Source organism: Patagioenas fasciata, chromosome 2 (genome assembly GCF_037038585.1).
Source record: "Patagioenas fasciata isolate bPatFas1 chromosome 2, bPatFas1.hap1, whole genome shotgun sequence".
Lineage (NCBI taxonomy): Eukaryota > Metazoa > Chordata > Aves > Columbiformes > Columbidae > Patagioenas > Patagioenas fasciata.
Window position 1 is genome coordinate 2,091,322 of NC_092521.1, and position 132,552 is coordinate 2,223,873.

Sequence of the window (132,552 nt, forward strand, 5' to 3'; positions counted from 1 at the left end):
AACAGCCTGGGGCTCCTGAGGACCAGGAGCAGGAACAAGCCTGTGACCCTGCTCTGCTGGCAAGATGGGGCTCTGGGCTGGGTTGACATTGGTGTGCACCAGATTCCCACCAAGCTGCTCTATCACTCCTTGTCCTCATCTGAATGAGAAAAGAAAATGTGAGAAAAAGCTCCTGAGTCAAGATAAGGACAGAGAGAACACTCAGCAGTTACCATCGTGACCCAAACCCACACATCTAACTGTTCCAGAATTAGGTTCTCCACAGTGCGCAGGAGATCAACCTGCTTCAGCAAAGATATTTATCACAGGAGGCAGGGGAATCTCTGCTCTGCTGCCTGGGCCACTTCTTCACTGACCTTGGCATCTCTGATGTTTATTCTCTAACACATTCCACACACAGGGAAACTTTTGCAAGCTTCTGACAGAGAACAACCAAGGAGCTCCCTTGCAATCCAAACCTTGCCACGTAAGCCCAGTACACCCAGCTACAACCTTGCAGCAGGAGGTGCAGCAAGACCAACATAAAGAAAGCCCAGTGGTATAGGCCAGGCCCAAAGAAAGGCTTAGCGAGATGGTAGCCAGAAAGGGAGTGAAAGGACAATGGAGGTGGCAGCCCTCATGACTACAAAAGCTCAAAAGCCAGGACCAGCCTGTCAGGGCAGCGGGGAACTGCGGCCCCCTCTTCACAGGGCAACCGCAAACCACACGAGTGCTATGGGATGACCTCACTGATGACACCCCACCTCTCCTACGCTTTGGCCGCGTCCTCTGCCCGACCTGACACCCGCCATCAACGCCAAGTCTTTGGTCTCTAATGCTCACACTTCAAAGCTGCCGCCAGGACCAAGCGGACACGTCCTCAAGACAAGAACAAGAAACTGGAGCATTGCAGGAAGACAAACACACCCTCCTCATTCCTGGCCAGGCTGTGGCACCAAACAGCTGCTGGCTCCAAACTGCCACCATGCACAAAGGCTGTCCCGCCCCTCGGGGACCAGCATAAAAGCCGGCCCAGCGCCTCTCTCCCTCACACACTTCTCCTGACGCCTTCTCCTCCCTCCACGCTCAACAAGGTGAGCCTCAACCCCCTTCCCCTCCTTCTCCTGCCCCGCCTGGCCCCTCTCTTCCAGCACACTCTGCCCCCAGCCTCAGCAGCCCTCACGCCTCCCCACTGCCACGCTCCCCACTGCCCCTAACCAGCCTCCCCGCTCCCTCACCCTCCTGCAATACCGCTCCTCGCACCCCCACGCCCCTGCGCTTGCTCAACAGCCTCTTGTTCCTTCCAGGGCCCCTCCATACTACACACATGGCCTGCTACAATGCCTGCGGCTCCTGGGGACCCACCCCGCTGGCCAACAGCTGCAACGAGCCCTGTTCCCTGCAGTGCCAGGACTCCCGTGTCCTCATCCAGCCTTCCACCGTGGTGGTCACCCTGCCAGGACCCATCCTCACCTCCCACCCTCAGAGCACCGCCGTCGGATCCTCCTCATCAGCTGCCGTGGGCAACGAACTCGGCGCCCAGGGAGTTGCCATCAACTCCGGCGCCTTCGGCTACGGCTTCGGAGGCCTGGGCGGCTCTAGAGGCCTGGGCTGCTTTGGCGGCAGAAGGGCTGGATACATCTGCTAAGGGCCCTCGCCAACACTCCTGACAGACACCACCTACCGCACTGAAGCCACGGCATGGATTGTGCACTCACCTCTGCACTCTTCTTGACACGTGGACCTGCTGTCCATGGCTCTTCCTCTAAAGAAGTCAGGAAGATTTTGCTGCTCTGGCAAGATCTAGGTCACAGAAGCAACCTCAGCTGATGGTCACCCTACCTGCAGCTTGTACTTGTCACCTTCTACTTGGTGCTCCTCCCTTTTCACTCTTTTGTTTCCTCAATAAAGCTCTCTTGCATCCCAGCCTGAGACGTCTCACTTTACTTTCTTCTCTCAAGGCTCTTCCAACCTCACCCTGCACAAAGCCAGGGCTCAAGAAGAAAACTGGAGAGGGGGGAAAACAGCCACAGGACTTCTCCCAGGAAATATGTTCCCACCTCTACCACCAAGAACACAGACCAGAATCTGGGGGTCTTTCACAACATGATACAAGCCCATCACTGGATCAAAGAAGGATTTTGACACGAGAACACTCTCCTCAACACACCTCTGGTCAGACCTCCCGATGCCAACACACACTTGACTCTCTTCCTTCCCCAGCACGACTCCCTGGCTCTACCAGGAGCAGAATCGCAGAATCATTTAGTATTTAGACTTTCCTCATGGATTCACAGGTCCTGCCAAGTCTGTGGTGCAACACAGGCTTCCTACAGGGTCACAGCTCCTGTGGGTGCACCCACCTGCTCCAGCATCAGGTCCTCTACAGGCTCCAGCTGATTATCTCCTCCACTGTGGACAGCTCTTTTCTGGGAAGAAGAAAATTTTCCTAATATCCAATCTAAACATTCCCTGGCACAACTTGAGGCCATTTCCTCTTGTCCTGTCACTCGATACTTCGGAAAAGAGACTGAATCGCTTCCTCACTACAACCTCCTTTCAGGCAGTTGCAGAGAGACAGAAGGTCTCCCCTCACTTTTCTGTTCTCCAGGCCATCCCCCTCAAAACCCAAAGTGGGTCCTCCATCACACCTGTGCTCCAACTTTTCACAAGTTTTATTCTCCTTCTTTGAAATGCCTTAGGCACTTGAAGGTCCTTCTTTCCGTCAGGGGCCCAAAACTGAACACGCGATTCAAGGTGTGGCCTCACCAGTGCCACCAATAGGGGATGGTCACTGTCCTGCTCCTGCTGGCCACACCAGTGCTCACACAAGCCAGGACGCTGGTGGTCGGCATGGCCACACACACTGGCTCGTATTCAGCCACTGTCGACCGACACCCCCAGGTCCCATTACCACCGGGAAGCTTGCCAGCCACTCTTGCACAAGTGTGTAGCCTTCATGGCATTGTGGAGACCCAAGTGAAGGATCCGACGCTTGGCTTTGTTGAACCTCATGCAATTGGTCTCATCCCATTGATACAGCCTTTCCTGGGCCTTCTGCAGAGCTTTCATAGTGCCAAGAGGCTCAACCTTCCTGCCTAACTTGGTGTCATCTGCAAATGTACTGAGGGTGCACTTGATCCCCTCATCCAGATCAAGAAGAAAGATTCTTAAATAGAACTGGCCCCAGTATTGAGCCCTAGGAAAAGCACTTCTGAGTGGCCACCAGATGGATTAACTCCAGTGCCACAACTCTTTGGGCTCTGCCATCCAGCCAGTTTTACAGCCATCAATGACTACGGTAGCCCAAGACATGAGCACCCAGATTCTCTGGGAGAAACAATGTCAGCTTGTTGTCTACACACGAACACTGTCTATGTACCATGAGTAAACTTCTAGAACCTCAGCTCAGCTTCCAACTCCCTAGCTCCTCCGGACTAAAACCTTAAAAAATTAATCCGGCACACCCAGCTTATATGCAAGACACACAGCAACACCCCCATTGATCATAACGAGCGTGGAAGGAAAGACGTAGTCAGATGGAAGTAGGCCGGGCAGGGATCCTATTCCATGGAAGAGGCAATTCCTCAAGGCCAGCACAGCTCCAAAGCCCAGACCAGATTGCCAGCGCTGCAAGGAAATGAGGCCCCCTCCACACAATGCAATCGCAAACCACGCGAGTGCCACGGGATGACCTCACTGGTGACAGTCCACCTCTCCTGCGCTTTGGCTGCATCCTCTGCCCGTCCTGACGTGCACCATCAATGCCAAGTCATGGTCACGTTTTAAAGCAGTAGGCAGATGAAGTTCTAATTGAGTTTTGGCCTTTCTAGTGTTCTCCCTGCATAAACTCACAACATCCATGTAGTCCTTCTAAGTTGCCTGCCCTGTCTTACACAGCTCATAAACTCTCTTTTCCTGAGTTCCAGTCAGTCTTCTACCCCACTAGGTCATCTTTCTGCAGGTCAGGACTCTCTTTCACACACAGGGAAACTTCTGCAAGCTTCTGACAGAGAACAACCAAGCAGCTCCCTTGCAATCCAAACCTTGCCACGAAAGCCCAGTACACCCAGCTACAACCTTGCAGCAGGAGGTGCAAGAAGACACCCAGATAGGAAACCCAGTGGGATAGGCCAGGCCCAAAGAAAGGCTTAGCGAGATGGTAGCCAGAAAGGGAGTGAAAGGACAATGGAAGTGGCAGCCCTCCTGACTATAAAAGCTCAAAAGCCATGACCAGCCTGTCAGGGCAGCGAGGAAGTGGGACCCCCTCTTCACAGCGCAACCGCAAACCACACAAATGCCATGGGATGACCTCACTGATGACACCCCACCTCTCCTACGCTTTGGCCGCGTCCTCTGCCCGACCTGACACGCGCCATCAACGCCAACTCTTTGGTCTCTAATGCTCACACTTCAAAGCTGCCGCCAGGGCCAAGTGGACACGTCCTCAAGACAAGAACAAGAAAATGGAGCATTGCGGGAAGGAAAACACACCCTCCTCATTCCTGGCCAGGCTGTGGCACCAAACAGCTGCTGGCTGCAAACTGCCGCCATGCGCAAACGCTGTCACGCCCCTCGGACACCAGCATAAAAGCCGGCCCAGCGCCTCCCTCCCTCACACACTTCTCCTGACGCCTTCTCCTCCCTCCGCGCTCAACAAGGTGAGCCTCAACCCCCTTCCCCTCCTTCTCCTGCCCCGCCTGGCCCCTCTCTTCCAGCACGCTTTGCCCCCAGCCTCAGCAGCCCTCACGCCTCCCCACTGCCACGCTCCCCACAGCCCCACACCAGCCTCCCCACTCCCTCGCCCTCCTGCAACACCGCTCCTCGCACCCCCACGCCCCTGCGCTTCCTCAACAGCCTCTCATTCCGTCCAGGGCCCCTCCACACCACACACATGGCCTGCAACAACGCCTGCAGCACCTGGGGACCCACCCCGCTGGCCAACAGCTGCAACGAGCCCTGTTCCCTGCAGTGCCAGGACTCCCGTGTCCTCATCCAGCCTTCCACCGTGGTGGTCACCCTGCCAGGACCCATCCTCACCTCCCATCCCCAGAGCACCGCCGTCGGATCCTCCTCATCGGCTGCCGTGGGCAACGAACTCGGCGCCCAGGGAGTTGCCATCAACTCCGGCGCCTTCGGCTACGGCTTCGGAGGCCTGGGTGGCTTTGGAGGCCTGGGCTGCTTTGGCGGCAGAAGGGCTGGATACATCTGCTAAGGGCCCTCGCCAACACCCCTGACGGACACCACCTACCGCACTGAAGCCACGGCATGGATTGTGCACTCACCTCTGCACTCTTCTGGACACGTGGACCTGCTCTCCATGGCTCTTCCTCTAAAGGAGTCAGGAAGATCTTGCTGCTCTGGCAAGATCTAGGTCACAGAAGCAACCTCAGCTGATGGTCACCCTACCTGCAGCTTATACTTGTCACCTTCTACTTGGTGCTCCTGCCTTTTCACTCTTTTGTTTCCTCAATAAAGCTCTCTTGCATCCCAGCCTGAGACGTCTCACTTTACTTTCTTCTCTCAAGGCTCTTCCAACCTCACCCTGCACAAAGCCAGGGCTCAAGAAGAAAACTGGAGAGGGGGGAAAACGGCCACAAGACTTCTCCCAGGAAATATGTTCCCACCTCTACCACCAAGAACACAGACCAGAATCTGCGGGTCTTTCACAATATGATACAAGCCCATCACTGGATCAAAGAAGGATTTTGACACGAGAACACTCTCCTCCAGATGCCTCTTCTCAGACTTCCCTATGCCAACACACACTTGACTCTCTTCCTTCCCCAGCACGACTCCCTGGCTCTACCAGGAGCAGAATCACAGAATCATTTAGTATTTAGACTTTCCTCATGGATTCACAGGTCCTGCCAATTCTGTGGTGCAACACAGGCTTCCTACAGGGTCACAGCTCCTGTGGGTGCACCCACCTGCTCCAGCATCAGGTCCTCTACGGGTTCCGGCTGATTATCTCCTCCACTGCGGACAACTCTTTTCTGGGAAGAAGAAAATTTTCCTAATATCCAATCTAAACGTTCCCTGGCACAACTTGAGGCCATTTCCTCTTGTCCTCTCACTCGATACTTCGGAAAAGAGACTGAATCACTCCCTCATTACAACCTCCTTTCAGGCAGTTGCAGAGAGACAGAAGGTCTCCCCTCACTTTTCTGCTCTCCAGGTTATCCCCTCCAAAACCCAAAGTGGGTCCTCCATCACACCTGTGCTCCAACTTTTCACAAGTTTCATTCTCCTTCTTTGAAATGCCTTAGACAATTGAAGGTCCTTCTTTCCGTCAGGGGCCCAAAACTGAACACGCTGTTCACGGTGTGGCCTCACCAGTGCCACGAATAGGGGATGGTCACTGTCCTGCTCCTGCTGGTCACACCCGTGCTCGCACAAGCCAGGACGCTGGTGGCCGTCATGGCCACACACACTGGCTCGTATTCAGCCACTGTCGACCGACACCCCCAGGTCCCATTACCACCGGGAAGCTTGCCAGCCACTCTTGCACAAGTGTGTAGCCTTCATGGCATTGTGGAGACCCAAGTGCAGGACTCGACACTTGGCTTCGTTGAACCTCATGCAATTGGTCTCAGCCCATTGATCCAGCCTTTCCTGGGCCTTCTGCAGAGCTTTCATAGTGCCAAGAGGCTCAACCTTCCTGCCTAACTTGGTGTCATCTGCAAATGTACTGAGGGTGCACTTGATCCCCTCATCCAGATCAAGAAGAAAGATTCTTAAATAGAACTGGCCCCAGTATTGAGCCCGGGGAAAAGCACTTCTGAGTGGCCACCAGATGGATTAACTCCAGTGCCACAACTCTTTGGGCTCTGCTATCCGGCCAGTTTTATAGCCATCAATGACTACGGTAGCCCAAGACATGAGCACCCAGATTCTCTGGGAGAAACAATGTCAGCTTGTTGTCTACACACGAACACTGTCTATGTACCATGAGTAAACTTCTAGAACCTCAGCTCAGCTTCCAACTCTGTAGCTCCTCCTGACTAAAACCTTAAAAAATAAATCCGGCACACCCAGCTTATATGCAAGACACACACCAACACCCCCATTGATCATAACGAGCGTGGAAGGAAAGACGTAGTCAGAAGGAAGCAGGGCGGGCAGGGATCCTATTCCATGGAAGAGGCAATTCCTCAAGGCCAGCACAGCTCCAAAGCCCAGACCAGATTGCCAGCGCTGCAAGGAAATGAGGCCCCCTCCACACAATGCAATCGCAAACCACGCGAGTGCCACGGGATGACCTCACTGGTGACAGTCCACCTCTCCTGCGCTTTGGCTGCATCCTCTGCCCGTCCTGACGTGCACCATCAATGCCAAGTCATGGTCATGTTTTAAAGCAGTACGCAGATGAAGTTCTAATTGAGTTTTGGCCCTTCTAGTGTTCTCCCTGCATAAACTCACAACATCCATGTAGTCCTTCTAAGTTGCCTGCCCTGTCTTACACAGCTCATAAACTCTCTTTTCCTGAGTTCCAGCCAGTCTTCTACCCCACTAGGTCATCTTTCTGCAGGTCAGGACTCTGTTCAACACACAGGGAAACTTCTGCAAGCTTCTGACAGAGAACAACCAAGCAGCTCCCTTGCAATCCAAACCTTGCCACGAAAGCCCAGTACACCCAGCTACAACCTTGCAGCAGGAGGTGCAAGAAGACACCCAGAAAGGAAACCCAGTGGGATAGGCCAGGCCCAAAGAAAGGCTTAGCGAGATGGTAGCCAGAAAGGGAGTGAAAGGACAATGGAAGTGGCAGCCCTCCTGACTACAAAAGCTCAAAAGCCATGACCAGCCTGTCAGGGCAGCGAGGAATTGGGACCCCCTCTTCACAGCGCAACCGCAAACCACACAAATGCCATGGGATGACCTCACTGATGACACCCCACCTCTCCTACGCTTTGGCCGCGTCCTCTGCCCGACCTGACACGCGCCATCAACGCCAACTCTTTGGTCTCTAATGCTCACACTTCAAAGCTGCCGCCAGGGCCAAGCGGACACGTCCTCAAGACAAGAACAAGAAAATGGAGCATTGCGGGAAGGAAAACACACCCTCCTCATTCCTGGCCAGGCTGTGGCACCAAACAGCTGCTGGCTGCAAACTGCCACCATGCGCAAACACTGTCCCGCCCCTCAGGGACCAGCATAAAAGCCGGCCCAGCGCCTCTCTCCCTCACACACTTCTCCTGACGCCTTCTCCTCCCTCCGCGCTCAACAAGGTGAGCCTCAACCCCCTTCCCCTCCTTCTCCTGCCCCGCCTGGCCCCTCTCTTCCAGCACGCTTTGCCCCCAGCCTCAGCAGCCCTCACGCCTCCCCACTGCCACGCTCCCCACAGCCCCACACCAGCCTCCCCACTCCCTCGCCCTCCTGCAACACCGCTCCTCGCACCCCCACGCCCCTGCGCTTCCTCAACAGCCTCTCATTCCTTCCAGGGCCCCTCCACACCACACACATGGCCTGCTACAATGCCTGCGGCTCCTGGGGACCCACCCCGCTGGCCAACAGCTGCAACGAGCCCTGTTCCCTGCAGTGCCAGGACTCCCGCGTCGTCATCCAGCCTCCTGCTGTGCTGGTCACCCTGCCAGGACCCATCCTCACCTCCCACCCCCAGAGCACCGCCGTCGGATCCTCCGCATCGGCTGCCGTGGGCAACGAACTCGGCGCCCAGGGAGTTGCCATCAACTCCGGCGCCTTCGGCTACGGCTTCGGAGGCCTGGGTGGCTTTGGAGGCCTGGGCTGCTTTGGCGGCAGAAGGGGTGGATACATCTGCTAAGGGCCCTCGCCAACACCCCTGACGGACACCACCTACCGCACTGAAGCCACGGCATGGATTGTGCACTCACCTCTGCACTCTTCTTGACACGTGGACCTGCTCTCCATGGCTCTTTCTCTAAAGGAGTCAGGAAGATCTTGCTGCTCTGGCAAGATCCAGGTCACAGAAGCAACCTCAGCTGATGGTCATCCTACGTGCAGCTTATACTTGTCACCTTCTACTTGGTGCTCCTGCCTTTTCACTCTTTTGTTTCCTCAATAAAGGTCTCTTGCATCCCGGCCTGAGACGTCTCACTTTACTTTCTTCTCTCAAGGCTCTTCCAGCCTCACCCAGCACAAAGCCAGGGCTCAAGAAGAAAACTGGATAGGGGGGAAAAGGGCCACAAGACTTCTCCCAGGAAATATGTTCCTACCTATACCACCAAGAACACAGACCAGAATCTGGGGGTCTTCCACAACATGATACAAGCCCATCACTGGATCAAAGAACGATTTTGACAGAAAAACACTCTCCTCAACACGCCTCTGGTCAGACCTCCCTATGGCAACACACACTTCCTTCCCCAGCACGACTTTCTGGCTCTACTAGGAGCAGAAGGTCCTCTACGGGCTCCAGCTGATTATCTCCTCCACTGTGGACAACTCTTTTCTGGGAAGAAGAAAATTTTCCTAATATCCAATCTAAACACTCCCTGGCACAACTTGAGGCCATTTCCTCTTGTCCTGTCACTCGATACTTCAGAAAAGAGACTGAATCACTCTCTCACTACAACCTCCTTTCAGGCAGTTACAGAGAGACAGAAGGTCTCCCCTCACTTTTCTGTTCTCCAGGCTATCCACCCCAAAACCCAAAGTGGGTCCTCCATCACACCTGTGCTCCAACTTTTCACAAGTTTTATTCTCCTTCTTTGAAATGCCTTAGGCACTTGAAGGTCCTTCTTTCCGTCAGGGGCCCAAAACTGAACACGCGATTCAAGGTGTGGCCTCACCAGTGCCACCAATAGGGGATGGTCACTGTCCTGCTCCTGCTGGTCACACCAGTGCTCACACAAGCCAGGAGACTGGTGGCCTGCATGGCCACACACACTGGCTTGTATTCAGCCACTGTCGACCGACACCCCCAGGTCCCTTTACCACCGGGCAGCTTGCCAGCCACTCTTCCACAAGCCTGTAGCCTTCATGGCGTTGTGGAGACCCAAGTGCAGGACCCGACACTTGGCTTTGTTGAACCTCATGCAATTGGTCTCAGCCCATTGATCCAGCCTTTCCAGGGCCCTCTGTAGAGCTTTCATAGTGCCAAGAGGCTCAACCTTCCTGCGTGTACTTGGTGTCATCTGCAGATGTACTGAGGGCTGCTTTGGTGGCAGAAGGAGCTGCTACATCTGCTAAGGGCTCTCGCCACGAGACCTGATGCCTACCACACACACCCTGGAAGCCACGGCACGGACTGAGGACACGCACCTCTTGGCCCTTGCAGGCACAGGGACCTGCTATCCATGGCTCCTCCTCTCAAGGTGCCAAGAACGGAAGGGGCCAGCCTGGGCTGCCTGCAAATGTGGTCCATGGGCCTTCTCTTCCCTTACACGTTAGTTTGCACCTCAGACATTCTCTGTTCCACTTGGCGTTCCTAAATTTTCAGTCTTTTCCTTCAATTAAGTTCTCTTGCATCACAGTCTGAGATGTTTCCTCTTTCTTTCTTCTCCCATGTCTTGTCCAATCTCACCTGGCACAAAGCCAGGGCTCAAGGGGCCATCGTAGTGAGTGGAAAAGGGCCAGAATACCAGAAGTACCACCACCAACAAAGACCAGCATCTACGGTGGCTTCCACATTAAAACAGAAGCCAATCATTGATTCAGACAAATGCTTCCATATGACAACACTCCCCTGCTCATGCTTCTGATGAGATCTGCCTGTGCCACCACAAAACTAACTCTTCTTCAGCATGAGTTTCCAGCCTTCCCGCCACACAGCATCACAGAATCAGTCAGTTCAGCAGACACCTCTGGAGAACATTGCTTCAAGCCCACTGCTCAAACAGAGCCAGCTTCAACCCAGAAGATACAGATGTCCAGCCTGGCCCCGGATATCTCCAGGCATGGGGCATCTATCACCTCCGTGGGCAATCTGGGCCAGTACTTTACTACCCTCGTAAAAATTTTCTTCCTCGTGTTCAGTCTGAATCTCCCCTCCTTTAGTTTAAAACCATCACCCCTTGTCCTGTCGCAACAGGTCCTGCTAAAAAGTCTGTCCCTATCTTTCTTAATGGCCTCTTTTAGGTACGGAAAGGCCACAATAAGGTCTCCCAGGAGTCTTCTCCAGGTTGAAGAACCAAACTCTCTCAGCCTGTCCTCATTGGAGAGGTGTTCCATCCCTCTGATCATCTTGATGGCCTCCTCTGCACCCTCTCCAGCAGGTCATTAACCCTTCAACATGCATCCACCACCACCACTGCTTTTGCTGTGCATCCCCATGCAGCATTCTCACCTGCAGTTCCACTCTGCGATCTCCAAATCCTCTTTCTACCCATCAGACACTGTGCAGAGAAGTGACCTCACACCTTACACCTCACCCCAAGTAAAGATCCCAAAGGTCCCAGCTCACTAGCCTCCCCTGCCTGCTATTCCCAACACCCCTCTGCCTCTCACCACACTCACGGTTTCTCCAGAACGTTGCATGCCCTGCCCATGTACTCCATGTACAATTATGGAGTCATTTACTTGTAAGAGAGTTGGAAAAGATCCTTAACGTTATCAATTCCAGCTATTAACACTACCAAATCAACTACTAAACGATGCCTGTAAGCACTATATCTATATGCCTTTACCTCCCGAGATGGTGACTCCACTACTTCCCTGGGCAGCGTGTTCCAGTGCTTCACATGAGGGAACAGAGTGACTGTCAGCAAGTTTGCTGATGACACCAAGCTGGGAGGAGTGGCTGACACTGGAAGCTGTGCTGCCATCAGAGACCTGGACAGGCTGGAGAGTTGGGCAGGGAGAAATTTAACGAAATAGAACAAGGGCAAGTGTAGAGTCTTGAATCTGGGCAGGAACAACTCCAGGTTCCAGTGTAAGTTGGGGAATGACCTATTAGAGAGCAAGGTAGGGAAAAGGAACCTGGGGGTCCTGGGGACAGCAGGGTGACCATGAGCCAGCACTGGGTCCTTGCGGCCAGGAAGGTCAATGGTACCTGGGCTGGATTAGAAGTGGGGTGGTCAGTAGGTCAGAGAGGTTCTCCTGCCCCTCTGCTCTGCCCTGGGGAGACCCCACCTGGAATATTGTGTCCAGTTGTGGCCCCTCAGTTCCAGAAGGACAGGGAACTGCTGGAGAGAGTCCAGCGCAACCACCAAGATGCTGAAGGGAGTGGAGCATCTCCCGTGTGAGGAAAGGCTGAGGGAGCTGGGGCTCTGGAGCTGGAGAAGAGGAGACTGAGGGGGGACTCATTCCTGGGGATCAATATGGAAAGGGGCAGTGTCAGGAGGATGGAGCCAGGCTCTGCTGGGTGACAACCAGTGACAGGACAAGGGCAAATGGGTGCAAACTGGAACACAGGAGGTTCCACTGCAAGAGGAGAAGCAACTTGTTGGGGGTGAGGGTGGCAGAGCCTGGCCCAGGCTGCCCAGGGAGGTTGTGGAGTCTCCTTCTCTGCAGACATTCAAACCCGCCTGGACACCTTCCTGTGGAACCTCAGCTGGGTGTTCCTGCTCCATGGGGGGATTGCACTGGGTGAGCTTTCCAGGTCCCTTCCAACCCCTGACATTCTGTGATTCTGTGATAACACTTACAGTGACAGCATCAACAGACCCTGTTCTTCTTGTCTGGGCTTCAGGGTTTTAGGGACACCCTTGCAGGGTGCCCTGTCCTGGCCCCCTCTTGCTGTGGTCCCCAGCTAAACCATGTGGCCATGCCCATGACAACATCTTCCCTCATCGTCGGGTCCCAGGGCCACCTACAAATGGTCACAGAGTCACAAAATGGTTGGGGTTGGAAGGGACCTCTGGAGATCATCTAGTCCAACCCACCTGCTAAAGGAGGTTCACGAGAGCAGATTGCACAGGAATGTGTCCAGGTGGGTTTGAATGTCTCCAGAGAAGGAGACTCCACAACCTCTCTGGGCAGCCTGGTCCAAGGCTCTAGCACCCTCAAAGGAAAGAATATTCTCCTCATATTCAAAAGGAAGCTCCTATGCTTCAGTCTTTGCCCACTGTCCCTCATCCTATAGTTGGGCACCACTGAAAATAGTCTGGGCCCATATTCCCATGTCCCCTTGTTGCCAGGACCCTGGGCAACACATGCTGGGTGCCCAGGTCACCACCCCCTTGCTGTGGGGTCCTCAGCAGATCCAAGTGTGGGTCCTTGTTGCACTGTCCACCTGGCCCCATGGTCCCCATTCACCTATGCAGGAGTCCCCAGACCACGATCTCACCTTGCTGTGGGGTCCAAAAATGACCAGTTGGAGGGGGATCCCCAGGCCAGCATCCCCTCTTCTCTGCAGGGCACCACAGTGACCCACGCAGGGTGTCTCTGGACCACCACCCTCCCTGCTGCAGGGCCCATGGAGCACCAGTGCAGGGAACGCCAAGCAACTGTCCCTGTGTTCTGAGGTCACACAGAAAGCCCCTTTGTGAGGTCATCGTCCTCCTCAGTGTGGGGTCCCTGAGGAACAGCCTGGGGCACTGAGGACCAGGAGCAGGAACAAGCCTGTGACCCTGCTCTGCTGGCAAGATGGGGCTCTGTGGGACTGCATGGCAAAGGATCTGGTGGGTTGTGCTTGCTTCTCTTGTGCCACTCTCCTACCTCTCTGCCTCCCAACTCAGACACTCAAATCCAGATCTTTGGGTAACAAAGATCTTTGGTCCCCCAAATTGCTTATCACCAGTGCTGCTCTTTCTTCTCCTTTGTTTTTTTTTTCAATTTTTCACTCTTCATAAAAAGGCTCCTGTAAAGCAGCTGAGCTCCGGGCTGAGACAGGAGCTCACAGTCTCCAGGGCTATTGGCAGCACTGAAATATTCATCAAAAGCAAATTAAGAGAACATCTGCAGAGCAGCTGGAGTTCAGAGCGTCGGGGAGCTCTGCGCACAGCTGGAGTCGGCCTCGCTTCAAAGACAAAGCTTTTGCTGAGGAACAAAGCCCTTCCCTAATTCCAACCCAAACATCACCTGCCTCGGAGGCAGGCAAGGAAAAGGGGGAATGAGTTCGGATCTGTTCAGCCATTTTATCTGATGATTTAGTGAAAATAGCACATCTCCCCTGCAAGACAGGCTTTGTCGGCCTTGAGGGGCTTATTTTAGCTCATCTTAATATCTAATCAATAGAGGGCAAACTCGAGTAATATCCACTCTTAGGAGGAGAGGTGTTCAGCTTGGAGTCCAGCCAGCTTGACATCAACCCTTGGACTGACATGAGTGCAGGATCTCACCTCCTCGCAGCCCTGCGACGTGCCTGAGCAGCCAGGCCCGGAGGGGTGTCTGCCTCATGCTTCAGAGCACGTCTCAGCCCAAACTTGCTCCAGAACCGCTCATTTTGGGCACAGTCAGCTCAAACGGGAAGAGGCTCGTAGCCATGTTGTCCTCTGTCCAGAGGACGGATAAAATCATAGAACCGTGAAAGAATAGAATCATTTTGGTTGGAAAAGATCCTCAAGATCATCTAGTCCAACCGTTAACCTAACACGGTCAAGTTCACTTCTAAGTCAATGTCCCTAAGAACCTCGTCTACGTGTCTTTTAAACACCTGCAGGGATGGTGACTCAACCGCTTCCCTGGGCAGTCTGTTCCAATGCCCAACGACCTTTTCTGGGAAGAAATTTTCCTTAATATCCAATCTAAAACTTGCTGGTGCAATTTGAGGTCATTTTCTCTCATCCTGCCATGTGTTACTTGGGAAAAGAGACCAACCAGCACCTCACTATGCTCTCTCCTTTAGGCAGTTCAGAGATCAGAAGGTTCCCCCCTCAGCTCCTGTTCTCCAGCTGAACCCCCAAGGTCCCTCAGCTGCTCCCATCACACTTGTGCTCCAGTTCCTCACCAGCTCCGTTCACTTCTCTGCACTCACTCCAGCACCTCAAGGTCTTTCTTGTAGCGATGGACCATCACATGCCACTCTCCTGGGGAAGACAGGTCCCTTTGGGTGCCCCCTGCCCTGTTCTGTGCACCTCATCCTTAGGAGATCCCAAGTCTGGCCTTGAATGTCTCCAGGCATGGGACATCCACCACCTCTCTGGGGAACTTGTTCCAGTGTTTTACCACCCTCATCATAAAAAATGTCTCCCATACATCTTGTCTGAATCTCCTTTCAGTTTCAAGCCATCACCCCTTGTCCTATTGCTACAGGCCCTGCTAAAAAGTCTGTCCCCATCAGATGAGAAACTACCTGTTAGCAAGAGGGTCCAGGAAAAGCCGTGGCCGTCGCTCCCATTCCCATCCGGCCTCCCAGTTCTGCAAGACTGTCCTGTGCTTTTGGACGATTCTCCCATTACCGAGGGGCTTCAGGTTGGCTGGAGCAACCACCAACCCCTATGGAAGCTGGTGGCTCTTCAGGACAAAATGCCTAAACCACACGCGGAGGGAGGCACAGGTTGTGTGCAACCCGTGGAAACGGGCTCATTGCTGGCGTGCCGTCTACCTCAAAGGGCAAAAAAGAGGCAGAAAACTGAAATCCAAGTAGGAGAGCGACGGTTAGAGCTGGTGTGACTCACCTGGGCTCCTGGAGCTGGGCTGCAGCCATGCAGCATCAGCACAAGCTGGCTTCCACGCTGGGACGCGCCGTGTCCGGGCAGCTCGTGTCCATTTGCCGTAGTTTCCTGGGCAAAATAGGGAGGACAGAGCAGGCAGTGGGGCTGAAACTGGACCAGTTCGAGTGAAAGAGGTCACCCACGAGAAAGCTTCGTTACGGAAATCACGCGTCAGATGAAGCAGCAGATCCCTGACAGTGATGGGATCTGACCAAGCCACTCAAGATTTATCCTGCCTGCTGTCTTCTGGTTCGTGTCACGCCAGAGACCTGCCCAGTTGAGCTCATGGTTCTTCTCCAGGCTTTCATCCTTAATTCATGAGATTTTGCAAGATAATACCGAAAGTCCTGCTCCATCCCATGCGGTCATTGCAAGTTTACACCTCTCCCCTGTGATCTTCCCTCATGCCCTAATGTTGTTTTAGTAATTAGCTCCAGAATTACCATATTTAAAGCCAGCACTGTGGTTATTCCGCTGCTGCCGCAGCAGCTCTGGCTGTACCACCTCATGGCAATTCCTCGGTCAAAACAGGGGTTACTCGTAATTAGTCTCAGAAGCTCACGGGATGCAGCAGGAAGATCTTATCCTCTCACAGGCACCTGGAATATCTTCCTTGGCCCTTTTGCCTTTCCCTGGCTCACCTAATGGTTGTTCCACCATTGGAAGTCTTCAAGGCCAGGCTGGACGGGGCTCTGAGCACCCTGATCTAGTTGAAGATGTCCCTGCTCATGGCAGGGGGTTTGGACTGGATGAGTTTTGAAGGTCCTTTCCAATGCAAACTCTTCCATGATTTTACGAGGCGCTGAGCTAGAAGTGTGGATACAGCTGGATATGGGTGGCTGTGATTCATCCCCCTGCCTGGAGGCAGCGCAGGTGGAATGGGACACGCAGGGAACATCAGCGTGAGGTTCCTTTGCCAAGCCTCGGTGTGTCGTGCAGAATCAAAGAGCTGATGCCGTTTGCTGATGCATGGAGAAGGAGTTTCAGTGCTTCATCCCCGTCTCCACGTGTGAGAGCAACGGGAGCATCCTACATTGTGGAGAAGGGAAGTCGCACCGGGACTGAAGTCACTCGTGGGAGCAGGATTTTGGAGCTGGGAGAACTGGGGACACGCTGGGCTCACCCAGCTGGCAAAGGGGTCAGATGCTTCCATGGTACATGGCTGGTCACACAAGGACAAGGTGACATCTTTCGATGTGCAGGGGGGAAATATGACAGCACCACCCCCACAGGAAGGGGATCCCCAAGGATTCAGCTTTTCCTGAGGTTTTCCCAAAGGAAAAGGACACTTTCCTCCTCCAGGTCGCACCCGGGAAAAAGGAGGAGGGGGAAAGCAAGTGAAAAACTGTGATATCTCGCTACTCCTCAACACCTGGGTGTTTGCTCTTCTGGGGGAAAACTGTGAATTCCTGGCTGGGTCTCCCTTAATCCAATTCTTCACCATTTTAATTTAGAGCTGGTCGTGCAAGTGCCTTTGCTTTGCAGGAATCCCAAAGGAAAAGCCAGCTGGAGAGGGGACTGCCTTGGAAACCATCCCTCACCCACCGGAAAGCTCCGCTTACTTTTAATCTCAGTTTAAGTGCATTAAAGACAATTAAGCTTTTTTTCCATTGAAATCCCTTTTGGTGAGCTCTGCACGTTGGGGTGGAGGGGGGGTGGGGATGTGCCGGTGCGACTCCAGGCGCGGACTCAATTTCCCGAGGAGCCGAGCGGCGGCGCTCGGTGACGGCGGGGGGGTGGCAGGAAGCGGAGCCGAGCCCCGCCGAGAGGAGCCGAGGGCCGGGCAGCGCCGAACCGAACCCAGCCGAGCACCTCCGAGCCCAGCCGAGGGCCGGGCAGCACCGAGCCGAACCCAACCGAACCTTTCCGAGAGGAGCCGAGGGCCGGGCAGCACCGAGCCGAACCCAGCTGAGCCCCTCCGAAGGCCGGGCAGCACCAAGCCGAACCCTTCCGAGAGGAGCCGAGGGCGAGGCAGCGCCGAGCCGAATCCAGCCGAGTTCCGCCGAACGCAGCCGAGAGCCGGGCATCGCCGAGCCGAACACCGCCGAGGGCTGGGCAGAGCCGAGCCGAACCCAGCCGAGTTCCGCCGAACGCAGCCGAGTCCTGCCGAGCTCAGCCGAGCCCCGTGCCGGGGTGAGACGGGACCCCCCGCCCCATCAGAGAGCGTTTCCGGGGGCAGCACCCCCACAAAGCGAGGGTGCTCGGGGGGGGTGTAGAAGTTGGGGGGTCCCCAAAGGGAGGGGAGAGCACCAGGGGGGGTATGAAGGGGGGCCCCGCGGTGGGAGGCTGTGGTTTGGGATAGGGGTGGCACTGCGGGAGGGGAGCTGGGGTGTGGGGAGGAAGGGGATGCAGACCTGGGGTTTGGGGTGCAGAAGAGGGGTGGAGTGCAGACCTGGGATTTGGGTGAAAGGGGTGTCCAGAGTGCAAACCTGGGGGGCTTGGGGTACAGTGGAGTCGTGGGGTGCAGAGTGAGATTTGGGGTGCAGCAGGGGTTCAGGGTGCAGACATTGGATTTGGGGTGCAAGGGGTGTCAGGTGGGCAGACCTAGGGCTTGAGGTGCAGACCTGAGATTTGGGGTGTGGTCAGGTGTAAGGTGTAGACACGGGGTTTGGGGTTCAGGGGGTGTCCAGGGTGCAGATCTGGGGTTTGGGGTACAAGGGGTGCCCAGAGTGCAGATCTGGGATTTGGGGTGCAGGGGAGGTGTGGGGTGCAGATCTGGGGTTTGGGGTACAAGGGGTGTCCAGAGTGCAGATCTGGGATTTGGGTGCAGGGAATGTCAAATGTGCAGACCTGGAGTTTGGGGTACAGGGGAGGTGTGGGGTGCAGACCTGGGGTTTGGGGTGTGTGGGGGGGGTCTAGAGTGCAGACATGGGGTTTGGGGTGCAGGACTGGGATTTAAGGTGCAGGGGGAAGTATAGGGTGCAGACCTGGGGTTTGGGGTGCAAGAGGAGATCTGGGGTGCAGACCTGGGGTGCAGGGGGAGATCTGGGGTGCAGACCTGGGGTGCAGATGTGGGGCTCCAGGGAGGTGTGGGGGTGCAGGATGAACCTCCGTTTCCAGAGCCTGTGTGGCGCCACGTGGCAGGATCTGGCCCCTGTCCAGGTGCCGCGGGAGCCCACAGGCCACCTGCCGGTTTCCTTAATTAGCAACTACAGCTGACGAGTTTCTGCTGCCCCGGCCTGGCCACATCACCGTTAAACACACGGCTCCCGCTTTCCTTTTCCCCTTTGCTGGTAAACCTCCACCCCAAAAAAATAATCCCACCAACCTGGTGCGTGGTGACGCTCCTGGGTGCCCACGTCAGGGTGGGGGTGAGCTCGGTGGTCCATAGCAAGGTGCACCCCGAGGTGACCCCAGGTGACCCCGCAGGGCTTTGGCTGCCATGGAGGCAACGGGACCAGTGACCAAGCGCATCCTGGTGACGGGCGGCACCGGTTTGGTGGGAAGAGCCATTGAGAAGGTGGTGGCAGATGGAGAGGGGCAGCCGGACGAGGAGTGGATCTTCGTGTCCTCCAGAGACGCCGACTTGACGTGAGTTGACCACATGGGTTTGCGCTTGGGAAGTCCCCAGTCTGCTCTGTCTGACCCCACTGAACCCCAAAATTTCTCATCCCAGGAGTGCCGCGGAGACCAAAGCCCTGTTTGAACGGCACAAGCCCACCCATGTCATCCACCTGGCTGCCATGGTCGGAGGCCTCTTCAAAAACATCCGCTACAACCTGGATTTTTGGGTGAGCACCCAGCGAACAGGTAATATTAGGGTCCCTAAGGATGCTGCCCTCCCTAAGGTGGGACATGTTGTGGGGCCAAACCGAAGCTCCTCTGGTTTTTGGGGTTTTTAATGAGTTATTACCCAAAGGGTGCAGCATTTTGAATGCCCCCACCCCACAACTCTGACAAATCTCTCCTTCCTTAGAGGAGAAACATCCATATCAACGACAACGTCCTGCAATCGGCGTACGAGACTGGGGTGCACAAAGTCGTCTCCTGCCTTTCCACCTGCATCTTCCCAGACAAAACAACGTACCCCATCGATGAGACCATGGTGAGCATCTCCATCCCCACCCCGGGCCGGGGTCCCTGTCCTGCTTAACTCTGTGCTCTCTTGTCCCCAGATTCACAACGGGCCACCTCACAGCTCCAACTTCGGCTACTCCTACGCCAAGAGAATGATCGACATCCAGAATAGGTGTGGGGGGGGACATAGGAGACCCCTGTGGGCTGCAACCACCCTCTGGTTTTTGGGGCGAGGGGAATCCCCTGGGGCTCCCAAAAATTAAATGGAGCTGGGGAGACACATGGGCTCAGCAGATGGAGATGCTGGTGGCCAGGGTCAGCTCTTTGGTGGAGAGGGGGGTGACAGAAGCTTGTGGACAACCCACCTGCATCCCACCCCCGCTCTCACCCAGGGGCTACTTTGAGCAGCACGGCTGCCGCTTCACCGCCGTCATCCCCACCAACGTCTTCGGGCCTCACGACAACTTCAACATCGAGGACGGCCACGTCCTGCCGGGGCTCATCCATAAGGTCTACCTGGCCAAACGTGAGCGTGGTGGGACTTAGGGGGTTTTTTGGGGGGAGGGTTGGGGTTTTTCTCCCCCACGTGCTCTGTGAGCTGCTTGGCAGGGTAGCTGGGGGTGGTGGAGGGGGCTCATGGCCATGTTGTTCTTCCTCCCGCAGAGACTGGCTCTGCTTTGACCGTCTGGGGGACGGGCAAGCCCAGGAGACAGTTCATCTACTCCATGGTACGTGTGGCCATGGGGAGGGCAGGTTATGGGGCTGGGGGGGCCGATGTCTGAACCTCAACAGGGCCCACCTGGGTTGTCCTGGGCAGTGCTGACCATCCTCACGGTTGGATCCCCTTTTGATGTCTTTCCACAGGACCTGGCTCGGCTCTTCCTTTGGGTCCTGCGGGAATACAATGAGGTGGAACCCATCATTTTGTCAGGTAAGTCTCAGTTTACCCCCCCTTAACCTCTCCTCCAACCCCTTTCCAAGAAGATAGAGGAACAGCCACCATCACGGCCTTCTCCACAGTGGGAGAAGAAGATGAAGTCTCCATCAGGGAGGCAGCAGAGGCGATCACGGAGGCCATGGACTTCAGGGGAGAGGTGGTTGTATCCTTCACCGCAGGCTGGTCACCACTTTCTACCAATGACCATAGGGCTCCAGACGAGATGCTACAGCCCAGAGCATCAACAGGTTGTCGGGTATTGGAACAGGCTGCCCAGGGCAGTGGTGGAGTCACCATCCCTGGAGGGGTTGAACAGACACAGCGATGAGGTTCTCAGGGACATGGGACAGTGCCAGTGTTGGGTTAATGGTTGGACTCCATGATCTTGAGGGTCTTTTCCAGCCCAAATGGTTCTTTGTTTCCCCCCACCATACCAGCCAGGACGTGGTGGGACAGAGCGAGACACTTCTTTCCCCCGTTGGTTTCCCTTAATCCTTCCCATCCCAGTTTGACACCAGTAAGGCGGACGGGCAGTTCAAGAAGACGGCCAGCAACGCCAAGCTACGGCGCTACCTGCCCGGCTTCGAATTCACCCCCTTCAGGCAAGGTGAGATGGGGACTCCATGAAACATGGAGGTTCTAGCGCTGCAATGAGCCGCAGCGGCTTCAGGATGAGTACCTAAAAGGGCTGATAAAGATGGGGACGGACATTTTAGCAGGGCCTGTTGTGATAGGAGAAGGGGTGATGGTTTTAAACTGAGAGGAGACTCAGACTAGATATAAGGAAGAAATCTGTTATCATGAGGGTGGATGAACACTGGAAGACGTTGCCCAGAGAGGTGGTGGATGCCCTGTCCCTGGAGACATCCCAGGCCAGGCTGGACAGGGCTCTGAGCAACCTGATCGGGGTGAAGATGCCCCTGCTCACAGCATGGGGGTTGGACCAGATGACCTTCAAAAATGTCCCTCCCAACCCAAACTATTCCATGAACAAACTGCATTCCCCAAATCCATCCCATCTTCTCCCTCCCTAGCTGTGAAGGAGACCTGTGCCTGGTTCAGTGCCAACTACGCCAACGCCAGGAAGTGACGGACCAACGTGGCACCGGCATCATCCTCTTCAACTCAGGGTTGTCCTTTGCTGGGACAGAGGACGGGGCTTGGGGGTGACGGTGACATTTCCAAAGTAAAAGGGGGCCAGAATCCAGGGAACAGCCCCCACATTTCTGCCCAGGGCAGGGGAGAAGAAGGTTGGGGCACCCCAAAGGTGCTGGGACCTCAGACAAGGTGGTGGCCACCCAATAGGAGCCACTACCGCCTCCTTGGCCACACAGAAGCAGCTGGTGGCTCCTGCTGAGCTGTAATGATCTACACTGCTAATTACCTGTAATTAGACCATAATAAAGGGAAGGTGATCAGGGTTATTCCTCTGCTGCAGGAATGGGTTGTTGCTGCTACTTTTGGCCATGTGGGGATGGTCCCAAAGCCCTCAGCAAAGCCACCCCATTGAGATGGGGGGAGCAAAGAGGGAAAGCTCCAGCTGTAAATACAGCATTTATTAAAATATATGCAAATAGTATAAAATTGCAGGGATGAGGAACATCTGCCCTACAGCATGGTCCTGTACCAGATGGCACCCATAGGGTCCCAAGCAGCACCATGGATGTTGTCCCCCCAAAAAAGTGGTTTAAAACCCCTCTGGGAGGAGGTAGAGGGTCAGATGTGGGGGGATGAGTCCATGGCCAAGCTGCTGCATGAGGTTCTACTGGTGGTGTGGATGTGGCAGAAGTCCTGCCCAGGGATGGCTTTTTTCCGACATCGCTGCCCAACCCTGGTGAGCCCCTGGCATGGGGACCGTGGGGACAGCAAGGACCTATGGAAGAGAGAGACCCATCAGCAGCCCAAAAAGCACCCAGAGGGGTTGTCCCCCCACTGGCAGGTCACTGGCTGTACCCTGAGGTGACACCAGCCCCAATGTGTCCCTGGAGAAGGAATGTCCCCTATGGTTGGCACTCACCCATCGCTGGCTGGTGACTGGGTTGGGCTGTTGGGTTTGACACCTGGGGCCAGCTCTGGCATCACCTAGTTGAGGAAGAGGAGGTTTGGTGGGACACCTAGTGACCCTCCTGTCCTGCAGATGTCCCTTGTCCATCCTTCCTTGGAGGACACCTCCTTCCACTCAAAAGTCCTCCTTGGGTGTCATGTCCCCACAAGTGCTGTGACACCAGCCCAATCCCTCTCCCAACAGGGTGTCCAGCACCCAGAGGTACTGTCACCGTGAGGACACCCCAATCCTAGAGGGCCTGACTCTCAGGGGGACCCACTTGTCCCCAGGAGGAGAGTCTGGCCCAAGCTGGGGACATCCTACCCAGCACCAACCCCCAAGGTCAGGCTTACCCCATATGAGCTCAGCTTAGTCCTCCAGGCACCAGGGACAGGTGACACTTGTCCTAATCTGGGGACATCCTGTGCCATCTTTGGGGACTGCTCCAGGACTGAGGGCTCTGCAAGAACATGGTGTGGGTGGTGACACACTCCCACCTCTCCTGTTCTCAAGTGCTGGATGGGGACAATCCGGGGTGGTGGACATGCCCTAGTGTAGCTTGAGGGCACTTTAGGGTAACAAAAATACCCCAGCACAGGATGGGGATGTGCTGGGGCTTCAGCCCTCCCATCCCATAGACATCCCCCCTGCCTGGCCAGCTCCCACCTTGCAGGCAGCTCAAATCCATCCTGTCCAGCTCCTCCTGCAAGAGCTTCATTTCACGCTTCCTACATAAGAAGAAGGAAACCCAGAGCTCCATCACCTTGGTGGTTCCTTCTTCATCCTCATCACATTGGCAGCCCCTTCTCCAGCTTTCCCACACCCTCCTCTAGGTTTCTACCTAGGGCAGGGAGGTGGGATGAGGTGCCCAAAAGCTGCAGGAAAGCCACCATGATGTGTCTTGCTCCCTCTTGAGGACCAGCAACCCCTTCTGGGGACCTCTGCCAGATGGCAGCAGGATGGGACATCCAGGATGGGACATCCATCCAGGATGGGTCCTAGAAGCTCCCAAGGGTGCCATGTCCATGTCTCCCCAACCATTTCCTACCTGTCTGGGGTGGAGGTGAGTCGGTGGTGGGGAAACGCTGGCCAAGCTTCCTCAGCATCGTGGTGCGTGACTGTCACCAGCCACTGCCCTGCGGTTAAGTGAGAGAGTGGGAAAGGGCAGAGCACCCCCAGGCCACCCCTGGAGCAGCCCCAGGGTGGCGTGTCCCCAACCAGGTCCCTCCACATCATCCCCACCTGCCACAGCGAGGACCAGGAGAGCAGAGAGCGCCGGGATGCTGAGGAGGTCGCTGAGGGCGCTGGAGGCGAGGAAGAGGAGGAGGAGGGTGACACGGGGTGATGTGGGCACCAGGAGCGTGACCAGCAGCATAAAGCAGGAGCCGTGGAGGATGCGGGAGGTGAAACTTGGGCTCCGACCTGCGGGATGAGGAGCAAGAGCATGGTGTTGGTGCCCACCAGCACCCATCCACCCACCAGCACCCGTCCCCAACTCACCAGCTGGCTCAAAGTTGGTGTGGAGATGTTGCAGGTGGTTCTCCAGCTGGTCCCGTGCGCCCTCCATGGCCACCAGCATCAGTCCCAGGCTCCGATTGACCCATTGCAGCTTCTCCATCACCTCTTCCACCTGGTGCTGCTGGGCCAGCAGAAGGTCCATGTCACTCTCTGTGCACAGAGACGGAGATGACGTCGGGATGAGCCCGTGAAGCTGAACCCAGGGGTGACCCTGGGCAAAAAGAGCTGGGAATGGGGTTTGTTGTGTTCCCACCTAGTTGGGAATGGACGTCCCGAGCTCTTTCCTGCACACGGTGGAAGTTGGACAGGACAACTCGGTGCTGTTCCTGGAGCCCCACGGCCCCACAGGTGCTTGCGTTCCCTACAGGGAGGCACGAGAAGGTGTGTTGGTCCCTGAGATGGGACACAGGGATGTAGCAGCATCCTAGCTGGTGGCTCTTACCCATCTCCTGGGTGATGTCCTCCATGAGCTGGGCCACCCGGAGCCACTCACTGGTGACAAGGGTCTCCTCCAGCCACTGCAGGCTGCGGTGGTTAGGGGTCTCCAGTTTTGGCCACTCCTGGGGTGAATATTGGGGTGGTAGTGAGAGGGGTGACCCCACAGCCCCCAAAAAACCATCAGCCCACAGTGATACCCACCACCATGCACCAGGTAGATGCTCATTTTCCCCCCTCTGCACCCCAAAATGAGCCCCCAGTGATTAATCTCCATCCCATGGTGCTGCAGAAAGAGCAAGGCCAGGGGTGGGAAGGGGATCAGGAGCAGAAACCCCAATCACCATGTGGGAAATGAGCTAAATAGGGCTGGTTTTACCCCAAAATGAAGATGAGAGGCTGAGCAGAGGTAGGCGGCTGCAGCTCAAAGTTTGGGATTTTTGAGGGGGAATTGCATAGGGTTACTATAGGATTTGGGGTGGGAGTGGAGAAACCAGGATTTGGGGTGCCCTGTCCTGGCATCTTACCATGTCTGGTGTGCAGGGGGATGTCTGGTGACCCTCGGTGGCCCGGCAGTTGGATTGGTCGACCCTCAGCTTGGCCAACTCCTCTTCCTCACTCAGGTGGGTGCAGGATGAGCCGAATTGCACCACGACCTGGTGGCAGCACCATTGTCAGCACCCATGGGTGCGGGTACAGAGGGGTGGGTTTTGGGTGTGGAAGATAAGGAGAAAGGTGCAAGCCCACCCTAGCACTTGGCCCTCACCCCCCCAAAACCATCTGACATAGGATATGTGGCACCCCACACTTCACAAAAGGGCTGCCCAGGGTGGGGGGTCCCAGTGAACCCCATTTGCCAGTTGGGGTGGGGGGGAGCCCCACTGCCACGTCTGATGGTGGCAAGAGTGACAGCACCCAGCACGAGGCTTTAGCCTGGAACTGCTCGTCACCCGTGGTCATGTTGAAGGGGACACATCGGAGGGGTCCCCACCTCTGGGGGAGCCCCCAGTTCCAGGGGGGTCCCCAGGTTCTCCAGTGATGTGCTGAGGCCCAGCCACCCAAAACACCTGGCAGCAGCACAGAAGAGCAGCAGAACCCAGCAGCTCCGGGGCAGCATGTTGTGTGGGTCCTGCAGGGAGACAGAGGGTGGGGAGCACCCCCAGGTCGGGAGCAGCCCCCCAAAAACCCACGGACCGGTTTGCGGGACAGCCCCCCCCGCCTCAACGGGACCCACCCCATTGAAAGAACCCCCCAGCCCACTCAGGGGTACCAGGGGTTTTGGCCACATCCCCGGGGCCCTGTTTCCCCCTACGCGTAGAGCGGAGCAGCCCCGCACCTGCGCAGACGCCCGCCCTTCGCGCAGGCCCCGCCCCTTATAGCGACGCATCGCCAATGAGCGGGCGCGGAGGGCAGAGCGTAGCCAATGAGTTATTGGGGGTGTGGTCTTGGAGGGGGCGTGGTCTGGAAGGGGGCGTGTCCACGCAGCGATGGAGGCGGCGGAGCTGCGGGTCGGGTTCGTGGGCGCCGGGCGGATGGCGGGAGGTCTGGCCCGGGGGCTGCTGAGGGCAGGTACGGCCCAGGGAGTGCGGCCCGGGGGTCCCTGTCCCACAGACGGGTGTGGGGATATGGGGACAGCCCGGGCTTGTCCCCTCCTTGGGCTTCATCCCCTATAGGTCAGCGTGGGGACATGGGGACAGTCCTGGCTTGGCCTGTCCTTGGAGTCCCTGCGGTGTAGATCAGTGTGGGGACATGGGGACAGCCCTGTCCTGTCGCCTCCTTGTGATTGCTGCCCCATAGAGTGACATGGGGACAGCCCTGTCCTGTCCCACTCCCCAGAGTCTCTGCTCTTCCTGGGGTCCCTGCCCCATAGATCAGTGTGGGGACACGGGGACAGCCCTGTCCTGTCCCCTCCTAGTAATCCCTGCCCCACAGAGTGACATGGAGACAGCCCTATCCTGTCCCCCTCCCAAGGGTCTCTGTCCTAGAGATCAGTGTGGGGACATAGGGACAACCTGGCTTGTCCCCTCCCTGGAGTCCCTGCCCTGTAGATCAGTCTGGGGACACAGGACAGCCCTGTCCTGTCACCTCCTTGTGATCCCTGCCCCACAGAGTGACATGGGGCCAGCCCTGTCCGTCCCACCCAGGTCTCATATTGCCGTGTGGGTACAGCCCTGTTCATACTCCAAAGTTAGGGGGTGGCCTCTGCTTTTGGGGTCACCTCCCTTGTCACCACACTGTGACACAACAGGGTGCCCATAGCTGTCCCCGTGGGGTGCCCGTGCCAGCCGTCCCCGGTCCCTTTTGCTCCGTGTCCCCCGGACTGGAGAAGACGAGCCCATCCCATCTGAAATCGGGGTCCCCAGGCTGCGCTGGGGTGTCCCCACCACCCTGGGGCCACCCCAGCCGCTCACCCCGGTCCCCGTGTTCCCCAAGGGAAGGTGCCAGCCAGCAGCATCATGGCCAGCGCCCCATCGGACAGAAACCTGGGTGCTTGGCGGGTGAGTGGTGACACAAGGTGACAAACCACCCCGTTTGGGGCGGGGGGGATGTTGGGCTGATTTTGGGGCACCCTTTTCCCCACCCACGTGGGGAGATTTGGCTCATCAGGTCTGGGTGAAAACCAGGCAGAGCTTTGGTGGCTTCGCTTTGGTCCCCAAGCTGTGTCCCTGCGTGTGACTTGCCCATAGGGATTTTGGGGGTGGTGGTGCTAAACGGTGACACCTCGCCCTGTTTGGGGACAGGAGTCGGGGTGCAGGACCACCCACTGCAACCTGGAGGTGCTGCAGGAGAGCACCCTGGTCTTCCTAGCCACCAAACCCCACGTCCTGCCGGGGGTCCTGCAGGAGATCCGTCCTGCCGTGGGACCCCACCATGTTGTTGTCTCGCTGGCGGCCGGTGTCACCCTCCAGACACTGCAACGGGTGAGCTGCTTCTTCCTTTTCCTCCTCCTCTTTCTCATCCCATTTGCACCCAAGCCTGTGGAGAAGGACCATGTCCCCACCCAGGTTGCATCCCCATGGACCGCGCTTCTCCGGCGATACCCACCGGTGTCTCAGGGCACCCGTGGGTGCTGCCCGGAGCTGTCACCCCTTCTCCCATCCCCATCTCTCCACAGCTTCTCCCTGCCGGGACCAAGGTGCTGCGGCTCATGCCCAACCTGCCATGCGTGGTGCAGGCAGGGGCGATGGTCTTCGCCCGGGGCAGCGGTGCTGGTGATGGAGAAGCTGCCCTGCTGAAGAGCCTCCTGTCCTCCTGTGGGCTCTGCGAGGAGGTCCCCGAATCCTACATCAACATCCACACCGGCCTCAGCGGCAGTGGGGTGGCCTATGTAAGCACCTGTGCTCAGCTGGACATGGGACGCTGACAGAATCCCACCTACACAGGGTTAGGATTTGGGGTCCCCCCTTTTGTCGCGCTCACCCACAATGTTCTTCTCCTCCAGGTCTACTTGTTCGCTGAAGCTATGGCCGAGGGAGCGGTGAAGATGGGGATGCCGGGCGGTTTGGCCAGCAAGATTGCGGCTCAGACACTGCTGGTGAGTCGGTGCTGTTGCTTGGGGGACACGTGGCATCACTCCTCTCCCACAGCTCCTAGCTGGGCTTGGGGACCCTGTCATCATCAATACTCTGGGCTTTGTGGCACCTGGCAGTGTGACAGAGTGAGGGAGGAGGTGTTGGATGGTGTCCTGCCTCAGTTTCCCCTCTTGAAGCCAATTATGAGGTCACCAGGAGATAGCGAAGGGCATAATGGTGGGATAGATGTTTCTGTCTAATCCCTGGACAAGGAGAAGGGGGTTTGGGATGTGCCCTTCTCTTTGACCCGCCCTGGTCTCCCGTAGGGTGCAGCGAAGATGATGCTGGAGACAGGGGAGCACCCGGCGAAGCTGCGAGGAGACGTCTGCACGCCTGGGGGCACCACCATCCATGGGCTGCACCAGCTGGAGAAGGGCGCGCTGCGGGCCACCGTCATGAATGCCGTGGAGGCGGCCACTGAGCGGGCACTTGACATGGCCAAGGACTAGTGGGGTGGCTGCAGATGAGCCCCTCTGTCCCACCTCTCATGGGGCAGGAGGGGTGATGGGGACCAGACCGAACTCCTCCAGGGAGCAGGGGGACCCTGACACCCCCAGGAGACCCTGGCAGGGGGTGGGAGGTGGTGTGGACATGGATCCACATCACGTGGTACCTCTGCAAGGCTGGGACAGAATAAATGTGGGTAGCAGGATGGTAAGCGTGGTGCTTTCTGGTCCCTTCAGTCCTGGGGGGCCTACTGCACCCAGCATGGGGTCACCATCATGGGGAGGTGACAGCCATGGGCCCCTGGGCCAGCAGGGATGGAGCTGATGCCACATTGGGTTTGAGTTCACCAGAGATGGAGCTGATGCCACATTGGGTTGGTGCTCACCAAGGATGGAGCTGAAGCCATGTTGGGTTTCTGCTCACCAAGGATCAACTGATGCCATGTTGGGTTTGTGCTACCTGGGGATTAAGCTGATGCCACGTTGGGTTTCTGCTCACCAAGGATCAACTGATGCCACGTTGGGTTTGTGCTACCTGGGGATTAAGCTGATGCCACGTTGGGTTTCTGCTCACCAAGGATGGCGCTGATGCCATGTTGGGTTTGTATTCACCAGGGATGGAGCTGATGCCACGTTGGGTTTGTGCTCAACAGGGATGGAGCTGATGCCACGTTGGGTTTCTGCTCACCAAGGATCAGCTGATGCCACGTTGGGTTTCTGCTCACCAAGGATCAACTGATGCCACGTTGGGTTTGTGCTCCCTGGGGATTAAGCTGATGCCACGTTGGGTTTCTGCTCACCAAGGATGGCGCTGATGCCCTGTTGGATTTGTATTCACCAGGGATGGAGCTGATGCCATGTTGGGTTTGTGCTCAACAGGGATGGAGCTGATGCCACGTTGGGTTTCTCCTCACCAAGGATCAACTGATGCCACGTTGGGTTTGTGCTCACTGGGGATGGAGCTGATGCCATGTTAGGTTTGTATTCACCAGGGATGGTGCTGATGCCACGTTGGGTTTCTGCTCACCAAGGATGGAGCTGAAGCCATGTTGGGTTTGTGCTCCCTGGGGATTAAGCTGATGCCACATTGGGTTTGTATTCACCAGGGATGGAGTTGATGCCACATTGGGTTTGTGCTCATTGGGGATTAAGCTGATGCAATGTTGGATTTGTACTCACCAAGCATGAAGCTGTTGCCACGTTGGGTTTGTATTCACCAGGGATGGAGCTGATGCCACATTGTGTTTCTGCTCACCAGGGTTGGAGCTGATGCCACATTGGGTTTGTGCTCCCCGGGGTTGGAGCTGATGCCATGTTGGGTTTGTGCTCGCCAGGAATGGAGCTGATGCCACGTTGGGTTTGTGCTCACCAGGGATGGAGCTGCTGGTGGCTCTACACTCACCAGTGCTATGTTTGGATGTATGGCACTGGGGACAGGGATGGGCTTTTGGGGACAGGGTGACCCCAAGTCAAGCCTGTTGGGGCTGGGCAGAGCAGCCCCATCCTTGCAGCGTGAGGGAAGGAGCATCACAGGTGCCATGAGGATGCCAAGGGACCTTGAGAAGTGAGGAGCTGGCAGGATGATGTTCTGGGGTGAGCATAAAGAAAGGCTTTGATTTCCCAACTCAACGCCGAGCAGGGGCAGCAGGTGCTTGGGTGACATACGGACACCAATGCCCACTCCTCTGGAGACACGTCTGTGAACATGGAGCTGCTATCCACATCCCAGAACGGTGTCTGAGAAGTCAACCAGCCAAAAAACCACCTCTCACCGCATCCAGACACCAGCATCACACCATGGTCCTGCAGATGGGTCTTGCTCCAGCAACAAGGTGGTGGGATGGAAGCCCAGACCCACTCTCAGCCCTGGGGTGCTGTAAGTCAAGGAAAGAGAAACTCAAAGCTTGGCTATCTGAGCATTTTGCACGTTCTAATTAAGCTTGGTTTGCCTCCCAGCACCTGCACGGATGCAATTAGTGAGGATTTGTGAAGCACTTTTGAAGATGAAAAGCTTTTTCCAGGCAAAACATCACCGGTGAAACAGCTGAGTGCTGAGCCTGCGACTCCTATGGCTGTGACTCCATCACCCCGGATGCTGGTGATGCCAACAGATAGAATCATGGAGTTATTTTGGTTGGAAAAGACCCTTCAAAATCATTGAGTCCAACCATTAACCAAATCTGGCACTAACCCATGTCCCTAAGAACGTCATTGAGAACGTCAACCCTCCAGGGATGGTGACTCCAGCACTGCCCTGGGCCCCCTGTTCCAATGCCCAACAACCCTTTCCATGAAGAAATTTTTCCTAATATCCAATCTAAACCTCACCTGGTGCAACTTGAGGCCATTTCCTCTCATCCTAATGGTCTTCATCAGTGCTAGTTTTAACAAAAACAGTTTAAATTCCATTAATTTGATTAAAAATGCCAGCAGGTAAATTATTGCTACAACCTTCCTGCTGGTGCTCCTGCCTTCAAGAGAGATGTCTCATCCTGCCTGGTGAGATCATGGAGCAGATCCTCCAGGAAAACATGGCAAAAGATATGGAAGGAGGAGGTGATTGGTGTCTTCATTGAGGGCAAACTGTGCCTGACAAAGGTTGTGGCCTTCTACAATGGAGTGACAGCGTTAGTGGACAAGGGAAGAACTGTGGATGTCAACCACCAAGGCTTCTGTAAAGCCTTTGGTACCGTCTCACACAACATTCCTGAGGTTAAATTGGAGATAATATGAGTTTGGTGGGTGGACTGTGAGGTGGATCAGGAACTGGCAGGATGGTCATGTCCAAAGAGTTACAGTCAATGGCTCAACATCCAAGTAAAGAATCGTGTCCCTCAAGGGTCTGCATCGGGACCAATATTATAATATCTTCATCAATAACATCGAGGGTGGGATGGAGTGTCCCCTCAGTGAGTTTGCAGGTGACACCAAGATGAGTGGTGCCGTTGATTCCCCTGTGGGACGGGACCCATCCAGAAGGACCTGGACAGGCTGGAGATGTGGGCCCAGGTGAACATCATGAGGGTCAACAAGGCCAAGTGCAAGGTCCTGTGCCTGGCTCGGGGCAACTCCCAGTATAAATCCAGGTGGGGGATGGATGGATGGATGGATGGATGGATGGAGAGCAGCCCTGTGGAGAAGGACTTGGGGACACTTGTGGATGACACATGGGACACGACCCAGCAAACGTGCGCTCACAGCCCAGAACCCACCCGTGTCCTGGGCTGCACCCAGAGCAGCGTAAGCAGCAGGTCAAGGGGGAGATCCTGCCCCTGTGCCCCCATGTCCTGAGCCCCTTGAGCTCTGTGTTCAGCTCTGGGATCCCAGCACCAGCCAGACATGGAGCTGTTGGAGCGGGACAGAGGAGGGACACGGGAATGGGCTGAGGGCTGAACAGCTCTGGGAAGAAAGGCTGAGAGAGCTGGGGGTCCAGCCTGGGGAGGAGAAGCTCCGGGGAGACCTTAGTGCGGCCTTTAAAGGGGGCTTATAAGATGGGGACAGACTTTTCAATAGGGCCTGTTGGGATAGGATGAGGGGTGATGGTTTTAAACTGAAAGAGGGGAGATTCAGGCAGGACCTGAGGAGGAAAGTTTTCCCCTGAGGGTGGTGAGACCCCAGCCCAGGTTGCCCAGAGAGGTGGTGGATGCCCCATCCTTGGAGACATCCCAGGCCAGGCTGGACGGGGCTCTGAGCAACCTGAGCTGGTGAAGATGTCCCTGCTCATGGCACAGGTGGCACTGGACGAGCTTGGAAGGTCCCTTCCAAGCCAAAACATTCAATGATCGGATGTTCTCACCTCCAAAACCAGTTTGGTTGACTATCTAAGAGGTGAAGACCTCCAGCCTGGTACCTTCTGCTGAGCTTCACAATGTCTTTGTCAAACTGAAGACTCCTTTAAATCACAAACTACCACTTGAAGTGAGCCACATCCCAAGCTCTAAAAATGTTTTTGTAGGGTTTTTTGGGGGGCAAAAATTATAAAGATAAGTAGAAATGTTGTTTTACATTATTACATCCCCTTGGTGGATGGAGATCTGCAGTCAAGCGTGGCAGCGTCAAGCTCCAAACACAATCATGAGGAAACCAAAGTGGAGGGAGAAGTGTGAAATGGGTGAGACACCACACAGTGGGTTGGCTGTGAATGTGGCAGCAGCCCAGCAGCAGAAATTGAGGTTGATCGGGGTTTTTTGGGGGGGAAAAAATGAGCATTTCTTCCCTAATCAAAAGCTTTTCTTGACATGGGTTCTGCAGGAGTTTCGCGAGCTGAAAGGACGAACCTCAGCTCCAAATTTGACTTTTTGTGTGTTTTTCCTTGCTGCTCCCGAAATTCCCTGGAAGCCTCATTTATCAGCAAGTTAACCCTATTAATAAAGTTAAAAAGTTAATTTGGGGAGCAGTCACAGCGACTCGGGCGTCTGCCCAGCCCTGCTGTGTCAAACAGGCGGGGAACGCGATGGAGAAGACACCACCGAGAGGATACAATCGCACGGGGGTCCCCGTTACGCCCACTGGGATGGCTCCGTGTGACCATTTATAGACAACAACCCCGAAGTGGGAATAAAAACCCATTTAATTTTCATAAACTCTGCAGTTATGAGACAAAGACCCCACAAAGTAAAAACACCCACCCTGCCCGCTGACACGGGGCACGGCAGCACCGATGAGTTGTTGTTTGGTTTCCCTTCCTCCTTTCAATAATTCGTCTCAACAGGTTAAATTTAATCCAAATCAGGTCAAGAGCTGCTAAATTCACATCTGATGCCTCCAGTATTTCAAGGGGGTACCGGTGTGTCCGTCTCAAATCGCGATGGACGTCACGGCAACAGCTGCATCCTCTGCACCATCAGACGGGTCCTCCAGCCCCAGCCACCCCCAAATCTGCTTAGGGGCACCTCAACCCTCATCCCCGCAGCCTTTGGCTTTGTGAGGATGCTCAGACGATGGAACCTGTGGTCTCTGAGTGTTCGTGGACGTGGGGCTGGGAATGATAGAGGTGAGATTCTCCAAGGAGCTGCAGCTTCAATTGTCCCCGTCCCTATCCAGTGCACGAATAAAGTTGCCTTAAACCAGCCCCAAACCTCCCCGGTTTAACAGAACTCAGTTTTAGCAGTGGGAAGGGTGTCACCAGCAGAACATTCACCTTACAGCACCCCGGGGTGGTCCCTGTCCAGGCACGGCTTGAAATGTGGGGAATTGCTTAATTTAACTTCCCCCATCAGCCCAGCTCCTCATGGTGATGCCGAGCAGGTCCCTCCTTCACCCCTTCTCCCCACAGGATTTGGGGGGACTGGGCATGTGGGGGGCACCCACCCAATTCTAGCGGTACCAGTGATCAAGGGGGGTCCACCCCAGCTCAGTCTCGTGGGATTTAAAAAATAGCACCTCCTAAATACACCGAGGGTGAGGAAAAACCCTCAAATACGCAACGAACGGGGCTGGTCATTGCCCAAAAAATCCCGTTAGCCCTAAATTGTAACCCCCAATAGTAACACAGGGGGGTTTGGGCCTACTGAGCCCTGGCAATGAGAGGAGCTGGCACCTCCCTGGGACAACTGGGGTGTCCCCAGCCCCTTATCGTGCACCCCAAGCGGGGTGGTTGGTTGCAGAGATGTCACAGGATGAGGACGTTCCTCCTTAGGAGCGGGGGCTGCCGGCGCGGTGCAGCCGCTGGGCCATGCTGATGAGGGAGCGCAGCTGCACCAGCTTCAGCGGCCCCACTTGCCGCGGGTCCTGACCCTCCAGCCAGCGCAGCGCCGTCTCCAGCCCTTTGATGGCTTCCCGGGCCGTCGGCAGCAAACCGTTCCCTCCTTCCCCACCCCTCCTGCCGCCCCCATCTCCACTGGCGGCCTCCTCCTCATCCTCCTCCTCCTCAGCGTCCTCATCCCCATCGTCATCCTCCGTACCCGGGGCGACATCGTCCAAGTGCAACCACTTGGCCACCTCCTCGGGAGCCAAGCGCTTGTAGGCCAAGGCAGCCAAGTGGGTCAAGTCGCTAAAGATTTTGCTGTCACCGCCGCCTTCCTCCCCACGGGGGGGGTCTCTGTGCTCTTCCTCGCCGGGCTGGGGCTCGAAGGCTGCGCGGAGCCCCAGCAGCCAGCACTTCTCGATGGAGCCGGCGGGGATGAGGTCCCAGGAGAGGCCGGCCAGGTACAACATGTCCTTGAGGAGGAAGGAGCGCACAAAGTCCACAGGGCCACCGGAGCTGCTCGCCACACACGACACAGCCAAGCGCAGCAATTCCCGCTTGTAGAGCTGCTTGAAGGCCGACACCACCCCCTGCTCCAGCGGGGCTGGGATTCGGCCACCTCCTCCTGCTGAGCCACTCCCGGTAGGGCCCTTGGAAAGGAAAAGGGCGCGGATGGAGCCGTCGGGTGTTTGTAACGGGGGGGATTCCTCAGGGTTTGTCCCGGACTGGGGTGGCGGGGAGCTGAGCAACAACACAGCCTTTTGCTGCAAACAGCTCCGGCGCAGGTAACGTTTGACACCCGGCACGAAATCCTCGAAGAACCAAGCCCGGAGAAGCGCCGGTCCCAACCTGGCTTCGGGGCTGTACCGGTAGCAAGCGGGGAATTTGTCCTGGTTGTGGTGGCGGAGGCTGGGGGGATCGCGAAAGCCGCCCACCACCAGCGGCTTGAGCTTGTGAGAACCCGTCAAGTTGGCAGCCAGCAGCACGGTGACCCGGTGGCGGGGAGCCGGGCGCCGCCGCGCCGCCGTACCCGGCAGCAGCTTCCAGTAGAGCCCGGTGACGTTGGCGTTGTAGATCTGCTCGTCGCCGTAGCCGCCGGCATCAGCGGCTGGCGCGGCCTCGGGAGCCCGCTCGGGCTCGGCGGGGAGGCCGCCCTCGCCGTAGATGCGTTGGCTGGAGATGCCGTGGCGCTTCTGCCAGCGCCAGAACCAGCCGTGACTGGCCTTGAAGGTACATTCGGGACCGTAGATCTGCCGGGCGAAGGCTTCGGCTTGCGCCTGGATGAGGGGCCCGGAGAGGGGGACGCCGTGCTGGCGGAGGGCGAGGAACCAGTCGTAGACGGCGCGGTCGATCTCCTCCTCGTTGGCCAAGCGCATCTTCTTGCGTTGGGTTCCCACCTCCCCCCCGAGCTGCTCCAGGAACCACCGCAGCTTCGCCTCGTCCTTCAGCCAACCCCGCAGCGTTCCCCCCGGCACCCCGAAAGCCCGGCACACCGACGCCTGCCGCTCGCCCTTCTTCACCCTCTCGATGGCCTGGAGCTTGTCCTTGATGGAGTAGGCGCGGCGAAGCGCCATCTTCACCGATACCCCCCCCGCTGCTGCGCCGCTGCCCCGCCGCCCTCCCGCCATACCGGCCGGCCCCCCACCCGCCTCCGGTTCCCCCCCGGGCATGGAGCTGCCCCCGCAGCCATGGGCCGGCGCGGTACCGGGAGGGGGGCGCGTTATAACCGGGGGGTCGGGGATGGGGGGGGGGGGGGGGGCGCGGCGGCGCCTTTGTCTCCGCTCCGGCTCCGAGCCGGCCGGTAAGGGCGGGGCGGTGCGCAGCGCGCATGCGCATCCCCATAGTGTTTAAAGAGCGCCGCTCTTCTCCCCCCTTTTTCTCTGTTGGACTCTTCCCCACAGCTCTGCCAGCGCTGTTGGGTTGTACCACTTTGCGAGAAAAAGGGGGGAGCGCGCCTCTTGGCTTCCCACCTCCCTGCTTCCCCCCGCCCTTCAGGGCCGTTCCACCGTGGGGAAGGGGAGGGGGGGGATGAGGCCCGCACTCTGAGAACGCCGCGTTGTGTCTACGCGCCGCCGTTCTTTACCTCCCCCCCCACCCGCAGCGCGTGTGGTCCGCGCCGCTCCCACAAGCCCCCGCGCTCGGCGGGTCGCCTCCTTTTGCCTGGTGGAGGCCGAGCGGAGCGGAGTCGTCTGCGGCCTGGCCGGGCCCAGTGCTGCCGGTGAGTCCCGCTGCCCTCACTGGTCCCCGGGGCCCTTCGTCCCATCGTCCCATCGTCCCATCCCCGGACCTCGGTGATGGGGGTTTTGAGGGTGACTTGCTTCTCTGAGAGAGGATCCTTCATCCTGTCCCTGGGCCCGGGAGCCCCCCGTGATCTGTGGATTCTTTCCCCCTCAGGAGCCAGGAGGGGGGTTGCGGGGGCTCATCACGTCCCTTTCTCCCTTCACAGTCTCCGGGAAGGAGGAATGATCACCCCAGTGTTATCTTTAAGGTCCTATTTTGGGCATATTTATGGGGCTCCTTTCCTCTCAGTGGCGGGAAGTTTTGGGGAGACCCTCATTTCTGTGCGTGTCTCTTCTTACCGCCTTAGGGAAGGAAAATCGTGGTGTTCCCTTATTGCCTTTGTCATCCTTTCCTCTTCACATCGTTGGACATGGGGGTGGTTCCCCCCTACACCCCGATTATTTATGGGGTCCCTGATGATCTCCTGTCTGAGAGACCTTAGGGTGCCATTGCTCTTTGCGGTTACTTCCCCCCTCAAATTCCCAGAGAATAATGGGGTGATGTCCCCCACAGTCTCTTAAGTTCTTTTGCTGTTAATAAGCCTGGGAGGGGAGTTGTGGGACCCCCCCATTCTCTGTGAAGTCTCTTTTCTTCTTGCTCCCCATTAAATAAATATGGGGGGGTCCCTTTTCCCCTCACAGGCCTAGAGAAAGGGGGGGTTTGGGGTTCCCTCTCTCTGGGGTTCCTTCCCTTAGGTAAGTGGGCACAAGATCACTTATTTACAGCATGTGTCAATGCCCTAAATTTGTCCTCTGTTTTGAGACATGAGGAAGATTGTGTCTCTGTTGGGGTGCTGGTTTTGGGGATGTCCCTGCTACATGGAGCTTTGTCCATTTGGGAATCAGGCCATTCCTTGCCTTGGGATGGGAGTTTTGGGGACCCCTTGGTGTTTCCAACCCTTCCGTAACCTTGACAAAGCCGCTGATAGCCCCGTCCTTTTTGTTTTTCCTTTTTCTTCCAGCAGCTCACATGGGAGGTATCAGCTTCATAACTATATTTGGGGAGGAGCGGTTGTGCCGAGGCCACTAACGTGCTCTTGGGGGGGTTTATAAAGAATTACAGCGAGAGCTAAAGTTGCTGAGGCTGCTCCTCTCTCATTCCTCCCCTCTTGGTGTTCGCCGAGATCAATATGGGTTTTATTCTTTCACGTCTAGATCATTGCTTTGGAATTGATTGTAATGTCCGCAGTCCTGTCGCGCCCAGTATGGAGGAGAAAATGCTTTTCCTTGGCTATAAAGCTGTAATTCTTTCCTCTCCTTTTCTAGGTGTGTCCTCTTTCTCCCTGACCTTGCAGGTACGCCTTTTTTGTTTCCTTTTCACCCAAGCTGTTTTATTTTCAACTACTTTTTCCCTTGGGAAGGTGGCTTCTGTTTCTCCCTTCTGCTGATTTCCCACGTCCTTGATTATTTCTTCGTTAGCGATCAGCGGCTTGAAGCAAAGACTCATGTGTTTTTAGGGGATGGAGGTTGGGAGTCATCGTCATTTCCCTGGCTAAAGGCTCGCGCGGAGCTTCGTGTTACAGCAGCACTGATCCCTCTCCTCTGCGTCCGGCTGCTTATGAGTTGGGGGGGAGCCAATTTAGAGAGTTAAACCAGCAAAATAGCAACATGACACAAGCATTAATATTTTATTTGGCTTTATCTACTTAAGTTGGTGCCAGCGCTGAGGAGGGGCTGGATTTGCTCCTTTTGGCTGTGAGAGGCCGTCAGACCCTCTCAGTGTGCAACCAACCTCCATTCTTTTAAATCTGAATCACCAAAAAAAAGCAGGAGGTGGTGAAGGTTTGGTGCCTTTTCTTTGCTGTAGAACAGGTAGGTCTGAAGCTGCTGTGTCCAGCTGGCTGAAAAATGGCCCTGGATTTGTGCAGGACTGCAGCAGTTTTGGGGAAGAAAAGACGCATTTTGCTCAAAAGGCGTTTACAGTGCAGATGTTTTGAGTGTGGCACAGCTCAAATGGCTGTAAAGGTGCCTGTGGGCCTTCTTGTTCTTCTTTATGCTCTGTCTCTGACATCAACAAGCCCTTTTCTTGGTTTTGTGGTGTTTATTTTTCTGGCTGTTGCTGGGATGAGTGTTCAGGAGCTCCTGGTGTGATATGCGATGGCACAGAAGCACTGAAAATAAATATATGACGACATTGGCCTCGTCAAAATCAGCCAAGGCATGTAAGCAAATAGGGGATTTGGGATAAATCTGTCCCATTGGTGCTGGCGGAAGAGCAACCGGTGTGGATTTAATTGCTGCTTGGCCCTGCAGAAATCAGGGTTTTTCTGCCTAACTTTTGGGGCTGTGTCCATGGCCAGTTTTTTGGGGGTCAAACCACAGCAAAGCGCCCCGTGTCTTTATCATCCTGTGTCCCCTGATGCCCATTTTTGACTTTTTGCCTTAAAAACAGAGTTGAACCCTGCCTATAACCTTCCCTTGCAGCTGTCACATCCCTCCAGAAGTCAGCGACAACCGAGATTTGCTGCTCTCACACATCTCAAGACGCTTATTTATAACCTGAACAACCCCTCCGAAAAAACACATTTATAGGCCACTCAATTGAGGCAAAATGCAACATTTTTGTGGCCGCAAGACAAAGAGCGGCTTTCATTAAACCGATAGATGGAGTTAACTTTTTTTGGCTACAGCCTTAGGGGAACGTGTTGTACGCTTTTGTTTTACTGACTTTAAAAAAAAAAGTAGGGATAATGCAGCCAAATAGCTGGCGTCCGAAGCTTAGTTTGGATTTACGGAACGACAATAGAGACCTTTTCATTGCTTATTTTTAACTTGATGCGTTTCCCTGCAGCACAGATTTTTTTCTGGCTTGAAATACCCAGGATGTGGTGACAAGACCAAAGCTCTAAAGGAGTAACTCTTATTAAAAAGCGTTTAAGTTTATTGTAAGGCCTCTTTAACAGTCCATGGGAGGCCTAAACATTCACCTGTGATATTTTTTGTTAATTGTAATAAATAATGAAGATTAATAAGATAATAATAGCATTTGCCTTTCCAGTGACTTCATGCTCTGTAAAATCACACAGAATGGACTGGGTTGGAAAAGACCTCAGAGATCATCCAGTCCAACCCTTGGTCCAACTCCACTCCATTGACCAGATCATGGCACTAAGTGCCATGGCCAATCTCAGCTTAAAAACCTCCAGGGCCGGTGAGTCCAGCACCTCCCTGGGCAGCCATTCCAATGCTGACCACTCTCTCTGCACAGAATTGCTTTCTAATCTCCAGCCTCAATTTCCCCTGGCAGAGTTGAAGCCCATGCCCCCTTGTCCTATTGCTGAGTGCCTGGGAGAAGAGCCCAATCCCCCCTGGCTAGAACTGCCCTTCAGGTCGTTCTAGAGAGTGCTGAGCTCACCTCTAAGCCTCCTCTGCTCCAGACTGAACAAGCCCAGCTCCCTCAGCCTCTCCCCATAGGGCTTGTGCTCAAGTCCCTATCTGATAGATTCTTCTTCACTTACAGATTTGTGTTTCTTAAATGCTTGTTATATTTTGCTACCTCTGTCTCAGGTTATCAGTTTAGCTTTGTGCTAAATGCTCTTTAAATTAAGAAACTCCTTGACTTCCGAGAAGTGTTACTGGGCAGCTTTGTGATGGTTTGTGTCATTAAAATCCTTATATTTGCCTTTTGTTATGTTCCTTTGGGAAAACTTATGAACACAGAGTAGAAATGACTTTTTCTTTCAATTTTTACTTGTGTTTGTAAATTTATTTCACTGGGAATCTGGTCTTTATCGTAACGGAACTAAAGGTTTGACCCCTCATGGCGACTTGTTTTCAGATAATTATATTGGGGGGTAAATTCCCTTTATGAGGATTTTTCCCTGGTAATAATATTTGTAACAACACTTGAAATTCCTGTGAGCCACGGGGAACGTTTGTGGTCTCTTCGTTTTGGGGGTTTGTGTTATTTTCTTGCAGAAACACCCTTTTTTATATGTAATTTTGAATTGGTGATGTGAGATGTCTTATCAGTTTATGTAGGTAAAGCTCTGCCTAAATCCGAAATTCCACCGTATATTTTCGCATGTCGTATTGATCCTTTTCCTGAAAGATAAGTAGGCTGAGTTTTGGATATACTTGTATTTATATTGCTTTTTATTTATAAATGGAAAGGACCTGGTCGCCTGTGGTGTTGGTCATGTCGTTGTGGAGTTAACCAGCTGTAAGTTGCATTAAATACATTACAGATGGGGGAAATTAACTGTATGCTAATGCATTGGACCCTTGTCATTCTGTGCCCTTCCTGACCAGCTGCTGCATCTGTAACACTTGAAATATTCTCTAATGTTATATTTTTTTCTTAATGCTCTCGTAGGAGCTAAAAAAGTAAGTATTCTAGTTACATTATGTACTTTCTGGGAAGTTTGGAATATAGACACTGATTTAAGGCGTCTTGCTAGGCAGATTGGTGCAGATTTGGTTCTGATTTCTGCTGGAAATAAGTGTATTTTTATGGATTTATTTGTTAAATTCGGCTTTGTCTTGCTTTGATTTGAGATGGTTCTTTGATTTGAGGGAACCTCATCATCATTGGGGTCCTTGATAATGTTCTTGGTCTCGAGACCAACGTGGAGGTTGAAACTCAGGTGCTTGAAGGTGATTGAGGGCTTGAGAATCACCTACAATTAGAAACCCAACAAAACCAACAACATAACAAAAAGACTCCAACAACACCAAAAAAAAAACCACAAAAAACCCCTCAAAACAACAAACAACCAAAACAACCCCACAAACCAGAAATAAAACAAAAAAAGAACCACAAAAAAAACCAAAAACCAAACAAAAAACTCAACAAAAACCCCACAAAAAACTAGAAAGAAAACCCCTAAAAAGTAAAAAAGCCCCAGAAACACAATAAAACAAAAACCAAACCAAACCCACAAAAACCCACCCAAACAAAAAAACCTCGCAAACCCAGACAGAAAACAAAAAATCAACCAACAATACCCCACAAACAAACAAAAAACAATTTAAAAAAAAAAAAAAAAAACACAAAAAAACCCAGAAACAAACTGAAAATAGAAGGCAGCAGAAATCCAATCACACAAAAAACAAACCATAAAAACCAGAAACAGAACAAAACAAAAAACGGAATCTCAGAGTGTCAGGGGTTAGAAGGGACCTGGAAAGCTCATTCAGTGCAATCCCCGCCGGAGCAGGAACACCCAGCTGAGGTTCCACAGGAAGGGGTCCAGGCGGGTTTGAATGTCTGCAGAGAAGGAGACTCCACAACCTCCCTGGGCAGCCTGGGCCAGGCTCTGCCACCCTCACCCCCAACAAGTTGCTTCTCATATTTAAGTGGAACCTTTTGTGTTCCAATTTGTACCTGTTACCCCTTCTCCTGTCACTGGTTGTCACCGAGAACCTGGCTCCATCCTCCTGACACTGCCCCTTTCCATATTGATCCCCACGAATGAGGTCACCCCTCAGTGTCCTCTTGTCCAGCTCCAGAGCCCCAGCTCCCTCAGCCTTTCCTCACACGGGAGATGCTCCACTCCCTTCAGCATCTTGGTGGCTGCGCTGGGCTCTCTCCAGCAGTTCCCTGTCCTTCTGGAACTGAGGAGCCACAACTGGACACAATATCCCAGGTGTGGTCTCCCCAGGGCAGAGCAGAGGGGCAGGAGAACCTCTCTGACCTACTGACCACCCCTTCTAATCCAGGTACCATTGGCCTTCCTGGCCACAAGGGCCCAGTGCTGGCTCATGGTCACCCTGCTGTCCCCAGGTCCCTTTCCCCTACCCTGCTCTCTAATAGCTCATTCCCCAACTTACACTGGCACCTGGGGTTGTTCCTGCCCAGACTCAAGACTCTGCACTTGCGCTTGTTCTATTTCATTAAATTTCTCCCTGCCCAGCTCTCCAGCCTGTCCAGGTCTCTGATGGCAGCACAGCTCCCAGTGTCACCCACTCCTCCCAGCTTGGTGTCACCAGCAAACTTGCTGACAGTCACTCTATTCCCTCATCCAAATAATTGATGAATATATTGAATAATCCCGGCCCCAGCACTGCCCCCTGAGGCTCTGCACTGGATCCAGGCCTCAACTGGACTCTGCCCCATTGACCACGACTCTCTGGCTTCTTCCCTTCAGCCAGTTCGCAGTCCACCTCACTACCCGCTCATCCAGACCGCACTCCCTCAGTTCAGCTGTGAGGATGCTGTGGGAGACTGTGTCAGATGCCTTACTCAAGTCAAGGTAGACCACGTCCACCGCTCTGCCATCATCCATCCATCTTATGTCCTCATGAAAGGCAACGAGGTTGGTCAAGCATGACTTCCCCTTGGTGAAGCCATGCTGACTGCCCCTGATGACCCTCTTATCCCTGATATGCCTTGAGATGGCACTGAGGAGAAGTTGTTCCATCAGTTTCCCAGGGAAAGAGGTGAGGCTGGCTGGTCTACAGGTTCTCAGGTCCTCCTTTTTGAAGACTGGAGTGCTATTTGCTTTCCTCCACTCCTCAGGCATCTCTCCTGTTCCCCAAGACTTGGCAAAGATGATGGAGAGCAGTCCAACAATGACCTCAGCCAGCTCCCTATTCTCTTGCTTATGCAGTTTTAATTGTGCATTTTGCGTCATTTATGATAATTACCCTCCAAAAATTCAATTTCAATTGATACCTCCTATATATATTTTGTTAAGGGGGATGCTGCTTAATATAAAAATACCTAAAATTATTTATCCGCCACCTGAGCTTGTTCGTGTTTTTGATCCCTTATTTCCAGTTGTCTGTAGTAAGAATTATTTTATTGCTCTGTAACTGGTGTAAAATACAACAAAAAAGGGTGAAGTAATAGAAAAAGCTTCAAAACAAGTTGCAATTATGATATTTTTAGAATTAAAATATAGTATTTAAAATGAATTATAGAATGTCCTGAGTTGGGAGGGACCCACAAGGATTGAGTCCAACTCCTGTCCCTTATTATGACAACTCCACAGTTCATTATTACAGAATAATTAATGAATATAAGTGAACATAGAAGGATATAATATAAATGTATTTATATAGTACATGTGTAAATATAAATAGATATGAACATAATTGTTAATTATAGTGCCTATAGTTAAAATAAAGTGTTACACACCTACATTAATATTTTAAACAATATAAATTTAAATGGAAAGCTTAAAAGGCAAAAGTGCTGATTTGCGATAAGAGTTTATTTAGGTAGAGCTGCCTCGCGGGTATTTAATATTTTAAACATTTCAAATTAAAATTTAAATGAAAAATTTTAAATTAAAAAAAATAAAATTTAAAATTTAAATTTACCTTTTAAAATTATTGAAATTAAAATTTTCAAAGTTAAAAAGAAAAATTTAAAATTGAAATTAAAATTTTAAAAATTAAGAAAAATTAGAGTTTAAATTTGAAGAAATAGCAAAATGTAAATTAAGTTTTGAAAATTGAAATTAACATTCTAAAAATTAAACAATTTTAAAAGGAACTTAAAGTTTTAAGAGGAAAAAATTAAAAGTGAAATTAAAATTTAAAAAAATTTAAAGTTGAAATTAAAATTTTGAAAAGTAAAAAATCTAAAAATGAAATCAAAATTTTAAAAATAAAAATTAAAATTGAAATTTTAAAAATGAAAAAGAAAATTTAAAATGGAAAGTAAAATGCTAAAAATTAAAAAGCATTTTAAAAATGGAAATTAAAATTTTAAAAAGGAAAAAAATTGAAAATAATATTTTTAAATTTTTAAGCTTGAAATTAAAATTTTAAAATTTAAAAAGAAATATTTAAAATTTAAATAATAAAAGAAAACCAATTTCAAAATTTAAATTTTAACCGTTTAAATTAAAATTAAATTTGAAATTTTGAAATTAAAAATTGAAATTTTGAAATTAAAAATTGAAATTTTGAAATTAAAATCGAAATTTTGAAATTAAAATCGAAATTTTGAAATTAAAATCGAAATTTTGAAATTAAAAATCGAAATTTTGAAATTAAAAATCGAAAATTTGAAATTAAAAATCGAAAATTTGAAATTAAAAATCGAAAATTTGAAATTAAAAATCGAAAATTTGAAATTAAAAATCGAAAATTTGAAATTAAAAATCGAAAATTTGAAATTAAAAATCGAAAATTTGAAATTAAAAATCGAAAATTTGAAATTAAAAATCGAAAATTTGAAATTAAAAATCGAAAATTTGAAATTAAAAATCGAAAATTTGAAATTAAAAATCGAAAATTTGAAATTAAAAATCGAAAATTTGAAATTAAAAATTGAAAATTTGAAATTAAAATGTATTTTTTTAAAAAAGACCACAAAATGTTTTGCAGCTCATTCGTTACCTACTCATTAAATATTTGAGCAGTACATTAAATTCCATATTTCTAAAAGCATTTCCTACACCATTTCCAATGACATCCACCCCCTAAGAGCTGCCTTATTTCTATTGTGAAACCCAAGCCACTAAGCAGGTACCATATTCTTCATTTCAACAGAGGATTTTTTAAAGAAATCATTTATTTATAAGCCTAATCATGAATTTTCCACCTCTTAATCAATTATAAATTGTCAGTTATTGGGCTTTTAAACTAAAATAGCCGTGTAATTTTTCAGCTCCCTCTGCTGGCCATTTAGTAGCAAAACACAAAGCGACGACCTCTAAAACTACTCAAAAATTGGGGCATCTTTAGCCCATCTTCCCAAAACAAGTAATTAAAGACTAATTTACTAACTCAGAAGAATATTTTATACATTATCAAGTATTTGAGCAAAACCTCGTTGGGTTTTTTCTCCCTACCAATTGTCTTAAAGCGGAATTTAAAGCGCTTTATGTTAAAATAGCGACGCGCAGATTTCTTGTTAGAAGTATTTGAGGAGGGAGCTCATTTTGACTCATTTAGGCGCTTTAATTCCTTTAAATCCAAATTTCTACCGACGGCAAAACGGAACCGAGCGCAAATAATAGCGGCGCGGCGGCTTTCGACGCTCTCGCGTTAAGAAATTGCTCAAACCTTCTGCATGCCCTTGTTCTGTTGAGTTTTGCCGCCACTACATTGTTGTGCTTATCTTTTAATTAATGCTGCCGCTTTTTGGAGGATGAGGACGAGGAAACCTCCCTGCCCTGTAGAAAAGGTTTGGTTAGACCAGGATAAATACGACGAAGCGGAGCGACCGCGGCATGAAAAGGAAGCGACGGCGGCCGCCGAGGAGCCCCAGGAGGTCGATGCCGTCAACGGCGTCTCCAACGACGACTCCGTCGAAAGCGAACTCAAGGGGGACTCGAAGAAAGCCAAGAACGGCAAGAAGCAAAGGAAACGGAAACGTTCCCCGAAACCCAAAAGCGCGACCAAGTTGGACTTAATTCTGGCCGGCTTGTCCGCCGACAACGTGTGGTTTGAAAAACCGCTTTATGATCGCGCCGAGAGCGTCTACAGGCAGAAATTAGTGGATTTGCAGCACCGGGAGGTACCCGAGGATGCGCTCATGGCGCAGGAGTCGCCTTTAGCGACCGGCTTGAAAGCTTTTCAAGACGTTCCTCAGCCGAGGATCCTTCCAGCGGCGCCGTCCTGCTCCCATGGGAGCCTGTCCGCCTGTCACCACATCATTCAGGACGTCTGGGTCAACAAGTTGGACTTTGATAAAGCTGAGGAGACGTTCCTCGAAAAAACTCACTTCTTCGTTCCCCCGAATGCCCTCAGCATCCCGTCCGTGTGGCCGAACGCCAGCGGCATTGGGTTGAGGACGCCGGATGAGGGCTACGTGACTGCCCTACCCACTCCTGCTACGCCGAGAGACGTCGGCGTCGATTCTTCTTCCTCCATTCCCGGTTTGCCCGGCTCCGTACACCCTACGGTAAACGGTAAGCCGCAGGTTTCCACCTTTCAGGCTCTCGTGTCAGAGGTTTGGTTGGAGAAACCTCTTTATGACGATGCTGAGAAGAGTTTCTACGAGAACATGTTTGATGGTCACCCCTCAGGTACAACCACCCAGCAGCAACGCGCCGGTCCTGAAGCATCAAGGAACGAGGACGGGGAGAACCTCAGCGTTGGAAAAGAAATGGCCGATGAACACGTGGACGCGGCCGCCAACTCTTTATTTCCCAAGGACGCTGAGCAACCTCCGCCTACCAGCTTTTTTCTGCACGAGGGCAGCGAAACCGTGTGGCTTAATAAACTGATGTACGACAGGGCCGAGTCGCAATACTACGCAGCCGAGGCTCTGAAGATGGCGAGAGCGGGAGAGAGTACGGAGGTGGAGGAATCTGCAGTAATAAAACCCTCCCGACCAGCTGCTGATTCTTCTGCACCAGAAACGAAGTAGGAGGAGTTTATTTTTTGGGGTAACGCGTGTGCAACGCGGCCGGGTCGGGATTGAGCTGGAAGATTTGCATGTGCGGAAGACGAGCGTCGTTTGGAGGGAGCGTAGGGAGATGCTGAACCTGTTTGTGGGCAGGATAACAGGGGGAAACTCCTTCAGGGACCCCTCCTTCTCCTGATAAATGTTAGTGGTGAATAATAGTTAAGGTTAAGCATTTAAAATTGGTAAGTGAGCTGAGGTTTGACCTTGTCTTTATGTGGTTGGGAGCCTGGGGCTGTGCAAAGCAAAACAAAATCGAGACGTTGAAATTTGAAACAGGCGGAGGGTGCCGTGTTGGATTTTGAGAGGTTTTTAAATGGTGACTTTGCTGTGTGTTTCTGTTAAAATGCCACAGGGTCCTTCAGAGAAGCATCATCCCCAGTTCTGCAGAGCGGGTGGGTTGGTCATCGAGCTCCAAGGTGACCACGTTTGAGCATCCAGCTCGAAGAAAACTTGGGAATGATGGTGAAATACAATTTTAGGCACAGGACTTGCTGGATTACAGCTCATCTGATGTGCGTGTGTGTAGCTGGGGAGGGAAAGCTCGTTCTCAAATCATACATGGCCGTCATCATTATAAATCAGTTTTACAGACAAGCATTTAAAGGCTTCTTTTGAAGTCCTGGATGATTCCATGCTTTCTATGTTAAAAAATGTGCTTTTATATATGACCGACTCAACACTGAAGTCTGGGAGCTTGTCCCAAGGCTGGTGTTTAAATGTTATATTGCAGTGACCAATGTTCTTGGGGACAAAAGATTACAAAGGCCCCCGTAGCGTCGGTCCCTATTTCTGACACTTTCAATCTTCGAGTTTCTTAGAATGTGTTGGAGAGTTTTAAGATCTTTATGTCTAGTGATAACAGGGGGTTACAGAGACATTTTAGAGCACGTGTGCCCTCCACTGTGTCTGATTTGGGCTAATTTTCTTTAGTTGGAAAGAATTTGGTGGTGCCTTTTACCTTTCCCCAGGAAAGTTTGTGTGTCTTTGTAAAATATGTGGTGGAAATCGGGTTGGAATTGGGGTTCTCCGTTAATAATCCTGGTTGGCAGCTCTTGAAGGGTTGAGCGGTGGGATGGGCTTCAATGTCGGGAACCTACACGTTGTGGTGGCCTCTGGTTTCTTTTGGTTTTATAAAAGACTCATCTCTTGGCATCTGTGGAAATGTTTTACTGCGTTATTTTTAGGAAAGGCTTTGGGGGTTTCTATTAATTGTCGTGTGGTAGAACCTGGTAGCGTTGTGGTTTCATCGTGATGTTTTATCCCCATTATCACCACTTCAAATCAATGTCACCATCGCTTGGCTTGAAGTAAGGGAACGTCTTTTACTGTTGCAAGAGCTCCATCGTTTGCCTTGGAATTAAGAAATTAAACAACCTTTGGAAGCTGCTGCATGAAGAAGAACAACTTAACACCATTTCACGGCGGCATGAGGATATTTTACGCTGTTCCTCCTGCAGTGATGGGTGCCTGTCCCTTCCAAGTGTTGCGTTGCGGATGGTTTTAATTGCTAAACAGGTGCAGCAGCTTCCAAAAGGCCTGTTGTAAATGGAATATATGGATTCCTGGAGGCTCGTTGGTGTTGGGCGATTGATTGTTTCGATGACCAGGTTGAGACATAAGCCTAAAGTACCCAACAGTTGGTGTCAATTTGGTCGAATAGCGTTCAAAAAAGACTGAACCGCGTTTAAATTCATGAGCTGTAGTGTCAAGAGGTGACGGTCACGTTGCCACGTGGAGCTGCGTATCCTTGGGTTTTTCATTTCACCATGGCCAGGAGCCTTAAAAATTAGAAGATGGTTCCCTTTTTGATTCGTATAGACAAGGAATCTTTTAGCAGTGGATTTTAGACATGAGGAGGAAATTTGTGATGCTAAGGGTGGTGAAACACCGGCCCAGGTTGCCCGGAGAGGTGGTGGATGAACCATCCCTGGAGATATTCAGGGTCAGGTTGGATGGGGCTCTGAGCTGGGCTAAGATGTCCCTGCTCATGGGATTCAATGATTCCCATGATCTACAAAATCCTGCTCTGAAAGCTCATGGAAAAAGGTACAAATGAGCTGGTTTATTCCGTCCCCACTTGCTCTGTCACTAAATGCGGGTCGGGCCACACGGTCAGGCGGGTGATTATAGACTGTCCTGCTTTCTTAATACGATCCTGTTTACTTAAACCTTTCCACCGGAGGGAAAACCGCCAAGCGGAGACCTACAAGCCCAGCAAAACCCAGTTTTCTGACAATCCCGTCGCCAGCTGCCGACCTCAAGTGCTTCTAGAAACTCACTTTGCCTTTATTATTTTTCCCTTTTCTGCAGAAAAATGGCAGTCGACCACTTTTTGTCCGAGAAGATCTGGTTTGACAAATACAAGTACGACGATGCCGAGCGAAGATACTATGAGCAGATGAACGGGCCCGTCGGGGGCTCCGCACAGCAGCAGGTAACGCTCGTTCTCAAGGGTTTAGCAGAGGGCTGGAGCTTTAAAAACCAGTACAGAGCAGGCGGAAGGGCACGATTCACGTTGACTTTTGGGTTGTTTGCACTCTGGTTGCTGCCATTTCCACGTGTGAGTCTTTGTCTGCAGCCGTACCCCCGGTTATGAGCCATCTTGCCTTTAGAAAAGACATTTTTTGTAGACTATGAGGGGTTTTCTTCTATACAACCGATGTACTGGGAGGTCACACGCCCTTATAACAAGAGGACTGGTTATATGCTATATATACATATATATATAGTTATTTTTTTGAGGCTGCTGCACAAATATTTCCTGTGATTTAGAGGCACAATTTGAGCCCTGAAGCCCCAAGAGCTGCTTGAAGAATTGACCTTTTCCCAGTTCACCCAGGGAAGAAGCTGTTTGGGAACAGTTACTGAGGGATTTATTTGATATAAATGAGCTGTTTGATGTTTAAAGAGCAGCCCTACGGCTCCAAAGAGCCCAGGAATAATGTTCCTCTCTTTGCGTGCTCCTGCAGCAAACCTGAGCTGAAGTAGTTCAAGCTTAAATATTACCCCAAAATTAGGATTATTTAGAAATACAGAGCTATCGTAACCTCTTCCTGCTATGTAAAGAGCTGTTAACTGCTTAAGCACTTAGTTGGGTGTGTAGAAAGCAGCTTAGAGTTTTATATGCCTGTCTTGCAAGGGTTTAAGGGGAAGCTTTTTGCTTAAGTATTAATTTCTGGGCACGTTTTCTCTCTCTTCCTCCTGAAAATCTTGACTAAGGTGGCAAAGCACCCGGGCTACGGGCATAAATAAAAATCCAAAGCTTTAGATAGGCGCTTGGAGTCGGTTTTAAAGCGCAGATCTTTGCGGTGCGCTTAGAAAAATGAAATATTTCATGCCACGAAAGGAGCTTTCAGTGAATTTCTGCTTTTGAGAGGTGGTGTGAGGACTCCGGGTACGTTTATCAGCCGCTTTTCCGCTGGGAAAAATAGATCCATGCTCCTTAAAACCTTCCTGCAACCTGGTAGTGATATCCACACATACCTGGGCACATGGAGACCGATGTGTCCGAGCTGTTGCTCAGCTCTGGTGTATTTGACAGAGGATTTTTGGGCTTGGGGGCAGTTTTGTGGCTCAGATCTTGCTCGTGGGGTTGCAACCTGGGAGAGACAAGGAGTCAATGGATCGTGGAAGCTTGAATTTGTGCCCCGGGAAGGGAATCTTTAAATCCAGACTAAGGCATGAGGTGGAGGGGGAAAACCTTGTGCTGCTGCACTCCATGTTGTACCTCTCCAAAATAAAAGAGTTAGGGTTCAGTTCTTGCCTGAATATTGTGATGCTTAATACGACAAAGAGTAGCCTAACGATAGATCTCAAAATGACTCCAACCCTCTACTTTACTGGCAGCTGTTGAGGGTAATAATAGAGAATTTAAAAGCTCTTGACTGGATGATCTTCTGGACACGTGGCCCGATGTGACCAGGGACTGCGGTCGCTGCTGCTTGATTTAAATCCAATCCTCCTGGCAGCTCATTTTGCTGAATCATTAGAAGGAACCCTCCCCGTTCCTACCCTTTTTTTTAACTTCCCAGTTTTCCCATGTTTCCTATTTAAAAAAAACAAACAAAACTTGGTTCTTTCTGCGCTGTTTGCAGGAGAACGGAGCCAGCACCATCCTCCGCGACATTGCCAGAGCCAGGGAGAATATCCAGAAATCGCTGGCCGGAGTGAGTACCCGAGCTCTCTCACCGGCTGGTTACCCGCAACCATTTTTAGCTGTAGCGCATCTCACGCAATTCCAGCCCAACCACCCATAGATTCTGTACCTTCTGAGTTTTTTATTAAGCCAGAGGAGAAAACGAAGGCGCGTGGCGCCGTGTACAACCAGCATAGCTCCATCCCATCACTACCAGAGAGTTGCATGCTGCTTACACGCTTGCTAAACTTCTTAAAACTAACTGGATTTGGGTTAAAATCCTTCGACTGTGCGTTTCTTTTATCCTGGTGGAACGTTCCCCCACGTCTTATCTAACAAGTTATTAAAATAACCTCGCTGAGTAGCAAAGCACTGAGCGTGTGCATCTCATGGGATACATTGAGCTGCCACCTTCTCTTTCTTGTTTTAATTTCAGGCAGGGTATGTGCAAAAAAATGGTGTTTTGCATCTGCTGCATGTAGGAAATTCAACTTGGCTACTACCTGTAAGTCTGGATCATCTTTAAAAGCTCAGTAACATCATTTCTGGAGATGTTTTTGTGCTGATATGTACAGCCAGCACTCTAAAAACTCTTAGGATTTTTTAAGAAGAAGCTGAGATCTTAAATTAATAAGTGGATTTGGTTTATAGGTAAAGAAAATTCCCAGAATACAGCCCGTGTGTCTTAATTTCTTACCTTGGTGGTGGGACTATTACATACCTGCAATATCTTCCATTCTTTATATAGATTTGGCCTCATAACTCCCTCTCTGGGGTATTTAACACCCTCATTTTCTCTCTGGAGCAATAGAATAAGAGGGAATCGAGCCTTTCTCAAGGGGAATATTTCATATTCCTCCTTAACACAAGCAGAAAGAAGCCGAACATTGAATTAAAGGATTCATTTTGCTTTGGTTGGATTCAGTGGTCCCAAATACAGCACAAAAGTCAATGGAAAGTTGAGACATCTTAGTAATATTAAAACCAAACCAAAAGTAGGAAAAAGAGTTGTGCACCCAAAACCGTCAGGGGTATAGTTAATGAGTTAATGTATAGCTGCTATTCTGATCTCTAAGAGTGTAGTTGCTTGATTAAGAAGAGCAGCAGTGACTTTCTTATTGTTTTAAAATCCCATTTTACTGATGGTGCATTACATGATACAGAGAGGTGATCTTTTCAGCTTTTCCACATGTTGTCACATCTCTGCCCCAGAACCTGAAGCCGTAAACAACGCTTTGTGTTAATTAGAAAGGCTGAGCTGTGGAGAAACGAGTCCGAAAGATCAGATTCTGTAGCTCGTGTTTCTGAAGGATCACTGCTGACCTCAGAAAGTGGTGGCGTGAAGCAGGTTTGACTTTAGAACATGCTTAAACTTTCATTTTTATGTTTCAGTGTAAGTTGGGGAATGAGCTGTTAGAGAGCAGCGTAGGGGAAAGGGACCTGGGCATCCTGGGGACAGCAGGGTGAGCATGAGCCAGCACTGGGCCCTTGTGGTCAGGAAGGCCAATGGTACCTGGGGTGGGTTAGAAGGGGGTGGTCAGTAGGTCAGAGAGGTTCTCCTGCCCCTCTGCTCTGCCCTGGGGAGACCACACCTGGAATATTGTGTCCAGTTGTGGCCCCTCAGCTCCAGAAGGACAGGGAACTGCTGGAGAGAGTCCAGCGCAGCCACCAAGATGCTGAAGGGAGTGGAGCATCTCCCGTGTGAGGAAAGGCTGAGGGAGCTGGGGCTCTGGAGCTGGACAAGAGGACACTGAGGGGTGACCTCATTCATGGGGATCAATATGGAAAGGGGCAGTGTCAGGAGGATGGAGCCAGGCTCTTCTGGCTGACAACCAGTGACAGGACAAGGGGTAATGGGTTCAAACTGAAACACAAGAGGTTCCACTTAAATTTGAGAAGAAACTTCTTCCCGGTGAGGGTGGCAGAGCCTGGCCCAGGCTGCCCAGGGAGGTTGTGGAGTCTCCTTCTCTGCAGACATTCAAACCCGCCTGGACACCTTCCTGTGGAACCTCAGCTGGGTGTTCCTGCTCCGGCGGGGGGATTGGACTGGATGAGCTTCCCAGGTCCCTTCCAGTCCCTGACACTCTGTGATTCATTCTGTGATTCTGTGGTTCAGAAAGCCAAATTAATGCTCTGTGATGTGCAGAATAATAGTGAAGTGTGTTTTTATAGTCAGGATTTAGTCTCCCCTTCCACCTGAACATCACTGTCAGGAGCCTAAAGGTGTTGCAAGTGAAAAATTGGCTCTTGGAAGATGCTGGGAAATTCACCCAAGGCTGATTTTCAGCTGGATAATGTTCTGAAATAAATGAATGAGCATTAGAAGGGTTTGAGGCAATGGTTTGTACCTCCCGAAGGAGGATACGAAGCTCTGATGCTGGAAACATTTGTTTGCACATACCTTTCATCCCGCTTCGCATGGTCATCTCTGCTTTAAAGCATTTTTCCAGTCCACACCTGCTCAATCGCTAACGCTTCCCTGTATATAAAGGTGTTAATGTGCGCTACCGCAGACAGGGAAGGAGGTGGTATCTTTGCGTATTGAAAATACATTTAATTTGGGGTGAAGTTGAGTGATTTGTGAGCTCTAGACTGGAAAAACCTGCACGTCACACCTGTAGCTGTTGGTCCCAACAGATGGGGTGAGGGATGAGTTAACTCCAGACATGACACACGCCCTGGCTTAACAGATGAGACCAAGTGTGAGTTAACTCTGGGTTAATTCTATGTGATTATGTGAAGTGAATGACAGACAATCACCCCCAGGGTCCAATTCAATTGTGAGTTTTACTGGAAGTGCTTGTTGGAATATTGGTTACAGTGAATGGTGACTTGGCAAAAGTACAACACAACTTATCAACACATTAACAGCGAAAATCCTACTACGAGCGATATATTGGCAACCATCAGTAGCTATAATATGAAATTTAAACAGCAGAGCTTAAAGATTGTGTTATCCTTGTATGTTCAAAAGGGAAAGAGTGGTAGAGAGGGAAGGAAAACTAAGGTATAAGGGAGAGAGAAAAAGAGTAATAAATATATGGAAGGAGAGACAAAGAAATGGGCGTATAGAGAGAAGGAAAGAGCAGAGAGAAAGGAAGAAAGAAAAGAGGGATCCAGTCTCATGGCCCCGCAGTGTGGATGACAGGACTTGTACAATGATGTGTGGCCTTGGTGTTCCATGGTGAGGATGCTGGGGTAAGGGGCGCAGCGTCCTCCGATGGTTGGTTCAGAGTGAGGGTCCTCAGGGTGCTGGTGTTCCCTTTGGTGAGACTGGTAGCACCCCCTAAATGAGCCTGGTATTCCCTCAGTGAGGCCGAGCTGGTATTCCCTACCTGTGCTGTTTTAGGTGAGCTTTTTATAGCTCCCAGATTAGAGGAAAGGCTGGAGGGGGGAAAGCGGTGATTGTGAAAGAGGAACAAGCCCTGGGCCACGTCGAGGGGTCTCTGCCCCTTTGTGTCATGCAGAAATCCAAAGGGAACCTCTAGTTGTCCAGACAAACTGATGTGTAGACATCTGGACAAGTAGAGATCAAAATCTCTTCCCTTGGTACATCAGGGAGCTCGCAATGCACTCGTAGCTTTATCCAAAAAGAACTTTTGCTAAGTTTTGCTTCCTCAGTCAGTATTATCTCTGGTTTTTAATGTTTTAGAGGCTCAAACTATATAACGAGGGCCAGACATTGAAACTGAGGCTAAACTCTGTTTTCTACCCTTCATAAGCAAGAAAGTCCCAGAGTTTTAATTAGTTTGGATAATTAGATTTATAGGCGGTCCTTGGTGCAGTTCCAGGCTTGCTGAGTGTTTCTATTTTGAAATAGGTTGTGGTCAGCGGATCACTAATGTGGGTTCAAGAGAAAAACTATAGCTTAAACTTAGGAAAAATAAGGTTTTAAGAGCTCTGTCTATGGGAACGCACAGACAGTGATGCTCGGGAACTCTCCACCTTCAGAATTTCGAATTATAGTCATTAATAAAACTCATAAATGCTTGTGTCGAGCTTCCTTTTTGCAGAGTTGAGGCGGAAGAGGAAATAACGCTCGGTTGTGCGGAGGGAACAAGACATTAAGTGATGTGCAGCTTAGGTTGGTGACCACATCTCTGAAAAGCTTGAAACATCCTCACCTCAGGGTGATTTTTCTCCAGTTTCTCAACGTAAGGCTTGACCACCTCCCGGAATCGGGAACTCAGCTCAACCTTGTGCCTCTTAGACTGGGTTTTACACGGTTTCCAGGATCCCAAAGGGTGGCTGGTCTGGTTTGTGACCACCTTTAATCTCTTATTTCGCTTGAGCCTCTTCTTGCTCAGGCTCATTCTACCCTGGGGTTGTTGATTTAAATGCTTTGCTGTGCCCTTCACGTTTTAAACCTCCCTTTTTAAACAGGAAAATACAGCACGGAGGAGCACACGACTGCTGGTTTAGGATTAGTTTAGCGTATGTAATACGCTGAATATCTTCATCCAGGTGCACGATACTGAATATTTAAGCTCTCGGTGCACCTAGGCTGTTAATAAAATTTGCCATTTTGGCAGAGCCAGGTGAGAAATCCTGGAGGTCACCGCAATATCTGTGCTGCCCGTATCCCCGCACACTGATGCACAGGCACGTATTTAAATGCCCCACTGAGAATTCCATCTCTTTAGGCTTCATTATTGGCATTTACAACCTTAACATCGTCTCACCCGCAGTATCGATGTAAAACGGGCAAAGGAAAGGGTGAAAATAAAAGGATTTGGTACTCAAAATTTACATCCCATTTACATTCTTCCTGTTGAGAACAGCGGAGCAGAGCAAAATGTGTAAAAATCCTCTCATCTTACTCTTGCAAGCTGTCGCTACAGCCTTTTTTTTGGGAAAACGACCATGATTTTCTCCTCAAACTTCCCAAATGACACAACCACACAACGCTGGTAGGTTATTCTTAAACTGGAGGCATCATGCCAAGCTGTAGATGACATTTTTGGGGGGAACCTATTCTGTGCTGGCAAGCATAAAGGTTCTGCTTCAGTTTAAGTTGCTCATCTTCGAGGGGCCGTTACTAACAGGGCAGAGAAATGTGAAGGTGCAGCTGGTTTCTGTGGCAAATCCACTAAACCTGGGAGCCTGGTTTAAAACCAGGCTGATCTGCAGCATCAAATATTCTTACAACATCTTAAACATCCACGGTCGTGCCCAGGAGAGCCGGTCGGTTGGGCAAAACCTGCGGAAATGCTTCAGTGTTTGGCTTGGAGACGGGACTAAGGGCTTCAAAGTGAGTCTCTGTGTCTCTTTGCAGGTGACACAGCTCCTGAGTTTGATCACGGCTCAGAACCAAAAGTGTTAATTCAGTTGGTGGGGATGGATGCGGCCACTGCCAGAATTCACTTTTGGCTGAGTTAACTTAGACTTTGGCCCTGGTGGTGTAACTGGAACAGAAAGGGGTCAGGCAATAAGTTGATCTGAGGTTTAATTTGTTCCTTGGAGTACAAAGCTAGGCCGAGCCCTCTGAGATGAGCTCACAGTGGGCGTTGTGTGAGCATGGAAACCCTTGGGAGTCTCATGTTGTCAGTGCAGACCGGTGTGTGTTGCTTTATTGTAGAATCATGGAATGGTTTGGGTTGGAAGGGACATTTGAAGGTCACCCAGTGCCACCCCTGCCATGAGCAGGGACATCTTCACCAGCTCATGTTGCTCAGAGCCCCGTCCAGCCTGGCCTGGGATGTCTCCAGGGATGGTTCATCCACCACCTCTCTGGCCAACCTGGGCCAGTGTTTGTTACCCTCATTGTAACAGATTTCTTCCTTATATCTGGCCTGAATCTTCCCTCTTTTAGTTTAAAACCATCACCCCTTGTCCTGTCACAACAGGCCCTGCTCAAAACTCTGTCCCCATCTTTCTTGTTGGCCCCTTTTAATTACTGAAAGGCCACACTAAGGTCTCCCCAGGCTGAACCCCCAGCTCTCTCAGCCTTTCTCCCCAGAGCTGTTCAGCCCTCGGCCCATTCCCGTGTCCCTCCTCTGTCCCGCTCCAACAGCTCCATGTCTGGCTGGTGCTGGGACCCCAGAGCTGGATGCAGAGCTCAGGGGGGCTCAGGACATGGGGGCACAGGGGCAGGATCCCCCCCTCCACCTGCTGCTCACGCTGCTCTGGGTGCAGACCAGGACATGATTGATTTTCTGGGCTGTGAGCACACATTGCCAGGTCACATCTAATCTTTCATCCACCAGAACCCTCAGGTCCTTCTCCACAGGGCTGCTCTCCATCCATCCATCCCCAGCCTGGATCGATACCAGGGGTTGCCCCAACCAATGTGCAGGACCTTGCGCTTGGCCTTGTTGAACCTCATTGAGATTCGCATTGTCCCACTTCTCTCTAGGTGTTGTGTCTTTACCCTTGGAGAGACTCATTAGTGGTAATTTGGGACTTATTAAGAGTCTTTGTAACAAGATGTTTAACAAGAAGGTGGCAGAGTTCACAGATAAACATTTCTGTGCCGGCTTCGTTTGGTGTGCAGTTGGCATGAGGCTGGTTTTTGTCGCTCAGTGATTTTTCCTGCATGTGGATTTGGCTTCCTGCACTTGATCTGCCTCTTCCAGCATGAGTGAAATCCTTTCTCTGTCTTCCGAACCAAACGTCCTCCAAACCTTTTTGCCCTTTGCAGCAGAAGACAGGTCCTCGTAGTAAAGAAGCTTCTGCTGCCCGGCACAAGAAGCAGTCGGGCCGCTCAACTGTAAGTCAACCTGCACACGCATGGAGCTGGTTGTGTGATTTGAGAGGATGTTGTAGGGCGAGGACATCCCTGCCTTGGAGAGATGGACCACGTTCTCCTTCCTCACCACAAGAAGCGTTTGGCCTTTGCCACGTGGTCATAGCTCACCCAGATAATGTAATTTCAGTTGTAGAATCATAGAATGTCCTGAATTAAAATGAGGCCCACATGGATCATCAAAGTCTCCCAGCTTGATGTGTGTTTGGAGACTATAAATCTACACTCACGTTCCTGAACCTGCACCCAAAGGCTGTGTCAGAGATGAATTTCAAGGTGCTTTTGACCCTTTTTTTGGGTGGGGTGAAGAATCTCTTTGACTTTCCTCCCAGGAGCAGCTCGTGCTGCTCCATGTGTCCCACGTCCAGGTATCTCCCAGGCTTTGTGTGCCAAATATTCCCCATCTTAACCCCCGTATTTCCCTCTTTCCACCTGAAGAGATCTCAGAAGTGTGTCAACAACCGAGAACCACATTATAATTGCATATAGGGTGCACTTCAAAATACTATACATTATTTCCTCTGTTGTATTCGGTTCTAAATGACACTTAAAGCGTGAAGGCTCATTATTTTCTTTCTCATTTGATTTTATAGATAAGGGCCTCCTTCAAAACAAAAGCCATTTTTTGCTGTTAAAACAAATACTCTTGCAGCTCGATGGCTACAATTGCTCCTTCAGAATGTCCTAAAGTGGATTTAAGGTGTTTTGAGAGGAATTAAAGCCTGGGGAAGGTGGGAGTATCGGAACGCCGGGTTCTCCATCCAGCGTTGGGACTCGCTGTGGGATTTTGGGTCACTTCTGTGTCTCAGTTTGGCTGTAAAAGGGGACCAGTTGCCCCTTTTAAGGGGCTTAGGGTGCAGTTTTCAAAACTTTTTGGTGTGTTTAGCAGCAATCTGACCTGAGACTGTAAAGAATGACTTGATCATTGGTGCCAGCTGAAATTTCTCGAGATACGTTTCATCCTTCATTCGATAGAGCTAATACCTTATTTTTATAAAACCTTTAGAGAAAATGTCTTTGTTCGTAGATTAGTTTTCATATTTTTTCTTCCCCTAAGGTTTTACTGAAGCACTGAGCTTGGCAGCTGGCGAACAGATTGATTTCACCTCCGTTTTCCTTGTTGCAGAGCGCGAATACGACCTCTCCTGGGCCTCCTGGCGACCAAAACGATCTCTTGTCCCGAATTTCTCACCTGGAGGTAGAAAATCAAAACCTTCGCAGTGGTAAGTAGGAGGATCTTGTGGCACGAAAGCAAAACTTGGACGGGGTCCCTTATTGATTTTGGCACCAGATGAGCACGTACCAGGGTCTTGATCAGATCTTTGCAGGTGCAACTGGTGGTTTTTAAAGCCCACGTTTAGCAGAAGCAAGTTTGTCCTTATTTGAACTGATGCAGAGCCTACAAGATAAGGTTCTTTTTATTAATTTGTTTCCTCCCTTATAGTTGTTGCAGACCTTCAGATGGCCATCTTCAAATTGGAAAGCCGCCTGAATGCTCTGGAAAAGTCATCTACCTCCCACCAACCCGCAGCGGTTCCTCCCACCCAGGTGAGCCTTGACAAAGCGCTGTTGTTGTTTCTTCTGCCGTCACAAAGCGCCACATCGTTTCCAAGACCTCGTGGCTGGCTGAAGATGGAGAGAAGCTCGTAGTCAGGATGAGTTTGTGGGAGGTTTTCCAGCAGTTGTGGCAGCTGTCTCATCATCATTGTATCAGCACCAAGTGTGGCCAGCAGGCCCAGGGCAGTGACCGTCCCCTGGACTGGGCACCAGTGAGGCCAAACCTCAAATCCTGGGGTAAGGTTTGGGCCTCTCACACCAAGAAAGCCCTTGAGGTGCTGGAGCGAGTTGAGAGAAGGGAACAGAGCTGGTGAGGGGCTGGAGCACAAGTGTGGTGGGAGTGACTGCGGGACGTGAGGGGTTCAGCTGGAGAACAGGAGCTGAGGGGAGATAGGGACACAAAGGAACAGCCTCAAGTTGCACCAGGGGAGGTTGAGGTTGGATCTGGGGAACAATTTCTTCCCCAAAGGGCTGTGGGGCATTGGAACAGGCTGCCCAGGGCAGTGCTGGAGTCACCATCCCTGGAGGGGTTGAAAAGACACCGATATGAGGTTCTCAGGGACATGGGGTAGTGCCAGGGGTAGGTTAACGCTTGGACTTCACAATCTTGAGGGTCTTTTCCAACCAAAATGGTTCTATGATTTATCCCAAAAAGTGTGTGTAGAAAGGAATGTTTTACCAAGACCAGCAAAGCAGCTACATCAGGAATTTCAGCCTGCGAGAGCTGGTGCAAATGTGTAGAACTTTAGAGTTATACACTTGAGTAACATTTAATGCTGTTTCTTAGCACGGACCAGGTAAAATGTCACTTTGTTACAACAGATAGGCAGAATTTATCACACTTTTTTTAGCCAAAAGCCCTGCTAGGAATGTAATTTGATTAATTTAAGAGGAAACTGAGGGAGCTGGACGTGTGGCGCCAATTTGATCTATTTGTAGGTTGGAAGATGTTCTACCAGTGGTGCTGGTGGTATCTGCAGTCAAACCTATAGAATGTGTAGGCTCCTCCACGTGCTGGGGGAAGATTCCCAACTTCTGTCCTACTCAGATTCCTATGGTCCAGATATCCTGAGCCTTTAGAGGGGTCAACTCTTAGCTACGTGGTGGTTTTGGCTCTGCTGGGCCAGTTCAAAGGTCCGTTTTTGATGGCCAATAGTTGATTTTTCACGCAAATCATGTGACGTGGGCCACATTCACCGTCTTGAGCAACACAGATTTCTGTTCCTGAGCTTCTCTTGAGTTCTGATGCAACTTCAGGTTAATCTTCTCCCCTTTTTCCTTAATGCAAATGCACGTCACCCCAACGAAGAAAGTGGAACCGTTCAGCGTTCCCTCCAAGAAAGTGGAGCTTCCGTCGGCTTCACCGGCAAAAAAAGTTGAGCCTCCTGCCGCAGAGGAAGATGATGATGATGACATTGACCTTTTTGGGAGTGACGATGAAGAGGAAGACCAAGAGGCTGCCAAAGTCCGGGAGGAGAGACTGCGGCAGTACGCGGAGAAAAAGGCCAAGAAACCGGGTCTTATTGCCAAATCTTCCATCCTTCTGGATGTGAAACCGGTGAGTAATGGAGGTAGGGGAGCTCCTGTGCGCCTGTAAATCATCTGGCTTGCACATCCTGATGAAGATATTAGGTTGGTGCAAAAGTAATTGGGAGTTTCGGAATGTGAATTTTGAATCATTATAACTAAGCTCAAACCCGTCTTGTTTAATCAAAATAGAAACGGTTACAATCAACACGATTTTGCTGATGAGAAATAAGTTTATTCCTGTAGTGTAAAAATCCATGCTTTGGGATTTGATGAACTCTTGTGTGGCAGAATGCAAACCCCCCTCTCTCTCCCTCCTTCCTTCGATATGGAAGGAGTATTCATATCTCCCTCTCTCTCTGCTGTTTGAGGCTGACAGCTTCTTTTGTTTGGCCTCAGAGCACCTCGGCCAGGGCCGTTAGGAGAAGGGAGCGCTGAGGCTCCAGGGAGCCGCTGGGCACCCATGGCCAGCGTGGGGCATGTTTGGAAGCTTCAGAGGCATCCACAGCCAGGGTGGGGGTTCAGAGAAGCTTCTGGAATGCCCACAGTCAGATCTTATCAGCCTATAAAATGGGATTCTCGTCGAGACTCTGCCCTTTGGTGCGGATCTCTTGGAGCATGAGCCAGATGCTGCCGCCGAGAGCTCCCCCAGATGGAGACTCCGCTTGCCTTGCTGACACAGGTGTGAGTACAATTTCTTCTTGCGGGATTGCGAGTGTTTCTACTTTCTGTGCTCAATACGAGCACATGTATAAATTATTTCCTCGCACAATCGCGGGTATATTTTCCTCCCGTGCTTCCACATAAGCACGTGTAATATTCCGTGCCCATTTGCACGTGTATTTCCCCTTGCAGGATTGCGAGTGTATTATAAATTTACCCTCGCAGAATCACGAGTGTACACTTTCCATACTCAATACGAGTACGTGTATCTCTTTAAAATAACCCCACACCGTGTTCAGGCAAGTGTGGACTCTTCCCGGACTCAGGGACGGCTCCGGCATTGTTTTGGTAAAACCACGTGCATGCACTCTGTGGACCTCCTGTTGTATTAGTTGCTACCCCTTAATAATATTCCTCAACTGATATCCGAACCTGTATTTAAGTCACTTTTGGAGTGCTAAAACCCTGTTTCTCACCGGTTTAATAGAAGTTGTTTTGGACCCTGTTCCTTACACCAACCTCGGGGTGCCTCCGTGACATCTTGGAAAGCGCCTTCTGCATCCTGCGCCTTGCGGAAACGTTTTCCCTGCCAAAAGTTTTCGAGATGCTCAAAGAAGTGGCAGTCGGTTGGTGAGAGCTCGGACGAGGCCAAACTTCGTAGCCCAATTTGTTCCGCTCTTGAAGTCCTGGTTGTGCGACATGTGGTCGGGTGCTGTCATGAAGAAGAATTGGGCCCTTTCTGTTGATCAATGGCTGCGGGCATTGCAGTTTTTGGTGCATCTCATCGATTTGCTGAGCTTCCTTAGATGGAATGATTTCTCCAGGATTCAGAAAGCCAGAGTGGATCAGAGCCCCAAAAAATGACCACGACCTTTTTTTTGTGCAAGTTTGGCTTTGGGAAGCGCTTTGGAGATTCTTCTCAGTCCAACCGCTGAACTGGTCTTGCTGATTGTTGTATAAAATCCACTTTTCGTCTCACATCACAATCTGTTCAAGAAATGGTTTGTTGTTGAATAGAAGACAACGACGCTTCAAAATGATGATTGTTTTGATTTTTCAGCTCATGAGGCCCCTGCTTCTCGAGCTTTTTCACCTTTCCAATTTGCTTTAAATGCCGAACGACCGTAGAATGGTCAGCGTTGAGTTCTGGTCAACGTTGAGCTCTGGTCAGTGTTGAGTTCTGTACGATGTTGAGCTCTGGTCAACGTTGAGCTCTGGTCAGTGTTGAGCTCTGGTCAGTGTTGAGCTCTGGTCAGTGTTGAGTTCTGTACGATGTTGAGCTCTGGTCAGTGTTGAGTTCTGTACGATGTTGAGCTCTGGTCAGTGTTGAGTTCTGTACGATGTTGAGCTCTGGTCAGTGTTGAGTTCTGTACGATGTTGAGCTCTGGTCAACGTTGAGCTCTGGTCAGTGTTGAGTTCTGTACGGTGTTGAGTTCTGGTTGACGTTGAGCTCTGGTCAGCATTGGGTTCTAGTTGACGTTGAGTTCTGGTTGACATTGAGTTCTGACTGATGTTGAGCTCTGGTCAATGTTGAGCTCTGGCCACCATTGAGTTCTAGTTGATGTTGAGTTCTGGTCGGCATGGAGTTCTGACTGATGTTGAGCTCTGGTCGACGTTGAGCTTTGGTCATCATTAAGTTCTGGTTGATGTTGAGCTCCGGCCAGCATGGAGTTCTGGTCAATGTTGAGTTCTTGACAACGTTGAGCTGTGGTCATTGTTGAGTTCTGGTCAACCTTGAGTGCTGGCCAACGTTGAGTTCTTCGGCAACTCCTCATGTAGTTTAAAGAACATCAACTTTGATGATTGCTCTCAATTGGTTGTTGTCAACTTGTAACCATGTTTATTTCAGAATGTGTTCCAGTACCAAGCAGCAAATTTCGATGGTGTGAAAACCACAGTTCCTTTTGCACCAACCTAATAAAACCTCCAGATTTCCAAACAAGGGGTCCAAGCAAGGTGGGATATTGCAACTGGGATCCATAGCGTGCGTGCTGCTGTTTTCTGAGGTTGCCCTGACCAGAATTAGCTCTTTTTGATGAAAAAACAGATTATGAATGCCCTAAAGACAGAAATAAACCCGTCTTTATCAAATTGTCGTGGTAGATCAAAAACTCTGGGCCTGTTTCAAGAGACGTCCTTGGTAAAAGCCGCTTTAAAGCGAGAGGTAGAATCGAAACGACGCGGTGTGCAGAGAGTGAGATTAAGCTTGGTTTAACCCATTGGCTTAATTCTGGTTAAAATAATAGCCAAGAAAGGGCAGTTTGGATCAGCTGAGAGATTTACTGTTGAATTTTAAGTTGCCGGACACCTCTTGGGGTAACGACGATCTCTAGAAAAACGCTAAAATCCATATTTTGGGGTTATTTTTTGCAGTGGGACGACGAGACCGACATGGCAAAGATGGAGGAGTGCGTGCGGTCCATCCACATGGACGGCCTGGTGTGGGGAGCCTCCAAACTGGTCCCAGTAGGTTACGGCATCAAGAAGCTCCAAATCCAGTGCGTGGTGGAGGATGACAAAGTCGGGACGGACATCCTGGAGGAGGAGATCACCAAATTTGAAGATTATGTGAGTTTTAGAGCAAACTGGGTGATTCCTGCCTGACCCATGGGGTCATTTTTAACTCGCTACCTCATTTTATTGATCTTCTTTGCCTATTTTTTTGGCTTTTATTTAGAATAAATTGTGAAATGTCATCTTAACGTTGCTAGAAACGATGTTCCTCATAGGCTGACTGTAAAGATTTGTACGCTAATTCTCACGGTGCAGCATCCCATTGTGATTGATGTTGCGAAAAATACTAAATAACGATCCATAAAGGTTCTCTTAGCGCAGATCTAAAGCCAAGGAGCTGGCCTAAGAGCCCCGGGCCAAGCTTAAACTGTTTAAGCATCACTGGTGCATGTTGTAAAGCAACCCTTGATGTGTTTTCTTTGCCGTGAGTGTCTGCAAACACCCCAGTGACCTCCAGCTGCTGCTTTTGTTCCGTTCCAGGTGCAGAGCGTCGACATCGCCGCTTTCAACAAGATCTAGAAACGAATCCCGTCCTCCTCTCGGAAACTGTAATTAATAAAAATCAAGATTGAGAGTGCAACTCGGATGATGTTTTTCTCTGGAAAGTGCGTTTTCTCCGGAATGATGTGTTGTGAGATTCGGGGATATTTCCCTTCCCTGTTCTCTTCAGAAAAGCCTTGAGACGGGGTGACCTATTTCTGAGTTGGAATTTCAGTCTCAATTAAAAAAAGATAGGATGAATCAGCAGGAAACATTCAGGACTTCTCTAGTTTGGGGCTGAATTTCCTCCCTCTTTTCAGTTTGCTGCTCTCGTTATCCACTTTGACGATGATTTGCCCCGTTAGCCAGGGCCAGGGAAAGAGGGGGCAGCGTTTGGAACCGTCGGCGTGTGCCAGAGTCCAAGGTCCCAGCACAAGCGACACGGTGACAACACCGAGCGAATGCCAAGTGTTGTGCTGGGAGCACCGGACAAAGGGCAGGAGTGACAATGACACCAGCGTCTGCCCGATGTCACCTGCGTGCAGGAGCCTGGTGGCAAGTGGTGCCCAGTGTGGGTCTGACTGGGGTCCGTGCCCTGTCTGTCCCTGGGGGATGGTGGTGACACGCACAGGGTGGATGCACGCGGTGCCTCCTGTGTGCGGTGTCCCCTGTGTCCCTTGTCCCACCCTTCGCCACACCTGGTGTCCTGTGTCCCCCTCTCCCTGCTGTGTCCCATATCCCCTAGTGTGCTGCCCTCTCCTGTGTGCCTTAAGTCACCAGTGTCCCATGTGTCTGCTGCCTCATGTGTCCTGTGTCCCCATGTGCTGCCATCCCTGGTGTCCCCAGTGTCCCTGGTGCTGGCACATGGGGCCACGTGTGCCCGATGCTGGGGGTGCAGTGGCCCATGTGTCTGGTCCCAGGTGTTGCCACCCATGTGCCCTGTGTGCTGCCATCCGTCTGTGTCCCATGTCCCCTGTGTGGTGCCATCCCTGGTGCCATCTGTGTCCCATGTCCCCTGTGTGCTGCCGTGCCTCTGTGTCCCTGTCTCTTGTGTGCCTCCATCCCTTGTGCCATGTGTCCCCTGTGTGCTGCCATCCCTGGTGTCCTCTGTCCCTTGAGTACTGTCATCCTTCTGTGTCCCTGTCCCTTGTGCGCCTCCTTCCCTTGTGTCCCCTGTGTGCTGCCATGTGTGTGTGTCCCACGTCCCCTGTGTGTTGCCATTCCTGTGTGTCCCATGTTCTCTGTGTGCTGTCACCCCAATGTCCTGTGCCCTGTGTGCTGCCATCCTTGGTGCCATGTTTGTCCTGTGTCCCTTATGTGCTGCCATCCCTGTGTGTCCCATGTCCCCTGTGTACTGCCATCCTTGGTGCCATGTGTGTCCTGTGTCCCTTATTTGCTGCCATCCCTGTGTGTCCCATGTCCCCTGTGTACTGCCATCCTTGGTGCCATGCGTCTCCTGTGTCCCATGTGCTGCCATCCCTGTGTGTCCTATGTCCCCTGTGTGCTGCCACCCATGTTACCTGTGTCCCATGTGCTGCCACTTGTGTGCCCTGTGTCCCCTCTATGCTGCCATCCCTGTGTGTCCCATGTCCCCTGTGTGCTGCCACCTGTGTGCCCTGTGTCCCCTCTATGCTGCCATCCCTGTGTGTCCCATGTTCCCTATGTGCTGCCACCCGTGTGCCCTGTGTCCCTTTTATGCTGCCACCCCCATGTGTTCCATGTCCCTTGTGTGCTGTCACCCCGATGTCCTGTTCCCTGTGCGCTGCCATCCCTGGTGTCTCGTGTCTCCGGTGTCCTATGTGCTGCCACCTCCGGTGCCCTGTGTCCCTTGTGTGCTGCCATCCATGGTGTCCCTGTCCCTTCCATGCTGCCATTTCCCATGTGCCCCCTGGTCACTTTCCTCGAGTCATAGAATCATCAAATCGGGATCATCGAGTCCAACCACAACCGGACTCCAGCACTAACCCATGTCTGAGAACCTTGTCTAAACGCCTTTTAAACCCTTCCCAGGATAGTGACGCCACCACTGCCCTGGGCAGCCTGTTCCAGTGCCCGACAGCCCTTTCCAGGAAGAATTTTTTCCTAATATCCAACATAAACCTTTCCCAGTGCAACTTGAAGCCATTTCCTCTTGTCCTATCACTTGCTACTTGTGTAGAGTCTTGTATCTGGGTGGGAACAACCCCAGGTTCCATGACCTATTAGAGAGCAGTGTAGGGGAAAGGGAGCTGGGGGTCCTGGGGACAGCAGGGTGAGCATGAGCCAGCACTGGGCCCTTGTGGCCAGGAAGCCAATGGTACCTGGGGTGGGTTAGAAGGGGGTGGTCAGTAGGTCACAGAGGTTCTGCCCCTCTGCTCTGCCCTGGGGAGACCACACCAGGAATATTGTGTCCAGTTGTGGCCCCTCAGCTCCAGAAGGACAGGGAACTGCTGCAGCGAGTCCAGCGCAGCCACCAAGATGCTGAAGGGAGTGGAGCATCTCCCGTGTGAGGAAAGGCTGAGGGAGCTGGGGCTCTGGAGCTGGAGGAGACTGAGGGGGGACTCATTCATGGGGATCAATATGGAAAGGGGCAGTGTCAGGAGGATGGAGCCAGGCTCTGCTGGGTGACAACCAGTGACAGGACAAGGGGCAATGGGTTCAAACTGGAACACAGGAGGTTCCACTGAAAGAGGAGAAGCAACTTGTTGGGGGTGAGGGTGGCAGAACCTGGCCCAGGCTGCCCAGGGAGGTTGTGGAGTCTCCTTCTCTGCAGACATTCAAACCCGCCTGGACCCCTTCCTGTGGAACCTCAGCTGGGTGTTCCTGCTCCAGGAGGGATTGCACTGGTTGAGCTTTCCAGGTCCCGACCAACCCCCTCACCGCTCCCACCTCCTTTCAGGTGGCAGCGATAAGAGCTCCCCCCGTGTCCCCGCCCGCTCCCAGGCTGCCCCGCGGCCATGGCGCCGCTGGCCGATCTGTACCAGCTGACCATGGCGTACGGGCACTGGCGGGCCGGGCGGCACCGCGCTCCCGCCGCCGCGGAGCTGTTCTTCCGCCGCGGGCCCTTCCGCGGGGCCTTCGCGCTGGGCGCCGGCCTGGCCGAGGGGCTGCGCTGCCTCCGCGCCTTCCGCTTCTCCGCCGCTGGTGAGGGGGGACAGAGGGGACACCCCCGGGGAGCTGCTGGGGGACAGGGGGGCTGCGGTGGGGGGGACAGGGACAGGCCTTGGGGGGCTTGGGGACAGGGGTGCCCGCCAGTGGGAGCTGTGGAGGGTCAGGGACAGCCCTTAGGGGGACATGGCGGGGACAGGGACAGCTCACAGCGGGACTTAAAGAGGGCAGGAAGAGCCCACAGAAGGACCAGGGGGACCTGGAGGGGACAGAGACATCTCTTGGAGGGTCCCGAGGGACCTTGTTGGGACAGGGACTTCCCTTAGAGTGACAGGGACATCTCTCAGATGGACCTTTGGGGCTGTGGTGGGGGGGGAGAGGGACAGGCCTTGCGGGTCTTGGGGACAGCGGTGTCCTCCACTGGGGGCCAGGGACAGCCCTTAGGGTGACATGCAGGGCACAGGGACAGCTCACAGGGGGCTTGAAGAGGACAGCGGGACCTCAGGGGGACGTGGTGGGGCCAGAAACATCCCTTGGAGGGTCCTGAGGGACAGAGGGACCTTGTTGGGACAGGGACTTCCCTTAGAAGAACCTGGGGGATAGAGAGACCTGGTGGGGACAGGGACATCCTCAGAGGGACCTGGGGGATAGAAGAATGTGGTTGGGGGGAGAGGGGGCTACCCTGGGGGGTTTGGGGACAGGGGTGCCCTCCAGTGGGACCTGTAGGGGGTTGGGGACAGCTCTCAGAGGGACTTAAGGGGGACAGGAACATCTCTCTGAGGGACAGGGGGACCTTGTTGAGACAGGGACATCCCTCAGAGTGACAGGGACATCTCTCAGATGGACCTGGGGGACAGGGGGGCTGTGGTGGGGTGGACAGGGACGGGCCTTGGGGACAGTGGTGCCCCCCAGTGGGAGCTGTGGGGGATCAGGGACAGCCCTCAGGGGGACATGCAGGGGACAGAGACATCTCACAGGGGGACTTAAGGAGGACTGGGACATCTCTCAGAGTGACATGGGGATCAGGAGAGGGACCTGGTGTGGACAGGAACATTGCTTAGAAGGACCTGGGTGATAGACTTGGTGGGGACAGGGGCATCCCTCAGAGGGACCTGGGGGACCGAGGGACCTGGTGGGGGGAGAGGGACAACCCTCATGGGGACTTGGGGACAGAGGTGCCCTCCAGTGGGAGTTGTGGGGCATCAGGGACAGCTCAGAGGGGAACTTAAGGGGGGACAGGAATGTCTCTAATGGGGACCCGGGAGGGACAAGGACATCCCTCTGAGGGACCTGTGGGACAGAGGGACCTTGTCGGGACAGGGACAGCCCTTGTGGGGCTTGGGGATGGGGATGCCCTCCAATGGGACCTGTTAGGGGGTCAGGGACAGCTCACAGCAGGACTTAAGGTGGACAGGGACATCTCTTAGAGTGACATGGGGTTCAGGGGGACCTGGGAGACAGGGACACCCCTCAGAGTGACAGGGACACCCCTCAGAGTGACAGGGACATCTCTCAGAGGGTCCTGGGGTGGCATGGCACCTGGTGGGAACAGGAACATTCCTTAGAAGGACATGGGGGATAGAGGGTCCTGGTGGGGACAGAGACATCCTCAGAGTGACAGGGACATCTCTCAGAGGGAGGTGGGGGACAGATGGGCCTAAGGGACAGGGATACCCTTCAGTGGGAACTGATGGGTGGGTGGGGACAGGGACATCTCAGGGGGACAAGGACATCCTTCAGAGGGACCAGGAGACATCTCAGGGGGATCTGGTGGGGACAGCGACATCTTTCAGGGGGACCGGGAAGGCTGAAGAGGGACAGAGGGACTTGGGGACAGAGACATCCTTCAGAGGGACGTGGGGGACCTGGGAGGGCACAGGGACAGCCCTCAGGGAAACTTGGGGGACACTGGGACATCCTCTGGGAGGACAGTCCCTCAGAGGGGACTTGAGGGGCTATGGTGCCCTCCCAGGTCTGAGTTACCCCTGACGTCACCTTGACGAGGGGGACAATGACTTTGAAGTGTCACCTGTCCCCTGTGTGGGAGGCTCGGTCCCTCCAGCCTGACCTGTGTCACAGGACCGGTGTGGGGACTCCCCCTGAGATTTGTCCCCACAGATGTCGCCTACCTGCGTTCTGTCCTGCCCAGCACCACGGAAGACGCCTTCTTTGACTACCTGGCCACCCTGGACACCTCGGAGGTGACAGTGACCGCCGTGCCCGAGGGCTCCGTCGTCTTCGCCAGGGTGGGATGCGCTCAATATCCTCCCCCGCTGCAGGGAGGACGGGGACGTCACCACCCGGTTGTCCCCGCAGGTCCCATTCCTGCAGGTGAAGGGGCCGCTGCTGGTGGTGCAGCTGTTGGAGACCATGTTGTTGTGTCTGGTCAACTACGCCAGGTGGGGGACACGTTCTGCTCTGGTCCCCCAGTTACCGGGGTCCACATCCACCGAGTCCCATGGTGGTCCAAACCTGTAGCTGGCCCCATGCCCAGCTTGCCTTGGTGTCACCTGTCCCTTCGTCCCCCAGCCTGGTGGCCACCAACGCTGCTCGCTTCCGCCTCCTCGCCGGTCCAGACGTGAAGCTGATGGAGATGGGGCTACGGCGCGCTCAGGGACCGGATGGTGCCCTTTCGGCCTCCAAATACTCCTACATCGGCGGTGAGTGTTGCCCCACGGTGTCCTTTGTCACCGCGGCTGTGATGTCACCCGCGTGTGTCACTTCTCGCAGGCTTCGACTGCACCAGCAACATCCTGGCGGGGAAACTCTACGGCATCCCGGTGCGCGGCACCATCGCCCACTCCTTCATCATGTCCTTCACCTCGCTGGAAGAGGTGCAGCCACGGGTGAGCGTCACCACGGAGAGGGGACAGGGGTGGGATGCTGTGCCAGTGGAGGGTGTCACACAACTGTGTCCCCCACACAGGAGCTGTCACCGCTGGCAGGAGGAGACCCGGTGGATCTCCCGGCGCTGGCGTCGTCGTGGCTGGGGCGGGTGTGCGAGGTGCTGCAGACCCCCCTGGAGAAGGTGAACCAGGGCGAACTGGCCGCCTTCGTGTCCTACGCTGTCACCTTCCCACGGGACTTCCAGGGGCTGCTGGACACGTACTGCGTCAGGAGGTGAGGACGCCGGGTCCCCTCAGGATGGCTTTGCCACCGTGGCACAGGGTACATGTCCCTTCTTGCTTGGTGGCCTTGAAGAAGGGACGTTTCCACCTGGAGGCATCGAGAGGTTGAGAGAGATTCTCCTTCCCCTCTGCCCTGGTGAGACCACACCTGGAATATTGTGTGCAGTTGTGGCCCCTCAGTTCCAGAAGGACAGGGAACTGCTGGAGAGAGTCCAGCGCAGCCACCAAGATGCTGAAGGGAGTGGAGCATCTCCCGTGTGAGGAAAGGCTGAGGGAGCTGGGGCTCTGGAGCTGGAGGAGACTGAGGGGTGACCTCATTCATGTTTACAGATATAGAAAGGGGCAGCGTCAGGAGGATGGAGCCAGGCTCTTCTCGGTGACAACCAATGACAGAACAAGGGGCAATGGGTACAAACTGGAACACAAAAGGTTCCACTTAAATATGAGAAGAAACTTGTTGGGGGTGAGGGTGTCAGAGCCTGGCCCAGGCTGCCCAGGGAGGTTGTGGAGTCTCCTTCTCTGCAGACATTCAAACCCGCCTGGACACCTTCCTGTGGAACCTCAGCTGGGTGTTCCTGCTCCGGGGGGATTGCACTGGATGAGCTTTCCAGGTCCCTTCAACCCCTGACACTCTGGGATTCTGTGATCTCCGCGCTTTGCTGTTGTGTGACATGGGGCTTGGACCTGCTGCTGGGCCTGCCCTGAGTCCTTGTCCCCCCAAAGGACACTCACCCTCTCCTCGCCTGTCCAGGAGCGGTTTGCCGAATTTCTGCGCCGTGGCGTTGGCCCTGCACCAGTTGGGGTACCGGGCTATCGGGGTTCGCCTGGACAGCGGCGACCTGGCCCAGCAATCCAAGGAGATACGCCAGGTCCTGCGAACCTGCGCCGATCGGTGAGTGCCCGCCAGCATCCCCACCTTGGACACCAAAGTGGGGGCTCTCCTTGCTCAAGTGGCGGTCACGAGCAGAGTTAGGGGTCCCCCCAAAAACCTGCACTCTTCTGTCCCTCACCAGCTTCCAGGTGCCCTGGTTTGGGACCATCCCCATCGCCGTGAGCAACGACATCAGCGAGCAGAGCCTGGAGGAGTTCAGCCGGGAGGTGAGGGACCTGTTGTTGGCTTTTGCTGGTGCTGCGAAGATCTGGGGTTCGTGGGGTGGACGTGAGCATCCCCTGGGACTTTGTCCCTGGTTGAGAACAGGGAAGAGGTTCTGGGCTGGAAAAAAGAAGAGGCTTTTCATAGAATTGTAGAATAGTTTGGATTGGAAGGGACCTTCAAAGGTCATCTAGTCCAACCCCCTGCCATGAGCAGGGACATCTTCACCCAGATCAGGTTGCTGAGGTTTTGGGTGGGTCAGATGGACAGACAGACACAGAACATCCTCTGTCCTGCCCCCGTGGCTCTGGTTTTTGGCATGGGCTTAAAAAAATCAGTGGCAGGTCGGTGTTGTTGATGGCCGCTGTCCTCTCTGCTGCACCAGGGGAGCGAGATCGACATGATTGGCGTCGGGACGAACCTGGTGACGTGTCCCCTGCAGCCATCGCTGGGTTGTGTTTACAAGGTAGGGGTGGCAGCTCTGCCCTGCTGGTTTGGGGCTCCCCGGCTTCTCCCAAGGGGCTCCAGCCATGAGGGACACTGCGGTGAGGCCAGTGTCATCAGGTCACAGATGGGTTTGGGTTGGCAGGGACCTTTGAAGGCCATCTAGTGCCACCCCTGCCATGAGCAGGGACATCTTCACCAGCTCAGGTTGCTCAGAGCCCCGTCCAGCCTGGCCTGGGATGTCTCCAGGGATGGTTCATCCACCACCTCTCTGGGCAACCTGGGCCAGGCTCTCACCACCCTCGCGGGCAAAAATTTCTTCCTCATGTCCAACCTGAATCTCCCCTCCTTTAGTTTAAAACCATCACCCTTTGTCCTATCACAACAGGCCCTGCTCAAAAACGTGTCCCCATCTTTCTTATCAGCCCCTTTTAAGCACGGAAAGACCACAAGAAGATCTCCTGGGAGATTTATCTTCTCCAGGCTGAACCCCTAGCTCTCTCAGCCTTTCTCCCCAGAGCTGTTCAGCCCTCGGCCCATTCCCGTGTCCCTCCTCTGTCCCGCTCCAACAGCTCCATGTCTGCCTGGTGCTGGGACCTCAGAGCTGGACACAGAGCTCAGGGGGCTCAGGACATGGGGGCACAGGGGCAGGATCCCCCCCTCCACCTGCTGCTCACGCTGCTCTGGGTGCAACCCAGGACACGTGTGAGTTCTGGGCTGTGAGTGCACATTGCTGGCTCTTGTCCCATTTGTCACCCACTGGTGTCCCCAAGTCCTTCTCCCCAGGGCTGCTCTCCATCCATCAGTCCCCAGCCTGGATTGATACCGGGCTTGGCCAGACCCATGTGCAGGACCTTGCACTTGGCCTTGTTGACCCTCATGAGCTTCACCTGGGCCCACATCTCCAGCCTGTCCAGGTCCCTCTGGATGAGTCCTGTCCCTCAGGGGAATCAACAGCACTGCTCAGCTTGGTGTCCCCTGCAAACTCACTGAGGGGACACTCCATCCCACCCTCTGTATTGTCCTTCTTGGAAATAATGGTCATGAGATGGCTGTAACAAGAAGCTTGCAGGCAGGAGGAGGCAGAACGTCCAACTTTGGGGTAGTTTGAGGGGTTTTTGATGATTTATTTATTCAGCTGGTTTCCAAGCAGGGACACATGTAGCAGGTGCAGATCTCAACACAGGCCCCAGCACCAACTAGTGCATGTGACAAAAATAAGGTGTCCACTTCCATAACCTCCTTCTTCTCCAGCTGGTGGAGGTCAATGGCTCCCCATGCCTGAAGCTCACAGAAGATGAGGAGAAGATGACAATCCCAGGGACCAAGATGATTTATCGGCTCCATGACGCTGCTGGTGAGTTGGGACATCCTTGGCCTGGTGTCACCCTGTAGTTCCTGCTCCATAACCTTGTCCCTGCTCTCCCCTACCCCACCTCCCCAGCAGGTCACCCCTTCATGGACCTCATGGCCCTGGAGAAGGAGCCCTCACCCTGTGCGGGACAGGAGCTGGTGGTCCATGTTCTGGGGCACCTCGACGAGGCCAGAACGGTCGTGCCCACCACTGTGGAGTCCCTCCATCGCACGTATTTCAGAGACGGCCAGGTCAGAGGTGGCTTTGGGATGTCCTCCACCTCATTGGTTGAAGGAGCAAGCCAGGGTGGTGATGTCTTGGCAGAATCAAAGGGTTAAACCCCATCTGAGATGTCCTCCATCCCTACAACCTTGGAGATGGTGACATCCCAGTCCCGCCTGGAACTGGCTCATTGTGGACTGTGGCTGGGTGGCCACCACCCTACGTGGCCATGGTCCCACATCTCCATCCCGCAGGTGCGTGAGCCGCTGCCGAGCCTGCTGGAGGTGAGGAACCACGCGCAGATGTCCCTCAACCTGCTCAGCCCCGCTCACCGCCAGCTCCACGAGCCACAGCCTTACCCAGTACGTCCTCCACGTGCCAGACACCATTGGTTGACCTCCAGGAACTCTGCCCAGCCTTGGTGGCCTGGGCAAAGCCACCGTGGTTCCACCATGGAGTTTCTCACTGTCCCCTCTTGCTCCCATGCCAGGTGGCCATCACAGAGCAGCTGCACCGCCTCCTCACCGAGCTGCAGCAGGACAGACGGTGAGCGGGGGTCCCGCTCTCCCCCACCCTGCGCCAGCTCTTCCTCCACGCTTGTTTGAAGACCAGATGTCTAATTGGGAATTAACACTTCTAACAACGTTGGTGCTGCGTGGTGCTAAATTGAGAACCCTGCAGGAACTGGAAGCGCCAGTAGCAAAGCTGGGCAAGGAGGGATGGGGCAGGTAGAGCTGGGAGGCAGCTGTCCCCATGTCTTCTGGTACCCACAGTCCTCCTCTACCCACCTTGGTGGCCCTGCACCTTCTGCCACAGCAATGCTGTCCACTCTGGTGGCCCTACCACCCTTGTGCCTTATTCTGTGCCAATGCTGCCCGCCCTGGTGGCCATGCCCAAAGCTCCCTGGTGGCACTAGGGACCACGTCTTGAGTGCACACAGTGTCCACGATGGCGAGCTTTTTACACCTCACCTATGTCCTACAGGACATCGGTGGCAGATGCACTTTGCCTGTCCTCGTCAAGGCTTTCTGGCCACATTTTCTCTCTTTCTACGTTGTCTCTGTTCGCTGGGGCGTGGAGGACAACCAGGCTCACACCTGCGCTCTCTAACCTCATGTTCATCAAGGCTCCGTGGCACTAATCCCCATAATTAACTTCATCATAAGCAAAAAGCCCCCAAATAAAGCTCTTTTCCCACCACAGCGATGGCCACACTTGTCCTTCAAAAACAGTCGCTGCCTTCAGCTTGAGCATTTAATTCAACATCCTTCACTTCATGGTTTAGGGCTGAATAAAGTTCCAAGATGTGTCTATTGAATCCTGCTCAAATCTGTACCAGGGAGATAATAAATCCTTTCCCCCGAGCTTGTAAAATGTACAGAGCAGGAACTGAGCCTCCCAGGACCAGCTGTGGCTTAGATGGGGGAAAAGAAAATTAAAAGAGCTTAAGGAATAAGGCCTGATTGTCATTTTTTAACAACAGGCTGGAGCGCCTGGTCGTGATGCTCCAGCTCCAGGTGCTGCATCACACTTGGCGTTTTAAGAGAGGAAAAAAAAGCGATTTGTTATTTAAAAAGATATATTTTTAGAGCAGAAGCACTAGAGATAGATGAGCCCAATCCCCCCAGCGTACCTGAGTAGAGATTGTCCTGAGTTCTTAGAAGGAATTAAGAAGTTTTTAAATAGATGAGGAAACACGAGGAGACAGCGGCACCTTCTGTGGCCACAGGGGATTGGGCAGAGCTCAAAGTCCATTCGCTCCCGGGGTAAATCCATCCTTGGGACGACCCATCGCTACATCTGCCACCATCTCCCTCTTGCCCAACTTTTCAACCGTTGGTTCTTTGGCTTTGTCCATTTTGAGGCTCTCCAAGGGTGGAGCCTCCACCACCTCTCTGGGCAATTTGTGCCAGGGCTTGTCACCCTCAAGGTGAAGAAGTTTCTTCTTGATGTTCAGAAGGAGCCTCCTGGGTTTTGGTTTGTGCCCAGGATCTCTGGGCACCATGGAGAAGACCCTGAGTGTCTTCTTTGCACTTTCCCTCGAGTTATTTCTGGATTTTCCTGAGCCTTCTCTCCAGGCTGGAGCCTCCTCAGCTTTTCCTCATACAAGAGATGCTCCAGCTCCTTCATCATCTTCATGGTCCTTTGTTGGTCTTTCTTCATCTCTCTTGTACTGGGGAGCTCCAAACTGGATCCAGTTCTTCAGGTGTGACCTTACCAGTGCTGATCCCCTCCCGCCACCACTTTAAATCCAGCCCAGGCCATTGTCTGTCTTCTCTACCACCAGAACATGTTGCTGCCTTGTGGTCAACTTGCTGTTGAAACCCAAATTTGGATGTTTTCCTCGAATCCCAACTCCACTGTCAGCAAAAAAAGATCCTAAACCATGTGGAACGCGTGACCCAAGCCAACAGGAGCGATACGAAGCTATGGGCTGAGTATTAAAATTACCCCACCTCGGATTAAATAGGGAAAAGAAGAGCAGGAGGGAGATTATAGTGGCACATCTGGATGTGTCCCTTGAGGTTTTCAGGTCCTGTCCGTGCAATTTGGAATTTGGGCAACCCACTTGATAGCAGTGACTCTTGTAACAGCATCCCACTGTGATTAACTGCAGAGAACCCCCCCCAGTTTGCAAATTTACATTATTTAGCTTAATAAATACCAGTTTCTGCGCAGAGACCCTAAACCTGACTGCAGTCACGGCATGAAATCTAAAAGTGCTCATTTCTTTTTCCACTGGAATTCTGTTACCGGTCTTTGGCGTTGATGTCAGAAGCGGATGCAAGATGGGATGCAGTAAGTGCTAAAACCGAGGTTAAAACACAGAGTTGTGTAGCAATAGTGAAGAATGTGCCAAAAAAGAGGAGAGTGTAACGAGCTCATATGCTGTCCCTCTGCTCCATCTTTCTTCCAGTTTGGTTCTTACAAAAATATGTATTTTTAAAGCATATTTGCAGCTTAAAACATCCAATTCATCGCATGGCTGGAAATGAGGGATGGTGGGTAAAAGTGCCACAGGATTAGAGCTGGGTCAGGGATGGAACCCAGGCCGAGACCAAGAAAAAACATGGTCCTAACCCATCTCTTAACCCCATCGGTGCAGCTCACACCTTGTTTTCTCACTCCACAAGTCCACGCGATGATGTCTGACATGGTTTTCTTGTCCTCTTTGCAAACGTGAGGAAAACCGCTCATGTTTTTGATCAGCTGCTGGTCCTCAGCTTTGGAAGGAAGGGTTGGCAGGGAAAAAAGGATGTCGGGGAGGACTCTGAGGTAGAGCAGAGAAGGAGGGCAGAAAGGGAAAGGTAGGAAATGAGAATGAATGTTGAGTGTGAATAATTCAGAGTCCAGGTCTGCAGAAGTACAAACTCTCGCTCAATAAGGCCAGGTACAGGACTTAACAAAGCCAGAGAGGCTGATGCAGATAGTTTGACGACACCAGACACTCGAAGAGGTAAGAAGAGGCAGAAGCACAAGCTCGGTGCACCCAGACTCCGGCTGCTTTTGCCGATGACGCTTGATCCGAGGTGACATTTCCACCGTCTGGCTGCTCTGTGGGCGTCAACGTCATTTGTAAAGAGCCATCTTCTTGCTCTGGTACATGTACATGTAGGCATCGCAGAAGAGGCGCTTGGCCACCCCATCCATGTCCCGCGGTTGCTCCAGGGCCAGCACAGCCAGCGGCGAGTCCAGGTATTTGGCAACTTCAGGGCACAGCGTTACCGTGGGGATGTTGAAACCGTTTTCATCACCTAGACCCAAAAAAGAAGGTGAGAAGTCCAGTTAAGGTCCCAAAAGATGAGTGCTTAAAGCTGAAGAAGATGCCATCACACTCAACAGTAACGTAGTGAGTTAAATGAGAGATGTGGAAATCAACAAAGGTGGAAAGGATGAGAGAGGGGTCCTTCCCCACATAACAGCTGGCTCGAGAAGTCCCACGTTTGAACGCAGCCAGAGATGAAAGCACTAGGAGGAACTCACACGTTTGGTCTGGCCATGCTCTTTTCTGGCGTTGGCTTAAGCAGAAGAGAGAGCCTAAATTGTGAAGAAAAGCTGGAGTGAGCAGCACCTAAAAAATGAGCATTGCAGACACTCAGAGCTGCCCACTGAGCAGCGCCCGGCTGCGACCAGGCTGGACATGAGGATGAAATTGTTGCTCCTGAGGGTGGTGAGAGCCTGGCCCAGGTTGCCCAGAGAGGTGGTAGATGAACCATCCCTGGAGACATCCCAGGCCAAGGCTGGACGGGGCTCTGAGCAACCTGAGCTGGTGAAGATGTCCCTGTTCATGGCAGGGGTGGCACTGGATGAGCTTTGAAGGTCCTTTCACACCCAAACTAGCCTATGATTCCACAATCAAAGCTCTGAGCCCACCACCACATCCTCACCGTGCCTGTCAGCCATGCTGTCAAAGAACATCCAGTGTTCGTTCTCGGGGCCGTATTTCACGAAGGAGACGTAATGACTTGTCTCAATGCAGAGCACTGCGAACAGCTCCATCTTCTCGCGGGGGACCTGCTGGCTGCCCCGGGGGTTCCGGCTGTGAAATTCTTCTGGGACGTGCAGCTTAGTTGGTTTGTGTGTTTTACGCCGGTAGTGGGAGTGAACCTGAGGAGAGATGATGAGGTGACACGGCTGAACTGAACCTGGCCTGCCAGAAAGAGGGGTTTGCAGGGATCAGACCCCCGGTTCATTCCCCACTGATCTTCCTCCCATGCGGCCGACTCCTGCCTACATGGCAGGGAAAGGTGATGTGTCAACAGGCGGGCAGCAAGAAGCTGAGATGGGAGTTTGTCACCCTCCAAGACCAGAGAGCTGCAGGAACGCTCCTGGTGGGCCAGCATGGAGGGTCAAGCGCTCAACCCCATGAACGTTCCAGGCTTGGGGCCGGAAAGCTGCCTGGAGAAAAAGGACCTGGGGGTGTTGGTCAGCAGTGGCTGAATATGAGCCAGTGTGTGCCCAGGTGACCAAAAAGGCCACAAGCATCCTGGCTTGTGTCAGCACTGGTGTGGCCAGCAGGAGCAGGGCAGTGACCATCACCCCGTGCTGGGCACTGTGGAGGCCAAACCTCAAATCCTGGGGTCAGTTTTGGGCCCATTATGACAAGAAAGGCCTTGAGGTGCTGGAGCGAATTGAGAGAAGGGAACGGAGCTGGTGAGGGGCTGAAGCACAAGTGTGATGGGATCGGCTGAGGGACCTGGGGGGTTCAGCTGGAGAACAGGAGCTGAGGGGAGACCTTCTGATCTCTGAACTGCCTGAAAGGAGCTTGAAGCCAGGGGGAGTCGGGCTCTGCTCCCCAGGAACAAGCGCCAGGAGCAGAGGAAACGGCCTCAAGTTGCACCAGGGGAGGTTGAGGTTGGATCTGGGGAACAATTTCTTTCCCAAAGGGCTGTGAGGCATTGGAACAGGCTGCCCAGGGCAGTGCTGGAGTCACCAGCCCTGGAGGGGTTGAAAAGACACGGATCTGAGGTTCTCAGGGACATGGAGTAGTGCCAGGGTTGGGGTAATGGTTGAACTCAATGATCTTAAAGGTCTTTTCCAACCAAAATGATTCTATGATCAGTCTGGGCAGGATCGGTGCTTATTTAGGCTCTGTCTAAGCAGAGGGTTCAGTAACGTGTGTTAACAACCCTGCTCAGGTGGGGGTGGTGGGACTGATGCTCAGGAAGAGGCCCCTCTGTGCCCAACCTGAGCAGCTGCAAGGGGAAAACGTGGGTATTTGGGGGGGTTCAACGTGCCGTCAGCCACCAAGGCAGATTTCACAAGCACCCAAAGAAACCAAATACCTGTGTGGAGCAGGAGCTGCAGAACTGCTTCAAGCCCGTAGCCGCGAACACTTTGTCTTTGAAACACTCCGAACACTCCAGGGTGGCAACGCTGCCACACACGCAGCACTCCCTGGGACCTGCAGAGGAAAAAAGGGCGAGGGGATGAGTGTTCTCCAGATCTCACCTCAAATCCAACTTGTCCTGCCCAAACTGGTGTTCAGAGAAGAAAAACAACACCAAGATCCCACCTCACATCTGCTCGCAACCCCAAGAGGTGAGACCTGTTGCTTGGTTGCTCACGGTCACCCAACAACTCACTGTCAAGCAGCAGATCTGTGACATCCAGCTCCAAGGAAGGAATGATTTTGCTGAACATTTTATATTCCTTCCCAAAACGCGGCATTTGGATGATGAAGCAAGACGGGATCTGGGAGAAAGAAAGGCAAACCAGTCACCTTGGTAGAAGAGACAAACCCCAGAGACTTTTCTCTCCATATTGCTCATGGGAGTAAAGACTTTCTGCTCCACTTATCACAACACACGGCAACAGGGAAAGCAAAAGTCACGCTGAGATTCCCCAAAACCTCTCTTGTGTGGTTGGTTGGTTGTTGTGTTGGATATAAGACACACTAGACCCACTGCAGACTCACAGGTGTGTTAGAAGAAGCGAAGAAGAGGCAGCAGAAGGTACCTGGGCTCACCTCCACTAGCTTCAGATCAGAGGAGAGGAAGGAGCGTTCCACCAACTGCTGCACGTCGGGAACCACCAGATCCTCCTGTTTGTCCATAAATATCTGGTAACAGTAACAGTCCTGCTCCTTCTGGCCTCCCGACCTGCAAGGAGTGGGCACGGGGCCGGTTTACGTGGTGTCACAAACATCTGAGCTCCCAGAGGACATAATGGTTTTGTCCTGCAAGAGCTTCTGGGCTCAAGGTGCCAAGGGCTGCTTGGTGCAACGCTGACACGAAGCAGCATTTCCAGCCAGAAATACTAAGTATGTGCCGTGAGAAGAGGAAACAAGGATTATCAGTGCTTAAAAGGAGTCTATAAAGATGGGGATAGACTTTTTAGAAAGGTGTGTTATGATAGGACAAGGCGGGGTGGTTTTAAACTAAAGAAAGGAGATTCAGGCTGGACATGAGGAAGAAATTGTTGCCCCTGAGGGTGGTGAGAGCCTGGCCCAGGTTGCACAGAGAGGTGGTGGATGAACCATCCCTGGAGACATCCCAGGCCAGGCTGAACGGGGCTCTGAGCAACCTGAGCTGGTGAAGATGTCCCTGCTCATGGAAGGGGTGGCACTGGATGTGCTTTAAAATTCCCTTCCAATCCAAACTATTCTATGCTTCTACCCTTCAGTCTCATCATCCTTCCACAGCATCACATCCTGCTCCTATAACCAAGACCCAATTTCGATGTAAATATTAAAAGACACTTCAATATTTCTTTTTTTAAATTAACTGCACTGTGGCACAATCAAACTCCTCCTCAGATGAAAAAAATCTATTTATAACAGCGCACAGAAAAGCCACAGAGCGAAATTTGGTGCGTTGACGAGGTGAGTTGTGTGCAGAACATCTCCCTACATCACTGAGCCAGCAGAGAAAGGATTTCCTTGAAATGACCCTCTGCAGGGGAGCTGCAGCACAGAGTCATCTTTATGCTCAGCCTTTCCAAGTACTCCATGATCTACGGCTTGACTGACATCTCCACAAAGGAGCGCAGAAAGCGAACAATCCCCTTTTATGCTCCCAAACAGCATGGTTATTTTTGGCTTCCGCCAGCCTCTCGTTCTCTTTGTAGAGCCCTGAAAAAACTGGGACTGCATCCATGGACTCTCCGGGTTGAGAGGCTGCAGGACCTGAGCCAGCTCGACAGGCTGGACACATCCCAAACAGACCCACAGGCTGCTGAAGAAGGACGCGATGTTTCTCAAACCACTCCTGGCTCTCTCTAAGGTTTTAATCATCATTTTTCTGAAGGTTGTACCTTCAGGGAAAGCTTAGAAGTGTCTTTTCCTGGATGTGTCACCTGGGACAAGCAGACAGGAGCTGTGCACAATTCACCAAGTTGTGCTTCCGAAGCATCGATGAAAAGGTGCAAGTAACACCCAGTGATCGTGAGGTGGGTAAATAATGAGGAAATTGTATCTCTTCGATACAGACACTTACTGCAGTCTCAAGAGCGGCTCTATTCCCAGGACCTGATGCATGATGAGGTTGAGGAACTCCTCAGGATCTGGAAAGTGAGAGAAAAGCGTGGGTCAGACCGCAGCGGGAACGCTGTGTTGCCCCACAGCATCCAGGAGGCAAAAGCCGCTGGATAAACATGAGCCAGAATTGTGTGAACCTGGCATCTTTTCCTCTGGGTAAGGGGAAAATTGGGGTAAAAGCAGAGAACGCTTGGTTAATGAATAAATCCTAGAGGGAGATATTGCACAAGCTGGGCCATCACAGCATTATCTCAGAGACCTTAAAGGACAGTAACTGACAACACCAAAAATATAAACTTCAAGTGAAATCTGGGATAACTGTGGAAATTCAAGAAACTGAACAGTTAAACTATCATCAGCTATATAAATATACGATAGTATAAAACACAAGTGCTGTTCACTGACAAAACACCTGTTTCTGGAAGAATCAATGCCATTTGTTTACTATCTGGGCACTCAGAGGTTGTTGTGGTGATATTAAACTGTTTCGGTGTTGTAAACTACTCAAAGTCACGCTGTGCATGGATGGGAACGTGGTGATTACAGCCAGAGAGCTGGGCTTCAGCTCTAAGTGTTTTCTGTCTTACTTAAACCAAGCCTACAGCCTTTGAGGAACCTAAAATAACTTACCAGAGCTTAAGCTGATCTTGGCAAAATGAGAAATTAAACGGGATTCTAGCAGGGGCAACAGGAGTGGACTTAGCAGGGTATAAGTCAAAGTATAAAGGTCAAGGAAATTTGCCCCGTTTAAATTCTGTTCACACGGATCTTCCTCTCTCCACTTAGCAACAGCTGCCACTGGCAGTTCCCACCTTTCCATCAGACTTCAGGACAAGTTTCAGTCAAAAAGCTGAAGTTTGAAAAGCTGAAAGTATTTCACACGTGCGTTTTTACATAAAGGAACAACGCAGCGGGGATATTAATGCACGTGCCTGGGAAAAGCGTATAATTAAGTTGTCAGCCCGATGTTGGGATGAGGCGGCGCAGAGCGAAGCAGCCGGGGAAGGCCCTGGAGAGCACGTTACCTTTCTCAGCGTTGGTAAAGCTGGAACACTGGCCCTTGTCTGTTAGCTGCTCCCTAAGGTGCATCACGCTTCTCGCCCTGACAAAGCCAGTCCTAGAAACAGAAAGCAGGTGATTCTATGATCTCTCCAGTGTATTTATTAATAAATCAGTGAATGGTTTAGGTTGGGAGGGACCTTTAAAGATCACCCAGTCCCACCGCTGCCATGAGCAGGGACATCTTCACCAGCTCAGGTTGCTCAGAGCCCTGTCCAGCCTGGCCTGGGATGTCTCCAGGGATGGTTCATCCACCACCTCTCTGGGCAACCTGGACCAGTGTTTTATTACCCTCAACATAAAACATTTTTTCCTTATTCCCAACATAAACCTGCCCTCTTTCAATTTAAAATCATTACTCTTTCTCCTGTCACTGCAGGCCTTGGTAAAATCTCTTTTCATCTTTCTTATCAATCCTTTTGAATTATTGAAAGGCTGCAATAAGGTCTCCCTGGAAATTCTCCAAGTCGAACCCCCAACTGTCTCAGCCTTTCTCCCCAGAGCTGTTCAGCCCTCGGCCCATTCCCGTGTCCCTCCTCTGTCCCGCTCCAACAGCTCCATGTCTGCCTGGTGCTGGGACCCCAGAGCTGGACGCAGAGCTCAGGGGGGCTCAGGACATGGGGGCACAGGAGCAGAATCCCCCCCCTCCACCTGCTGCTCACGCTGCTCTGGGTGCAGACCAGGACGTGGGTGGGTTCTGGGCTACGAGCGCACGTTGCTGGGTCACATCCAGCTTTTCATCTCCAAGTCTTTCTCTCAATCAAATCTCAGCATCACCGAACGCCCCTGCATTGCATTTCTGCAGCCAGCGCCAGCACAGTGGTCCTCAAGGAACATGCTAATGTTTTATTTTCAAGCAGCTCTCATTCCTCTCTTCCACACCTCTCTAGGGAGGATGGGGAAAGAATCTGGTGTCTTTGGTGCAAATTCCAGAGAATTTAGCTCTCATGCCATGATCCAGCCTGTAATGCATCCTGCCTTTGGGACTATCTGCTGATAAAAGCGATGCCATCGCTTCATCAGCTCCAGGATTCCTCCACTGAGTTGGTCTGAGCCTCAGGAATCGCCCTTTTTATCCTTTCACAGCTCACGAGGCTTCCTTGTAAGCAGGAAAGGCTCAGGGACCTATAGTAGGAATCACAACAGCCTCACAACTTGGGGATAAAACTGGAAGAGAAACCTGATATGAAGAAGGTTGGGATGTGGCCAACAAGAGAAACTTTCCAGGTAACCCCTTCCCTCAGCGACAGGCAGCAGAGAAGGTACAAAGGCAGGTGGACAACATCCAGAATTCCCACATGCTATACTCACTTTCGGAGGGGATTAACGATCTCATCGCGCAGGATGCTCTGGACGTTCCTGTCGCACAGCGGGAAGGGTTTGAAGAGCATGGAGTCCAGCACGGACGTACAGGAGAAGAGGCTGTTAAAAACAGAGAGCATGGTGTAACTCTAAAGGGGTTTGCAGCAGGATTTGGACCGACATATTGTGCCTGGTGAACACTTGATGGCTTTCATTTCCAGCAATCCACGCATGCGGTTACAGCGAGGTGAGTGACAGCGCATCTCCACAGTGAGATAAACCACATCTGTGTTAACAAACACGGGTGATAAGCAGAGAAACAGCTCAGAGAGAAGGAAATCTCGTACTTCGCAGCCAAAACTGCTCATGGGGGGGCACCACTGAGTCTTTTCCTCTCCGGACAGTGAAGCTGGGAACCTCCTGGGTGGTTTCTTTGAAATGTTTGCAGCCATTACCTCCAGTGACAAGAGTCGGTGCGGTCCGAGTCCAGAGAACTACAATCTCTCACCGCCCTGCGCAACAGACACACGGCTACCTTAGGTACTCAGGGAGGTTATTTCAGGGCCTGAGAACCTTCCAGATGAGGAAGGAGATCAAAAAAGCAAACACCACACAGCCTCTAAATTTTCAGCCAGCTTGGAACTCCAGGGAAGCGCTGCAATTTAGGGCTCTGTCCCAATTAAAAAAGTACTTGTTTAATGAAACGGCACCTCCTTACCTGAAGAGAGTTGCGTCCATATAGCAGGAGTTGCAGTGGCCTTGGATCCCCTTCATCCGCCCTCGCAGAACATGCGCCGCTGCCTCGTTCCTGAGGGGAGGGAAACTGTCTGGGACCTGTGGAAGAACTTCTTGCCCTCCTGCAAGAAAAGCAAAAGAACTAATTTGTAGTTTCCCACCTCGTCTGGGTTAGTTTTGTCTTTCCCCGATGCTGCAGAGGTTCTGCTCTGCTCAGAAGTCGTCATCGCGCTCTTCCTGCGCCGCTCCTGCTGGGACCAAACCATGATGGGATGAAGATTTATCTCTTTAGTAAATCATCTACCGGAAACAGAGACAAAACCAAACGGTCTCTTTTTCAGCAGAGCCGTGCCCTAGTGATCCACACCACCTCTGCTGTCATTAGGCCAAGCCTAACGAAGACAAAAAGAGCTATGAACGAGCTGGTGTTTTGTTACAAGCTTGGGATCTCTTCGTTGAAGGACTTGCGACCCCAATCGCAAGGGGACAAAGAGGCCTTTAACAGCCTCATCCCCTTGGCCTCTTGTCCCCTCAAGCTTCAAAGGTGGCTTTTTCAGCCTGGTCTTCTTTGGTTTCTTCAGCGTTCTCCCCTTGTGAGTCAATCCCCTCTCTTCAGTGTGTCCTTATGACACTTCTCCTTGTCCCTGCTCACAGTTTTTGGGCAGTCTCTATAGGAATCCCATCTTCTCGTTTATAGTTTCTAGTTCGCACTGTCTTTGCTCTGGAGGAATTTCTTCTTGTTCCAAATCAAACTACCAACCTGTTCTTCCCCACACCTTTTTGTGATCGTTTTATCGTCACATTAAATTGATTTAATCATCTCTTCCTGTTCTTACCCCACACCCTTTTGTGAATGTCTTACCAAATGAAAATTGATTTAATTCCCTCTCCCTTTCCAAGCTCTCCATTATTTCTCAGTCCCCAAGTGCAACACTGAGGCCTTATTTTCAGAGCCACTGCAAAATGTTGCCCTGTATTCTCAGAATAGTTTTGGCTGGATGAGACCCTCAATATCACCGAGTCCAATTCAATATTTAGTGCCCTAATCTACCTTATGCCTGTATTTAATTACTGACCGTCTCGCACACTTGGGGGGGGCATTCCCTATAAATACCATCAGGGCAACCTCAAAACTGTAATTGTTTTGAACACTCGAAGCAACTGAAGAATATTAAACCACTGATTAAGATGCTCCGAATGAGGCTTCTCCTTGTCCTGCCACGGCACCATCTTGCCTCTCTTTGACAACCTCAAAGCGCTCCCCTCATCCCAATTAAGACAACGCATGATGTTATGCCTTAAACATCTTGTTTTCGATACTCTGGGGAGAAAAGATAGGTGGCTGTGGAGGTAAACACCTTGTCTTTCCCAAGGTTTTGTGAAATGAAACATAGATTTTTAAGACAGAGGCAATTAAGCGTTGCTGTGAAGGCCTCGTGGCCTAATTGGGATGATAGAAATGAACCACCTGTTGGACAATCACCAGAAGAAACCGAAGACCAACAGCCAGCCATGATGAACAAAACAGAATCACAGAATGGACTGGGTTGGAAAAGACCTCAGAGATCATCCAGTCCAACCCTTGGTCCAACTCCAGCTCATTGACCAGATCATGGCACTAAGTGCCATGGCCGATCTCAGCTTAAAAACCTCCATGGCCGGTGAGTCCAGCACCTCCCTGGGCAGCCATTCCAATGCTGACCACTCTCTCTGCACAGAATTGCTTTCTAATCTCCAGCCTCAATTTCCCCTGGCAGAGTTGAAGCCCATGCCCCCTTGTCCTATTGCTGACTGCCTGGGAGAAGAGCCCAATCCCCACCTGGCTAGAACTGCCCTTCAGGTCGTTCTAGAGAGTGCTGAGCTCACCTCTAAGCCTCCTCTTCTCCAGACTGAACAAGCCCAGCTCCCTCAGCCTCTCCCCATAGGGCTTGTGTTCAAGTCCCTTCCCCAGTCTTGTTGCTCTTCTCTGGACCCGCTCCAGCACTTCAATCTCTTTCCTGAACTGAGGGCCAAGAACTGAACACAATACTCCAGGTGTGGCCTCCCCAATGCAGAGTACAGCGGAAGGATCACTGCCCTTGTCCTGCTGAGCACGGTAGTTTGGATACAGGACAGGACACCATTGGCCTTCTTGGCCACCTGGGCACACTGGTGGCTCATGTTGAGCTTCCTGTCCATTAGTCCCCCCAGGTCCCTTTCTGCCTGACTGCTCTCCAGCCACTCTGTGCCAGCCTGGAGCGCTGCAGGGGGTTGTTGTGGCCAAAGTGCAGGACCCGCCACTTGGCCTTGTTGACCTTCACTCACTTTTGCTCAGTCCTGTGAACTTCCCCTCATTTGAAGACCCAATTTCCAGAAGACTCTTGCTAATTAACATGATGAGCAAACAGAGGGAGGAGACGAACCGCCCGCCCCTATGTAAGCGAACTGGGTTATAAAACTCATCCCTAATCCCCCCTGGTGGGACGGGACGCTCTCCCTGGAGGATTTACCGTAATCCACGAGGCTCGGCTCGCTCTGGCGCGAGCACTGGAAGCGAACGTCGGGCTGGCAGGACTGCAGCTTCACGAAGAGGCCACGCTTCGGAGCGCAGTGGAAATAATACTTGCCCAGCCACTCGCCAGCAGTGACCCCTTTATCTTCATCCTGGGCACAAAAAGCGTTGAGGAATAACATGAGTGAAGGATTTCCACAAATGAGGCGCAATCCCCCATTTAAGTGCCGGGTACAAGTTTAGTCCCATTTTGCTGGTTTTTTCACTTATTCTGGTTCGATTTTAAACCTGTTGATGTTGCTTGTGGGAGTTTGGATTATTCCTGCCCATGTTCCAGTAACTTTGCCCGTTCTGATTTACAATCTCACAGCAGGAAATATTTGTTGCTCCTTACCAGTTCGACTCCTGCCATTTTGTGCGGGATTTGGGGCAGGTAGCCCAACCAGCGGATGATTCCCGACACCTGATTTCCCTTGTCCAAGGTGATCTGGACCATGGAGTTCACCTCCAGGGATGGATTTCCGCTCTCACACTCCTTGCCGCTCTCGCTTACATCTCGTTTCATTTGGTTCAGGTGTCCCAAGCCCACGTCGGACTCGAACGGTGAAAATAAACCTAGTGGGTAAGACAAAATGTCAGGTGAGGCAGGACATCAAAGCCTAACAACAGACACTTCTGGATCTCACCTAATACCAGGTTTATTTTGAAACTATAAATCATATGGACAAGCTCAAAGCTGAGCACCAGGGACACGAGGTGTAATTTTCAGAATGTATTTCAGTGATATATATGACCAAGCTGGTCTAACAGGCTGAGCCAGGACCATCCTGCTCCTTGTTTCTCCGCTCGAGGCCTCACCTGGAGCTAATCCAGCCCCTCACAGAACCATTTCAACCTCCTAAAAACACCGCAGGGGTTTATTACCAATTTATTTTTGCCTTTAGTGAGATGAATCAACTCAATGAAAAGTCTTGATGGCAACAGAGAGATTCCACTCATTTCTTGTCATGTCCAGTGACTCAAACCATCATCGCTGCCATCTGTACCTTTCTGAGTTTGTCTGCACCAAGATGAAGCCACTTCTATAGCTAATTAGAGACTTTTTAATTGAGCGGTGCCTTCTCCCCTAGGAAATACTTCTGCTCTGCAATCAGCCTCTCTTTTCATCCCCCTGACAAATGGGGACACTGAGCTTTAGTTGCCTAACGCAAAGAGTTTTGTCCAGAACTCGAGACTTTTCTGCCTCCTGATCAACTAAGTCAGGACCAGTTGAAGCTTCGGTTGGATTTTCAGCTCCTCAGTGCCCTCCAGAGAAGAAATAAATGTAAAATCCCAAGGAAATACGCACAGGGTGGACACATTTGGCGATAACTTACTTTGCAAGCTTTCCTTCACAACAGAGTCCATCGGGATTTCTCTGAAAATGTCGGTTGTTCCTTCCTCTTCCTGAAAGAAGAGACCAAAATAATCTATCAGGTTGGAAAACCAAGAGCAGTTGGTTATTAAAACTGATATTTTTAGAGCAGAAGCACCACAGATAAAGAGCCCAACCCCCGGCGTACCTGGAATACAAACCAATTTTTCAATTTTGGACATTCCTTCTCATTCTCTTTCCTGTCCCATCTTCATATAGTTTTTTAAAAAGCCCCTAAAAATCAAAAAGGCAACAAAATTGCTCGTACCGGACAAACTTTAACGAACCATTGGGTTCCCTCCCTGTAAACGGCCATCGCGATTCCTTTTGTGAGGACGTCGTCCACGTAGAAACTAACCGCGTCTCCCACTTTCACGGGAACCTCCTCCTCCGCGTCCACTTTCGGCTTCTGTTTCACGTAATCGTTGTCAAACTGGACTCTGCTAAACGGCAGGAAGACCCCGCAGTTCCGCTTACACTTGAAATACTCAACGCCGTGATAAGACCCATCGCTGCGCCCTCTGTTTTCACCCTCGCCCTGCAAACACGCAAGAAATGCACGTTACGCAACAAAACACACCAAGAGAAAATAAGCGATCTACTTGGTTTTTTGCCCGTTTTACCTGTAACTCCACCCCGAAGAAGAACGGAGACAACCCGGCCGCGGCGTTTTTGTAAACGCTCCCGATGTAGCGGATGACGCCGGGGAAATGCTGCTGGTTGACCTCCGCCATCACCTTTTGGCCCGGCGTGGCGCGCAGGGCCGCCTCGAGGCTCAGCCTCTCCAAGAAATAATTCAAGCGCTCGTCGTGGCTCGCAACAGCCAGGAGGAAAACCGCCGCCTCCTCGCGCACGGGCTGCAGGATTTCCACGTTGATCGTGACGGTGGAGCCGTCGTCCAGCATGATGACTTTTAAGAAGCAAGCAGGGGGTCCATCATCGGGGAAGTTGCGCAGGTAACTCCTCTCGCTGCAGAAACACATGTTCCCGGCTTGGAAATACTTGCTGCCGTAGGCACAATCCTCCATCAGGATGTAATAGCAGTTGTCGTCCCCCATTGAAGGTGGGAGGTTGGTCATCGTCGCTCACCTGAGAAAGGAAAGAGTCACGGGGGTGAAGATCCACGCGTGATAGTGCCAGATCTCCCAAAATAATTCAGGCCCTGAGCCCGATGCTGCGCTTATCAAATCCTCCCCTGGTCCCTTGTTGAGGGTTTGATCAGCCTCGTGGTGGTATTTCCCACCTTCCTGCTTGTTGCCAGTGCCTCCTGCCACCCCACTGTGTGTCTGCAGGATGATTCCAGCTCCGTCTTCTCTCCTAAACCCTCCCAGACGTCGTCCGGAGCAGCAGCTCGTCCGTCCTGTTCCCTGCAACACCCAACAGTGTCATTAAATTCCGCCTCCTGCTTTGGCTTCGTGCTTACGAGCCAAGCGAAGGTTGAATTCTGCCTTGAAAAAATTCCCTAAAAAAGGAATTGCAGGCTGCGACGAGAGCTCCTCGACGTGGCGTTAAAACCCAAAGAACATGCTGAAGCACCAAACATCGCCAGCTTTCAAAATATATTAAAACATATTAAAAGAAATTCAAATAGCTGGAATCAGAAGCGCGTTTTTGCGCTTGTTTTCTCGTTAAATCCAGTTAACTTCTGGTTAAATTCGGTTAGTTACATTCAACTAAATTGTAGTGAAATTCAGTTCACTTCGAGCTCAATTCTAGTTAAAGTCAGATCAATTCTAGTTAAATTCAGTTAAATTATAGCTAAGTTCTAGTTAAACTCTACTTGAATCCTAGTTAAACTCTACTTGAATCCTAGTTAAACTCTAGCTAAACTCAGTTAGTTAAATTCTAGTTAAATTCAGCTAACTTCTAGTTAAGTTCAGTTAAAGTCTAGTTAAATTCTAACTTAATTCAGTTAACTTCTAGTTATCTTCTAGCTAAATTCTTGCTAAATTCAGTTAGCGTCTAGTTAAGTTCAGTTAGCATCTAGTTAAGTCCTCATTAAATTCAGTTAGTTAAATGCTAGTTAACTTCTAGTTAACTATAGCTAAATTCCATATAAATTCTAGTTAAATTCTAAATAAATTTGGTTAACTTCTGATTAAATCCAGTTAACTTCTAGATAGATTCAGCTAATTAAATTCTAGTTAAATTCATCTAAGTTCCAGTCAAATTCAGTTAAACCCTAGTTAAACTCACCCCTGGCTAAACTCAACCCCTGGCTAAACCCAACTCAACCCCTGGCTAAACCCAACTCAACCCCTGGCTAAACCCAACTCAACCCCTGGCTAAACCCAACTCAACCCCTGGCTAAACCCAACTCAACCCCTGGCTAAACCCAACTCAACCCCTGGCTAAACCCAACTCAACCCCTGGCTAAACCCAACTCAACCCCTGGCTAAACCCAACTCAACCCCTGGCTAAACCCAACTCAACCCCTGGCTAAACCCAACTCAACCCCTGGCTAAACCCAACTCAACCCCTGGCTAAACCCAACTCAACCCCTGGCTAAACCCAACTCAACCCCTGGCTAAACCCAACTCAACCCCTGGCTAAACCCAACTCAACCCCTGGCTAAACCCAACTCAACCCCTGGCTTAACCCAACTCAACCCCTGGCTAAACCCAACTCAACCCCTGGCTAAACCCAACTCAACCCCGGCTAAACCCAACCCCAGCTAAACTCGCCCTTAGCTAAACTCACCCTTAGCTAAACTCAACCCTGGCTAAACCCAGCCCCGGCTAAACTCACCCTTAGCTAAACTCAACCCCAGCTAAATTCAGGCCCAGCTAAACTCACTCAACCCTAGCTAAACTCAGCCTCAGCTAAACTCAGCCCCAGCTAAACCCACCCCCAGCTAAACTCACTCAGCCCCAGCCAAACTCACTCAGCCCCAGCTAAACCCACCCCCAGCTAAACTCAGCCCCAGCTAAACTCAGCCCCAGCTAAACTCAGCCCCAGCTAAACCCACCTCCAGCTAAACCCACCCCCAGCTAAACCCACCCCCAGCTAAACCCACCCCCAGCTAAACCCACCCCCAGCTAAACCCACCCCCAGCTAAACTCACTCAACCCTAGCTAAACTCAACCCTAACTAAACTCAACCCTAGCTAAACTCAACCCTAGCTAAACTCAACCCTAGCTAAACTCAACCCTAGCTAAACTCAACCCTAGCTAAACTCACTCAACCCTAGCTAAACTCAACCCTAGCTAAACTCACTCAACCCTAGCTAAACTCACTCAACCCTAGCTAAACTCACTCAACCCTAGCTAAACTCACTCAACCCTAGCTAAACTCCCATTAACTTTTCACACAACTTCCCCCTCCCCATCTCACTTCTGACGCGACCACGACCCCGAATTTCCATTCCACCATCCCAAAAGGGGTGAACGTAGAAACTTCTCCCTGCAGTTGACCCTAGAGAAAAATAAGAGCCGTGCCTGTTCCTACACCACGGAGGAAATAAAGAAGTTTAAAATAAAATGTCACTGCCACGGACTGATGAGTAAAATTTCTTACAAGTTGGGAGCAGGGGGAGGAGGAATTGAGCAGATCAGTCCTTTTATTTCCCTTATTTTCCATCCAACGCAACTTGCCGATGATGTCTTGTGACTCCGCTGGCTTGAAATTCTGTGATTTGTTAAATAATAGAATTAAACAATAATATTCTGTGCCCCCCCCCTCGCCCTTCAATCTAAGGCCTCAGTTTTATTTCACTTTTTATTTAAAGTTCTCTCACTACAAGGAATACAACACCCCCCCCCATGCTTTAAATGCTGCCAAAAGAAAACCAGAATAAACTATTTTTGTCATAAAAAGCCAAGAATAAACCACTTGCCTCATCAAAAACAAGAATCAACCAGTTTCCTCATTAAAAATACCCCAAGAATCAACTGCTTTCCTCATTAAAAATACCCCAAGAATCAACTGGTTTCCTCATTAAAACAAAAAACAAACCATTTCTCTCATCAAAACAAAAAAAATAAACCGTTTTTCTGATGAAAACCAAGAATAAACCATCTCTTTAATACCAAACTATGAACGATTTCCTCTCAGGTTGACAGAAATACAAGCACATCCAGAGCAATGGGCGATATTTGGGGGTTGTGGTGTTTCAAACGGGGCCGAAACCTGATGGATCACGCTGAGGGGAACTTGGAAATTGCCAGATAATTAAAAATAAAGGGGAATTAAAGCAGTAAATTGAGGTTTCCCCCCCTCGTTCTCACCGTCTCCCGCCGCCCCGGCTCTTCCGCCTCAGGGGCCGCTACCACAGAGCTGCGGGGGGAGCGCAGCCCAGAGAGGCGCCGCCACACGCCGGCGCTTCCGGCACGGCCCGCTGCTGCCGGGTTGCCAGCCAATGAGGAAAGGCCGGGGTGAGCGAAGGAGCCAATGAAGGGGAGAGGGAGGGGCTTGCGGCCGCGCTGCCCCGCCCCCTGCTGGGCCGTGATGGGGCGCGGGGGCTTCCCTGGGGGCCGTGGGGAAGTGTCAGCGTGGAGCTGTCGCATGTGTCTCGTGTCCCATGTCCCCAGAGCCGTGTGTCCCAGTGTCTCCATAGCCTTGTGTTCCCATGGCCCAAGGTCTGCATAACTCTATGTCCCATGTCCCCATGGTCCTGTGTCCCGTGTTCCCAAAGCTCTTTGTCCCCATGTCCCAGTGTCCCCATAACCCTGTGTCCCCGTAGCCTTGTGTCTTCATGACCATGTGTCCCCATAACCACATGTCTTCATATCTCTGTGTCCTTGTGCCCCTGTGTCCCCACAGCCTGTGTCCCCATAGCCCTTTGTCCCCATGGCCCAGTGTCCCCATAGCCACGTGTCCCATGTCCTCATGGTGCTGTGTCCTGTGTCACCATAACCTTGTGTCCCCATGGTCCGGTGTCCCTGTGCCCTGTGTCCCCTGTCCCCATGGTGCTGTGTCACATGTCCCCATAGTTCTGTGTACCCAGAGCACTTTGTCCCCAGAGCCCTGTGTCCCCGTGTCTCCATAGCTCTGTGTCCCTACGGCCTGTGCCCCTGTGTCCTTTCACCCTTTGTCCCATGTCCTCACAGCCCTGTGTCCCCAGAGCCCTGTGTTCCTATGACCCAATGTCCCTATAGCCCTGTGTCCCCAGAGCTCTGTGTCCCTTGGCCCCCATATCCCCAAAGCCCTGTGTCTGTGCTCTTTGTACCTTGTCCCCATAACCCCGTCCCCCTGTGTCCTCATAGCACTGTGTCCTCATAGCCCTGTGTCCCTGTGTCCCAATAATTGTCCCCATAGTCCTCTGTCCCGTGTCCCCATGGCCCTCTATCCCCATGGCACCATGGCCCTTTGTCCCATGTCCCCATAGCCCTGTGTCCCCAGAGCTCTCTGTCCCCATATTGCAGTGTCCTCATAGCCCTGTGTCCCCTGGTCCCATGTTGCTGTGTCCCATGTCCCCATAGCCTCGTGTCTCTATCGCCCTGTGTCCCATGTCCCCCTAGCCGTGTGTCCCCATAGCCCTGTGTCCTCATGGCACCCATGTCCCCATGGCCCTGTGTCCCATGTCGCTGTGGCCCTGTGTCCCCATAGCCCTGTGTCCTTGTGACCCCATAGCCATGTGTCCCCATGGTCCAGTGACCCTGCATCCCCATAGATGTGTGTCCCCACGGCACTGTATCCCATGTCCCCACAACCCTGTGTCCCCAGACCCTCCTGTCCCAATGGGCCTGTGTCCCATGTCCCCATAGCCATGTGTCCCCATAATACTGTGTCTTGCATCCTCACAGTGCTGTGTCCATTGTCCCTGTGTCCCCCTGTCCCTCTGCCTCCTAGCCTGTGTCCCCTAGCCCCTTGTCCCATGGCCTTGTGCCCTGTCCCATGGCCTATGTCCCTTGTCCCCTTCCTGGGTGGCCCTGCCCACCGCAATACACACATCCCAGCCCAAAACCACACACCGCCTGGATGTCCACATCATCACTGGGACACATCACAGGGACAAAGGTGACACCCTGAGCTCAGGGGTCCAGGACCACCAAGCCGCCCCCTGGGGACATCACCCACCCCAGGGACATCAGTGATAGGGACAGAGAAGGGTGGGGACCAGACTGCGGCACCGGGATATAAATATTGGCTAAATAGATTTATTTTCATACAAAGAATACACAGATTCCCCCCCCGCCAGGACACCCCGACCCTGGGGGACACCCCGAGATGTCCCCAACCACCCCCCTGCCAGGCACTACCTCCATTCCCAGGGTTTGGTGCCAATGGTGGTGTCACCTTGGTGCCATCCTTGTCCCCATCCTGGGGCCACTTTGGTGCCAGCATCCTGAGACACCCCATCACCAGCCACGGGGCACCCCCAGACTTGATCCCCTGCTCCTTTATGCCCATCCCGGGGACATCTCTGGACATTTTGGGGTGTCCCCACCCCCTGTGCCCTAATACTGTGGCTGGTACAGACCCTCCCCCCCAGCTCCCCGCCGTATGTACACGCTGGATAAAATAAGAAAATACAGATATTTATAGTGTGGGGGGTGCAAAATGCCTCCCTCCCCAAATTGTCCCCTGTGTCCCCATCGTGGTGGCTCATTGCCAGCCGGTCCTGTCCCCTGTCCCCAGCTGGGAGGTGGCAGGAGGGGGGTGGCTGGTCCTGCCCCATCCTGAGCTGGTTGGATACTGGGAGACTTTTCCTGTGCCTCAGTTTCCCTATCGGTTATGAGGCTCATTGTCCCCCCCGGCATGGGGTGGTGGGACACGGAGGACATGGGTTGAAGAGGAGCTGTGGTGGCCACCCCACAGGGACAGGGACATGGCCACCAGCCCCAGGGGACATGGGATGAAGCCGGAGGTGCCCAAGGATTTACATCAGAGTATCCCACCTCCTGCCTCACCCCAGCGGCGAAATGTCACAGGCAGAGCTACCTGAGGTCCCCTTTTGTCCCCAAATTTGTCACATCACTATCATCCAGCCCCAGGCAAGTGGGGTGTCCGGATTTGGCTACCCCTACCCCGCTTTGCAGCAGGAGAGGAAGTGGCGGGGGGTCCACGGTGTGCTCGTGTCCATCCTGTTCAGCTGCGTTTGGTGACCATTTGTCGGTCCCTTTTCTTCTTCTCCATCAACCTGGTGGAGAGCAGGGTAGTGGCCTTGGGGACCTTCGTGAAAGGGACCACCCAAAGGCACGGGGAAGGGACACTCACTTGCGGTTGCGGACTTCGGTGAGCTCCATGAGCCGCTCCTGGGCTGCCCGTAACTCATCGAGACGCTGCTGGTAACGGGAGTCACAGCCATTGGTGCGTTCGTAGCTGGAGACCTGGCTGGAGAGCTCGCTGGCGCGGTCCCGTAGCTGCTGGATGGACGAGTAGAGGTTCTCCTCATCTTCCTCCTGTGCCAACACAAGCGTATGAGGTTGGTAGAGTGGACAGGGTGCTGGGGAAACTGAGGCATGGGGTTCAGCGAGCCACCCAGGCCACCTGCCTTGGCGTTGATGATCTCGATGTGGATGAGGAGAGCGGCGAGCTCTAGGTCCTCGCTGTAGCTGTTCTTCAGTGGCACTGACCGGTAGCCTGGAGACAACACCACAACACAAGCTCAGCCTCATGGCAGGGTCCAAGCCCCTCTCCATGGCTAAATGCCCAAGGAGATGGTGAATATGAACCATGGCCATATCCCCAAGGAGAAGATGACGATGACAATCCATGGCCAGATCCCAGATGAGATGATGATGATAACCATGGCCAGATCCTTGAGGAGATTATGATGATGACAAGCCATGGCCAGATCCCAGATGGGATGGTGATGATGAACCATGGCCAGATTCCCAAGGAGGTGATGATGATGATGATGATAATTGCAGGGAGGTTGGACTGGATGACCTTTAAAGGTCCCTTCCAACCCAAACCACTCTATGATTCCATGATTCTATGGTTCTACCATGATGATGGTGCAGATGGAGGTACCATACCTGTTTTGAGGCCCTTGACGGGGAAGGTGGCTTGTGCTAAGAAGTTGGGGTCGCTGAACATGTCCTCCTCATACACCACAAAGCGGAGAAAGGCAAACTCGGGGTTGTTGATGTCGAAGACAAACTGCTTGAAGAGCCAGACGGGGTTGAAGCCGTTGTCAGCTGAGGGGATGAGGAGAAAGCGGGGAAGGTCAGAGCAGGGCTGGACACATGGATATCATCAGAAGGGCACCAGCATGTTAGTGGGAGATGCCTGTCCTCTTCACTTCTCCATGAAGCCCAGCCTCATCACCCACATATCCAAGATGAACCCGAAGGGCGCAGTTAGGGTTGTCCCAGCATCCCCACTTCTCCCTGGGGCGCAGGGGCTGGGTGGGAACACCACCCACGTGGACTCTCACCTACGACATCTGTCTTGTTCTTGCTGTTGTCATACTCAGAGCCACACACCTCCACCTCTACGAAAGGACACACAATGCTCCTCCCATTCTTGGGCAGGTGCCGGGCACCGAGGATCTGCAGGAGGAAGAGGAGGGTGAGGTCTGGCTACATGGGAAGAGGAAGGACTCTCCAGCGCAACCCCATGGTTTGGCCACTTTAGAATCACAGAACCATTGAATGACTTGGGTTGGAAGAGACCTTTGAAGATCATTTGGTCCAACCTCTGCCATGAGCAGGGACATCTTCACCCAGATCAGGTTGCTCAGAGCCCCGTTCAGCCTGGCCTGGGGTGTCTCAGGGATGGTTCATCCACCACCTCTCTGGGCAACCTGGACCAGGCGCTCACCACCCTCATCGTAAAAGATTTGGGGTGTTTTGGGCTTGCCAAGGCTTTCATGGCCGTAATTATCCACATCACACCTTATTTATGACCTTATTTATGATCTCTGTGGAGTGAATATGGAGCTGAAACATGTAAAAACCACCCCTGTTTGACCCAAAATGGAGGAAGAAGCAAACCCCGTCTTGATGGTGACCACAGGATGGACGTGCTGTCCTTGCCCACTTGCCTGCAGCTGTACTGTGATGGGCTCCACGATCTTCAGGCTGTTCTTGTCAAAGGGGTCGAACGTCTCGTCTCTCATGATGTCAGGCTGCAGGACGTAGCCGCTGCGGCCACCGAGCATGAAGAGCGCCTGGTTCAGCTGCATCGGTTTGTCTGTGGCCATGGGGACAGAGTAGCTCTGAGCTGTGGGGCTCAGAGACCTCCCCAATGTCATGGGCAACAAGTTCTGCCCTTGCAAAGACCCTACTAAGAGCCCCCAACCCTGGTTGGAGAAGGAATGCAGCTGGTTTTTGCATGAAGCACCCAAGAAGTGCATGGAGATGTCCCCAACAGGATGAGGACAGAGTTTGGAGACATCACCCAAACAGCCTCCAGCAACAGAACCCAGAACAGAGCCACCAGAGGTAGGAATTTTTGGGGTGACCTGTTGGGATGACCCCAGCAACCACCCCAGAAGCAGGATTTACCGGGCGTCTGGAAGTTGAGGGCCACAAGTTGGCTACCACAGATCCACATGGGCAACGGGTCATAGTTGGAGGAGTCCAGGCGCTGCCCTTTGGGGTAGATGCGGCTGAGCTGGCGCCGGTTGTACTGCAGGAACTTCTTGCCCTTGCTGCGGTTGGCGTATTTCTCCGCCTTGGTCTCCGGGAAGGAGGACATGTCCCTGTAGCACGCTTTGTCTGTGCCGATCTCTGAAAGCACCAAGGTGGCCATCAGCAGAAGACACAGGGCTCTCAGGTGGCCCAGGGGCTGGTCCACCATGACCACTTGGTTTCCCCCACCCGTGTTCATCCCATCACCCGCTTCTCCAGCTCTTACTGTCCTCATCGAACGGCACCGGGCGACAATACACAACCAGCTCGGAGAGCTCCAGTGCAATCTTCTTCCTCCGCTCCATGATCTTCCCCTCTTGCATCTGCACAAGAGAAAACAGGAGCTGAAGGTCCCAGCCTCCTCCTTTGGAGGTGTTGGGGACCATCCTCTAGGGGGTGGGACTGTTCACCCTCGTCCTCTGCACCCTGACGCCCCTCACCCTGGCATCGGCGTTCTGTGTGGCCTCTCGAATCTTGGCCACCCACTCGCTGAGTTCCTCCTGCGTGTCCGCGGCCACGTCCAGTGACTGGGCTGCGTGGGACATCTGCTGGGAATGGATGGTGAAGACAAATGGTTTGGAGCTCCTCCCGTCTTTGGAGATAACTATAAGGACATCAGAGGGGGGCTTTACTCGAAGACATTCCCAACGGACGGCTCTGTGGAGCAAACGAAACCTCAGCGGTCCCGCTCCCGGGCCCCACCAGCCCCTCCTGGGACCCCACCAGCCGTTGAGGTCCTCCTCTTGTGAAGGTCCCATTTTTCTAATGATCGGTTTCAGCTCTCCATGCTGAAATGCACTTTCCTTTCAGCCAGGGGTAAATATCCCCTGGATCACCCAGGCTTCCGAATTCCTCTGAATCCCCCCAAAATCAACCAAATCCCTCAGAACCCAGCCTTGCGTTGCTCCCCAGCACATTGTGATGAGTTTGGGGAGCCTCAGCTCATGGCAATGAGCTTCAGCATAGGGTGCCCACTGTCCCGGCGGGTTCCCGCAGCTGTGGCGGGGACGTGGTGGGGACACTCACCGACATGGCAGGACGGCACGTCAATGAAGCCTTTCAAGAAGTTCCCCAGGGGGCTGTTTTCCGAGGACTGCAAGAGAGGAAGGAAGAGGGGACAGACTTTTTAGAACGGGACAGACTTTTGAGCAGGACCTGTTGTGATGGGACAAGGGGTAATGGTTTTAAATTAAAGGAGGGGAGATTCAGCCTGGGTGTGAGGAAGAAATTTTTGACACTGAGGGTGGTGAGAGCCTGGCCCAGGTTGGCCAGGGAGGTGGTGGCTGAACCATCCCTGAGACATCCCAGGCCAGGCTGGATGGGGCTCTGAGCAACCTGAGCTGGTGAAGATGTCCCTGCTCACGGCAGCGGTGGCCCTGGGTGAGCTTTGAAGGTCCCTTCCAACCCAAATTATTCTATGATTCTAAGAGGGGGCAGTTGGGGAGGCATGCAAGGACTGAACCTGATGCTCACTCCATTTGGCAGCCTCCCTCCAGCCCTCTAAATCCTCCAAGTCTGGACAAAAGCAAAGAAAAACTACCATCTTGGCAGGTTTTGCTCCACAGTTGAGCATCTTCCAGCCTCTGGATAAGGGTCTGGGCTGGTGTGGGGCCAGGAGCATCTTCCACCTTCCAGAAAGGGGTCTGGGCTGGTGTGGAGCTGGGAGCATCCCCCAGCCTCTGGATCAAGGTCCAGGCTGGAACCAGGACCATGAGCATCCTCCAGCCTCTGGATAAGAGTCCAGGCTGGTGTGTGGCCAGGAACATCTTCCAGCTTCCAGATAAAGGTCTGGGATGGATCCAGGACTATGAGCACCCCTCAGCCTCTGGGTAAGGATCTGGGCTGGAGCCAGGACCAGGAGCATCCTCCAAGCTCTGGATAAGGGTCTGTGTTGGCACAAGGCTGGGAGTATCTCCCAGCTACTGGATAAAGGTCTGGAATGGAGCCAGGACCATGAGCATCCCTCAGCCTCTGGATAAGGATCTGGGCTGGTGTGGGGCCAGGAGTATCTTCCAGCTTCCAGAAAAGGGTCTGGATCAGCACAAGGCTGGGAGCATCCCCCAGCATCCAGATAAAGGTCCAGGTTGGATTCAGGACCATGAGCATCCCTGAGGCTCTGGATAAGAGTCTGGGCCAGCACAAAGCTGGGAGCATCTGTCAACCTCTGGATAAGGATCCGGGCTGAAATCAGGACTATGAGCATCCCCCATCCTCCAGTAAGGGTCTGTGTTGGCACAAGGCTGGGAGCATCTCCCAGCTACTGGATAAAGGTCCAGGATGGAGCCAGGACCATGAGCATCCCTCAGCCTCTGGGTAAGAATCTGGGTTGACACAGGGCTGGGAGCACCTTAGATCCCTGGTTCACGGGGACATGGCACTCACGGCTTCATCCTGCTCCTGTGCTTGCGAATTGACGATCTCCTCCACGTAGTTGGCTGGGAACCACAGTTGCTTCTTCCCCCCGTAGTCCCCCCGCCACCTGCAAGGGGTGAAAGGATCAAGGCAAATGGACCAATTTGGGGAGGGACAGGGGTGTTCATGCTGCATGCAGTTTCGAGGAGTGGTTGGAGAAGGGGTGGGGGGACAGAAAAGGAAGCAGTTAAAACCCACCACGGGATGACCCATGGGAAAACCCAGGGTGGCCCTTCCACCCCCCACCCATGGTGATGGCCACCCAGGGGCCACCCAACCGCCCTCACCAGCCGCCGTCCTGCTTATCGACGTTGTGGATGATGGCCTGCTTGCAGAACGACAGCTCATCCTCCCGCTGCGCTTTGTAGTCGTAGAGAGCCTTCACCGTGCACTGGGCCACCAGGGAGAGGGACATGTGTCACCACCCAGCACCCAAGAACACTGATGGGCAGTGCACCCCACTCAGCTCCTCAAGCCCAACCATGGAACATGGGAGCTCTTGAGAGTCCAGCATCCTAAATGATGCCCCCAAACTGACCATGCCAGCAGTGAGACATGCTAGAGAGGACAGGAAGGCTGGAGGTGCCATGATGTCCTGTAGGGCCACCACATTCAGCACAAAACAGGTTCTTCTTCTGGGTCCCCCAATGGTTTCTCCTGGTGCACTGAAGGGGTTAATCCCCTGATATTTCCACACTTCCTGGACAAAAATCCCTTTGGGTGAAGCTTTCCCATGTCTGGTCTTAGCCCGAGAGCTGCTCTGCTGCAGAGGGACCTTTAAAGCACAGCAGAGCTGGCCCATGGGATTGAAGGATGACAAAGAAGGAACCTTGGGACTCCACTCCAGCCTCCTCGAGGGTCAGTTCTGAGACCAGCCTGGTCCTGAAAACCTCTGAGGATGGAGACTGGGTCAGCTCTGAGACCAACCTGGTCCCACAATCCTCTAAGGATGGAGGCTGAGTCAGGTCCAAGTCTCCTCAAGTCCCAGAAACCTATGAGGATGGAGATTCAACCACCTGGGAACTGACCCTAAGTTTTCTCTTTCAGGGTTCCCCAAGACAAAGGGACCCATGGAGGTTTCCTCACTGTTGGCGCAAACTTGTGCCAGGACCTTGCTCCAGGGTGGTGTCTCTCCCGACTTTGCCCACCATGACGTTATGATGCTATTGGTGGAACGTGGACTGTCCCCAAGTGATGGGGAGGTGGGAAAGGTCCCACCAGCTCCAAACTCAGAGGTCAGAAAAACGCAGCAAAACATGACAATTTCTCAGGTCAATGGTGGGAGATATGCTGGATATTGGGAGGACCACCCAGCAGCCCCAGCACTAGGATTATCATGTCCCACCACCCTCCACCTCCCAGGGACACCAGCTTGGTCACTCACCCTGGCCATCGGCATCTTGTTGGCCTCCACGTAGAAGTGGGGGGTTCGCACCTCATACAGGGCTCCATAGTCCAGCTCCTGCAACCAAAGACACCTGAGTGGGTTACCTGGATGCACACAGGTGCTACAGGGGGATGTGGTGGGAGCCAGGTCACCACATGTGATCAAGAGGATGTTGAGAGGGACCTAATATTCCTTTGCCACTCATTGGAAGGGAAATACAGTGGAGATATAACCATGGGCAATGGCTGAAGAATGAGCTTGGATGGTTCTGGTTGGGTGTTACGCAAGAGGTTGGAGGACCCCTTCCCACCATGGTGGGGCTGGGGATGGTGTTTGGTTGCCTGTGTCACAGAGCCCTCATCCCCACCATCTCCACCACCAGGAGCACTCACAGTTGTGCCCATCTTCTCCAGGGTCTCCTCGTTGATGGGGTAGCGCAACTTCATCTTGCGGTAGAGCGGGTGCTTTTCATAGTAGTTGACGAGGTCCACGAGACTCTCGAACTCAGCCGAGCTGCCCAGCATGAAGAGCCGACCTTCCTGCTGGATGCGGCAGTGCTTGATCTTCCCCTCCGCCCTGGGGTCAAGAGAGCCAGGGGAAATCGTTGAATCATGGAATCATTTTGATTGGAAGAGACCCTCAAGATCATAAAATCCAACCATTGACTCAACACTGGCACTAAACCATGTCCCTAAAAACGTAATCTGTGTGTCTTTTAAACACCTCCAGGGATGGTGACTCCACCACTGCCCTGGGAAGCCTGTTCCAATGCCCCACAGCCCTTTGCAGGACTAAATTGTTCCTAATATCCAATTTAACCTCCTCTGGTGCAACATAAGGCTGTTTCTTCTTGTCCTATCATGTGTTACTTGGCCGAAGAGATCAACCCCCTCCATGCTCCAACCTCCTTTCAGGCAGTTCAGAGATCAGAAGGTCTCCCCTCAGCTCCTGTTCTCCAGGCTGAACCCCGCAGGTCTCTCAGCTGCTCCCATCACACTTGTGCTCCAGCCCCTTCTCCAGCTCGATTCCCTTCTCTGACCTTGCTCCCGCACCTCAAGGCCTTTCTTATCACGAGGAGCCCAAAACTGATCGCAGGAATTGAGGTGCAAGATGACCCGACCCTGGCTCCATGATGGGGACAACCAGGGGGTGATGCCATGCCCCCGTGCTAAACCAGTGTGAGATGCCACGAGGGTGACCACCCTGAGGACATGGCTTTCTGATCTCTGCAGCCTCCCCATGACAACATCTTGTGTCCCACTGTGTCACCCTACTGACCCAGGGCAAACCCCTGCCACCCAGCATGGAGACACAACCAACACGAGCCAAGCAGTTCTCAACTTGACCAGCAACGCGGGCACCGTGGTTGAGCCCAATCAGCCTTAGGGTTGCCATGGTGGCCACACTTACCGGAAGGAGATGGCGTAGGAGTTGGGTTCACTGCGTTTGCGCACCAGGAAGGCTCCATCCCGCGGGACCCTCATCAGCATGTGCTCGGCCTGCAGGCGCGTCAAGCTGGCATGGTACCACCTGGCCAGGCAGAGAACAGAGGCAGTGGGTTGGTGTTGACACCCAAGACCTGACACTGGGGTTGGAGGAGGCTGGTGGACCCAGGGGACCAAGGGGATGGGGACCATCCTCACTCTTTGCTCTCATGAGCGTTGGGTTGAGGGACGGGGTCCGTGAGGCGCATCTCGAACTCGTTGCAGCGGAGTGGCACCTCACGGTAGTGGCAAATGAGGCTGTAGAGGCTGTCAAAGACCAGGTTGTCCGTCAGGTAGAACTTGGTGGCACCGGCCTCCTGCCGTGAGTGGATCCGGCAGTGCTGCACCCGGCTGGACCTCCTGCCACGGTGGTGGGGGAGAAGGAAGGAGTGAATCAATTCAAGTCCACGTCCCCACCATCTCAAATGTGGGGGTCCATGTATCACACAAAAATATGGTATTTCCCCCCCAAAACACCATTCCAGCCACCATCAACTGGACCTCTGGTGGGATGCCCAGGCTGGCTTGAGAAGGGTGGGATCCTGCCTTCCCGCCGGGGCTCCTACCAGAAGGAGAGGGTGTAGTCACCCACGAAGGTCTCGCTCTCGCGCACCAGGAAGGTGCCATCCTTGCCGCCCGTCTCGGTGCAGTACTCATGCAGCAGCTTCTCGGCAATCTGCCGCCCATCGCGGCCACCTCCCAGCTTCCCGTGGAACCACTTCTCCGTGAAGTGCAGCTCATTGTTGTTGAACTCCTGCAAGTTCATCACAAAATGGGAGAGATGCCATGAGTTAGTGTCCCCACCCCACCCCATGGGCACATCATACTCCACTTGTACCTCTTTCTGCTCCACCTCCTCCTCGTCTTCATTGAACTTGTAGCGGGATGTCTCCTCCGAGTAGTAGATCTTGTTGCTTGTCAGGACGAAATAATGGGGGCTCCAGGTCTGGGAGGGAAGAGCATCACCAAAGTGGGCAGGATGGTGGTATGAAGGGACGGGGCTTTGAGACCTCTGTTTCTGCCCCTGCCACATCCCAGTGGTCTACAAGAGCCCATGACCCATGCCCAACTCAAACCCTGATGCTCATCCCCATCCAACAGACCCTGCTCAGCCCCCAGCCATGAGTGGCAGGGAGACCCTTACATGGTCGATGGGGTCTTCGAGGTAGAGGATGCCATTCTTGATGGAGTTGCTGATGTCATTCTCCGAGTAACTGGCAGTGGAGACCTCCTCATACAGGTTCCCTTCGACCAGTTTCTTGTGCTAGAGACAAGCCCAGAAGGGGAGGTCAGCAGTGGGTATGGTGTCCCCACCATGCTGAGCTCCCAAGCCCTCAGGCCACACTTGGGCTCCTCTAGTTTCTCTTCCACCACCCCCTGTTCTCCTTGACCCCTTCTTCCAGCAGGACGTCTCTCCAGTGTCCTACTGCATATGCATGGAGATATACTGCTCTTGAGTCCCAAGATTTGGGTTAATCACCATCCTTCCCAGCCCAACACAGTCCTTGTCCCTCCCACAAAGAGGGGCTTTGAGGTGGTCCCTGCCCCACACCTTGATTAGGATCTTCTTCTTGAGCTGGGTGGGTGAGGGCAGCTCGTCAGCATTGATGTCCACTGGCTTGGTGAGCAGCATGTCCCCGAAGACCTTCTTGAAATGGGAGGCCATGTTCCTCTGCTGGACGATGCTGCAGTGGTCTTCGATGGAGAGGATGATGGGGAACCTGGAGGAAGCAGGTGGGAATGGTGGCTTGGGATGAAGGTGAAGGAGAGGTTGCCTTCCCGGCCCAGAACTGGGGTGTCATTGTGGGGCTGGAGCTTACTCGGAAGTGACGAATGCGTGCTCCTTGATGGTGTGCAGCACATCCAGGAACTTGATCTTGGAGGTGAGCGTGTGGCCATGGTAGATGATAGGGAGGTCGTCTGGGCCATCCCAGCAATCCACTGAATGGGGAGACACCTCAGTTAACACATGCTGGTCATCAGCTGTTCACTGAGGACCACGTTTTCCAGCCCTTGAAGGACATGGAAGATCCCCCCACCCTGGCACTATGGGATGGGTATAGGGGACGGTCATCTGGTGCAACATGGGGTTCTGGGGTGGGCTCAGCATCTCTGCGGGGTGCTGAGGGGACTCACGCTCAATGCAGCGGCAACCCATGCGCAGGCAGCGGGCGTACGCCTCCAGGGAGGACTCGCTGGAGAACTGATCTCCTGTCAGGTACCTGCAGAGAATGAGAATCATAGAATCATAGAATGATTTTGGTTGGAAAAGACCCTCAGGATCATTGAATCCAACTGTCAGGATCATCAGTGGCCAGAGCTGCCCCAACCAAGGTGACGGGTTGCTCATGGTGGTCCCCAAGGAGAGCCCACCCTGTCCTTACGTGTTGTGGGAGGAGGAGATCCAGTACTGGGACAGGGGGTGGTTCATCTCCTCAGCCACCACGCGCTCATACTTGGCGTCCATCACCATATTCTCCTTGGAGAAGAGGTACGTGAGGAACTAGAGGGGAAACAGAGAGGTCAAAGCCTGCCAGGGATGGAGAGACAACCCAGGGTGGGTGCTGCATGGGTCCACCCACCTCATCCAACTGGAACGAGGGGTCTGCCACCTCATTGGAGCCCTCCTTGAGGTAGGTGCACATGTAGTCCCGCACCATGCCCATGTCGCTGGCCCAGGGTTCCTGTGGTGCAAACGTGGCCGCCGTTATGGGAGAAACCAGGCTGAGGCATCTCATGAGGGTCCCCTAGGTTGGGGCTGAGAGGGACACCACAGGACTCTCTAAGAACCCACCTTCTGGTCGTGCAGCAGGAACTTCTGGAAGTCATAAAGTGAGACCTGGCACAGCTCAGGGCGGTCCACATTCCTGGGATACGGAGCAGCCATCAGCAAGGACTGGGAGCAGGAGTTGAGGTAGACCCCACGGGGGAGTTGAGGTCACCAGGGTCTATCTGCAGCCCCACCCTCTGGTGCCCCCCAAAGTCCTGGCCCACTCCTGCCAGCTATGCATAGGCCATGGAGGTGCAAGGGACACCCCGAGGTGGTGGGTGCTGCTGGAGCAAACACTCCCGGTGTCACCCCATGACCTGAGAGAGGCAGGTACACAGCCAGAGCACCCAGCGCTGCCCAAGGATCATAGAATCACAGAATGGTTTATGTTGGAAGGGACCTTCAAAGCTCACCGAGTCCAGCCCCTGCCATGAGCAGGGACATCTTCACCAGCTCAGGTTGCTCAGAGCCCCATCCAGTCTGACCTGGGATGTCTCCAGGGATGGTTCATCCACCACCTCTCTGGGCAACCTGGGCCAGCGTTTCACCACCCTTTTGTAAAAAATTTCTTCCTCATGTCCAACTTGAATCTCCCCTCCTTTAGTTTAAAACTATCACACCTTGTCCTATCACAACAGGCCCTGCTCAAAAGTCTGTCCCCATCTTTCTTATCGGCCTCTTTTAAGTACTGATGGGCTGCAATAAGGTCTCCCTGGCGCCTTCTCCAGGCTGAACACACCCAACTCTTTCAGCCAAGGATGTGGGAAGGAGGGCAGTACAGCATGTCCCTGCATTCCTGGCACCCAAGCTTGCTCGTATCCCCACTAACATCCTTGATCCCATCCCTGCACCCATCCTTGGCCATGTCCCTGCTCCCACTCGCACACCCGTCCATGCTCAAACCCTCACTCTCATCCTCCCTTACGGAATCATTTTTGTTGGAAGAGACCCTCAAGATCATTGAGTCCAACCATCACCTAACTCTGGCATTAGACCATCTCACTAAGAACCTTGTCTATGGACCTTTTAAATCCCTCCAGGGATGGTGACTCCAGCACTGCCCTGGGCAGCCTGTTCCAATGCCCCACAGCTCTTTGGGGAAGAAATTGTTCCCCAGATTCAACCTCAACCTCCCCTGGCGCAACTTGAGTCCTTTTGCTCTTGTCACTTGTTACTCAGGAGTAGCACATTCCTGCTCACATCCCTGCTCCCATCCCCTCTCACATTGCCGTTCCCAGCCCTGCTCATCTCTTCTCATCCCTGCTCCCATCCTGTCTCCCATTGCTGCTCTCATGCCACGTCCATCCCAGTTCTCATCCCACTTCCAACCCAGCTCCCATCCTTCCACTCATCCCCTCTACCATCCCTGGTCTTCCCTGCTCCCATCCCTGCTCATCCATTCTTCCATCCCTGCTCCCATCCCTTCTCCCATCCCTATTCCCATCTCCTCTCCCATCCCTGCTCCCTTCTCCCCTCCATACCCTGTTCCCATCCCCTCTCCCATCCCTGCTCATCTCTTCTCCCATCCCCTCTCCTATCCTTGATCATCCTTTCTCCCATCCCTGCTCCTATTCCCCCTCCTATCCCTACCCCTCAAACCATGATCTCTATCCCCACCATTTTTGTCCTAAAGACCTGACCATGAGGTCTACTAGAAGGTTAACGTTAGACGAATAATAGATGAGATGTCTAGTAGTAGTAAACTTCTGACTGGAGAACAAAGCCTACCCTGGAATTGAGAAGCCAACCATGAACAGTGGATTGAGTACCTAGGGATTTTGTGGATGTGCTTAATCTAAAGAAAACTTTGCTCATTATAATATCATTTTAATCCCAAACCACACCTCCTCATTGAAGGTCACCTGCCTCCAGGAGAAGAGCCCTGGTCACTGAGCACGCGTAGGAAGAATAGTGTTATAGAACATGTATGCAAATATTAGAATCATAGAATCATTTTGATTGGAAGAGACTCTCAAGATCATAGAGTCCAACCATAAGCCAACTCTGGCATTGACTCATGTCCCTAAGAACCTCATCTATGGGTCTGTTCAACCCTTCCAGTGATGGTAACTCTACCACAGCACTGGGCAGCCTGTTCCAATGCTTCACCACCTTTTCCAGGAAGAAATGTTTCCTAATATCCAATCTCAGTCTCCCCTGGCACAACTTGAGGCCGTTTCCTCTCATCCTGTCACTTGTTACTCAAGAAATCAACACTCTCCATGCTCCAAACTCCTTTCAGGCAATTGCAGAGAGCAAGAAGGTTTCTCCTCAACCTCCCATTCTCCAGAAAAGGAGCTTCTCCTGACACTGGTGGAAATGCAGCACCATCTGGACCCTGTGCTCTCCCCAGGCCCTACAGCCTGGTGGCTTTGCCCACCCGATGAATCCAACACTTCGAGGACTGGCCAGGATGGGAGCCGGGGAGTTCCTGAGTACTCACCGCAAGGGGAAGGAGAGCTCCAGCTGCTCAATGACCTGCAACGTACAGGAGGGGAACAGATTTAGCTGGGACGCACCACACCAGGTAGGGCATGGTCAGGAGGACGAACCGTGGCTCTTACCGTCTTCTGTGCATCAAACATCAGGTTTTTGTAGAACTGGATGAAGTGGGAGAAAGTCATCTCATTCCTGGCTTCCACCTCCTGTGGGAGACAGTGATGCATGAGAGCAAGGCCACTCAACCGGAGCCAACGACACCAGGGATGGCTCCAACCCAGCTGTGAGGTCTTGAAGAGGTTCTTCCTGCATAGTTGGGGTACCTGTGGGGTCCTTACCACGAGCTTGTCCCTCAGGAACCTCATGTTGGGGACGCGGTAGTTCACCTGGGGCAGCATGGCCTTCAGGTCCTTCACCGTGATGCTGCAGAGGGATGAAGCAGGTGTCAGGATAACCCCTGGATGGGTCTCAGACACTGAGGGTCCCACCCCAAATCCTGGTGCCAGCATGGCCTCTGGCATGGGGGGCCACACCATTACAATAAGGACCCCTTATTACATGGAGTCTGGCACAAGTGTGAGCAGAAGGTCAGGCCAAGGAAGCAGATCTGGAAACCAACCACATGCTCTAAGCCATCATCCCATCTGGAGATGATGCTGATCCCCGTAATAATTTGAATCCACATTCACTTGATTTGGGATTTTTCTGGTCTCAGGGTGATGTTTATGGGCTGCATTAAGGGTCCAGCTTCTCGTGGCACTGGTGGAAATGCAACAGCGGGTGTCAAGGCATCGGGGTCCCTGTGGTCCCTATAGTGGCAAGGAGGGGACCTGCACCTGAGTCTGATTTTTGGTGCTTTTGAGAGCCCCAAATAACCTGGTACTACCTTGCTGCACAAACCCTGCTCCCAGCCGGGCTCAGTCTCCAGATTTGGGGTGCAGCTGGGGCGATACAACCCCACCCAGTCAAACCCACCTTCCCAACATGGGACTGTCCCAGTGCTCACCTGCCTTCCCGTGACCGGTCCATCCCATCAAACTGTTTACGCAGCCACCTGGGAAGGAAGGGATGGACAGACGGCACTCAGACCCATGGAGGACAAAACCCAGGGTGGTTTTGTCCCCCAGACATTAACTGGAAAATGAGATCTGCTGGTCCTTCCTCACCTCTCTATCTGCAGCGGGGTCTGAGCTTTCTGGGTGTCCGCCACCAACCAGTTGAGGCCCGTTATCCACAGGTTGATGTCCTCCTCGCAGAAAGCTGGAGGAGGAAGAGGAGGGTGGTGAGGTTGGGATGGGGGACATCGAATGCTGGGGTGGCGGTGAGACCTCAGGGGTGGCCATGGGTAAATGGGGAGGGAGACCACGCACCAGCAACGCTGAGTGTCCGCAGCCTGAAGTCCATCCCGTAGAGGATGATGAAGCACATGGTGAAGTCGAGCTTGCGAGCATCCTCGGGGTAGCGCTCGAAGTCCCGTGAGTTCTTCCCCAGGCGGATCTCCTTGATCTCCCGAATGTCGACTGCAAGAAGAGAGGGACATGGGACTGTTTCCAGCCACCCTGCTACTACAGAACCATACATGGGGCTTGGGGAGGCTGGAGGAGATGGAACTTCCAGGAGACCGCGTAACCTCTGAGGAGTCTTGTCCCCAGGATGGGGTGTCCCCATGGCAGTGCCAGTGGGTGTGTGATAGTATTGTGAGTGCTCTGGCCATGTGTCCTCCAGGGAGACATGTCCCTGCTGCCCTGCAGTGATGTGTCTGTTGGTGTGATGGCACTGTGGGTATTGTCCTTCAGGAAACCATGTCCCCAGAATGGGGCATCCCTGTGGTACTGCATAATGGCATCATAAGTGCCATGGCCATGCATCATCCTCCAGGGATCTGTGTCCCTGGGACAGGGTGTCCCTGCAGCACTGCTGTGTGACAAGCACCATGGGTGATGGGTCCATGTGTCCTCCAAGGACCCACATCCCCAGGATGAGGTGTCCCTGTAGCATGGTTGTAGGTGTATGACAGCACCACAGGTGTCATTGCCACATGTCCTTCAAAGAACTTTGTCCCCAGGACAGGGCATTTCTGCAGCACTGCTGCAGCTGTGTCACAGCACCATGGGTGCCATGGCCATGTGTCCTCCAAGGACCCATATCCCCAGGATGAAGTGTCCCTGTAGCACTGTTGTAGCTGTGTGGCAGCACCATATGTGCCACAGGCCCATGTCCTCCCCAGAACCATGTCCCCTGGATGGGTTGTCCCTGCAGTGCCATTTGCAACTGTGTGACAGCACCACAGGTGCCATGACCATGTGTCCTCAACAGAACTTTGTCCCCAGGATAGAGCATCTCCGCAGTACCGCTGCAGCTGTGTGACAGCACCATGAGTGATGGGTCCATGTGTCCTCCATGGACCTATGTCCCCAGGATGAGGTGTCCCTGTAGCTGTGTGACAGCACCACAGGTGCCACGGCCACATGTCCTTCAAGGAATTTTGTCCCCAGGACAGGGCATTCCTGCAGCACTGCTGCAGCTGTGTCACAGCACCATGGGTGCCACGGCCATGTGTCCTCCAAGGACCCGTGTCCTCAGGATGAGTTGTCCCTACAGCACTGCTGCCTCTGTGTGACAGCACCATGGGTGCCATGGCCGTGTGTCCTCCAAGGACCCATGTCCTCAGGATGGGTTGTCCCTGCAGCACTGCTGTAGCTGTGTGACAGCACCACAGGTGCCATGGCCACGTGCTCTCCAGGGACCTGCGTCCCCAGGACAAGGTACTCCTGCTGTAGCTGTGTGACAGCACCATGGGTGCCACGGCCACGTGTCCTCCAGAAAGCCACATCTCCATGTCCCTGCTGCTCTGCCCCCAGCCGTGTGATCGCACACAACTGCTGTGTGTCCCCCAAGGATCCACGTCCTCAAGACGGCGTGTCCCCACAGTGCTGCCCACCGGTTTCCCAGCTTCGCAGGTGCCACATGTTCTCCAGGCTCAACCAGCGCCATCCCAACCAGCACATCTCCAACCACCTCTCTTCCCCACCACAGACCCTGCTCCAGGACAGGCTGAGCTCATCTTTTAATTTAAGACGTCTGCCCAAAAGCGGCAATTTGGAGCCCTGGCAGCCTGGACTGCAGGGCGTTTCTTTCCTGCCGTGCTGCTCTCTCATTATCTCGCTATATAAAGCCCCGACGGCGGCGGCAGGGTTGGGTTTCCGGACCGTTGTCTTCCTCACCACTACACCACCAAGGGAGATTTCCATCACCTGGTTTTGCCGAGCAGACATGTCCGACTGAGAGCAGAATAATAATACGATGATATTATTAATAACACCCAAAGTTGTTCTTGATACCGTAAGGATCACCCCTGGGCAGATTTACTCTCAAGGGCTGAGGCAACGGCACCAGAAAGGGTTTTGTGAGGCCGAGGGAGGCCGGACCACCGCGCCGGGGTATTGTCCTGCTGAGGAAATGGGTCATTTCCCAGGGAATTTCCAGTCCGGCCGCGTTTCCGATGTGGTGGTGGGGAAGGGTGCAGGCGTGCCGGTGCCTTGGTGGAAAACCTCAGCTGAATCCAAAGAGGGAAAAGAAAAGCCGAATGTTGGGAGGAATAAGGGATGAGGGAGAAATTGGGCTGATTAAGCAAGAAAAGAGGTGTAGAACAGTTTTTCTTGGCGGAATAGCTCCGGAAAACACTGGAGGCTTTATCTAGCCTCCCCTCGCTGGATGAGCGCAAGCCAAATTTCATGAGTGGTGGGGGGATTTTAGCACAAGCGATGCAGGGGGTGTCCATACCCCTGTGTGTATGTTCTGAGCCTGGATCTCAAGAAACTAAACCCTGCTGCTGGCACTGTGCACCCCCCATGGCTTGGAGAAAACCAACTTCAGTATAAATGGGTAGATATTTGGGGGTAAGTATGGATTTAAAGTTTAAAAACAAGACACTCATCCCCAAACCTGCGCATCCACGGGGTAAAAGAGAGGGGTGAGAAGCTGGTGGCTACCAGGGTTCTGTCAAGAACCCATAATGCAGCCACCCACTGATTTAACACTGCCAGGATCCGTCCTCAGGGCGCTGATGCTGCCAATAATCATAGAATCACAGAATAGTTTGGGTTGGAAGGGACATTTGAAGGTCACCCAGTGCCACCCCTGCCATGAGCAGGGACATCTTCACCAGCTCAGGTTGCTCAGAGCCCCGTCCAGCCTGGCCTGGGATGTCTCCAGGGATGGTTCATCCACCACCACCCTGAGCAATTTGGGCCAGTGTTTTATTACCCTCATTGTAACAAATCTCTTCTTTATGTCTGGCCTAAATCTTCCTTCTTTTAGTTTAAAACCATCACCCCTTGTCCTATCACAACAGGCCCTGCTCAAAAGTCTGTCCCCATCTTGCTTATCGGCCCCTTTTAAGTATTGAAAGGCCACACTAAGGTCTCCCCGGAGCTTCTCCTCCCCAGGCTGAACCCCCAGCTCTCTCAGCCTTTCTCCCCAGAGCTGTTCAGCCCTCGGCTCATTCCCGTGTCCCTCCTCTGTCCCACTCCAACAGCTCCATGTCTGGCTGGTGCTGGGACCCCAGAGCTGGACGCAGAGCTCAGGTGGGCTCAGGACATGGGGGCACAGGGGCAGGATCCCCCCCTCCACCTGCTGCTCACGCTGCTCTGGGTGCAGCCCAGGGAACGATTGATTTTCTGGGCTGTGAGCACACGTTGCCGGGTCATGTCCAATCTTTCATCCACCAGAACCCCCAGGTCCTTTCCCGCAGGACAATCAGCCCAGCCCCATGAAGAGCCAGAGGAAGAGGGAGTGGCGGGGGCTGCACAATGCAACACGGCCGGCGGCTTCCTGGAAACCACATCTGCAGCGGATTTGCAGCGATCATGTCAGAACGAATGTCTCCAAACTCCTCCCCGCATTGTCTCAGGGGTCCCGGGCGATTAAAACACTCTGCAAGTCGGTTCCAACTGCAAAAATCCCTTTTCTCTCCTAATGCAAAACCAGCAGCGCGGTGCAAAGGTTTTAAATGTGGTGGTGGTGGGAAGATGAGGTAGGACCGGATTTGTCCAGCAGCTTTTAGGGATGCTGAGAGCCTGGGAGTTTTTTTAATGCATTAGGAGAAAAGCAAAGCAAAGTGCTTGGAGGGAATGGTTGTGCTGGGAAATCCTGCTGGCCGGGGTGGTCCATGGTAGCACAAGCCGTGTCCCCTTCTGTTCACCTCGGTCACCCCTTCTTGCAGGACACATGGCAGCTCAGACCCTCCTGTACAGGGGGGATTAGGCGACCGCATCCCCCATGGCTCCCCATGGTGTTTTAAAGCTGATTTAAAACCACAAAGAAAAGATTTCCTGGCCCAGCAGTGTTAAAACCCATCTGGATTTTTTCCCTAAATGGTCCTATTTCTAACTATTGGGCATTAGTGAGGCTGAAGACGCAATCCCAATTACCCAGTGTCACGGCAAACCAGGCTGCAAACCACCCCATGATATGCTCTGAGGTTTCCCGAGGTGCCTTCACTCCTTTTTCTTCTAATTTCTTTCAAAAATCCCTTTTGGGCTGTTTTCCACCAGATTTCATCCTTGCCCTGGGGACTGGGGTCTGTAGATGGCGATGAGCTGGAAACGCTTGGGGACGAGGCTGATTTTGGAGGTGATGCTCCAGGCGACCCCATCTGGCATGGACACGCGTTCATCGGCTGCTTAACGAAGCGTGTAATTAGTTTGCACGGTGTGGAACTTCTCGGGGAGAGTCAGGATCCGTGTTGGTCCATAACAGAGACATCAATGTTGTCACTTGTCCCCACTAATCCCTCCGCAAGCGGGTGCCTGGTTGAAGCGGGGATGTAAAACAGCCCAGGCAGGCACGAGGTTGCGTGTGGGGAAGGAACGAGGTCCCAGGAATGAAACGGAGATTCTGGCACTTGCATAGATTCATGGTGAGTATGAGGATGTGAGAGCACAGAGCGGGGCTGGACCCGGGGGTAAAGATGCTCCAGGCCAGCACCAAGACCAGGATTTATCCCACCCAGAGCTGGGGGAAGTGGGTGGTGGGGTTAGATGGCAGGATTGAACCATTTCCAGAGGGATTTTCCCTTTTGTTTTTTCCTTTCTGGATGACCCTTCATTCTCATGTAAGGGTTTGGCTTGTTGTGTGGGAGAACCCAGATCCTAAGGCATCAGTGGGGAAACTGAGGCAGGAGATCTAGAGCGATCTGAGCCCCTCACCCAGCTGTGTATGGTGCTTCCAAATTAAAACAAAGAGCGGTAAATGCATAATTTCCGAGACCAGAGAATGAGCTCTTTCCTGCGAGGACCAAAATCACTTCTCCATGCCCAGCAGCCCAGCTCGAGGTCGGCTCTCCCAAGCAGGAGCTGAGCCCCCCTGGGGATTTTGCTCCATCTCATGAAAATTAGTGATGGGTGGTGATTTTGGGGTGAGTAATTGAGTGATTTTTAAAGACACCCCCTAAGGCCTCCTAGGCAAAAGGCATCTGTCACCTTCCCAACTTCCAGGGTGGACTTTGCCATCATCCAGGTGAGATGATGCCCCAAAACTGGGTTCCTCCCTGGATGGGGATGAGGTGACAGTATGGTTCTGTGTCACCCCAACCCTGTGTTTTCATCACTTGGCTCTTTTTAGCTCAATTTAAGAGGAGGTGCAAGTCTGGAGGTAACAAGCAACCAGGTAATAAGCACCAAGGCACGGAGCCCCACCAAAGCTTGGTGGTGGAACTGTGTCCCAACAGCCTACCAATCACCAGAAAATCCACAAGGAAGGGTGACTTTTATCAATCCTCCAGCGGGAGCATCTCCTGCATCTCCTGTGTTGGACCCAGTGCCACCAGGCCCTACCAGTTCAAGTGCCATCTAAACTTTTCTGTCATCAATGCATGTGGAGCACAGCCCAGCTGGCCACGTCCTCTCTGCGCTGCATGGGGCCACCACCATGCTCCATCCCATGCTGCTGGCAGCCTGAGTACCTCATTTTTGGGGTTAAAAGCACTGTGAACAGGCAAGGTGGTGGCTGGCTCCTTCACCTCCTTGCCAGGTCCCAGGGATTAAAAGGCAGCAAGTTGAGCCCCATGGCAAGTTACGGACCAGTTGAGCCATGATGGAGGAGGTGAGGGTTGCTCAGCTTAGCAGCTCCAGCATTTGCATTTCCAGGTGAGGAAGAACCCGTCATGGCAAGGCTTCCCACCATGGTAGGACACCCCACCACATTCAGACACCCCCACCATGGTAGAACAACCCACTGCGGCTGGGCGTCCCATCATGGTCAAGCATCCCACCATGGTCAAGCACCTCACTATTTCCAGGCACCCCACATCAACTGAACACCCTCCCGTGACCAGGCACTCCATTGTGGTGGTCATTCCACCATGGCCAGGCACCTCATTGAGGACAGGCACTCCTCTGTGTCCAGGCACCCCAATATTGGAGGCACCCGACCATGGCCAAGCACCCGACCATGGCCAAGCACCCCACTGTGGCCAGACACCACATTGTAGTTGGGTATCCTACCACAGTAGGACATCCCACCATGGTAGGGCACCCCATGGTCAGGCACCCCACCATGGTAGAACATCCCACCACGACCAGATAACCCACAGCCGAGCACTCCATCATGATAAGACATCCCACCACGTCCAGGCACCCCATAGCCAAATATCCCGCCATGACAGAACATCCCACCACAACCACGCGCCCTATGGCCAGGCACCCCACCATGGTAGGACATCTCACCACAACCAGGCGCCCCACAACAAGTCATCCCACCATAGTAGGACATCCCGCCACAAACAGAAACCCCATGGCCAGGCACCCCACCGCGGTAGGACATCCCACCACAACCAGACACCCCACCACAGTAGGACACCCCCCTGGCACCTCCCCAGCCCCCAGCACCACTACCACCGATACTCACTGTCCCCCTCCACCTTCTCGGGCGTTCGACTCCAGATGATCTGCCGGGTCTCCAGCTTCACCTGGAAGGTCCTTCGCTCCGGCCTCTGTGACTTCTTCTGATAGAACAAGGTGAGGACGGTGCCCATCTCCAAGCAGCGGAGGATCCTGCCCATGTCCCCTGCCTCCATCCTGCCGTCCTCCAAAAAGCCATTGACGCTGTTGAGCCTGGCCACGGACATCTTCACTGCGCGGCCATCGCCCGGAGGAGCCGCAGAGCTGAGGTTGTCTCATGCAGGAGAGGACGAACCAAATCGCCGAAATCTCCCTGGGGATTTTCTCCGCTCGCCCCGGGTTTCCTCTACGGCCGATGTCCCCTCCGCCGTGCCACGGCCACCGCACGGAGCCGGGTTTGGTGGCAGCGGGGAGGAAGAGGGTGGGCTGGAGGTGCCGTGACCTTCTCGCCGAGGCTGAATCCGGCCCCGCTGTTAGCATCCAGCGGCGGTGGGAGAAGATGGGTAGCGCCGGTGGCGATGGCCTTGCGGTTCGGAGCCGGCGGGGGGAGAAAAACCATCCGGCCACCTCAGGATGGCGGGGGCACTTTTGTGGGTGGAAAAGGGTGGCGTGGAGGGGAAAACCAGCCAAAAAAAGAACAAAAAGAAAAGCAAAGTCACCCCAAAATCGATGCGTTGAGGTGGTGGATCCCACCCCGGCCTCCGGGCCAAGCGGGGCCGGGGTTGGGAGATGGGTGCGGCGAGGGGGTGCCGAGGGGTGCTCGGGCAGCCTGGGGAGCAGCGGGGTCTCCGTGGGGTGGGATGCGGGATGCGGGATGCGGGGTTGGGGTGGTGGTGGGTGGGTGGGGAGAGGGGGGGGCTCCCACCAGCCGCCCCGCCGCCCCTCTCCTCCGCTTCTTAATTTCGGGCTGATGAAATGGACGCCCAGAGGAAACTGCAATCACACATGGCCGGAAAGAGATCAGAAAGGAATTTAAAAAAAAAAAAAAAAGAACCAGGATCTTGGAGAAAGGAAAATCCGAGCGGCGGAAAAGGCGGCCGAGGGTGACATCTAGAGGGACTCAAGATGGGGAGCGGCTTGGTGGGGGTGCCCCAGGCCTTGCTGGGGTGCACCCCAGGATGGGGATGGGATCACCTGGGTGGAAATGTGGTTGTTTGGTAAAAAAGGGTTAAAGATAAGGAAAGCGGCTGTTGTGGATTTAACTCCTGGTTGTCCTGGCTTGGGGACTGAAGCCTCGTGAGTGACTGCAACCTGAGTCACTGGTGTTATGAGTTGTGTCCTGCCTCAAATATAAGGGAAGAAAGGGGCTGAGGATGGCAGTGGGGGGAAAGAAACACAGCCAGACAGAGGGGAAAGGCAGCGGGGGACAGGGCTTGGTGGCACAGCCCCTGGTTTGTCCCTTTGATGGGTGCTGGATGGGCGAAGAGCTGCTGGTGCTATGGAGGCTTTGTGCAGGGATTTGGGGGAGGCAAGAGAGGGACCAGGGGTGCAGGGGGTGGGTAGGGGGTTCCTCTCCACCCCCACAGTTTGGAGATTTGGACCAGGGGGGGATCTTGAGGTGTTAGGGGTCTGAGACTCCTGGAATATTTCACGGTTCTGGTGATGGAGGCTCAAGAACCCAGAGATCCTGATGTTCATGGTTTAGGCATCTGAGGATTTAGGTGATGGATTCTCAAGGACCCAGAGATGCTGGTGATGGATCCTCAGGCACCTGAAGATCCAGGTGATGAAGTCTCAGGAATCCAGAGATCCTGGTGTTGGTGGTTTAGGCACCTGGGGGTCCTGGTGATGGAATCTCAGGAACCCAGAGATCCTGATGTTGGTGGTTTAGGCACCTGGGGGTCCCCATGATGGATGCTCAGGCACCCAGGGGTCCTGGTGGCAGAGGCTCAGCAGAGCCAGGTCTTGCCACTGGCCCTTATGGGAGGGAGGACACAGGAGCTGCCATGAATGGGCAGCGGCACAGACCATTTCAGGCCTAAAATCCCCGAAAGAACATGTTACTCATTAAATACAGGACACATTTAGAGTTGGTCTGAGACCTCTGAAATCCTTATTCTTTCCTTAGAAGTTGCCAAGATTCTCCTGTCTTGCAGCTTCACTCCTCGTTTATGGGAGCCACTAATTTATCTCTTCCATGAAGAAGAGGTTTTATCTTTATTTTAACTCTCATCTAGCTGGAAATATCACCTTGCTCCTTCCTCTCCCCCAGCGATATCTGATCTTCTTATCCCAGAGGAGCCCAGAATGTGCGCTCATAGCCCAGAACCCACCCGTGTCCTGGGTTGCACCCAGAGCAGCGTGAGCAGCAGGTGGAGGGGGGGATCCTGCCCCTGTGCCCCCATGTCCTGAGCCCCCCTGAGCTCTGCATCCAGCTCTGGGGTCCCAGCACCAGCCAGACATGGAGCTGTTGGAGCGGGACAGAGGAGGGACACGGGAATGGGCCGAGGGCTGAACAGCTCTGGGGAGAAAGGCTGAGAGAGTTGAGGGGTTCAGCCTGGGGAGGAGAAGCTCCGGGGAGACCTTAGTGTGGCCTTTCAATAATTAAAAGGGGCCAATAAGAAAGATGGGGACAGACTTTTTGTCAGGGCCTGTGGTGACAGGATGAAGGGCAACAGTTTTAAACTGAAAGAGGACAGGTTTAGGTTGGACATAAGCAAGAAATGTTGTACGATGGGGATGGTGAGACCCAGGTTGCCCAGAGAAGTTGTGGATGCTCCATCACTGGAAACACTGAAGGTCGCTTTGGATGGGGCTCTGAGCATCCTGAGCTGGTGAAGATGTCCCTGCTCATGGCAGGGGTTGGATGGATGATCTTCAAATGTCCCTTCCAACCCAAACTATTCTGTGATTCTATGACTTTGGCAGGGTTGGGCAACTGGGAAACAGCTTTTCACCATGTGGCGGTGCCTCAGAGAGAATTTGGGCACTTGGGCAGTTACCCCCCTGAGGTTTGGTCCCAAGTGAAGGGTCTTGGCTGACTGGAGAGCAGGGAGAAGCCTCCAGCTTTGCCCTGGCTGACTGCAAAGCTTCTCCATCCCAAAGAATCAGGGGATCGACGGGGCAAAAATGAAATCCTGAAGGGTTTTTTCTGTTTTTCTTCATCCATGAATCAACTTCTGTTTTCCCCCTTCTCTGGAGCAGAACAGGCTTTTGTTTAAGACCATAAGCTGCAGAGATACTGGCTTCTTGTGTTTATGTTTTCAATTTCCAGGAAAATCCCATTTCGGAGCCCCCTGAGCGCCGGTCTGGGAACTGAACATCCCAACCACAGCGAGCTGCGGTGGATCGGGGATCAGAATAGAAGGTTGTTTTTACACAGGGGATTTAACGGGCTGGGTTTGGCTTCTGATGTCCATCCAAAGCACGTGGGTGGAGAAGGAATGCTCTGTTTTCAGTCTGCAATGGAGTCACTGTTTTAATTTTAGCTTCTCCAGAGCAAAGCTGTAAGCAAGTTGTTAGCAAAGCAAAGCACCGTACGGAGGCTGGAAGGGAAAGGAGAACTGGAGCCTCCCTGCTCGCCCATACATGGTCCCCAAGGATAGTGGGAACCCCACAAAACTGGTGATGCCGAGCACCCAAAATCCCTGCATCCCTTTTGAAAACCTCAATGAGACTCGTCTGTGCAGGTCAGAGGAGGTGCTGGGATAGCATGGAGATGCCAGCGCCAATGCCGGGACAGCAGAGCCACACTCAAGAAGGCACCAAAGAATCTATTGCAAGAGCAAAGCTCCATCAGAAGGTGTTAATAACCCCCACCAAACTGCAGAAGAGCTTCAGCAGGTTCAGTTTATGTGTATGGCAGGAAAAAATGATACCAGGAGGAATCAAGCAAGTTTAATTTCCTCTGAGGCTTCTCATGGTTGGTAGTTACTGTTGGACGTGAGTATTTGCTTGACTCGCTGCTCACCTATGTCCTGGTGGGTCGGTGCTGCCTGCAGAGCTCTGGAGCCCCTGTTGGGAGATCAACCAGGTCAAAACAAACCCAGAAAGGTCTCAAAATGTCACCACCTTCTTCCTGAGCATCCTCTCTGCTCTGCCAGGGCTTGCAAAGAAGTAGCCGATGCCGCTTTTCTTTCAAGAGCTGCCATAAGATCACAGAATCCCAGAATGTCAGGGATTGGAAGGGATCTGGGAAGCTCATCCAGTGCAATCCCCCCATGGAGCAGGAACACCCATCTGAGGTTCCACAGGAAGGGGTCCAGGCGGGTTTGAATGTCTGCAGAGAAGGAGACTCCACAACCTCCCTGGGCAGCCTGGACCAGGCTCTGCCACCCTCAGCCCGAACAAGTTTTTTCTCCTCTTTCAGTGGAACCTTTTGTGTTCCAGTTTGCACCCATTGCCCCTTGTCCTGTCATTGGTTGTCACTGAGAAGAGCCTGGCTCCATCCTCCTGACACTCCCCCTTTCTATATCTGTAAACATGAATGAGTCCCCGCTCAGTGTCCTCTTGTCCAGCTCCAGAGCCCCAGCTCCCTCAGCCTTTCCTCACACGGGAGATGCTCCACTCCCTTCAGCATCTTGGTGGCTGCGCTGGACTCTCTCCAGCAGTTCCCTGTCCTTCTGGAACCGAGGGGCCACAACTGGACACAATATTCCAGGTGTGGTCTCCCCAGGGCAGAGCAGAGGGGCAGGAGAACCTCTCTGACCTACTGACCACCCCCTTCTAACCCACCCCAGGTCCCATTGGCTTCCTGGCCACAAGGGCCCAGTGCTGGCTCATGGTCACCCTGCTGTCCCCAGGACCCCCAGCTCCCTTTCCCCTACACTGCTCTCTAATAGCTCATTCCCCAACTTACGCTGGCACCTGGGGTTGTTCCAGCAAATCCCTCTGCTCAGTGACCAACTCACAACTCAGGATTTGCTGAGAACACTTTGCTACCCCTCTCTTTGGCGATATTGTGAAACTCCCAAAACCTCGTTGCGCTGCAAGGATTCGCAAACGTTTCTCTTTCAGTGGTGGATCCCTGAGCTGCAGGTCATGCAACGTGGGATGTTGCAACGGGCAACTGGTGTTGCAACCGCACTCGAGCACAGATCCCCATCCGAGCTCTGCTGAGAAACATCAGTCAACGGTGCAAATCCTATTTCTATTGCAAATATTTATAATTATCAGCATATGGATTTCTTTCCTAACCTTCCCAAGCAGGGAAAAGTCCAACAACCAACCGCTTGGGGAGCAAAGTCCTCCCCGCTTTACAATCGAAGTTGGACCAATGTGTATTTTTTCCACGTGATAAATATTTATGGAGATGCTGCCACAGTCTCGTGCCAGGTTGATTGCAGTCCTTGGAAACAGCAACAAAAAACAGGAACTGGTGGGATTTTAGCAAGGTGGTGGTGGGGACTTACGAAGGTTTATGGATCATTTTTGGTCCTTTCTGCCTCCAGAGGTTCAAGAGAGGTTCTCCTGCCCCTCTACTCTGCCCTGGGGAGACCACACCTGGAATATTGTGTCCAGTTGTGGCCCCTCAGTTCCAGAAGGACAGGGAACTGCTGGAGAGAGTCCAGCGCAGCCACCAAGATGCTGAAGGGAGTGGAGCATCTCCCGTGTGAGGAAAGGCTGAGGGAGCTGGGGCTCTGGAGCTGGAGAAGAGGAGACTGAGGGGTGACCTCGTTAATGTTTACAGATATAGAAAGGGGGAGTGTCAGGAGGATGGAGCCAGGCTCTTCCTGGTGACAACCAATGACAGAACAAGGGGTAATGGGTACAAACTGGAACACAAAAGCTTTCAATTAAATATGAGAAGAAACTTGTTCAGGCTGAGGGTGGCAGAGCCTGGCCCAGGCTGCCCAGGGAGGTTGTGGAGTCTCCTTCTCTGCAGACATTCAAACCCGCCTGGACACCTTCCTGTGGAACCTCAGCTGGGTGTTCCTGCTCCATGGGGGGATTGCACTGGATGAGCTTTCCAGGTCCCTTCAACCCCTGACATCCTGGGATTCTGTGAGAAGCTCAAACCATCCCGATTTCATGGGGTGAACATGGAGGAGAAAAAAAGAGGCTTTGCTTTCTGTCCCCACTTTAAATATCTTAGAAAATAATCACCCCAACTGGGAATGACAGCAACACAGATCATCGCTCTGAGTTCTCCCCTTCCTCAAATCCATGTATTTAGGTCTGTGTGCAGCTCACGCGCCAGAAGCGAGACTGCGGGCAAGAAAAAGGCCAAAAAATTAGACATAGCAGCAGAAAACTGGTGTCCATTTGATAAATGACAGTGGCTTTTCCTTTAGGATTGTGCAGCAGTTTCTTTTCCTGCCATTGACAGTTTTCCCTCTGTTTTCCATCTAACCCAAGAGACATCTCTTTCCCTTGAGCCTGTGCTGCTGAGTCTTGCTATTATCAGCAAAAACACAGTTCTAGAGTTTGTTTGCCCTTGGGAAGCACTTTTTTCCCCTCGAGTTACAATAGCAAAAACTTTTTGGAGAAGAAGGAACTTTCTTCGGTGGTAAAGAGCTGTAGCTGGAGGTTGAGAGTGTCCGCGGATCGCTCTGAATTGCAGCAGCACACGGAGCCCAAATCGACATTAGGAAGGGCTGAGATTGATAAACCGATGCTCCAAATGGGTTTAAAAACTAAAGTAAGTCACAAAAAGACACAAAATAACCTCCTGGGCAATGAGTCTGAAAGGAAATACTGCCCAGATACCCAACTGGGTAGACAACAGGAAGGAATTCTTTACTCTGAGGGTGGTGAGATACTCGCCCAGGTTGCCCGGAGAAGCTGCGGATGCTCCATCCCTGGAAGTGTTCAAGATCAGGTTGGACGGGGCTTTGAGCAACCTGGTCTAGCGGGAGATGTCCTCGTCCATGGTGGGGGGTTGGACTAGATGGCATTAAAATAATCCCTTCCAACCCAAACGATTCTGTGACTCATTGATTCTTGCTCAAATAGGTCTTCGTTTTCCTGTGATATTGCCGCCTTCTTTGACATGTGTGCAGAGAGCAGCCGTTCGTCTCTTGGTTAAGAAAACCCAGCTGTTCTGGGTACCTCTAGGGAGAAGCTCTGCATTCCTCAGAGTATCTCAGCAACCATTCCCCAGGCCTCTTCCAGTCTGAATTCATTTACCTAACATGGCCACGGCACCGTGCACATGGTTTTCAGCACTGCATTGGACAATGGTGTTACTTGTTCCTCGTCTCTAATGAAAACCTGTCCTACAATCCCCTTTGTGGTCAATTTCTTCCTTTTCCTTTTCCTTTTCCTTTTCCTTTTCCTTTTCCTTTTCCTTTTCCTTTTCCTTTTCCTTTTCCTTTTCCTTTTCCTTTTCCTTTTCCTTTCCCTTTCCCTTTCCCTTTCCCTTCGTCCTTGCCTTTCGCTTTCCTTTTTTCCCTTCCCTTCCCTTCCCTTCCCTTCCCTTCCCTTCCCTTCCCTTCCCTTCCCTTCCCTTCCCTTCCCTTCCCTTCCCTTCCCTTCCCTTCCCTTCCCTTCCCTTCCCTTCCCTTCCCTTCCCTTCCCTTCCCTTCCCTTCCCTTCCCTTCCCTTCCCTTCCCTCCCCTCCCCTCCCCTCCCCTCCCCTCCCCTCCCCTCCCCTCCCCTCCCCTCCCTTCCTCTCCCCTCCCTCCCTCCCTCCCTCCCTCCCTCCCTTCCTTCCTTCCTTCCTTCCTTCCTTCCTTCCTTCCTTCCTTCCTTCCTTCCTTCCTTCCTTCCTTCCTTCCTTCCTTCCTTCCTTCCTTCCTTCCTTCCTTCCTTCCTTCCTTCCTTCCTTCCTTCCTTCCTTCCTTCCTTCCATGGCAAATTTAGGTGTCCCATCTTCCTCCTAAGTGCCTGCAGAGCTCCCACCAGCTCCCCTGCCACCCGAGTAATGCGTTTCCCAGAAACAGGCATCTGGAGATCCATGAGACTGGTCCAAGCGGGAGACAGAGATTTCTTAGCAGCTGGAGCTTGGACTTAGGTCTTTCTAAATCAAGGGCTTTTGCCTTGTGATCAGCTGGATTCAAAGGTGTGGTTGTTCTGAAACAGCGTGGGTTGTGCTTGGGTTAGAGCAACACGGGTTGGACGGGGAGGTGCTGGAGAGAGTCCAGCGCAGCCACCAAGATGCTGAAGGGAGTGGAGCATCTCCCGTGTGAGGAAAGGCTGAGGGAGCTGGGGCTCTGGAGCTGGACAAGAGGACACTGAGGGGTGACCTCATTCATGGGGATCAATATGGAAAGGGGCAGTGTCAGGAGGATGGAGCCAGGCTCTTCTGGGTGACAACCAGTGATAGGACAAGGGGCAATGGGTACAAACTGGAACACAAAAGGTTCCACTTAAATTTGAGAAGAAACTTGTTCAGGGTGAGGGTGGCAGAGCCTGGCCCAGGCTGCCCAGGGAGGTTGTGGAGTCTCCTTCTCTGCAGACATTCAAACCCGCCTGGACACCTTCCTGTGGAACCTCAGCTGGGTGTTCCTGCTCCATGGGGGGATTGCACTGGATGAGCTTTCCAGGTCCCTTCCAACCCCTGACATTCTGGGATTCTGTGAACACGGGTCTGTCATGGTCCATTTGGTGATGGACTCGTGATGGTTCATTTACCTTGATCTTGAAGTGCAAAATTAAAGTGATCAAAATACCAAGGGGTTATAATTCTATCAAACAGTGTTACTTTATTATTTGCTTATAAAGCAGCACAGGATAGAGAAAGTGGAGAAAAAGGAAAGAAAAAGAAAGGGGGAAAGAGAGTTGGCTACCACCATGAGTTCCAAAGGGATCTCTATGGTCTCAGGTCCTGTAAGAAGAGTCCTGCTGGGCCTCCGTTGTGATCCGCAATCCTTTGGTGGGGAGATCTCAACGATGTCTAGTTGGGCACCATCTTTTTTGCTTCTTCACCCCTGCTCTCGCCCATGGATTGAGGCCAATCTCCGCTTTTGTTTTGTAATCCGGGCTTAACTGCGCAGGCCCAAAGAGTCCCGGCTTCACTTGTCAGAACCCATCTGTGACTGCATCGCCTCGTGTTCAGGGGTCTCTTTGTGGTCCGTTGGGTGACCTCAAGACCCTCTGCAAGCCTCTGCGCACGCTCTTCTTTGTTTGCCTTAGTAACAGGGAGGAGGTAGGGGCAAGTTTGGCTGAGGCAGCAGGTGAAATCCATCTTCTGGACAGCCGCTATTGTCCCCAGGTCGGAGAGACCTGTACAACACAATTCTTTTCCTCAGATCTCTCTCCAAGTCCTTGTACAATTCATTCTATCAGGGCATCTGTTCTCCAAGTCCCTGACAGTGATGTTCAGGTAAATATTGTTCTTTGGACCGACTCTTACAGGGTCCAAGACACCTGAGAGAAAGGTGTTCTCCTCCCATGGACCTCTTGTCCTGTTGTTTGCACTCCTGAGGCTGCATGGTGAATCTTAATAAAGACCGGATCAAGCTGAAAACTAAACCAGGAGGAGAAAGGAGGAGAAAGAGAAGGGGAAGAGGAAGGAGAAGGAGAAGGAGAAGGAGAAGGAGAAGGGGAAGGGGAAGGAGGAGAAGGGGAAGGGGAAGGAGGAGAAGGGGAAGGGGAAGGAGGAGAAGGGGAAGGGGAAGGGGAAGGGGAAGGGGAAGGGGAAGGGGAAGGGGAAGGGGAAGGGGAAGGGGAAGGGGAAGGGGAAGGGGAAGGGGAAGGAGGGGAAGGGGAAGGGGAAGGAGGAGAAGGAGAAGGAGAAGGAGAAGGAGAAGGGGAAGGGGAAGGAGAAGGAGAAGGGGAAGGGGAAGGGGAAGGGGAAGGGGAAGGGGAAGGAGAAGGAGAAGGAGAAGGAGAAGGAGAAGGAGAAGGAGAAGGAGAAGGAGAAGGAGAAGGAGAAGGAGAAGGAGAAGGAGAAGGAGAAGGAGAAGGAGAAGGAGAAGGAGAAGGAGAAGGAGAAGGAGAAGGAGAAGTTCTGCAGCCAGAACACATCCCTTGAGTCCATGATGGTCGTACAAGCACTGGTGCTGATGCAGGAGGGATCAGCTCATGGCTCTTTTCTCCCCAGTACTCCAGCAAAAGGAGGCAGGACACAACCGCTGACGCTGGGCTGACACACGCAAGATGACATGGAGTCAATAATCCTGTTAAAAAAATGGCTGAAAACAAGCTGAGGATCACAAATAAATCAAAGCCCCCAGCAGCATTCTGCGTGTATCAACTACCCCAGGAACACACTTAAAACTTCCATCTTCCCCAGGAAACCTCTTGTCTGGAGAGCTGGAAAAGTTTTCCTGAGCTGTAACTTGAATCTCCTTTGCTGAAAATGAAGCTAATGCCTCCTTTCCTCACACCAATGAGCATCAAACACTTGATTTAATATCTATTTCTAAATCATTTTTATTAATATCTCTCCCCAAAGGTTGATGTGATGCTCCAGCTGAGACCCACAGGTTCCCCCAGAACGAATAATCACTTTGTCATCCTATACATGGTGCTCCTGCAAATGGATCCCAGGCAGTGCTGAGTGTTTTAGGGCAAACAGGAGGATCTGGAGATCTGAGGAGATCCCTGTGATTTGTGAAACCACTCGTGGGAGCGGGTGGTTCCTCCCACTCACCTGTCATCAGGTCTCCACAATCTGCTGGTGCAGCTCTTAATGAAGTTGGGTGTTTCAAGCTTGTCTCAGCAAGTTTAGGGAAAGCCATCAGGAGACTCCAGACGAACCCGAAGCTGATGAGGCCGTGATTTCAAACATGTGAGTCGCTTAATTGGGTCCTATCGCCCGGTTTGTCACTGGATCTGCAGTTCGGGTGATGGTTGAGGCCATTAGAAGGATTAGCGCCATGTTTATTCTGCGCTGAATGAGACGATTTAATTTCTCTTAAATGTGCCACCCTCCCTGGGGTGTTTTCTCACATGCCAGCGCAGCCTCAAAAACCTGCACTTGTTTCTTTTACTGGTTTTTTAATTAAATTTGACTTACAAACAAGTGCCATGGAAGCGTAGTGTTGCGAACAAAGAACAAGCGCCGTGAATTCCGGGGGCTCTCAGAGCTTCCTTGTGGGGGGATGAAAAGGAATAATAGGTTTATTTTAATGATGCAACATTATTTTCTCTCCTTTGCCCTCTGCAAGTGTCTCAGGGGACACATTCGTGAGTATTGTGTGCTCAGAGAAGATCCAGTTCATACTTAAATTGGTGTCCCTGCTCCTCTGGAGGTCCTTACCCCACCAAATTTCTCCTTATGGGGAGACCCCAAGGAGCATCCGAGGAGGATCCCAAGTGTCCCAAGACACTCCAGCATTGCCTTACCCTGTACTTTCTTTTTTCTAGCTACATATTTAGGCGCAAATTGGCAAAACAGGGCCTGCAGTTTTAGGTCTCACTTTCCCGAGGTTGGATTTTGTGGGAATGGTGGATACGTGATTTCATAGAATCACAGAATCTCAGAATGTCAGGGGTTGGAAGGGACCTGGAAAGCTCATCCAGTGCAATCCCCCCTGGAGCAGGAACACCCAGCTGAGGTTCCACAGGAAGGTGTCCAGGCGGGTTTGAATGTCTGCAGAGAAGGAGACTCCACAACCTCCCTGGGCAGCCTGGGCCAGGCTCTGCCACCCTCACCCCCAACAAGTTTCTTTTTCTCTTTCAGTGGAACCTCCTGTGTTCCAGTTTGCACCCATTGCCCCTTGTCCTGTCATTGGTTGTCACCGAGAAGAGCCTGGCTCCATCCTCCTGACACTCACCCTTTCTATATCTGTAAACATGAATGAGGTCACCCCTCAGTCTCTTCTTCTCCAGCTCCAGAGCCCCAGCTCCCTCAGCCTTTCCTCACACGGGAGATGCTCCACTCCCTTCAGCATCTTTGTTGCCCTATGCTGGACTCTCTCCAGCAGTTCCCTGTCCTTCTGGAGCTGAGGGGCCACAACTGGACACAATATTCCAGGTGTGGTCTCCCCAGGGCAGAGCAGAGGGGCAGGAGAACCTCTCTGACCTACTGACCACCCCCTTCTAACCCACCCCAGGTACCATTGGCTTCCTGGCCACAAGGGCCCAGTGCTGGCTCATGGTCACCCTGCTGTCCCCAGGACCCCCAGGTCCCTTTCCCCTACCCTACTTTCTAATAGGTCATTCCCCAACTTACACTGGAACCTGGGGTTGTTCCTGCCCAAATTCAAGACTCTACACTTGCCCTTGTTCTATTTCATTAATTTTTTCCTTGCCCAGCTCTCCAGCCTGTCCAGGTCTCTGGATGGGATGTTAAAAATGAGCTTTTCCTCTGCCTGTGCAGCAATAATTGTAATTCAGAGCAGCCCATTCGAGTGCATTTACACGAGCCACTCAAAGGGAGGGAATGAGCAGCTGGGAGCGGAGGAGGCTTCTTTCGGCAGAAGAGCCAATTTCTGCCAATCTGAAGCGCTTACAAAACTCTGAGTAGGGCTTGAAGCCGAATAAGTGCCCGGTTTATTCCCTTATGTGCAGGACTTTATGATGAAAGAGGCTGCAGGAGGTTTTTTGGGTTGTTTTCTTTTCAGTTTTAGGGCTTTAGGGGAGCTCATAAGGACCAGGCTCCGCGATCGCTTTGTATTTCGAAGCCTTCACTCCCATCCACACAAAATGGTTTATTCCTGCAGGCTGGCTCTCCTCCATATTCCACCACCGAACCGCTTTTAAAAGACCACTAAATATGCTATAAATAATTCACTAAATCGAGCTTTCCGAGCAGGCAAATCGTGGTTTGGCCCCGGGGATGCTATTTGAAGTCCCCGACTGCGACGGGAAGCGCGATGTCCCAAGGGGCGGCCGCTGTTTTAAATGATTTGAGGTTGGCGATCAGTGGCTTTTATGAAGTTCCCATCACAGGCGTGTTTAGAAGGAGACGACGTTGTACTGGTACAGCTACTTGGCTCAGCTTTTTCCCCCTCAAATTGTTTAAAAATATAATTTTAGCCTGGATTTTTATCTCTTTTGCAGACTGGAAGTTCTGTTGTGGCTTTGTGATGGGTTTTATTCCCTTACGGAAGAATGAAATTAAGAAAACTGATAACGTACCCATGTAAGTTACGTTCTATTCTGATTACGTGCTACACTTCACGGACACACTTAATTTAAACTGGTAATGTGAGGCCATCTGACCTTTAGAATGGGACACATGCTCAGGGGGTAAAGCTCAGGCCAAAGAAAATCTTTGTAGGGGATAGAGACTGGGACAAGGCATCAAAAAACCACCTTCTTCTTAATTTGCCAAATGTGTTACAAAATATGACTTGCAGAGCCACTTACTAGAGTCTTGCATCTGGGTGGGAACAACCCCAGGTTCCAGTATAAGTTGAGGAATGAGCTATTAGAGAGCAGTGTAGGGGGAAGGGACCTGGGGGTCCTGGGGACAGCAGGGTGACCATGAGCCAGCACTGGGCCCTTGTGGCCAGGAAGCCAATGGTACCTGGGGTGGGTTAGAAGGGGGTGGTCAGTAGGTCAGAGAGGTTCTCCTGCCCCTCTGCTCTGCCCTGGGGAGACCACACCTGGAATATTGTGTCCAGTTGTGGCCCCTCAGTTCCAGAAGGACAGGGAACTGCTGGAGAGAGTCCAGCATAGGGCAACAAAGATGCTGAAGGGAGTGGAGCATCTCCCGTGTGAGGAAAGGCTGAGGGAGCTGGGGCTCTGGAGCTGGACAAGAGGACACTGAGGGGTGACCTCATTCATGTTTACAGATATAGAAAGGGGGAGTGTCAGGAGGATGGAGCCAGGCTCTTCTCGGTGACAACCAATGACAGGACAAGGGGTAATGGGTTCAAACTGGAACACAGGAGGTTCCACTTAAATTTGAGAAGCAACTTCTTCCTGGTGAGGGTGGCAGAGCCTGGCCCAGGCTGCTCAGGGAGGTCGTGGAGTCTCCTTCTCTGCAGACATTCAAACCCGCCTGGACCCCTTCCTGTGGAACCTCAGCTGGGTGTTCCTGCTCCAGGGGGGATTGGACTGGATGAGCTTTCCAGGTCCCTTCCAACCCCTGACATTCTGGGATTCTGTGATTCTGTGATTACCCACTTTTCTTACTTAATAAGAAGCTGCAAATTCCCAGGCTCAGATGATGTCTCAAAATTACCCCGACTGCAGCAACTATTTTGCTATTTTGCTGCTGAAGCTTTACTGGCACATCTAATGCACAATGAAGATCTTAAATTAAGAACCAAACTTGCCCATTCTTGCAGGAATATGAGAACGCTGATGGTTTTCTCCACTAGCAGAAGTCACCTTTGTGGCTCAGCTTCGGGACTGAGGCTTCTGCAAAATGTTTTTAAGAGTTACAGCTGAAATGAGAGAAATCAGGATGCGTGTGGTTGATGGGTAGAATGAAATTGTTCCACGGGCTTCTATGGGGTCACCGGGAAATCCTGGGCTGCTGGAAGACACCGGTGGTGGGAGAGGGCAGAGAGAGGCAGGGGACAGGGACAGGGGATGGCTGGATGAGGCTGGCAGGGGACAGGGATGGGGAGAGCTGGGCCAGGCTGGGATGGGGACAGGAGATGGGGACAGCAGGACTGGGTTGAGATTAGGGACAGCTGGGATAGCACAGGCTGGGGAGAGGGGATGGGGACACCTGGATGAGGACAGGAGATGGGGACAGCAGGACTGGGCTGAGATTAGGGGGATGGGGACACCTGGATGAGGACAGGAGATGGGGACAGCAGGACTGGGCTGAGATTAGGGACATGGGGACACCTGGGATAGCACAGGCTGGGAGAGGGGATGGGAACACCTGGACCACACTGGGCTGGGGACAGGGGATGGGGACAGCCAGACCAGGCAGAGCTGGGGACAGGGGATGGGAACAATGACACTGAGTTGAGCTGGTCTGGGAACAGCCAGACCAAGCTGGGCTGTGGACAAGGGACAGCCAGGTTAGCTCAGGCTGGGGACAGGAGATGGGGACAGCTGGACCAGGCTGGGTTGAAGACAAGCAACAGCCAGGCCAGCCCAGTCTGGGGACAGGGGATGGGGACAGTTGCACCAGGCTGAGATGGGGCAGAGGATGGGGACAGCAAGACTAAGCTGGGCTGGGGTCAGAGTCTAGGGTCAGCTGGACCAGGCTCAGCTGAGGACAAGGGACAGCTGGGATAGCCCAGGCTGGGGACAAGGATGGGGACAGCAGGACTGAGCTGGGCTGGGGACAGGCAATGGGGACAGCCAGACCAGGCTGGGCTGGGTGTAAGGAGCTATTAAGGGAAGAACGGTGTTTTCACAACTGTAAATCTGAAACCTGATAAAAGACTGACAAACATCCGGCTATCAGACCTTGAATGTAAGACAAAGCCTTTTTACACTAATTATGGAATGTAGATCAATTCCTGTGGTTAAAAGTTAAGCTGGGGGGGCGGTGAGAGAGCCAAGAAGCCAGACCTTAAATGAAAATAAATACATAAGGGAAGGGTTGTTAGAACTGGAGTAGTGAGGGAGGTAAACTGAGGCAGGACATGTGGGAAGTGTCGGGTGGTCGGTGAATTTTGTACCCAACCAATGGAGAACACGGGAGGGAATTTGCAGTCAGGATTGGGAAAACATAAGCAGGGGCTTTTCATAGAATTATAGAACGTCCTGAGTGGGAAGGGAGCCACAAGGATCATGGAGCCTGACTGCTGTTCATGCACAGGACACCCCACAGTTCACACCGTGTGTTTGAGTGAATTGTGCAATTGCTTCTTGAAGACTGTCAGTCATCTAATTAATTATAAATACTACATTTTAATCATAAACATTACTAGGAAAAGCGAAAGTAAATATCTCTCATTATTGGAGTTGGGAAACTGCTATTCCAGCAGCTGCTGAGGTCACTGATGCAGCTAAAAACATTTTGAAATATCAAAATCGAAACTTATTTTTGAATCTTTATTTTACTTTACACTCTTCTCTTGCATTTTACACTAGTAACGGAGTAATAAACCAGTTCTTACTACAGATAGCTAGAAACAAGGCAGCAGAAATGCTGTGAACAAGCATTAATTCAGGTTTACTCCTCAGAATAAGCTGCGCTACCGCGGCTTCCACGGCGTTATTATCAAGCAGTAAAATTTGTATCAAGGTTGTCATTGCCCTTTTCTGTGTGCCTGCCTTGAGGTAG

At 52.6% G+C, this 132,552-nt stretch overlaps 8 protein-coding genes across 18 annotated transcripts; 4 read left to right on the forward strand and 4 right to left on the reverse strand.

Moving 5' to 3' along the window:
• Nucleotides 1-17,230: 17,230 nt before the first annotated feature.
• GFUS (GDP-L-fucose synthase) lies at nt 17,231-21,872 on the forward strand. The gene is made up of 12 exons (XM_065831305.2): nt 17,231-17,627; nt 18,641-18,727; nt 18,864-19,025; nt 19,111-19,225; nt 19,411-19,539; nt 19,610-19,683; nt 19,904-20,037; nt 20,175-20,239; nt 20,376-20,442; nt 20,532-20,611; nt 20,956-21,055; nt 21,483-21,872. The coding sequence occupies exons 3-12, from the start codon at nt 18,877-18,879 to the stop codon at nt 21,536-21,538; spliced, it is 969 nt and encodes a 322-aa protein (XP_065687377.1). The 5' UTR covers nt 17,231-17,627; nt 18,641-18,727; nt 18,864-18,876; the 3' UTR covers nt 21,539-21,872.
• A 128-nt stretch (nt 21,873-22,000) lies between these two features.
• Nucleotides 22,001-25,736, reverse strand: LOC136097773 (protein brambleberry-like). Its single transcript, XM_071803734.1, has 12 exons — nt 25,680-25,736; nt 25,437-25,574; nt 24,973-25,101; nt 24,453-24,570; nt 24,264-24,371; nt 23,993-24,160; nt 23,735-23,914; nt 23,541-23,628; nt 23,159-23,220; nt 22,846-22,952; nt 22,466-22,530; nt 22,001-22,321 (listed from the first exon to the last, which is right to left on the reverse strand). Exons 1-12 carry the CDS (start codon nt 25,731-25,733, stop codon nt 22,165-22,167), a joined length of 1,374 nt encoding a protein of 457 aa, XP_071659835.1. The 5' UTR covers nt 25,734-25,736; the 3' UTR covers nt 22,001-22,164.
• A 166-nt stretch (nt 25,737-25,902) lies between these two features.
• On the forward strand, nt 25,903-28,675 carry PYCR3 (pyrroline-5-carboxylate reductase 3). Its single transcript, XM_065831860.2, has 6 exons — nt 25,903-26,014; nt 26,879-26,943; nt 27,187-27,366; nt 27,561-27,773; nt 27,888-27,980; nt 28,284-28,675. Exons 1-6 carry the CDS (start codon nt 25,933-25,935, stop codon nt 28,464-28,466), a joined length of 816 nt encoding a protein of 271 aa, XP_065687932.1. The 5' UTR covers nt 25,903-25,932; the 3' UTR covers nt 28,467-28,675.
• A 4,340-nt stretch (nt 28,676-33,015) lies between these two features.
• Nucleotides 33,016-35,921, reverse strand: TIGD5 (tigger transposable element derived 5). The gene has a single exon (XM_065831950.2). It carries the CDS (start codon nt 35,817-35,819, stop codon nt 34,098-34,100), a length of 1,722 nt encoding a protein of 573 aa, XP_065688022.1. The 5' UTR covers nt 35,820-35,921; the 3' UTR covers nt 33,016-34,097.
• Nucleotides 35,922-45,473: 9,552 nt separating this feature from the next.
• On the forward strand, nt 45,474-64,458 carry EEF1D (eukaryotic translation elongation factor 1 delta). Of its 3 annotated transcripts, XM_065830429.1 has the most exons (9): nt 45,474-46,694; nt 49,048-49,171; nt 50,832-50,903; nt 57,513-57,581; nt 58,744-58,840; nt 59,062-59,165; nt 60,484-60,732; nt 63,738-63,932; nt 64,359-64,458. In XM_065830429.1, the coding sequence occupies exons 1-9, from the start codon at nt 45,475-45,477 to the stop codon at nt 64,395-64,397; spliced, it is 2,169 nt and encodes a 722-aa protein (XP_065686501.1). In that variant the 5' UTR covers nt 45,474; the 3' UTR covers nt 64,398-64,458. The 3 variants fall into 3 exon arrangements, with proteins under 3 accessions (XP_065686501.1, XP_065686502.1, XP_065686503.1); XM_065830430.1 differs by lacking the exon at nt 57,513-57,581; XM_065830431.1 differs by lacking the exons at nt 50,832-50,903; nt 57,513-57,581.
• Nucleotides 64,459-67,279: 2,821 nt separating this feature from the next.
• Nucleotides 67,280-75,142, forward strand: NAPRT (nicotinate phosphoribosyltransferase). Of its 4 annotated transcripts, none has more exons than XM_071803736.1 (13): nt 67,280-67,481; nt 69,525-69,691; nt 69,762-69,844; nt 69,975-70,105; nt 70,176-70,291; nt 70,372-70,565; nt 71,325-71,465; nt 71,587-71,671; nt 72,052-72,132; nt 73,365-73,467; nt 73,558-73,715; nt 73,941-74,048; nt 74,177-75,142. In XM_071803736.1, the coding sequence occupies exons 1-13, from the start codon at nt 67,295-67,297 to the stop codon at nt 74,234-74,236; spliced, it is 1,614 nt and encodes a 537-aa protein (XP_071659837.1). In that variant the 5' UTR covers nt 67,280-67,294; the 3' UTR covers nt 74,237-75,142. The 4 variants fall into 4 exon arrangements, with proteins under 4 accessions (XP_071659837.1, XP_071659838.1, XP_065687270.1 ...); XM_071803737.1 differs by having other exon boundaries at nt 69,525-69,646; XM_065831198.2 differs by having other exon boundaries at nt 69,564-69,691.
• Nucleotides 71,116-92,985, reverse strand: LOC136098089 (ubiquitin carboxyl-terminal hydrolase CYLD-like). Of its 4 annotated transcripts, XR_011737327.1 has the most exons (18): nt 92,892-92,985; nt 92,182-92,292; nt 89,909-90,032; nt 89,289-89,754; nt 88,934-89,203; nt 88,628-88,697; nt 87,646-87,866; nt 87,250-87,403; nt 84,744-84,882; nt 84,035-84,145; nt 82,690-82,781; nt 81,624-81,690; nt 80,156-80,288; nt 79,773-79,881; nt 79,473-79,591; nt 78,075-78,294; nt 75,320-77,441; nt 71,116-71,786 (listed from the first exon to the last, which is right to left on the reverse strand). XR_011737327.1 is itself a non-coding variant. In XM_071803735.1 (17 exons), the coding sequence occupies exons 4-17, from the start codon at nt 89,742-89,744 to the stop codon at nt 77,257-77,259; spliced, it is 2,346 nt and encodes a 781-aa protein (XP_071659836.1). In that variant the 5' UTR covers nt 89,745-89,754; nt 89,909-90,032; nt 92,182-92,292; nt 92,892-92,985; the 3' UTR covers nt 75,248-77,256. The 4 variants fall into 4 exon arrangements, 3 of the variants coding, with proteins under 3 accessions (XP_071659836.1, XP_065687268.1, XP_065687269.1); XM_071803735.1 differs by lacking the exon at nt 71,116-71,786 and having other exon boundaries at nt 75,248-77,441; XM_065831196.2 differs by lacking the exons at nt 71,116-71,786; nt 89,909-90,032 and having other exon boundaries at nt 75,248-77,441.
• A 1,834-nt stretch (nt 92,986-94,819) lies between these two features.
• Nucleotides 94,820-117,519, reverse strand: LOC136097894 (1-phosphatidylinositol 4,5-bisphosphate phosphodiesterase gamma-1-like). Of its 3 annotated transcripts, none has more exons than XM_065830760.2 (32): nt 116,587-117,517; nt 110,049-110,198; nt 109,845-109,938; nt 109,685-109,732; nt 109,002-109,101; nt 108,804-108,884; nt 108,683-108,717; nt 106,264-106,336; nt 106,052-106,153; nt 105,854-105,972; nt 105,606-105,691; nt 105,290-105,410; nt 105,022-105,190; nt 104,614-104,733; nt 104,308-104,415; nt 104,036-104,223; nt 103,629-103,829; nt 103,396-103,515; nt 102,378-102,561; nt 101,983-102,060; nt 100,886-100,989; nt 100,569-100,665; nt 99,213-99,279; nt 98,627-98,790; nt 98,413-98,509; nt 98,061-98,285; nt 97,598-97,746; nt 96,989-97,103; nt 96,588-96,749; nt 96,101-96,189; nt 95,824-96,008; nt 94,820-95,746 (listed from the first exon to the last, which is right to left on the reverse strand). In XM_065830760.2, exons 1-32 carry the CDS (start codon nt 116,804-116,806, stop codon nt 95,695-95,697), a joined length of 3,903 nt encoding a protein of 1,300 aa, XP_065686832.1. In that variant the 5' UTR covers nt 116,807-117,517; the 3' UTR covers nt 94,820-95,694. The 3 variants fall into 3 exon arrangements, with proteins under 3 accessions (XP_065686832.1, XP_065686833.1, XP_065686834.1); XM_065830761.2 differs by having other exon boundaries at nt 109,017-109,101; nt 116,587-117,516; XM_065830762.2 differs by lacking the exons at nt 94,820-95,746; nt 95,824-96,008; nt 96,101-96,189; nt 96,588-96,749; nt 96,989-97,103 and adding an exon at nt 98,819-98,843 and having other exon boundaries at nt 97,604-97,746; nt 98,627-98,734; nt 116,587-117,519.
• Nucleotides 117,520-132,552: the final 15,033 nt, after the last annotated feature.

What these genes read in the sequence shown, in the direction of transcription:
- GFUS (XM_065831305.2), top strand. Translation starts at nt 18,877, where the DNA reads ATGGAGGCAACGGGACCAGTGACCAAGCGCATCCTGGTGACGGGCGGC. An exon ending in GACAGTTCATCTACTCCATG is followed by an intron (nt 20,240 to 20,375) that starts GTACGTGTGGCC and finishes GTCTTTCCACAG; the next exon opens with GACCTGGCTCGGCTCTTCCT. An exon ending in GGAACCCATCATTTTGTCAG is followed by an intron (nt 20,443 to 20,531) that starts GTAAGTCTCAGT and finishes CCTTCTCCACAG; the next exon opens with TGGGAGAAGAAGATGAAGTC.
- LOC136097773 (XM_071803734.1), bottom strand. Translation starts at nt 25,733, where the DNA reads ATGTGGCCAAAACCCCTGGTACCCCTGAGTGGGCTGGGGGGTTCTTTC. An exon ending in CACCAACTTTGAGCCAGCTG is followed by an intron (nt 23,915 to 23,992) that starts GTGAGTTGGGGA and finishes CTCATCCCGCAG; the next exon opens with GTCGGAGCCCAAGTTTCACC. An exon ending in CTCACCTCCACCCCAGACAG is followed by an intron (nt 23,221 to 23,540) that starts GTAGGAAATGGT and finishes CTTCTTATGTAG; the next exon opens with GAAGCGTGAAATGAAGCTCT.
- PYCR3 (XM_065831860.2), top strand. Translation starts at nt 25,933, where the DNA reads ATGGAGGCGGCGGAGCTGCGGGTCGGGTTCGTGGGCGCCGGGCGGATG. An exon ending in CCCTCCAGACACTGCAACGG is followed by an intron (nt 27,367 to 27,560) that starts GTGAGCTGCTTC and finishes ATCTCTCCACAG; the next exon opens with CTTCTCCCTGCCGGGACCAA. An exon ending in GCGGCAGTGGGGTGGCCTAT is followed by an intron (nt 27,774 to 27,887) that starts GTAAGCACCTGT and finishes CTTCTCCTCCAG; the next exon opens with GTCTACTTGTTCGCTGAAGC.
- TIGD5 (XM_065831950.2), bottom strand. Translation starts at nt 35,819, where the DNA reads ATGCCCGGGGGGGAACCGGAGGCGGGTGGGGGGCCGGCCGGTATGGCG.
- EEF1D (XM_065830429.1), top strand. Translation starts at nt 45,475, where the DNA reads ATGAGGACGAGGAAACCTCCCTGCCCTGTAGAAAAGGTTTGGTTAGAC. An exon ending in CAGCGGTTCCTCCCACCCAG is followed by an intron (nt 59,166 to 60,483) that starts GTGAGCCTTGAC and finishes ACCCCAACGAAG; the next exon opens with AAAGTGGAACCGTTCAGCGT. An exon ending in TCCTTCTGGATGTGAAACCG is followed by an intron (nt 60,733 to 63,737) that starts GTGAGTAATGGA and finishes TATTTTTTGCAG; the next exon opens with TGGGACGACGAGACCGACAT.
- NAPRT (XM_071803736.1), top strand. Translation starts at nt 67,295, where the DNA reads ATGGCGCCGCTGGCCGATCTGTACCAGCTGACCATGGCGTACGGGCAC. An exon ending in GACACGTACTGCGTCAGGAG is followed by an intron (nt 70,566 to 71,324) that starts GTGAGGACGCCG and finishes TCGCCTGTCCAG; the next exon opens with GAGCGGTTTGCCGAATTTCT. An exon ending in ACGAGCCACAGCCTTACCCA is followed by an intron (nt 74,049 to 74,176) that starts GTACGTCCTCCA and finishes CTCCCATGCCAG; the next exon opens with GTGGCCATCACAGAGCAGCT.
- LOC136098089 (XM_065831197.2), bottom strand. Translation starts at nt 89,744, where the DNA reads ATGACCAACCTCCCACCTTCAATGGGGGACGACAACTGCTATTACATC. An exon ending in ATCGTTAATCCCCTCCGAAA is followed by an intron (nt 82,782 to 84,034) that starts GTGAGTATAGCA and finishes TTCTGTTTCTAG; the next exon opens with GACTGGCTTTGTCAGGGCGA. An exon ending in GAGCCGCTCTTGAGACTGCA is followed by an intron (nt 80,289 to 81,623) that starts GTAAGTGTCTGT and finishes CACTCCTTGCAG; the next exon opens with GTCGGGAGGCCAGAAGGAGC.
- LOC136097894 (XM_065830760.2), bottom strand. Translation starts at nt 116,806, where the DNA reads ATGTCCGTGGCCAGGCTCAACAGCGTCAATGGCTTTTTGGAGGACGGC. An exon ending in TGTTTGATGCACAGAAGACG is followed by an intron (nt 108,718 to 108,803) that starts GTAAGAGCCACG and finishes TGTACGTTGCAG; the next exon opens with GTCATTGAGCAGCTGGAGCT. An exon ending in CGTGCCGTCCTGCCATGTCG is followed by an intron (nt 98,791 to 99,212) that starts GTGAGTGTCCCC and finishes ATGTCCTTATAG; the next exon opens with TTATCTCCAAAGACGGGAGG.